The following is a 144,179-nucleotide window of genomic DNA, read 5'->3' on the forward strand; positions in this document are numbered from 1 at the left end:
TTTGGAATCACTTGATACTTGCGAACCATGCCTCATGGGCAAGATGACTAAGACTCCATTCTCCAGAACAATGGAGCGAGCAACTGACTTATTGGAAATAATACATACTGATGTGTGCGGCCCAATGAGTGTTGAGGCTTGCGGCGGGTATCGTTATTTTCTAACCTTCATAGATGATTTGAGCAGATATGGGTATATCTACTTAATGAAACATAAATCTGAAACCTTTGAAAAGTTCAAAAAATTTCACAGTGAAGTGAAAAATCATCGTAACAAGAAAATAAAGTTTCTACGATCTGATCGTGGAGGTGAATATTTGAGTTATGAGTTTGGTCTTCATTTGAAACAATGTGGAATAGTTTCGCAACTCACGCCACCTGGAACAACACATCGTAATGGTGTGTCCGAACGTCGTAACCATACTTTATTAGATATGGTGTGGTCTATGATGTCTCTTAGTGATTTACCGCTATCGTTTTGGGGTTATGCTTTAGAGACGGCTGCATTCACGTAAAATAGAGCACCATCTAAATCTGTTGAGACGACACCATATGATTTGTGGTTTGGCAAGCAACCTAAGCTGTCATTTCTTAAAGTTTGGGGCTGCAATGCTTATGTGAAAAAGTTTCAACCTAATAAGCTCGAACGTAAATCGGAGAAATGTGTCTTCATAGGATACCCAAAGGAGACTATTGGGTACACCTTCTATCACAGATCCGAAGGCAAGATATTCGTTGCTAAGAATGGATCCTTTCTAGAGAAGGAGTTTCTCTCGAAAGAAGTGAGTGGGAGGAAAGTAGAACTTGATGAGGTAATTGTACCTTCTCCCGAATTGGAAAGTAGTTCATCACAGAAATTAGTTCCAGTGATTCCTACACCAATTAGTGAGGAGGCTAATTATGATGATCATGAAACTTCTGATCAAGTTACTACCGAACCTCGTAGATCAACAAGAGTACGATTCGCATCAGAGTGGTATGGTAATCCTATTCTGGAGGTCATGTTACTTGACCATGATGAACCTATGAACTATGAGGAAGCGATGATGAGCCCAGATTCTGCGAAATGGCTTGAGGCCATGAAATCTGAGATGGGATCCATGTATGAGAACAAAGTGTGGACTTTGGTTGACTTGCCCGATGATCGGCAAGCAATAGAGAATAAATGGATCTTCAAGAAGAAGACTGACACTGACGGTAATGTTACTGTCTACAAAGCTCTACTTGTTGCGATAGGTTTTCGACAAGTTCAAGGAGTTGACTACGATGAGACCTTCTCACATGTAGCGATGCTTAAGTATGTCTGAATCATGTTAGCAATTGCCGCATTTTATGATTATGAAATTTGGCAAATTAATGTCAAAACTTCATTCCTTAATGGATATCTTAAAGAAGAGTTGTATATGATGCAACCAGAAGGTTTTGTCGATCCAAAACATGCTAACAAAGTGTGCAAGCTCCAGCGATCCATTTATGGACTGGTGCAAGCCTCTCGAAGTTGGAATATATGCTTTGATAGTGTGATCAAAGCATATGGTTTTATATAGACTTTTGGAGAAGCCTGTATTTACAAGAAAGTGAGTGGGAGCTCTGTAGCCTTTGTGATATTATATGTGGATGACATATTGTTGATTGGAAATAATACAAAATTTCTGGATATCATAAAAGGATACTTGAATAAGAATTTTTCAATGAAAGACCATGGTGAAGCTGCATATATATTGGGCATCAAGATCTATAGAGATAGATCAAGACGCTTAATTGGACTTTCACAAAGCACATACCTTGATAAAGTTTTGAAGAAGTTCAAAATGGATCAGTCAAAGAAATGGTTCTTGCCTGTGTTACAAGGTGTGAAGTTGAGTCAGACTCAATGCCCGACCACTGCAGAAGATAGAGAGAAAATGAAAGTCATTCCCTATGCCTCAGCCATAGGTTCTATCATGTATGCAATGCTATGTACCAGACCTGATGTGTGCCTTGCTATAAGTTTAGAAGGGAAGTACCAAAGTAATCTAGGAGTGGATCACTAGACGGTGGTCAAGAACATCCTGAAATACCTGAAAAGGACTAAGGATATGTTTCTCATTTATGGAGGTGACAAAGAGCTCGTCGCAAATGGTTACGTCGATGCAAGCTTTGACATTGACCCGTATGACTCTAAGTCACAAACCGGATACATATTTATATTAAATGGTGGAGCTGTCAGTTGGTGCAGTTCCAAGTAGAGCGTCATGGAGGGATCTACGTGTGAAGCGGAGTACATAGCTGCTTCGGAAGCATCAAATGAAGGAGTCTGGATGAAGGAGTTCATATCCGATCTAGGTGTAATACCTAGTGCATCGGGTCCAATGAAAATCTTTTGTGACAATACTGGAGCAATTGCCTTGGCGAAGGAATCCAGATTTCACGAGAGAACCAAACACATCATGATCTAAAAGATTCATATTGCAAAACAAAGATTTAATAGGAGACACATCAATTACTTTTAGATCTTCATCCTTATTATCATGAAAACTAGAAGAACATGCTTTTATAAAGCAATCTTTTTAGCACACATCCTAGCGGTTCTTTCTTTGCACTCATCAATGGAAATTCTCATGGCTTTGAGAGACTCATTGATATCATGCTTAGGTGGAATAGATCTAAGTTTCAAAGAATCATCATCAAGAGAAATTCTATCCACGTTCCTAGCCAACTCATCAATCTTAGACAATTTTTCGTCAATCAAAGAATTGAAACTCTTTTGCAAACTAATAAATTCTTTAATATTAGATTCAAAATTAGAGGGCGTCTTATTATTATTTCCATAAGAATTGTTGTAGGAATTACCATAATTGTTAGAGGAATTACTAGGATATGGCCTAGGATTAAAGTTTCCTCTATACGCGTTGTTACCAAAATTGTTCCTACCAACAAAATTCACATCCATAGATTCATTATTATTATCAATCAAGGTAGACAAAGGCATATCATTAGTACCAGAAGAAACACTCTTATTAGCAAACAATTTCATAAGTTCATACATCTTTCCACTCAAAACATTAATTTCTTCTATAGCATGAACTTTTTTACTAGTAGATCTTTCGGTGTGCCATTGAGAATAATTAACCATAATATTATCTAGGAGTTTGGTAGCTTCTCCTAAAGTGATTTCCATAAAAGTGCCTCCCGCGGACCGAATCTAAAAGATTTATAGAATAAAAATTCAATCCAGCATAAAAATTTTGTATGATCATCCATAATTCAAACCCATGAGTAGGGTAATTGCGAATCATTAATTTCATATCTCCCAAGATTATGCAGCATGCTCATGATCAAGTTGCTTAAATTCATAATATCGTTTCTAAGAGAGATGATCCTAGCGGGAGGGAAATACTTAGTGATAAAAGCATCTTTGCACTTGTTCCAAGAATCAATACTATTTTTAGGCAAAGACGAAAACCAAGTTTTAGCATGATCTCTAAGAGAAAACGGGAATAGCTTCAATTTAACAATATCATTATCCACATCTTTCTTCTTTTGCATATCACACAAATCAACAAAGCTGTTTAGATGGGTAGCGACATCTTCAATAGGAAGGCCAGAAAATGGATCTTTCAAGACAAGATTCAGCAAAGCAGTATTAATCTCACAAGATTCAGCATCGGTAGAGGAGCAATCGGAGTGCTAATAAAATCATTATTGTTGGTATTGGAAAAATCACACAATTTTGTATTATCTTGAGCCATCGTGACAAACAATTCAACACACAAGCACACAAGAAGCGAGCGAAAAAGAGGCGAACGGAAAAGAGGTGAGCGGAGAAAGAGGGCGAATAAATCTACAAGGGTGAAGTGGGGGAGTGGCAAACGAGAGGCAAATGGCAAATAATGTAATCCTAGGGATAAGAGTTTCTGATGGGTACTTGGTATGTCTTGACTTGTGCGTAGATCTCCCCGGCAACGGCGCCAGAAATGGCTTGTTGACGGGAGATCAAATCTTGACTTTTACTTGGGGCAACCTCACCGGCAACGGCGCCAAAAATCCTTCTTGCTACCTCTTGAGCACTGCGTTGGTTTTCCCTTGAAGAGGAAAGGGTGATGCAGCAAAGTAGCGTAAGTATTTCCCTCAGTTTTTGAGAACCAAGGTATCAATCCAGTAGGAAACTGCACGCAAGTCCCTCGTACCTACACAAACAAATAAGAACCTCACAACCAACGCGATAAAGGGGTTGTCAATCCCTTCACGGTCACTTACGAGAGTGAGATCTGATAAAGATAATAATAACAAGAAAAATATTTTTGGTATTTTTATGATATAGATAGGAAAATAAAGATTGAAAAATAAAATAGATTGGAAACTTATATGATAAAAGATAGATCCGGGGGCCATAGGTTTCACTCGTGGCTTCTCTCAAGATAGCATAAGTATTACGGTGGTTGAACAAATTACTATCGAGCAATTGATAGAAAAGTGCATAATTATGAGAATATCCAGGCATGATCATTTATATAGGCATCACGTCCGTGACAAGTAGACCGAAACGATTCTACATCTACTACTATTACTCCACACATCGACCGCTATCCAGCATGCATCTAGAGTATTAAGTTCATAAGAACAGAGTGATGCATTAGGCAAGATGACATGATGTAGAGGGATAAACTCAAGCAATATGATATAAACCCCATCTTTTTATCCTCAATGGCAACAATACAATACGTGCCTTGCTGCCCCTGCTGTCACTGGGAAAGGACACTGCAAGATTGAACCCAAAGCTAAGCACTTCTCCCATTGCAAGAAAGATCAATCTAGTAGGCCAAACCAAACTGATAATTTGAAGAGACTTGCAAAGATAACCAATCATACATAAAAGATTTCAGAGAAGAATCAAATATTGTTCGTAGATAAACTTGATCATAAACCCACAATTCATCGGATCTCGACAAACACACCGCAAAAAGAGTTAAATCAAATAGATCTCCAAGAAGATCGAGGAGAACATTGTATTGAGATCCAAAGAGATAGAAGAAGCCATCTATGGACCCGAAGGTCTGTGGTAAACTACTCACACATCAACGGATAGCCTATGGTGTTGATGTAGAAGCCCTCCTTGATCGGTTCCCCCTCTGGCGGAGCTCCGGAAAAGGCCCCAAGATGGGATCTCTTGGGTACAGAAGGTTGCGGTGGTGGAAATAGGGTTTCGTGGTGCTCCTGGATGTTTTCAGGGTATATGGTTATATATAGGAGGAAGAAGTAGGTCGGTGGAGCTGCGAGGGGCCCACAATGGTGGGAGCGCGCCTCCTACCTCGTGGCCACCTTGTTTCCTTCTTGATGTCTACTCTAAGTCCCCTGGATCACGTTTGTTCCATAAATAACTCTCCCAAAGGTTTCATTCCGTTTGGATTCCGTTTGATATTCCTTTTCTGTGAAACACTGAAATAGGCAAAAAAACAGCAATTTGCACTGGGCCTTGGGTTAGTAGGTTAGTCCCAAAAATAGTATAAAATTGTATAAATAAGCCCATTAACAGCCAAAACAGATAATATAATAGCATGGAACAATAAAAAATTATAGATACGTTGGAGAAGTATCAACCGCCGCCACGAGGCGTAACCTTGGTGGAAACAGTTTAGGGCTCCAGCGGAGCTGTTCTGCCGGGGAAACATCCCTCCGGGAGGGGGAAATCATCACCATCGTCATCACCATCGATCCTCTCATTGGGAGGGGGTCAATCACCATAAACATCTTCACCAGCACCATCTCATCTCAAACCCTAGTTCATCTCTTGTATCCAATCTTTGTCCCAAACCTCAGATTAGTACCTGTGGGTTGCTAGTGGTGTTGATTACTACTTGTAGTTGATGCTAGTTGGTTTATTTGGTGGAAGATCCTATGTTCAAATCCTTTATGCATATTAATACCCCTCTAATTATGAACATGAATATGATTTGTGAGTAGTTACGTTTGTTCCTGAGGACATGGGAGATGTCTTGCTATAAGTAGTCATGTGAATTTGGTGTTCGTTCGATATTTTGATGAGATGTATGTTGTCTTTCCTCTAGTGGTGTCATGTGAACATCGACTACATGACACCTCACCATTTTTTGGGCATAGGGGAAGGAATTGGGAAGTAATAAGTAGATGATGGGTTGCTAGAGTGACATAAGCTTAAACCCTAGTTTATGCGTTGCTTCATAAGGGGCTGATTTGGATCCATATGTTTCATTCTATGGTTAGGTTTACCTTAATACTTCTTTTGTAGTTGCGGATGCTTGCAAGAGGGGTTAATCATAAGTGGGATGCTTTTCCAAGGAAGGGCAGTAACCAAGCACCGGTCCACCCACATATCAAATTATCAAAGTACCGAACGCGGATCATATGAGCGTGATGAAAACTAGCTTGACGATAATTCCCATGTGTCCTCGGGAGCGTGTCCCTTTATATAAGAGTTTGTCCAGGCTTGTCCTTTGCTACAAAAAGGATTGGGCCATCTTGTTGCACCTTATTTACTTTTATTACTTGTTACCCGTTACAAATTACCTTATCATAAAACTATCTGTTACCGATAATTTCAGTGCTTGCAGAGAATACCTTACTTAAAACTGCTTATCATTTCCTTCTGCTCCTCGTTGGGTTCGACAGTCTTACTTATCGAAAGGACTAGATAGATCCCCTACACTTGTGGGTCATCAAGAAGGATTAGAAATGAGTAGAGAAGAGTATCTTGTGGCTTTTCCTAGTGGTCACGTCCTATAGTCAACGTGTGCCTTGATACCATCTTGTAGCGACCCGATCCTAATGGCTCGAAGTCTCTGTGCTTAAGTGTCATCCCTGGATCGGTATGCTGACACACACAATACTCGAGGATTTATAACAGAGTTCAATCACACACTTATTACATCGAGGGTCTCATAAAGAGTACTTATTACATAAATATGGCTGAAGGCCAACTAAATAAAATAACTGCGGAAGCTTCGAAGATAAATGAGTCCATCCAATTCCACGACAAAACTGAGTGCACGACAACGACCTATCGCACCTTAATCCTCGTCGGAAAATTCTACAACATGAGACGTTGCAGCCGTATAGGTTAGCACATGGAATATGTTGGCAAGATCACACTATAGAGCAATAACTATCACTACATGCATATTTGGCTGGAGGATGCTCTAAGTTTAATGTTTGCATAAAGCTAATTTTTCCCTATAACAAAGGAATAAATTTTATTTTACTACCAAGTTTATGCCATTATTTAGAAAGTTCCTCCAACTCAATCCCAAAATTACCAAGTAATAAATATTACCCCAACAATTTCATTAGACAGAATGATGAGATCAACAAATAATCCACTTCTAGATACTCAAGATGTCCATAACTGGGGACACGACTAATCATGATTAGTTTGTACACTCTATAGAGGTTGCACACTTTCACCACAAGACTCGACCACCTCCATGATCGGAAGATCAAGACACAGCCTTTCTGAAGCATTAACTCTTTACTCTAGGTAGACCGGCACACCTACTTTCCCCTACATCTGCTAGTCCACCACTGAAAGAGGTCACACAACTTACTCAACTATGACAAAGCCCATAATGGCTTGTGGCTGCACATGGAAGTTTCTAGGCATGAATAATTATATGATCCCTTTGAGCCTGGGTGGCATTCCATAGGATGATCACACGGGTACTCCGGGATCTCCTAGGACAACACTGGATTCTTCACATGCCCGCAACCAATCCACCCAGATGTGTATTAAAGTTGCCACCTTAAGTTATCCTTAATCATTAACTCTCACAACTTGCATGATTCTCACATACCAATCCCCGTCTATGAGAATGGCTAAGCAATATGAGCATAATGTATATTCCCGGGGTGATTAAAGGTAACAGGTTCCTACCTCATGAACTACATAATGCATAATAAAACTGGGTATGAAAGAGTATGATCAAAGTGTAACTTGCCTTGATGATGATCGGAACCCTAGAGATTTGTAGGAGCAAGCTTCGCACTCCGAAAAATCTATCATAGACAAACAATAGCATACATAAGCACTCAAGCATGAAGATGCAAAGAAAACCGAAGAAAAAGATTTGGAAAACTCAGAAATAAGCGAATAACACTTTCAAACAGAAAACAATTTCTAACAGTACCTAAATTATGTGGATTAGATCTTAACAAAAAATTTAGGTCAAGAGCTTCGATTTGCAAAAAGAATTAATCAAATTGGAGTTATGAAACTCAAGTTATGATCAAAAGAAGTTCAAATTCAAATCTGTTTGAATTTTTCTTTTAAACTTTCAAAATATTGTTTAAGTTGGTTATATGGATAGAGGGGATCATAACGAAGAATTTGGCTTTGGTTTCATCAAATTTGGACAAACGAGTAAAAAGTTGTGATCGTTTGAAGAACAGGGACTAATCTATAAAATAAACCTAACGGATAGGTCCCTGGCAGAAAACTAAAATAAAAAAGAAAAATCTATCGAACGAACGTTCGCTACCGAAACTAATCTAACGAATATGTTCACTATAGAACCTAAATGAACGAACATTCGCTAAACAACTAAAATAACAAATCGATCGGGTTTCAAAAGAAAAACCAAAAAAAACAAAAAGAACCGGGCGGTTGGGCGACGGTTACCGCGGCTTTTGTCGGTTCGGCGACGGCTCTCCGGCGGCGAGGCGGTGCGGTGACAGCTCGGGCGAGGCGAGGCGAGGCGGTGGCTGCTGTGGCGCGGGGCGGCGAGGGTACGCGGAGCGGGGCGGTGGCTTGCGGCGACGACTTTGGCTGCTATTGGGAAGAGAGGGGGCCGGGGCCGGTTATTTAAAGGAGGGGAGGGGGTGCGGCGGCTAGGGGGAGGGGCAAGAAGAGGCGGCGGCGGGAGGCGTGCCCGAGGCGGACATGGGCGGAGGTGGCGGGATCGCTCGAGACGAAGTCCCGAGCTCGGAGACGGAGGCGGTGCGCGGCTTGGGCCGGCCAGGCTGGGCACGGCCCAGTTCGATCGACCCAAAACTTTTTCTAGAACATTTTTTTCCAGAGGTACGAAAAATACGAAAAACATAATAACTATATTTTAAAAAATTCCAGAAAAATTCACACAGTCCCTCCTAATTAAATGGGCTTAGGTGAACATTTTTCTGGACCTAAATGCCTAAAATAAAATAAACTTTTTAGTACTAATAAAAATAAATAAACTTGCAAATAAAATCCAATAAAATATATTTTTATTCAAAATTTAATTTCCAATATTTCTTTGCTGATTTTGAAGAAGTCCTTTTATCTTGTCTCTTTATTTTATTTATTTGAAATAATTGGAAAAATATTTTGAATAAATCAATTTGATCCAATTTGCCAATTTTGAAAATTCAAAAATGAATTTTGGAGAAAGCCTCCAACTCTCTCAATTGGTCCTTGAGTTGCTTAAGGTTTCTAGGATAATTTTTTTTGAATAAATCAAATGGGCAAAATGCATAAATCATGGATGCATATGAATTATCTAAATGATAACATCCAAATTGAAAATTGGGATGTTACAAACCTACCCCCTCTTAAGATGAATCTCGCCCTTGAGATTCGAGTTGGCTAGCAGAAAGGTGTGGGTGGTCCTTTCGGAGGTCTTCTTCTCGTTCCCAGGTAGCTTCCTCCTCAGTATGGTGACTCCACTGAACTTTGCAAAACTTGATGACCTTGCTGCGAGTGACTCGGTTGGGGAACTCGAGAATCTTGACACGTTTCTCCTCATAAGTCAGGTCACTCTCCAACTGAATTGCTTCCAGGGGCACGATATCTCTCAGAGGAATATCGGCCATCTCTGCATGGCACTTCTTCAACTAGGAAACGTGAAACACATCCTGAACTCCTGACAAACCTTCGGGTAATTCCAACTTGTAGGCAACTTCACCCATACGCTCCAAGACTCTGTATGGTCCCACAAATCGTGGCGCTAACTTTCCTTTGACTCCAAATCGTTTAACTCCTCGAAGTGGAAACACACGAAGATATGCTCTGTCTCTGACTTCATAGGTTACTTCCTTGCATTTAGTATCGGCATAACTCTTTTGCCTGGACTGGGCTATCTTGAGTCTACCACAGATCAACTTGACTTTCCCCTCGGAATCTCTGATTAAGTCTGGTCCGAACAATTGTCAATCTCCAACTTCATCCCACATCAATGGTGTCCTGCACCTCCTTCCACACAGAGCTTCGAAAGGGGCCGTCTTCAAACTAGCTTGGTAGCTGTTGTTATATGAGAACTCTGTGTAAGGCAAATTATCATCCCAACTAGACCCATAATCTAGCACACAAGCTGTCAAAATGTCCTCCAGAATCTGATTGACTCTCTCGGCCTGCCCATCTGTTTGCGGATGAAAGGCTGTACTGAATTCTGGCGTGGTACCCATAGTTTGGTGTAACTGATTCCAAAACTTCGAAGTAAATTGTGTTCCTCTATTTGATACGATGGTCCTCGAAACTCCATGCAGACATATGATCCTGATCATATATATCTTGGCCAACTTAGCGCTCGTATAGGTGGTTTTCACGGGGATTAAGTGGGCCACCTTGGTCAAGCGATCAACTACAACCCAAATGGAGTCATATCCCGAATGAGTCCTGGGCAATCCGGTGATGAAATCCATGCCAAGCTTATCCCACTTCCATTCGGGTATCTTCAAAGGCTGAAGTAATCCTGTTGGTTTCTGATGCTCTGTCTTAACTCTCTGACATACGTCGCATACTACTAAATACTCGGCAATATCCTTCTTCATACATGTCCACCAGAAATGTTCCTTCAAGTCCAGATACATCTTGGTGTTGCCTGGGTGAATCGAGTAAGGCGAATCATGAGCCTCCTAAAGAATTAACTTCCTGATCTTTGGGTCATTGGGCACATAAATACAATCCTCAAACCATAGAGTTCCGTGTTCATCCTCACGAAAACCTTTAGCCTTTCCTTTACTCATCTTTTCTTTTATCTCTACAATTTCCTTGTCCGTCTTCTGGGCTTCTCGGATCTTTCCCAACAAAGTGGACTGAATTTCCAATGCTGGAACAAAACCTCTCAAACTATATCCAAGCGAAGTTCTTGGAGATCATCGACTAACTCCTGTGGTAATCCTTTGGTTATGAGAGTATTAGGATAACTCTTGACTCAAAGCATCTTCCACAAAATTGGCCTTTCCTGGGTGATAATGAAGTCTCATGTCATAATCCTTTATGAGCTCCAACCATCTCCTCTGCCTGAGGTTCAGCTCCTTCTGCGTGAAGATGTACTTCAAACTCTTATGATCTGTGTAAACATCACAACAATTTCCGATAACAAAATGTCTCCAGGTCTTGAGCGCATGCACTACGGCTGCTAACTCCAAATCATGTGTGGCATAATTCAACTCATGAGGTCGAAGTTGACATGAAGCATATGAAACAACTCTTCCTTCTTGCATAAGAACGCCTCCAAGTCCCTGACGAGAAGCGTCGCAATATACTTGGAAATCCTTGCGTATGTTCGGAAGAATTAGCACTAGGCCTGTAACCAAATGTTTCTTCAACTCCTAAAAATTGGCCTCACAATCCTCGGTCCAATTAAACTTGGTGTTCTTCTTCAATAACTCTTCATGGGTTTCACGATCTTGGAAAATTTCTCAATAAATCTCTAATAATATCCCGTGAGTCCAAGGAAACTGCGTATCTCTCCAACTGAGGTGGGCGCTATCCATTCGGTGACAGATTTAACCTTGGAAGGTTCTGCTGCTATTCCTTCTCCTGATATAACATGTCTGAGAAATCCGACTTCCTTCAACCAAAACTCACATTTGCTGAACTTGGCATATCGCTGATGTTCCCTGAGCTTCTCGAGAACCAAGTGCAAATGTTCCTTGTGTTCTTTTTCATTCTTCGAGTACACCAATATATCATCAATGAACACCACAACAAACTTATCCAAGAACTCCATGGACACCTTATTCATCATACTCATAAAATAGGAAGGGGTGTTAGTCAAACCAAAATACATGACCGTGTACTCATATAGCCCATACCTTGTGGTAAAAGCTGTCTTAGGTATATCCTGTTCTCCAATCTTCAGCTGGTGATACCCTGATCAAAGATCGATCTTGGAGAAAACTTCAGCTCCCTGCAGCTGGTCAAACAAATCATTGATCATCGATAGAGGATATTTGTTATTAATCGTCACCTCATTCAATGCATGATAATCAACGTCCATTCTCAAGGATCCATCATTCTTCTCAACTAGGAGCACTGGGCTCCCCAAGGTGATGAATTTGTCAGATATAACCTTTCTCCAATAACTCCTTAATCTGCTTCTTAATTTCCCCGAGATCATTTGCGGGCATCCGATATGGTCTTTTGGATATTGGTCTGGTGCCTGGCAACAACTCGATCATAAACTCTATGTCTCGGTCTAGTGGCATGCCTAGTAGTTCATCCGGGAATACATCGGGATAATATTTCACAACTGGCACTTCATCCTGGACAACTCTTGAAAGGGAATTCACTTGAGTCCTCCTTGGCACATGCCTAGACACATACTTGATCTGTTTTCCCTCTAGGGTGGTGAGAAGGATAGACTTACTAGCACAATCGATGTTTCCCACGTTCTTCGATAGCCAATCCATGCCTAGTATCACATCCAATCCTTGTGATTCCAGAATAATGAGGTTTGTGGAAAAAACATGCCTACCAATGGTCAACGGCAACTGAAAACATCCCTGGCTAGCCATATACTCCACTCCTGGTGAACTCACTAACATAGCTGACTTAAGGGCTACGGATGGAAACTTAAACTTGTCCACAAATGCCCTTGATATGTATGAATGTGATGCACCAGTGTCAAAAAGAACAAGGGTTGTAAATGACTTAATCAAAAACTTACCAGTAACTGCGTCAGGCTGCTCATCAACTTCCTCCATGTTGATGTGATTCACTTGACCTCTAGTGAAAGGATTTGTCTTCTTTCCTGAGCTTCCATTGCCATTCCCATTATTTGCTTCAGGACACTCGGTGGCATAGTGTCTGGTCTTCCCGCACTTGAAACAAGTAATGTGACTCAGATCCTTCTTGGCAGGGGTTTCTGGGTTGGAACGGCTCTAACTGTTGTTTCTTCCACTCCCATTACCATTCTTAGGGCCACTGTGGTTGTGTGAATTTCCTCCATTGTGAGAATGGCCTCCATGGTTATGTCCTCCATGGGTATGATGAGTGTGTCCTCCCGAGTACGGGGAATTGCGGGGCTTTTGCTAAGCTCCACGGTTGTACTTCCCCTATCCATACTTCCATTTGTAGTTCTCTATCTGTTGCTGCTTGCCTTCGATCATGAGGGCCCTGTCTACCAGCTCCTGGTAGTTGGTGAAAGTTGCCACCATCAACTACATACTCAGCTCATCATTGAGTCCCTCAAGAAATTTCTCCTGCTTTGCGGCATCTGTGGCCACATCATTTCGGGCGTAGCGTGCTAACTTGCTGAACTCCTCCATGTACTGCCCCACAGTACGATTTCCCTGGCGTAAGTTGTGAAACTCACGCTTCTTCAGACTCATGGCTCTAGCTGAGACATGTGCGGTGCGGAAAGCCTGCTGAAATTGACCCCATGTCACATTGGCCACGGGGAAGGTGGTGGTGTAGTTCTCCCACCATGAGGCTACGGGTCCACTAAGCTGATGTGCGGCAAAGCGCACCTTCTCCACATCCATGCATCCAGCGGTGGTCAGCTCTCTTCCGATCTTGCGGAGCCAGTCATCAGCGACAATCATCTCGGTGCTGCTAGAGAACACCGGCGGATTCAACCTTAGGAGATGGTCTAGGTTGTCAACTGGGGGTGGTGGTGGTTGTGGTGGGTTGTTGTTGTTGCCTTGGTTCTGGACGAGCATCTGCATCAAAGCATTCTACTGCTAGATCAACTGGGTGAGATCAGGCAGGAAAGTGAATCCGGGGTCACATCTCGGAGGCATCTGATAGGATAGAGGGGTGAGAGAACAGAATAGAATAAGGTCTAATGAGAGATTTCACTACCCATATGCATAGGAGACAAACATATTCAATTCACATCACTCAATTTCAAACAAGATTCATACAATCGATCTAAGCTACTATTACAAACTCTCAAGAACGATTTCTGACTACTTGGAAGAATTCTAATAGTAATATGGTGGTTGACTAGAAGTTTTGATCGGTGGAAGACTCAATAATATACGCTCCAGCTTCGTCTTCAAAATCACCGTTGTCCTCATCATCACTGTCTTCTTCATCATCACTGTCGGTGTCTGTGTCATCTAGTATGATGTAGTCTTCCGAACGAATGTCCACTTCAGGTTCTGGTTTCATCACGGGTACTCCTAGCTTCTTCCTCAGGTCTTTATTCTGCTCCAATAGCACAGTTATTTCCTCTTCATATCCATCGCGGGTTGCCTTGAGTTCCTCTTCTATCTCCATGTTCCGGGTCATCACCTATCCATCATGATAGTGCACATCTGATTCTCATATAAATGAATGTGCTAGTTCATCTCCTGTATGTAGGCTACAATAGTTCCATCCTTCCTGGTGCGAATCATCTCCCATTGTTCATCCCGGCGTCCGCATATCTCGTAGACGATGTACTTAAGATCCTTGTTGTACACCTCGCATATGCGTCCAATGGTGATGTGGGCGGCCATACTCTTTCCTGAGCTCCAGGTTGGTGCATCAAAGGAAAACTCGATGGGCTCGATAGTTGATGCGGAAGTCCTTCCAGGAACACAAACTTGTATCTTCCAGCGCTCCTCTTCTGGTAAAGTTGCATTGAAGGTTCCGGTGAAGTTTGGTATGCCAATGTTCAGGTACCTCGTGACTTCCTTCAAGTGTCGTCCGAAAGGGGTGTCGTCATCAGGCTGAGTGAACTTGTTCCTGGGGTCTGACATCTATAGTGTAGAAATAGAGAAGGATTAGAAATGAGTAGAGAAGAGTATCATGTGGCTTTTCATAGTGGTTGCATCCTACAGTCAGCGTGTGCTCTAATACCATCTTGTAGCGACACGATCCCAATGGATCAAAGTCTCTGTGCTTAAGTGTCATCCCTGGATCGTTATGCTGACACACACAGTACTCGAGGATTTATAACAGAGTTCAATCACATACTTATTACATCGAGGGTGTCATAAAGTGTACTTATTACATAAATATGGTTGAAGGCCAACTAAATAAAATAACTGCGGAAGCTTCGAAGATAAATGAGTCCATCCAACTCCATGACAAAATTGAGTGCACGACAACGACCTATCACACCTTAACCCTCGTCTGGAAATTCTACAAAGACGTTGCAGCCGTGTAGGTCAGCACATGGAATATGCTGACAAGATCATACTATAGAGCAATAATGAGCAATAACTATCACTACATGCATATTTGGCTGGTGGAGGCTCTAAGTTTGATGTTTGCATAAAGCTAATTTTTTCCTACAACTAAGGAATAAATTTTATTTTACTACCAAGTTTATGCCATTATTGAGAAGGTTCCTCCAACTCAATCCCAAGATTACCAAGTAATAAATGTTAACCCAACAATTTCATTTGACAGAATGATGAGATCAACAAATAATCCACTTCTAGATACTCAAGATGTCCATAACCGGGGACACGGCTAATCATGATTAATTTGTACACTTTGCAGAGGTTGTGCACTTTCCTCCACAAGACTCTACCACCTCCATGATCGGAAGATCAAGACACGGTATTTCTGAAGCATTAACTCTTTACTATGGGTAGACTGGTACACCTACTTTCCCCTACATCTGCTAGTCCACCACTAAAAGAGGTCACACAACTTACTCAACTATGTCAAAGCCCATAATGGCTTGTGGCTGCACACGGAAGTTTCTAGGCATGAATAATTATATGATCCCTTTGAGCCTGGGTGGCATTCCATAGGATGATCACACGAGTACTCCGGGATCTCCTAGGACAACACTGGATTCTCCAGGTGCCCGCAACCAATCAACCCATGTGTGTATTAAAGTTGCCACCTTAAGTTATCCTTAATTATTAACTCTCACAACTTGCATGATTCTCACATATCAATCCCCGTCTACGAGCATGGCTAAGCAATATGAGCATAACGTATATTCCCGGGGTGATTAAAGGTAATAGGTTCCTACCTCATGCAATAACCACATGTTCCCAATCCTACTCATGCAATATTTAAGGGTATAACCAATGCATAATAAAACTAGGTATGAAAGAGTATGATCAAAGTGTAGCTTGCCTTGCTAACGATCGGAAAACCCTAGAGATTCATAGTAGCAAGCTTAGAACTCCGGAAAATCTATTGTAGACAAACAATAGCATAGATAAGCACTCAAGCATGAAGCTGCAAAGAAAATCGAAGAAAAAGATCCGGAAAACTTAGAAATAAGCGAATAACACTTCCAAATATAAAACAATTTCAAATGGTACCTAAATTATGTGAATTAGATCTTAACAGAAAGGTTAGGTCAAGAGTTTTGATTTGCAAAAAGAATCAACCAAATCGGAGTTACGAAACTCAAGTTATGATCAAAAGAGTCAGCTTGAAAAAATTAAACTTTCAAAATATTGTTTAAGTGGTTACCTGGATAGAGGGGATCATAACAAAGAATTTGTCGTTAGTTTCATCGAATTTGGATAAATGAGTAAAAAGTTGTGATCATTTGAAGAACATGGACTAATCTGTAAAATAAACCTAACAGATAGGTTCCTGGTAGAAAACTAAAATAAAAAGAGAAATCTACCGAATGAACGTTTGCTGCCGAAACTAATCTATCGAATATGTTCAATATAGAACCTAAACGAACGAACATTTGCTAAACAACTAAAATAACTAACCGATCGGGTTTTAGAAGAAAAACAAAAAAAAGAACCGGGCAGTTTGGCGGCGGTTACAGCGGCTTTTCTCGGTTCGGCGTCGGCGGTGGCGGCTCTCCGGCGAGGCGGCGCGGCGACGGCTCGGGCGAGGCGAGGCGGCGGACGGCGGCGGTGGCTGCTGCGGCACGGGACGATGGCTTGCGGCGGCGGCTGCGCCTGCTATTGCGAAGAGAGGGGGCCGGGGTCGGGTATTTAAAGGAGGGGAAGGGTGCGGCGGCTTGGGGAAGGGGCAAACAAAGGCGGCAGCGGGAGGCGTGCCCGAGGCAGACATGGGCGGTGTTGGCGGGATCGCTCGGCACTTCATCCCGAGCTTGGAGACGGAGGCGGCGCGCGGCTTGGGCCGGCTAGGCTGGGCGCGGCCCAGTTCGGTCGGCCCAAAAAAATTTTTAACATTTTTTCAAAGATGCAAAAAATACGAAAAACATAATAAATATATTTATAAAATTTCCTGAAAAAATTCACATTGTCCTCCTAATTAAATGGGCTTAGGTGAACATTTTTCTGGACCTAAATGCCTAAAATAAAAATAAACTTTTTAGTACTAATAAGAATAAATAAACATGCAAATAAAATCCAATAAAATATATTTTTATTAAAAATTTAATTTCCAATATTTCTTGGTTTTTTTTGAAGAAGTCCTTTTATCTTATCTCTTTATTTTATTTATTTGAAATAATTGGAAAAATATTTTGAATAAATCACTTTGATCCAATTTGCCAATTTTGAAAATTCAAAAATGGATTTTTGAGAAAACCTCCAACTCTCTTAATTGGTCCTTGAGTTGCTTAAGGTTTCTAGGATCAAAAATTTGGAATAAATCAAATGAGAAAAAACGCATAAATCATGGATGCATATGAATGATCTAAATGATAACATCCAAATTGAAAATTGGGATGTTACAGGTTAACACCTACCAACCTCCCGCTAGGGGCATGCGTAGTAGTACTTTGCTTCGAGGGCTAATAAACTTCTGCAATAAGTATATGAGTTCTTTATGACTAAGATGGGTCCATGGATTATACGCACTCTTACTTATCCGCAATTTGCTAGCCTCTATGGTACTGTGCATTGCCCTTTCTCACCCCGAGACATGGTGCAAACTTCGCTGGTGCATCCAAACCCCGTGATATGATACGCTCTATCACACATAAGCCTTATTATATCTTCCTCAAAATAACCACCATACCTACCTATTATGGCCTTTCCATAGCCATTCCAAAATATATTGCCATGCAACTTCCACCGCTTCCGTTTTGATGACTTGAGCATTCATTGTCATATTGCTTTGCATGATCGTAAGATAGCTAGCATGATATTTTCATGGCTTGTCCGTTTTCTGATATCATTGTTACGCTAGATCATTGCACATCCTGGTACACTGCCAGAAGCATTCATGTAAAGTCATACTTTGTTCTAGGTATAGAGTTGTATTTTTTATTTCTTTTGAGTTGTAAGTAAATAGAAGTGTGATGATCATCATTATTCATTATTAGAGAATATCCCAGTAAGGAAAGGATGATGGAAACTATGATTCCCCCACAAGTCGGGATGAGGTTCTGGACAAATATAAAAAATAAAAAGTGAGGCCAAAAAGTGCCCAAGAAAAAGTAAAGAAAAAGAAGAGAAGGAAAAAAAGAGAAAAGAGAGAAGGGGCATGCTATTTCCACACTTGTGCTTCAGAGTAGCACCTTGTTTTTATATAGAGAGTCTCTTATGTTGTCACTTTCATATACTAGTGATAACTTGTAATTATAGAGTTAGACGCACACCCACTTAGTTTTCATGTTGAGCTTCCATACACTTATAGCTCTTAGTGCATTCGTTGCATGGCAATCCCTACTCCTCGCATTGATATCAATTGATGGGCATCTCCATAGCCCGTTGGTTAGCCGCGTCGATGTGAGACTTTCTTACTTTTTTGATATTTACCCCTGTCATCATACTCTATTCCACCGATAGTGCTATGTCCATGCTTGCACTCATGTATTGCGTGGGGGTCGAAAAAGCTGAAGCGCATTAAAAATTATGAACCAATTGCTTGGCTGACACCGATGGAGCATGACAAGACTATATGATTTTGTAGGAATAGCTTCTTTAAGCGTTGATATTTTGAAAGACACGATTGTTTGTTGGGATGCCTGAGTATGATGTCTTTATGTCAAATTATAGACTATTTCTTTGAATCACTCATGTCTTAATATTAATGCCATGATTAGACATGTGATCAAGATTATGCTAGGTAGCATTCTACATAAAAAATTATCTTTTTATCATTTACCTACTCGAGGATGAGCAGGAATTAAGCTTGGGGATGCTGATACGTCTCCGTTGTATCTATAATTTTTGATTGTTCCATGCCAATATTATACAACTTTTACATACTTTTGGCAACATTTTATATGATTTATTAGACTAACATATCGATCCAGTGCCCAGTGCCAGTTCCACTTTTTTGCATGTTTTTTGTTTCCCAGAATATCCATATCAAACAAAGTCCAAACGCGATAAAAAATTATGGAGAATTATTTTGGAATATTTGGGATTTTAGGGAGGTGGAATCAACGCAAGCGGGGGCTCATAGCTCCCAAGATACACCAGGGCACGCCCCATGCCCCAGGCACGCCCAGGTGTCTTGTGCCCTCCTTGAACGTCGCTTGGAGCTCTACTTTGGGTGCAAGGAAACTTATATCCGGAAAAAATCATGTTCAAATCTTAGCGCATTCGGAGTTACGGATCTCTGGATATTTAAGAAACGGTTTTCGGCCAGATCTGGGGACGCGAAACAGAAGAGAACAAAGAAGAATGCTATGGTTGGGTTGTACCTTAATGAACGTTAGTAGTTGCGGATGCTTGCTAATAGTTTCAATCATAAGTGCATGGAGTTCCAAGTAAGGGATGACATGCTAGCAATGGCCTCTCCCACATAAAAACTTGCTATCGGTCTAGTAACATAATCAATTGCTAAGGCACAATTCCGCAAATCCTACCACCACTAAACCACACTCGTTTTACTATGTTAATTGCTTCTTAATTTAAACAACACCTAACTTTTATTTTCACATTCTTTATTATCTTGCAAACCTATCCACACCTACAAAGTACTTCTAGTTTTATTCTTGTTTTAGGTAAAGCAAACATTGAGCGTGCATAGAGTTGTATCGGTGGTCAATAGAACTTAACGGAATATTTGTTCTACATTTAGCTCCTTGTTGGGTTAGACACTCTTATTTAACGAAAAATGTTACGAACGATCCCCTATACTTGTGGATTATCAATGTGGTGGTTGTATATGGACTCAGATTGGTGGAGGATATGTGGTGGTTGTATATGGACTTAGATTGCCGGCGGATATGCGGTGGTTGTGTATGGACTCGGATTGGTGGCGGATATGCAGTGGTTGTATATGGACTCAGATTGGCAGTGGATATGCGGTGGTTGTATATGGACTCGGATTGGCAACAGATATGTGGTGATGGTGTGTGGCAGTGGCAACGAAGATGATGCGGCGGCGTGAAAACCTATGACCAGAACTCGAACTCTAAGGTAACTAGACGCTAAGACCCACAACTCGGATTGGCAACCGCAAATTCAACAAAGCAAAAAACAAAAAATATTATGCAAAGGCTCAGATTGGTTCAGGTATGATGAACTAACCCTATTTTTTGTGTGGCTTTTTCGTGGACTTTAGGTATGAAAACAAATGTGGTCTAGACTACGAAAAATTAGTAAAATTTAAACGAGCAACCTAGAAATCTGATACCACTTGATAGAGGCAAAGGTGTCCCTTCTTTCAATAAGATGGTAACTATCATTTTTAGTGGAGTAGATTTTGACAATCGATTATGTGACATCCCAAAATTCCAAATTTTGGAATGTTATATTAAATAATTAGTTTCGATTGTTTGTTTGATTGTTGTGTGAATGATTTAGTGAAATTGAGTGCAATTTGAAACTTTTTTGAAAATTGAATGAGAGGGAATGAAATGACCTTCCCAAACATTTCTCTTTGCATTTATGATCTCCATGAATTCAAATTCATTTCATCACAAAACCCTACAGTGAAGATGATATGACTTCTTCCATTTAAATAAATGAAAAGGATTTTGAAAAGATTTGAATTGCATTTGGAAATATTTCAAATTCAGAAACCTTATCCAACTCAATGATTTTCACGAGAGAAGATAAAATGACTTCTTCAAATCATATGAAATATGAGTTGGAAGTTTAAAAGAATCAAATTGAAAGTCCAGTTAAAGTTATTTTGAAACTCACTTTCAAATTGGAGTTATTTGGCTTTTAATCATATTATTTTTCTCCTAAAAATAAATGAATGGAAATAAAGGTAAAATGATTCCCTTCAATAGGAAATTAGGAGAAAATAATTTTGAAATCATTATGGTATTTTGAATATGATTTTTATTGGGTTTTATTGCAACTGTAGCACTATCTGTTTTATTTGAATTTTTGTGTGGTTTATTTGACCTTTTAGAAATATTCATCTTTTAGTATTTCGTTTTCTAAACATTTTGATATATAATATGCCTATATATAATTTTTTGTATATTTACTTTGTTTTAGTTTTCCTTGCCGTGTTTTAAAAAACGCCCGAGGCCCACTGCCCTACCGCACCAGGCCGACCCTTTTCCCTCTCGCGCGCGGCAGCCGCTTTCCCATCGGCTGCCTGATCCCCTCCCTCGCTCACCTCTGTCGCTGACAGTGGGCCCCGCCTCCTTCTTCTTCCCCTTGCCCAAGCTAGAGTGCGTGCACCCGCCGCCGTATCCCGATTTCCTCGGGACCGTGATCTCGAGCCTTCCCCTCGCGCACGCGTACACCCTATAAAACCCCTTGACCCTCCTCTCGCGACCCCCTTTAACCCCGACGCCAAACTTCACCATAGCTCTCGCCCACGTCTTTTGGATCTCGCTGGAGCCGACTACCTCCGTCGTTGCGTATGTCGCCAGTAAGCCACCCCGAGGCCCCTTCCTCCCCCCGTTGGTTACCCTCCTTGTCGCGCTCCGTTTTGACATGTCCTTGTGCCTCCTCTTCCTCCACAGAAACTTCACCGAGCTCACGTGCCCTCACCGGAGTTTACAGAGCATCCAAGCTCTATCGTCGTCACCCTGCCGCCGTCCGTCAACCCCGAGCTCCACCAACACCACCTACGAGAGTGGCGTGAAGTGCCGCACCCAACTGACCTCCCTGCCACCGCCGACGAGGGCCGGAGCACCTCCGCCTCTAACGCCCGAGCCACCTCATTGTCGACCTCGACCAGCCATCCTTGTAAGCCGCTAGCTCTTATCCTCCGTACGATCGCGCACGAACGCCCTAGACTAGATCTAATCTAAACGGTTAGGTTTTATTACTAGACCAGTTTTAGTTACGGTTTTTTAATGCGATTTAGTCGAACCGAGCCAACGGTTTTTCTCTGTTAGTCGCATTGCACCGAAACTCTTATTTAAGGGTTGTCCGCCCGTTAGCTTCTGCAGCGCACAGCCGCCAGCCAACCATGCTACCTCTTGAGCATTGCGTTGGTTTTCCCTTGAAGAGGAAAGGGTGATGCAGGAATGTAGCGTAAGTATTTCCCTCAGTTTTTGAGAACCAAGGTATCAATCCAGTAGGAGGCCACACGCAAGTCCCTCGTACCTACACAAACAAATAAGAACCTCACAACCAATGCGATAAAGGGGTTGTCAAGCCCTTCACGGTCACTTACGGGAGTGTGATCTAATAGTGATAATAATAATAAGATAAATATTTTTGGTATTTTTATGATATAGATTAAAAGTAAAGATTGCAAAATAAAATAGATTGGAAACTTATATGATGGAAAATAGACCCGGGGGCCATAGGTTTCACTAGTGGCTTCTCTCAAGATAGCATAAGTATTACGGTGGGTGAACAAATTACTGTCGAGCAATTGATAGAAAAGTGAATAATTATGAGAATATCTAGGCATGGTCATGTATATAGGCATCACGTCTGTGACAAGTAGACCGACTCCTGCCTGCATCTACTACTATTACTCCACACATCAACCACTATCCAGCATGCATCCAGAGTATTAAGTTCATAAGAACAGAGTAACGCATTAGGTAAGATGACATGATGTAGAGGGATAAACTCAAGCAATATGATATAAACCCCATATTTTTATCCTTGATGGCAACAATACAATATGTGTCGTTTCCCTTTCTGTCACTAGGATCAAGCACCGCAAGATTGAACCCAAAGCTAAGCACTTCTCCCATTGCAAGAAAGATCAATCTAGTAGGCCAAACCAAACTGATAATTCGAAGAGACTTGCAAAGATAACCAATCATACATAAAAGATTTCAGAGAAGAATCAACTATTGTTCATAGATAGACTTGATCATAAACCCACAATTCATCGGATCTCGACAAACACACCGCAAAAAGAATTACATCGAATAGATCTCCAAGAAGATCGAGGAGAACTTTGTATTGAGATTCAAAGAGAGAGAAGAAGCCATATAGCTAATAACTATGGACCTGAAGGTCTGAAGTAAACTACTCACACATCATCGGAGGGACCATGGAGTTGATGTAAAGGCCCTCCGTGATCGTTGCCCCCTCCGGCGGAGCTCCGGAAAAGGCCCCAAGATGGGATCTCTTGGGTACAGAAGGTTGCGGCGGTGGAAATAGGGTTTCATGGTGCTCCTCGATGTTTTCAGGGTATATGAGTATATACAGGAGGAAGAAGTAGGTCGGTTGAGCCACGAGGGGGGAGGGCGCGCCCAGGGGGTTGGCGCGCCCCCTGCCTCGTGTACTCCTCGTCCGTTTCTTGACGTTCACTCCAAGTCCTCTGGATCACGATTGTTCCAAAAATCACGTTTCCGAAGGTTTCATTCCGTTTGGATTCCGGTTGATATTCCTTTTCTGCGAAACACTGAAATAGGCAAAAAAACAACAATTTGCATAGGGCCTTGGGTTAATAGGTTAGTCCCAAAAATAATATAAAAGTGAAAATAAATCCCATTAACATCCAAAACAGATAATATAATAGCATGGAACAATCAAAAATTATAGATGCGTTGTAGGCGTGTCAAGCATCCCCAAGCTTAATTCCTGCTCGTCCTCGAGTAGGTAAATGATAAAAACAAAATTTTTGATGTGGAATGCTACCTAACATAATTCTCAATGTAATTCTCTTTATTGTGGCATGAATATTCAGATCCAAAAGATTCAAGACAAAAGTTTGACATAAAAATAATAATACTTCAAGCATACTAACTAAGAAATTATGTCTTCTCAAAATAACATGGCAAAAGAATGTTCATCCCTACAAATTCGTATAGCTTGGTCATGCTCCATTTTCGTCACACAAGAATGCTCTCATCATGCACAACCCTGATGATAAGCGAAGAAATTGTTTCACACTTTAGTAATCTCAAACTTTTTTCAACTTTCACGCAATACATGAGCATGAGGCATGGATATAGCACTACGGGTGGAATAGAATATGATGATGGGGGTTATGTGGAGAAGACAAAAAAGGAGAAAGCCTCACATCGACGCGGATAATCAATGGGCTAGAGTGATGCCCATCAATTGATGTCAATTAAAGGAGTAGGGATTACCATGCAACGGATGCACTAGAGCTATAAATGTATGAAAGCTCAACAAAAGAAACTAAGTGGGTGTGCATCCAACTTGCTTGCTCACGAATACCTGGGGCATTTGAGGAAGCCCATTGTTGGAATATACAAGCCAAGTTCTATAATGAAAAAATCCCACTAGTATAAGAAAGTGACAAAACAAGAGACTCTCTACCATAAAGATCATGGTGCTACTTTGAAGCGCAAGTGTGGAAAAAAGGATAGTAGCATTGCCCACTTTTATATATTTTTGGGGGCCTTCCTTTTTTATTAGGCCTTTCTCTTTTTTGGGACAATCCTTTATTAATGATGATCATCACACTTCCATTTATTTACAACTCAATGATTACAACTCGATACTAGAACAAAGTATGGCTCTATATGAATGCCTCCGGTGGTGTACCGGGAAGGGCAATGAATCAAGAGTGACATGTATGAAAAATTATGAACAGTGGCTTTGCCACAAATACGATGTCAACTACATGATCATGCAAGGCAATATGACAATGATGATGTGTGTCATGATAAATTGAACGGTGGTTTCATGGCAATGTATCTCGGAATGGCTATGGAAATGCCATAATAGGTAGGTATGGTGGCCGTTTTGAGGAAGATATAAGGAGGTTTATGTGTGACAGAGCGTATCATCTCATGGGGTTTGGATGCACCGCCGAAGTTTGCACCAACTCTCAAGGTGAGAAAGGGCAATGCACGGTACCGAAGAGGCTAGCAATGATGGAAAGGGTGAGAGTGCGTATAATCCATGGACTCAACATTAGTTATAAAGAACTCACATACTTATTGCAAAAATCTACAAGTCATGAAAAACCAAGCATTACGCACATGCTCCTAGGGGATAGATTGGTAGGAAAAGACCATCGCTCATCCCCGACCGCCACTCATAAGGAAGACAATCAAATAACACCTCATGTTTCAAATTTGTTACACAACAGTCACCATACGTGCATGCTACGGGACTTGCAAACTTCAACGCAAGTATTTCTCAAATTCACAACTACTCAACTAGCACACTCTAATATTACCACCTTTATATATCAAAACAATTGTCAAGTATCAAACTTCTCCTAGTACTCAATGCATTTTCTATGAAAGTTTTTATTATACCGATCTTGGATGCCTCTCATATTAGGACTAAATTCACAACCAAAGCAAATTACCATGCTGTTCTAAGGGACTCTCAAAATAATATAAGTGAAGCATGAGATATCAATAATTTCTATAAAATAAAACCACCACCATGCTCTAAAAGATATAAGCGAAGCACTAGAGCAAAATTATCTAGCTCAAAAGGTATAAGTGAAGCACATAGAGTATTCTAATAAATTCTGATTCATGTGTGTCTCTCCCAAAAGGTGTGCACAGCAAGGATGATTGTGATGAACTAAAAATCAAAGACTCAAATCATACAAGACGCTCCAAGCAAAACACATATCATGTGGTGAATAAAAATATAGCTCCAAGTAAAGTTACCGATGGACGAAGACGAAAGAGGGGATGCCTTCCGGGGCATCCCCAAGCTTAGTCTTTTGGTTGTCCTTGGATTTTACCTTGGGTGCCTTGGGCATCCCCGAGCTTAGGCTCTTGCCTCTCTTTGTTCCATAATCCATCAAATCTTTACCCAAAACTTGAAAACTTCACAACACAAAACTTAAAAGAAAATCTTGTGAGCTCCGTTAGTAAAAGAAAACAAAGCACCACTTCAAGGTACTGTAATGAACTCATTATTTATTTATATTGGTGTTAAACCTACTATATTCCAACTTTTCTATGGTTCATAAACTTTATTACTAGCCATAGATTCATCAAAATAAGCAAACAACACACGAAAAACAGAATCTACGAAAAACAGAACAGTCTGTAGTAATCTGTAGGTTTCGAATAAATATGGAACCCCAAAAATTCGAAAATAAATTTCTGGACGTGTGGAATTTATTTATTAATCATCTGCAAAAAGAATTAACTAAATAGCACTCTCCAGTAAAAAATTGCAGCAAATCTTGTGAGCGCTAAAGTTTCTGTTTTTACAGCAAGATCGCAAAGACTTTCCCCAAGTCTTCCCAAAGGTTCTACTTGGCACAAACACTGATTAAAAGCATAAAACCAAATCTAAACAGAGGCTAGATGAATTATTTATTACTAACAGAACCAAAAAGCAAGGAACAAAAATAAAATTGTGTTGCCTCCCAACAAGCGCTATCGTTTAACGCCCCTAGCTAGGCATAAAAGCAAGTATAGATCTAGGTATTGTCATCTTTGGTATGCAATTCTTCAATAGAACACTTATAAACCTTGGGGATTTCCTTCGTTTTATTAATTAACAAACTCTTAGGCAAGAAATCAAGAAAATCTTTTGTAGCAAAAGGTTCCTTAATGATAGCGAGAAAGTTGGGGTGAACACTTATGGATTTGAGATCCGCATTTTCCTTACTAGAAGTTTCACCCTTATTTTTAGGAACGTACATTAGTTTGGCAACTTTGGTAGGAGGATTTGAAGTATTACTTACAGCAGAAAAAGCGGACCCTAAGTTGGTAATAATACCCTCAAGCTTATCAATTCTTTCGGAATCTTGATCTATTCTTTCATTCACTACGGGTTCTTTTTCTTTAAAACTTTTCAGAATGACTCCTACCTTAGATCCATATTGGGTAATTTGGTTGTGGATCTTTTTATCCAAATTCTCAATCAATTCAATAGTGGCAATTTTATTTTCAATAATATCGAGCCATTGCATAACATGTTCCAAAGTTAACATAGTTCCATTAACCAAGAGAGGTGATGTACCAAATAAATCTATCATAGCATTATAAGAATCAAAAGTGTGGCTACCCAAGAAATTTCCTCCGGTAATGGTATCAAGAATATATCTATTCCAAGGAATGATGCCTACATAAAAATTGCGAAGAAGAACGGAAGTAGATTGCTTCCTAGTAGATATATTTTGCGCATTGCAAATTCTGTACCAAGCATCTTTTAGATTTTCTCCCTCCCTTTGTTTAAAATTAAGGACCTTGTTCTCGGGAGACAAAGGAGTAGATAAAGGACTAGCCATAATGACGAAGCAAGCAAAACAAAAAGCAAACGGAAAAAGAGGGCAAATAAAACGACAAGTGTGAAGTGGGGGAGAGGAAAACAAGAGGGAAATGACAAATAATGTAATGCGATGGATAAGAGTTTGTGATGGGTACTTGGTATGTCTTGACATATGCGTAGACTCCCCGGCAACGGCGCCAAAAATCCTTCTTGCTACCTCTTGAGCATTGCGTTCGTTTTCCCTTAAAGAGGAAAGGGTGATGCAGCAAAGTAGCATAAGTATTTCCCTCAGTTTTTGAGAACCAAGGTATCAATCCAGTAGGAGGCCACATGCAAGTCCCTCGTACCTACACAAACAAATAAGAACCTCGCAACCAACACGATAAAGGGGTTGTCAAGCCCTTCACGGTCACGTACAAGAGTGAGATCTGATAGAGATAATAATAATAAGATAAATATTTTTGGTATTTTTATGATATAGATTAAAAGTAAAGATTTCAAAATAAAATAGATTGGAAACTTATATGATGGAAAATAGACCCGGGGGCCATAGGTTTCACTAGTGGCTTCTCTCAAGAGAGAATAAGTATTACGGTGGGTGAGCAAATTACTGTCGAGCAATTGATAGAAAAGTGAATAATTATGAGAATATCTAGGCATGGTCATGTATATAGGCATCACGTTCATGACAAGTAGACCGACTCTTGTCTGCATCTACTACTATTACTCCACACATCGACCGCTATCCAGCATGCATCTAGAGTATTAAGTTCATAAGAGCGGAGTAACGCATTAGGTAAGATGACATGATGTAGAGGGATAACTCAAGCAATATGATATAAACCCCATCCTGTTATCCTCGATGGCAACAATACAATACATGTCGTTTCCCTTTCTGTCACTGGGATCGAGCACCGCAAGATTGAACCGAAAGCTAAGCACTTCTCCCATTGCAAGAAAGATCAATCTAGTTGGCCAAACCAAACTGATAATTCAAAGAGACTTGCAAAGATAACCAATCATACATAAAAGATTTCAGAGAAGAATCAAATATTGTTCATAGATAGACTTGATCATAAACCCACAATTCATCGGATCTCAACAAACACACCGCAAAAAGAGTTGCATTGAATAGATCTCCAAGAAGATCGAGGAGAACTTTGTATTGAGATTCAAAGAGAGAGAAGAAGCCATCTAGCTAATAACTATGGACCCGAAGGTCTGAAGTAAACTACTCACACGTCATCGGAGGGGCCATGGAGTTGATGTAAAGGCCCTCCCTGATCGTTTCCCCCTCCGGCAGAGCTCCGAAAAAGGCCCCAAGATGGGATCTCTTGGGTACAGAAGGTTGCGGTGATGGAAATAGGGTTTCGTAGTGATCCTCGATGTTTTCAGGGTATATGAGTATATATAGGAGGAAGAAGTAGGTCGGTTGAGCCACAAGGGGGGAGGGCGCGCCCAGGGGGTAGGCGCGCCCCCTGCCTCGTGGACTCCTCATCCATTTCTTGACGTCCACTCCAAGTCCTTTGGATCACGTTTGTACCAAAAATCACGTTCCCGAAGGTTTCATTCCGTTTGGATTCCGCTTGATATTCCTTTTCTGCGAAACACTGAAATAGGCAAAAACAGCAATTTGCACTGGGCCTTGGGTTAATAGGTTAGTCCAAAAAATAATATAAAAGTGTAAAATAAAGCCCATTAACATCCAAAACAGATAATATAATAGCATGGAACAATAAAAATTATAGATACGTTGGAGACGTATCAAACCACAGCCTGCCACGTGGCCACTAGTCCACCCGCGGAGTTTTAGTGTTTTTCTGTTCTGTTTTATTTTCATATTAGTTTCTGTTTTAGATTTGCTATATCTTTTGTGTTTAAGATCCAAATTGAGTGATTATTTTTGCATTAGGTTCAAAATTTATGAAAGTTTCTGTTTGTACAATTGGATTTCAAATTTGAGTAGCTTAAATTTGAATTTGATAAAATTTGTTCAAAATACTATTTTGCTCATATTTTGAGTTTTACAAAGTATTTTCAATTGATTCTTTTTTCTCCCGGTCACTAGGACCTTTGCCTATCCATTAGTATTTAGTATTTTATTTTTATGTTAATTTGAATTAGGGTTTTGCAAAACAGGGCATGTTTTGACTTTGTTTTTGTTTTAGCTTCACTTCTTTTGTTTTTATTTGTTTTCAATTATTTATTTTTGTAACCTTTGACGAGTTTTACTTTGTTTCTATTAGTCAATAGTGGTCATAAATAGAGTTTTATAAAAGCTTTTTAATTGTTTCTTTTGGCTAAGAAAAGTTTTTGAAAAAATCTTTCTGTTATTTTAGAGAAAAACTCTATTTTACTTTTCTGTTAATTTATTAGTTTAGAGTTTTATTTGCTGTTAAGTTTTTACTTAGGGCAAAACTATATTAGATGTTTGTAGTAGAGTCTTAGACTTTTCTGTAATAGTTTCTTTGTTGTTTTACTTGAAGTTTTTGTTGGAATTTATTTGAGTTTTATTATTGAGTTTATCTTTGTTTTTATTGAGTGTTAATGTTATTGATAGAATTGTTGTTTGCTAGAATGTATGCTTATGTGAATGTCATGTTTGTTATTATAGATTTCATCGGAGTGACGAATAGTTCTACCAAGTAATTATTCTGAGAGCGTTATAATCTTCATCAAGTTATACCAGGCAAGTTCACTTTGACCATGTTTTTCATACCTATGTTTTATTTGCATGTAGTAGCACCCCTTTCAACCATCCCTCTAGTAGTGTTATTGACTTCTTGTAGTTGAGTAGAATACATGAGGTAGGAACCATCTCCCTATTATCAAGCTCGGGACGTTATGTAGTTTAAATGCTATGCTATAGTAGATGGGGTTGGTATGAGTGCTCGGGAGTGGTGTGAGTATGAAGGACCCCCTATGTCAATGGCGACAACTTCATGATGGCATCGGCAAGGACTGCATCTTCAGGACTTCAAGACCTCAAGATTTCGAGACTCGAGACAAGAATTTAGTACACACTACTGGGTGAAGGACGGATTTGATGGGCACCCTGGAGTAACCAGTGGATGGTCGGGATGCATGGAGAAGCACCATGACATCTTGTGGAAGGCTTCACCCAGACTCAAAGAGACGAAAGAATACTTCATGCCCGGAAGCTTACCTGTGCAACCGCAACTCACTATGGGCTCTAGCTTGGTTGACCTTAGTTGTGATTCTGGCTGGGACGGTGCTAGCAGATGTAGAACTACGGTAGGATTGGATAAGCACCAGACGATGGTCAGAGGAACTCTTCGGAAGACCATGTTTCAACCGTCCTGTTCTCAAACATCATGAAGTGTGAGGACGAAAAGGGAGGGATCGAATCTTGCGGGTAAAGTGTGCAAACCTCTGTAGAGGGTTAAAACCTAATCGATTAGCCGTGTCCCCGGTTACAGACAATTTGAGCATATGGACTTGGATCGATCTCGGAACTCTCAACACCAGACTGATAACTTAATTGTGTGCAACTTATGATGATATGGGTTATGAGACATCAGTTGGCGGAACCACATCAGTTATAGGTATTTACTTTGTAGTAGAGATTTCCTGGACTATCCTTTGTTGTAGGGAAAATAAAATTAGCTTTCATGCAAAACAAAACTCAGACACAAAGCCACAAAGCCATATTGCATATAGAATAGTTTCATCATCCGTTTCTCTTATCTGTGATCTTGCAGGTACATTCAATGTACTGACCTACACGGCTGCAACGTCTCATGTTGCAGCTATTTCTTCGACGGGTAAGAGTTACGATACATCGTTATGGTCTACACTCAACTTGCCGATAGCATTGATGGGACTCCACACCCGATTGTTTGTTTTCGCTGAGACTTATAAGGTACATATCAGTTTTACGTTATTTATACATGTGATTGCACTTTGATATATACATTGATGTACAGTGTGTGCCATCATACTGATCCAAGGATGGCATGGATACACAGAGGCTTGACCATTTGAGGTCGGGTCGCTACAGATTACAACGTACGAAGACGTTGTGCCTTAGCAATTGCTAAATCAACACTGAGAGGTTATTGACCACACCGAAGCATGATCAACCTGACCACGAGGGCCTATTTCATGCAGGCAAATGAAGAACAAGCAAGAAGCAGAGATTGCAATCTAGATATTACAAAGAGGAAACCTTTATTGATCAAACTGGGTTCTTAAACGTCTTGGCCTAGTCGTTGGATACAAACGAAGTACACACATTGCACTACAGCAAACTTTAATCTAAACAAAATCCATGTCTACAACGACGTCCTAAGGGCTGTATTTATAGGGAAACAGGGTAAATTCGTCCACCCTTGGCAAGGTAGGACTAAATTATGTCCTAAGTCGTCTTCCCTATTAATACGGACTCTAACAAAAGTGTATTAAATGTATTTCAAAAAATTCATTGGCCTTACCCAAAATAAGGTAGCATAACACCTATATTAAGCTATGGACGGAATTTATGAAATGTCATCTTGTATATTTTCATCTATGTCCTTGTATGTCATCATGGTGGTTCCAAAGTGCTCAAAACAACTATGGGAACTTTGTTCTTGTTCCCCTTGCGCGTGCCATCACCTTCATGCTTGATCATGCTCCAATGTTCATCCTTCTTGACCATGCTTGGCCCTTCATTTTTAAGCAAAGCAAATGGATCCAATTTAGGCAGCATCATATTCTCATAAACATTAGAATCGTTACTAAGAAATGAAAGTAACTAGTAATTTAATTGATGTGTGTGAGCTTTTGTAATCGTTCCAATATATGTAGCAGCATGGGTTGTGGTTTAACTATAGTAGTGATGTCCTCATCAATTTAGCACCGACTATTTTCAAGATGGTGGCACCATGGACAAGATTGTCGTGCATGGTATCACAGGCAATCCAGGAGAACACATGGGAGGAGGACATTAGGCGTTTGTGGCCAAGAATTGCCGAAGTTGAGCTTGATGTGGACGCCATCGACAACTTTAGATGGGCTTGGGAGCCGACATGATCATTCTCTGTTCGACCACCCTATGTTGCCAAGTTCGTCGGGATAGAAGTTGCACCTTGATACGTCTCCAACGTATCTATAATTTATGAAGTATTCATGCCATGTTTACAACAATTTTACATGATTTGGTATGATTTGATTAGAACTAACCCGGACTGGCGATGTTTTCAGCAGAACTACCATGGTGTCGTTTTTTGTGCAGAAGTAAAAGTTCTAGGAATGGGCTGAAAATTTACGGTGATTTTTTATGGACCAAAAGAGACCCCCGAAGCACAAGAGTTGGGCTAGAAGAGTCCCAAGGCAACGACAAGGGTGGAGGGCGCGCCCATCTCCATGTCTTGCCGCTGCCTCGTGGACCCCCTTGACGTGAAACCGACGCCAAAAATTCCTATTAATATAGAAACCCCCGGAAAGAAACCTAGATCGGGAGTGCCACCGCCTCAAGCCTCTGTAGCCACGAAAAACCAATCGGGAGCCCATTCCGGCACCCTGCCGGAGGGGGAAACCATCAACGGAGGCCATCTTCATCATCCCGACGCTCTCCATGACGAGGAGGGAATAGTTCACCCTCGGGGATGAGGGTATGTAGCAGTAGCTATGTGTTTGATATATATCTCTCTCTCTCGTCTTCTTGATTTGGCACGATCTTGATGTACCGCAAGCTTTGTTACTATAGTTGAATCATATCGTGTTTCTCCCCCTCTATATTCTTGTGATGAATTGAGTTTTACCTTTGAGGTTTCACTATTATCGGATTGAATACTATTATTGATTTAGAACACTTGATGTATGTCTTGCATGGGATACCCGTGGTGACAATGGGGTGTTCTATTGATTCACTTGATGTATGTTTTGGCACTCAACTCACGGATTCCTGATGTGACATTGGGGTAATCTATGCATAGGGTTGATGCACATTTTCGTCCTTGTTTCTCCGGTAGGAATCTTGGGGCACTCTTTGAGGTTCTTTGTGTTGGATTGAATATTATGAATCTGAAGTTGTTTGATGCATATCGCATAATTGACCCACGAATACTTGTGGTGACATTGGAGTATCTATGGGACATTAGGGTTGATTAATGTGTATCATATGGTGTTATTTTACTATGAACTCTAGGGCGGTTTGTGACACTTATAGGAATAGCTCAATGGATTGATCGGAAAGAATAACTTTGAGGTGGTTTCGTACCCTACAAGCAATTTCATCCTATGTTCTCTACGATAGGAACTTTAGAGTGACTTTTGCCGCACATTGAGGGATTGCCATATGATCTAATTATGTTATCATTGTTGAGAGAACTTGCACTGGTGAAAGTATGAACCTAGGCCTTGTTTCCAAGCATTGCAATACCATTTTTGCTCACTTTTACCACTTACTACCTTGCTATTTTTATATTTTCAGATTACAAAAAACTATATCTACTATCCATATTACACTTGTATCACCATCTCTTCGCCGAACTAGTACACCTATAAAATTTACATTGTATTGGGTGTGTTGGCGACACAAGAGACTCTTTGTTATTTGGTTGCAGGGTTGTTTGAGAGAGACCATCTTCATCCTACGCCTCCCACGGATTGATAAACCTTAGGTCATCCACTTGAGGGAAATCTACTATTGTCCTACTAAACTGTGCGCTTGGAGGCCCAACACGAGTCTACAATAAGAAGGTTGCATAGTAGACATCACACCTTACGCAGACTTTGTGTGGAAGAAAAAGGTGTCGCTGCAATGCCGACTCTTCTGATGGCTTGCGAAGGGGAATCAGTGCTGGACATCTGATAGACTTGCACGCCTAGGCCTTCCACACCAAGCGGCATGCCCACTATGGTATCAACACGTGTAAACCATCAGCCACATTCTTCTCACATGTGTTTCTACGTGAACCTTGTGGTTATGGATCTAGAGTGCTCTGGGAAAGCCAGATCAGATGCCTATGATGGCCGACGGGCTTGCGGATTGGTGTACCACCAGGAGATGTGATGGATGCTCAAAGAAAGACCTCAAGGTAATCATCACACTTGGACTTTGGGAGATGTGAAAACAACAAAACAATGTAGTTTTCAATGGAGCCACACCATCACTTCAGCGGATTACTAGAAACATCGATCGTGAGAGCAGGACATGGAAAGTGATGGCCTTCTAACAAGGGATCTTGACTTCTTCAGTAGTTTGATGAGGTGGATGAGTACTCAGTAGTCCGTGGATTTGCAACATTGTAACATTATGTGGGGTTTTTTGCCGAGGGCATTATCTGGTTGTCAAACTTTGGTGAAGGGTTATGCTCATTTCTCCCGTCAATATATGATATGCATACTCGTGCATATTCTAGAAAAAAATAATAGTCATCGAATATAGCGCTTGCAATAGAGGAGAGATCTCGTCCTGTATGGTAGTGATCATGTCCACATTGTAGAATTGACTTCAACTTTATTGCATCTGACTGTCCTTGCAAGATTGAGCCCAAACCTTAGTGCTAATGCTTCAATCGCGAAATGCATCAAAGCAGAACTCACTCCTCCCATTCTTTGCTGCTATGAATTTACCGTTATGATCTCTCAAAACATCCCTTGCGGCACCCTGAAGAGAGCCGGGATCATATGTTGCATCCACATTGAGCTTCACATAGTCTCTCGTAGGTTTAGTCCGTGCACCAGACCTCAGTTTTGTTCTAGGGGCTCCATATCAAGCAAGTATGTAATAAAAAACCGAAACTTATTTGAGGAAAAAACCCCTAAAAATAGTTGCCATATTAATTTGCTACTCCATCCGATCCCATAATATATAACATTTTTTTTATGGACGTGTCTACTGAGCGACCATTTGCTCAATAGCACTCTGTGCCAGCCTTCCATTTTGGTATGTTTCTGTCCTCAAATAGATTAGGAAATATTTTGTCCTTACCAGGGAAAGTCAAAGGACATGCAACATGTTTGGAGAAAATTGCAAACGAACCCATGCAAACATGTGTGAACACATTTAATTACCGAAAAAGGCTTTCGCCCCGCTTTATAAATAAAGCAACCACCTAGCACAAAGTCAACAAAGTACCAACCGAATAACACACACACATCGCCACAGTAGGCAAGGTCCAACAGACAAGCACATAAACACCACACGGGCTCAGCTGTGGGCACATCACAACAAGCCCAACATAACAAACAACAGGCACGCACAACACACACGCAGGCGATGAGGTAGAGGAGGTCTAATTCGGCTCTAGTGGTGGAGGGGGAAGCGACAGAGCCATCTGGAGAGTCATCGCTCGAAGCTGGGTGATGATGGAGGTGATGTCGTCTCTCTCCCTGGCACTACAAAAAAATACACTTCCGTGATGATACGTATTTGTCACAGTAGGTCACGTTTTCTGTCATGCATGTACATCCATGACAAATTTATGACCGAATGAAGATAGTCATATATGTGCTGTTGTAGAAGTGTTCCATGACATTACCAAAATTATCATCACGGAAGTGTCCACTTCCATGACGATAAATCGTGCGTCATAGAAGTGCTTTCATCAAGGGTGACCTACACGTGGCATCCATCGTAACGGGACGCCGTTAAGCTATCGGGTCCGGTTTTGGATCCGATAACTGATACGTCTCCGTCGTATCTACTTTTCCAAACATTGTTGCCCTTGTTTTGGACTCTAACTTGCATGATTTGAATGGAACTAACCCAGACTAACGATGTTTTCAGCAGAATTGCCATGGTGTTATTTTTGTGCAGAAATAGAAGTTCTCGGAATGACCTGAAAATCAACGGAGATTATTTTTGGAATATATAAAAAATACTGGAAGAAGAATCCGCGTCAGGGGGGCCACACCCTTTCCATGAGGGTGGGGGCGCGCCTACCCCCTGGGCGCGCCCCCTGCCTCGTGGGCCCCCTGACGCTCCACTGACCTCAACTCCAACTCCATATATTTGTGTTCGGGGAGAAAAAAAATCAGAGAGAAGGATTCATCGCGTTTTACGATACGGAGCCACCGCCAAGCCCTAAACTCTCTCGGGAGGGCTGATCTGGAGTCCGTTCGGGGCTCCGGAGAGGGGAATCTGTCGCCATCGTCATCATAAACCTTCCTCCATCACCAATTTCATGATGCTCACCGCCGTGCGTGAGTAATTCCATCGTAAGCTTGCTGGATGGTGATGGGTTGGATGAGATTTATCATGTAATCGAGTTAGTTTTGTTAGGGTTTGATCCCTAGTATCCACTATGTTGTGAGATTGATGTTGCTATGACTTTGCTATGCTTAATGCTTGTCACTAGGGCCCAAGTGCCATGATTTCAGATCTGAACCTATTATGTTTTCATGAATATATGCGAGTTCTTGATCCTATCTTGCATGTCTATAGTCACCTATTATGTGTTATGATCCGTTAACCCTGAAGTGACAATAATCGGGATACTTACCGGTGATGACCGTAGTTTGAGGAGTTCATGTATTCACTATGTGTTAATGCTTTGGTCCGGTACTCTATTAAAAGGAGGCCTTAATATCCCTTAGTTTCCAATAGGACCCCGCTGCCACGGGAGGGTAGAACAAAAGATGTCATGCAAGTTCTTTTCCATAAGCACGCATGACTATATGCGGAATACATGCCTACATTACATTGATGAACTAGAGCTAGTTCTGTGTCACCCTATGTTATAACTGTTGCATGATTGATCGCATCCGACATAATTCTCCATCACCGATCCAATGCCTACGAGCTTTTCATATATTGTTCTTCGCTTATTTACTTTTCCGTTGCTACTGTTACAATCACTATAAAACCAAAGATATTACTTTTGCTACCGTTACCACTACTATCATATTACTTTGCTACTAAATACTTTGCTGCAGATATTAAGTTTCCAGGTGTGGTTGAATTGACAACTCAGCTGCTAATACTTGAGAATATTCTTTGGCTCCCCTTGTGTCGAATCAATAAATTTGGGTTGAATACTCTACCCTCGAAAACTATTGCGATCCCCTATACTTGTGGGTTATCAAGTCTATTTTCTGGCGCCATTGCCGGGGAGCATAGCTCTATTCTTTGAGTCACTTGGGATTTATATCTGCTTATCACTATGAAGAACTTGAAAGATCAAAGAACCAAGATTTTTCCCTCAACAACGAGGGGAGGTAAGGAACTGCCATCTAGCTCTACACTTGATTCACCTTCCGTTTTGAGTAAACTTGCGACACCTACACCTGCTATTCATTCTGATATGTGGCATGTTATTGATGATGCCACTTCTGCTATGCATGATACTTATGAAGAAACTACTTCTATGCTTGATACTACTGTGCGACTAGGTGAATTTCTTGATGAACAACTTGCTAGGGTTAGAGAGAATGAAATTATTGAAACTGATAATACTAATGAAAGTGATGATGAAGGTTCTCCCCCTAGATATGAATTGCCTGTTGTGCCTGAGGGTTATGTTATGGATGAAGAAACTGCTAGAGACTTCTTAGCTTGCAATGATAGATCTGATCTTAAGAAATCTATCTATCTATCTATACCTATACTAATTACAGACTCCCAAGTAATTACCACGTTAATCAGAAATTAGGAGCCGTTCATCTGGTGGGACCAAGTTATTACGGTATAGATCTGATTAGAGAATCCATAAAATTCACCCAAAAAAAAGAGACTCCATAAAATTGCACTTTATTCATAATCAGATAATGGGCCCAACTTAGGCTCCATGTTTAACCCTAAAGATAAGAGAACATTGTCCATCCGATCTAATTTCTCCCCATCCGATTAATAAAGTTTGCATTGCATAAGTTCTGTCAAAAAAAGAAGTTTGCATTGCATACGTAGCTCTCCACCAAACGTACGTTTCCAAAGCCTCTCCCTCTATTGGCAGCGGCCAGATCTTCTCGGTTATGTAGGAAAAGAGAAGGGGGAAAAAGGTACACATCTGCCTCTTTCTAACGGTCATCAATTTGATGATCGAAGCCGCCGCCTGCATCTCTCCACGGATGAGTTGTCAGATATCGCCTAGCTTGGCGGCTCTCCAACTGCCAGGCGTTGCCCCTACTGATCACGTTCTTCTTGCCCAGTTTCCTACAAGGAGCGGTCTGGTTGAACCCCATGAGAGACGAAGTTTTGAAGTGGTACAATGGGGACTCACTAGAGCTGCAGCTAGGAGGAAGATGGCTTAATTCTAGCAAGGAATTAACGCATTGATTTGCTTGCTTGGGAATTTATTGGGTTTGAATCTTTTCTGTTGATCCCCATGAGCCATGAGAGAAGTCTTGAAGCAGTACGATGGAGACTTCGTGCACGTGCAGCTTGGAGCAAGATCAATGGCTTAATGGTAGCAAGGAATTAACGCCTTGATTGGCTTGCTGGGAATTTATCGAGTTTGAATTTGTTCTGGTCTGTAGCAAAATTGCATCGAGTCACACAAAGTAAACTTTCTAGCTTGAATAGAATACAAGTTTTATAATATCTCGATGATATTATTTTACTGTCTGCAGGGTCTGAAACAAAGAATTCCATAGTTGATTCTCACTTGAGAAGAAGGATTTATTGTCAAGGTTTCCATATCGTGGTTTTGGTTGGCTGGGAGCATGTTTCTCTTTCACATTCTTCATGTTCTTTCGCATACCTTATTTCCCTTTGGAAGTTGGCTTACAGAAGGTGAAGCATCATGAGGGCAACTATTGGCCAGAGGTAGATTCATATTCTGCTCCTACTTGGTTTGGTCTCAACATCCTTGACGTATGCTCATATGTATGTATCTCCAGATGAAGCAGGCAATTTTTTCTTCTTGAAAAAAACAGATACACTCAATGCTATTAATCATGCAGGTTTGAACTAGGTGATTATGATACGTCCTCAAACCTGATGTTTGATATATTGCCTTCTATGTTCACAACAACTTTCAGTCCATGTCATTCTCTTTGGAGTCTTGAAAACTACGGTTTTGAATAGATACTTCACGGATTCATCGCACCAAAAGTGTTTATCTTTGCAGTCCCAGATTATGTAAGTGTAGATGCATGCAAAAACTGTTATAAATAAAACGAGTTTGTAATACATCTAAAATCAGTTTCATTTGTAACCACAACCCCTATATCTTGCCCAGCCATCCCAATACAAATATGTCCCCTATTATGAATTAATACAAGGGGTTACCTTACAGACATGGTAGGAGAAGGCAAGAAGTAACCAAAGCCTGTAAGAAAGCAAGAAGGCAATTGTGTGGCTTTGCATATGCAATGTGAGACAATGTTGTTCATGATTGGAAAAGTGGCAGAACTAAAATACGCTGAAATTTTTGGCGGAAACTTATATTGTCTTACCTTTCCACTGATACGTTATCTGTGTTGTCAATGTTTCCTTTTCGCAAAGGTTCTATCAGTGTTTTAGATCACTTTATCCAATTTTACCATGAACTGAAAATGCAGAAATAGACAGGGAGAGATACTGTTGGGAAGCATCACCACAGATTCGAGATGAGAAAACAATGGAGTATAGCCATGATTACAGCACCAGCTCAAGGAGAAAACTGCAGCTAGCTAGAAAGGGAGCCGCCAGCAGAGACAAGTTTGGTCGACGAGGAGGAAGCCATTCGTACTTGCTATGGCGGCAACAATGGCTGCATGGAGACCAATGAGAATAAGGTAAAACAAACAATGATGGCAATGGAAGGCTGAGGGCGAGATAATGACTAGGCAACTAATTAAATCGATCTTTCTCTATCTGTTTGCTGACCCATCCCCCATAACATATGAATTGGTGCCTCGGACATAGGCAAGGTGTCTCTCATGAGGAAAAACAAATCAGTGGTGTGTTGCACTACGACTTAACAGATTTGATCCATTTGTTTTTCCGGTAGATCTCCATATAATCCGATGCTTCTCATGGAACCTTCAGTTTTTTTTGCTTTTTCCATATTGATGCAAGCAACCCTGGTGGTAATTAAAAGAGCTAGATTGTGGCGTTCAAAGCAAGAATGTTGTCTTGCGTTTCACATTCAGAAATGTAAGTATCTCGATTCTGCTTTTACTCTCCAGTCAGTATGCAACTATGCATAGTGGTGTTTGCATCATCCCTAAAGTCCCAACAAAAAAAGCTTTCGTGGCTTATTTGTGTTTTAGAATAGTTACTTTTCAGGCTATCTAAATAATCCTGTCATGTTGCTTCATATATTATCATTTGCAGATACCAATTTAGTTAGTAATGTGTTTTGACGTGAGATTATGGTTCTCAGCAAGTGTAATAAAATTTACGTGTTCGTATCATGCCGCTAACTCAGATTTGTGATCTCAAGGATGATAATAGATATACAATGTGAACCATGTTGTTTGATTTGCTTTAAGAATTATTTTAGGTAGTTCCTCCTTTCAGTTGACTACTATTCAGATGTGGTATGCTAAATAATACATGTGTTTTATACATACCCATATATTATATACACGTGGGTATAGTGATTTTAGTCACATTTGTAGCGTCATAGACCATCGATCATGTGGCACCGAGTTATAATGGCTTGGATCAAAGAAAGAGTATTATATACTCAACCGAAAAAAACTAATGATACATGTGAAAGAAAACAATCCTTGGCTAACAAAATATATTATCGTCACAGATTTGCCTCAGTTAGTATTGAAGGAAACAGTGTTGGCCAACAAAACATAGTAACATTAGAAATTTCCGTCAATTAGTATTGATCTACATATCCGCAAAAAAAATTACTAAACGTGAAAAAAATGAATCCTTGGCCAACAAAACGTAACAGGTTTAGAGATTTCTCTAGGTTAGTTTTATTTACACAGCCACAAAAAAATACTACACATGAGAAAAGGAGACCTTGGTTAACAAAACATATACCAACTTTAGAGATCTCCCTCGATCAGATATGTCCATCTCATCCCATGTATCCCTCATAGAGAAGTCCAATCTCTCGATCGCAGCCATACAATATCGTGAGTGACCAAGCACAAATAGACTGTGTACCTTAAATTGAAAGGAAATGTTACTTTTTTCTTGGATCAGTGACCACAGGTCATTCAGATAGAACTAGTACGTGTTGTCTCTTGCGCATTCGAGTTCAAACCATTTATTTTGTTTTTGTGGCTTTTGTAGCACTGGAGCTTGCAACCAAAGGATGACAAGGTGTGGCATGTTGAGATGATGGCTTCATCCCTTAGAATTTAGTACTTCCGTTCCGGACTACATTTGAACTTAAAACTAAGTGGTGTGCACGATTTCCCATGCAGGTGTAATTACCCACATACGAATTTAATGCATTTTTGTGAGGGTTCGTCATTCAGCCAGTTACTGGAACCAATCTGATGTTTCATTATGTCAGATCATTTCAATTAGTATAGCTAATGATGTTGCTGGATTAGCAAATCAATCTGGTTGTCTTCATCTCTTCGACAACACATGAAGCCTATATCATGTGAAGCATATATCATGTTATCACGCATTTTGTCATATTAATTGTTATCCAGCACTTTAAATCGGTTGTTTATTTTTCTCGTGTCTTTGTCTTCTCCATTAGTAAATCTCATGCCCTTTAGATATAAATTATTAAATTTGTTCACATTCTCTCTTTTTAGTTTATATTCATGTGGGTTGTGTACAAGAAGTCAACCAGTGATATAAGTTTGGACAATCGCCAGAGTCACATGTGGTGGCTGTCATGCCTAGACGAGTCAAGACTCAAAGCCCATGTGTGCAACTGTAGGTACTTAATGACAACCGACACGTAATTGGCAGTTTTGCATTGGACCATGCTAACCAAATTGAGATGCGGCCATATGTGCTACAAATCCGCCTATTTCCAATATCTCAGTAATTTATCTAATCCACTTTCAGCATGCATGGTGATGGCGGACACAAAGTTGTTGCTTGCACTGCGTCATGACCAAGGATGAATACACACGGTGAGGATCGATGGTCGATGAGGTATGAGTTCGTTTTTTATTTTAAATGAGGAAATAAATATTCTGTGTTTTAGTAATTCTTCCTTCACACAGTACCAGATGAAAACTAGACTGAATAATTTCTCCTATTTGAGCTGGTCTTTGAAAAAATGCATGCCTATGACTATTAGTAGACATACAAGTCCAATGCTCGCCCGTTATTCAAATTTTCTTAATTTGTATTTGTATTATGGACTGCTGCAAAAATCATGATGACAATGACCAAACGATTTAAAGTTCCTCTTATATCTAAGAAAAATATGGCGACTTATACAAGAGGAAAATCTGGAGCGACCATCCCGGCCTATTTGTTCAGTAAAACGCACAATAGCATGATGTGGCCTGTAATTAAACTTTGAAGTACATTTTTCGCGTAAGTCCATCATCGATGTTGTACATGTATACTATCTAAGTCCCAAATTTAAATTCTACATATACGCAAATATGTGGTTCAGGTGCATGTAATAAAAATCACTATATGTCAGGATCTTTGGTATGATATTCACAAAAGCTCTCTAGAGGTTGTGGCATGCATTCTTCAAATTCCAGATGTGATAAAGTGTGTTCTTTCTTTAATTTCAACTTATTTGTTCTACCATTTCTTAGCTACATATCTCACTTGGATATGGTGTGTTCTTTGTTTACCAACTATTTTCTTGACCCAATTTATAAGAAGCATATATGAAGAGGCAATGCAAACATACGAAGTAAGTAACAATATTCTTTTATTGCTTTTCCTAGATTGAATTAACAAAGGAAGCAATTGTTTCTCATTGAGGAAAACATAAGATTTGCTAAGCACGGCGTATGACTAGGTCTATGCAAGTAGGCAGTTGTTAGTCGACTTTACATGCTACTGAGATGATATAAAAAAATCTTCCTTCCTCATACTTATAATGTGCTTATATTATGTTATCTCAGCGATTTTTAGGTGCCACTTTATTAATTAAGGTGGGTACACCCAACTACCTCAATATACATTCAAATGCAATATTAATTAACTAGTCTGTGCGAATGCACGGGTTGGCGACTAGTTATTAGCTAAGCTTAAAGAAAAGTCTTTAAATGCTAGAATGAAATATGACCCTGCTTTTGCTACTTCACCTATCTTTATTACTAATAAGGATTATGATTTCTCTGTCGATCCTGAGTTAATTACTTTGGTTGAATCTGATCCTTTTTATGGCTATGAATCTGGAACTGTTGTGGCACATCTTACTAAATTAAATGATATAGCCACCTTGTTTACACATGATGAGAAAACTCGCAATTACTTTATCCTTAAGTTGTTTCCATTCTCATTAAGGGGTGATGCTTAAACATGGTTTAATTCTCTTGATCCTGGTTGTGTGTGTAGTCCCCAGGATATGATTTATTACTTCTCTGCTAAATATTTCCCTGCTCATAAGAAACAAGATGCCTTAAGGGAAATATATAATTTTGTGCAAATTGAAGAAGAGAGTCTCCCACAAGCTTGGGGGAGGCTTCTCCGATTACTTAATGCTTTGCCTAATCATCCTCTCAAGAAAAATGAAATACTTGATATCTTTTATAATGGACTAACCGATGCTTCCAGAGACTACCTGGATAGTTGTGCTGGTTGTACTTTCAGGAAAAGAACTGTTGATCAAGCTGAATTGCTATTGAATAATATGTTGACAAATGAAAATAACTGGACACTTCCTGAACCAACTCCTAAGCCAACTCCGAAGAAAAAGGGTATTCTATTTCTCAGTCCTGAAGATATGCAAGAGGCAAAGAAATCTATGAAAGAAAAAGGTATTAAAGCTGAAGATGTTAAGAATTTACCACCTATTGAAGAAATACATGGTCTTGATAACCCGACACAGGTAGTAAAGGTAAATTCTCTCTATAGATTTGATAAATGTGAAATTCCATTTACTAAGTTTGCCAGCCAATGCTTGGATGAGTTTGATGACTTTATGGTTAAACAAGAAAACTTCAATGCTTATATTGGTAGACAATTGAAACACAATGCTGATATGCTTGAACACTTGAGTGATTATATGTCTAGAGTTAAAGGTGAACTTAAACTTATTAGTAAACATGCTTCTATGGTTACCACTCAAGTAGAACAAGTACTTAAAGCTCCGAATGATTTGCTCAATGAATTAAATAATAAGAAGAATGATAATACTGTTATAGTTATGACTAGAGGAGGTAGAATGACTCAGGAACCTTTGTATCCTGAGGGCCATCCTAAGAGAATTGAGCAAGATTCTTAGAGAACTAATGTTGATGCACCTAGTCCTTTTAAAAGGAAGAAAAAGAAAAATGATAGGACTTTGCATGCTTCTAGTGAACCTGTTGTAGACACACCTGAGAATCCCAATGATATTTCTATTTCTGATGCTGAAACACAATCTGTTAATGAACATGAACCTAGTGATAATGTTAATGATGATGTTCATGTGGATGCTCAACCTAGCCATGATAATGATGTAGAGATTGAACCTGCTGTTGATCTTGATAACCCACAATCAAAGAATCAACGTTATGATAAGAGAGACTTCATTGCTAGGAAACACGGTAAAGAAAGAGAACTATGGGTTCAGAAACCCATGCCTTTTCCTCCTAAACCATCCAAGAAAAAAGATGATGAGGATTTTGAGCGCTTTGCTGAAATGATTAGACCTATCTTTTTGCGTATGCGTTTGACTGATATGCTTAAAATGAACCCTTATGCTAAATACATGAAGGAAATTGTTACTAATAAGAGAAAGATACCGGAAGCTGAAATTTCCATCATGCTTGCTAATTATAATTTTAAGGGTGGAATACCAAAGAAACTTGGAGATCCAGGAGTACCAACTATACCATGCTCCATTAAAAGAAACTATGTTAAGACTGCTTTATGTGATCTTGGAGCCGGCGTTAGTGTTATGCCTCTCTCTTTATATCGTAGACTTGATTTGAATAAGTTGACACATACTGAAATATCTTTTTAAATGGCTGATAAATCAACTGCTATACCTGTCGGTATTTGTGAGGATGTGCCTGTTGTGGTTGCAAATGCTACTATTTTAACGGACTTTGTTATTCTTGATATTCCCGAGGACGATAGTATGTCGATTATCCTTGGTAGACCCTTTTTGAATACTGCAGAGGCTGTTATTGATTGCAACAAAGGCAATGTCACTTTTCATCTTAATGGTAATGAGCATACAATACACTTTTCGAGGAAACAACCTCAAGTCCACAATATCAATTCTATTGGAAAAATTTCAACAATCACTATTGGAGGTTTTGAATTTCCTCTTCCTACTGTCAAGAAGAAATATGATATTCTTATTGTTGGGGATGTGCATATCCCCGTTGAGGTAACCTAGTGTTATTCAAAATTTCTCCGGTTTCATGTTATTCGAAATGAGTTTGTTAACAAGACATGATCAACCTTGTTAGTGGATTCCTTTTGATGAGCATGAGATGGATGAAGTTAGAAAGCACAACTCTATGTACCCTCCTTTTACTTTCTGTTATTTATTTTAAATAAAGAAAAAATAGTATTTATGTCTGTTTTCTGAATTATTCATGCAATAAAAAAATACCCAAAAAATAAAAGTTCTCCAAATGCCCGGAAAATTAAATATGATTTTTCTAGAATATTTGAGAATATTTGGCACTGAGAACACAACAGGGGGAGTAGCCACGTGCCCACGAGGGTGGAGGGCGCGCCCAACCCCCGTGGGTGCGCCCCTTGCCTCGTGGACCCCACGTGGGTCCCCTCCACTTATCCTTGCACCCACACACTTCGTCTTGCTCCAGAAAAAATCACTAGCCAGCTCAAACCCGAGTTCTTGCTCATCTTACTACCATTTTCGATCTCCTTGCTCAAAGCTCCTCTCATAAAACTGCTTTGGGGGATTGTTCTTTGGTATGTGACTCCTCCAATGGTCCAATTAGTTTTTGTTCTAGTGCTTTATTCATTGCAAATTTTTGCTTCTTAGGTGACCTTGTTCTTGAGCTTGCATGTCAAATTTATGTGGTCAAAAGTAGTTTAATGCATTATATAGCCTCTAGGCACTTGTAGGAGTAGTTGTTATCAATCTTGTTGAGTTTGGTTCACTTTTACTTTAAGTTACTAAAAATTTCAGAAAAAGATGAAGAGATTTTTGAGGGGCTCATCGAGTCGAAGCTCGAAGGATAAGCAAAGTGAAGAGAACAAGAAGCCCAAGTATAACCTCCCTCGTACTGCAGAGGTTTGGCCATGTGAATGGCCTTGTGATGAGTTCTTGAGAGAAGCTGGGATTCATGAAGATGTTTATCATTTGGCTGAGAATGCAGGCCTCACCGCCTTCCTCCACGACCAGCGTGAATAGTACCTCTTACTCACCAATATCTTTGTGCAAAATTTTCATTTCCATGCTAGGAGATCACCACCTTCGGTGGAATTTTATTTATATGATGAGCATAAGGAGATGTCACTTTATGATTTTTGCCGGGTCTGTTTGATACCCTTTGAGAGCAGCATAGAGGAACCACATCGTAATGATGTGGAGGGATTTATTGATATGATTGTTGTAGGGGAAATGAGGAAAGTTTCTGATGCGAGAATTACTAGCATACATTTTCCTGTTCTACGTTACTTCGCAATATTTGCTAGTAGATGCTTAATTGGTCGCGGGAACTATGGAAACCTTAGTGCCCCTCATATTGTTATTTTGCGCCATGCCTTGTTTCAGGATACTACTTTCAGTTTAGGCGCTACTGTTGCTAAACGGTTAAATCTGAACCGTACTAAGGGCCCCATCCTCGGAGGCATCTTTGCCTCGCGCCTTGTTGCACACTTTAACATACCTATCAGGCATTATGAGAAAGAGAAAAGTTGATGCCTCCTATTGCTCTAGGTTATAAGAGTATGGTAGCAGATGAGTTTATTGTTAAGGATAAGAATAAGACACTCAAATATAAATTGATATTTAACAAAATATTGTGAGTTTATTACCTTTCCTGCGCCCTCTTTGTTCAACATGTTTTCAGGCATATACCTTGTTCTGCCGGAGGCCATTCATGCCTACCGGAGCCAGATGTCAGCTGCAGAGCCGGAGCCACCATCTGACCCTCACCGTCAGTCTGTTTATCAGTGGAATCCGGAGGAGATCGCCAGCCAGTGGCCATCTAAGGACCTTTCTCAGTATGACCCCAACTACAGTTTTGATCCATGGGCATAGACCAACTTAGGCCAAAAGCCTATGCTTGGGGGAGTATGTATTCCTCACCGACATTACATTCATGTTCACACACTCATGCAAGTTGTCGGTGCTCATACTTTTTCATTGTATCATCCAAGGTAGTTTATTTTCTTTTTAAGCTTTCTTCTTGTGTGTTTGAAAAACCTTAAGAAAACCCAAAAAGATTAGTTGTAGCTTTTATTTAGTTTACTTCCCATGCATGTAGTAGTAGTAATTAAAAAGGAAAACCCAAAAAGATTACTCATTCTTCTTTTGCTTGTTGGGAGCTTTCCCGTGTAAATAGTTTGTTTTATTTCTTTCCTTTGGGGGTCGAGAGGAGAAGACCATAATGAAAATGTTGAGTGGCTCTCATATGCATTATTGTTGATCTAACAAAGAGCCCACATTACCTTGTCTTCTCCCATGAATTGAATGCTTGCAGATTCCAGCTTAGTCCACTGCACGTGCACTATTATTATCCACACTATTCAGTCGTGCAAGTGAAAGGCAATAATGACGATATATGATGAACTAATTGAGATGAGAAAAGCTAGTATGAACTCGACCTCTCTTGTTTTTGTAAATATGATTAGTTTATCATTCCTGATTCAGCCTATTATGAAAGAAACATGTTTGCAATGACAATTAGAGATTATAGTTGCTTATGCCATGCTTAATTTGCTAGGAGTTTATAATGGTTTACCTTGTGTGCCAACATGCTATTAAAATGGTTGTGATGTGGTATGATGGGGTGGTATCCTCCTTTGAATGATTCGAGTGGCTTGACTTGGCACATGTTCATGCATGTAGTTGAAACAAAATCAACATAGCCTCCACGATATTTATGTTCATGGTGCATTATATCCTACTCATGCTTGCATTCGGCGTTGATTAATTTTAATGCATGTTCATGACTGTTGTCGCTATATCTGGTCGCTTCGTAGTCTTTTTCTAGCCTTCACTTGTACTAAGAGGGAATACTGCTTGTGCATCCAACTCCATAAACCCCAAAAGTTATTCCATATGAGTCCACCAAATCTTCCTATATATGGTATCTACCTGCCGTTCCAAGTAAATTTGTATGTGCCAAACTCTAAACCTTCAAATAAACATTTTGTTTTATATGCTCGAATACCTCATGTATCAACTAGGGCTGTCTGTATCTTCCATGCTAGGCGGGTTATTCTCAAGAGGAGTGGACTCCGCTCCTCATTCACTAGCAAATGGCTGGTCACCGGGATGCCCAGTCCCATGCTCAAATCAAATCAAAATAATTGCAAACAAAACTCCCCCAGGATTGTTGTTAGTTGGAGGCACCCGTTGTTTCGGGCAAGCCGTGATTGATGCTTATTGGAGGTGGGGGAGTATAAACTTTACCATTCTGCTTGGGAACCGCCTATAATGTGTGTAGCATGGAAGATATCGAGATCTCTCAGTTGTTATGTTGACAATGAAAGTATATCGCTCAAAATATTATTCATATCTATTTCAAAATCGAGCTCTAGCACCTCTACAAATCCCTTCTTCCCTCTACGAAGGGACTATCTATTTACTTTTGTGTTGAGTCATCATCCTCTTATTAAAAAGCACTAGTTAGAGAGCACCGCTGTCATTTGCATCCATTACTATTAGTTTACATTGAGTATGACTTGACTGGATCTCTTTTACCATGAATTACAATGTCTAGTCAGTCCTTGATCTTTAAAGGTGCTCTGCATTTATGTTTTGCGGTCTCAGAAAGAGCTAGCGAGATACCAACTTGTTATATCATACTCCCTCCATTCCTAAATATAGGGTGTACAGTTTTTGCTCGCTAGTTGATTATCTCGCTAGCCCTTTCTGAGACCGCAAAACATAAATAGGACCAAAAACATGATACCATCTTGATTATCTGCATTTATGTTTTTCGGTCTCAAAAAGGTCTCAGAACGATTCTTCTTCCGAGATTTATTATTATTGCTCGCTAGTTGATTATGCCATTGATATAAGTAAACATGAGACCTAAATGTTATTGTGAATAGGGTTAGTTCATAATCTTTGCTGAAAACCTGAATGATGGCTTTACATATTTACAACAACAAGAGCAAACAGAGTTTGTAAAAGTTTTTCTTTATCACTTTTAGTTTATCAACTGAATTGCTTGAGGACAACCAAAGTTTTAAGCTTGGGGGAGTTGATACCTCTCTGTTGTAATTACTTTTCCGAACACTTTTGCCCTTGTTTTGGACTCTAACTTGCATGATTTGAATGGAACTAACCCGGACTAACGTTGTTTTCAGCAGAATTGCCATGGTGTTATTTTTGTGCACAAATAAAAGTTCTCGGAATGACCTGAAAATCAATGGAGATTATTTTTGGAATGTATAAAAAATACTGGAAGAAGAATCCACGTCAGGGGGTCCACACCCTGTCCACGAGGGTGGGGGCTCGCCTACCCCCTGGGCGTGCCCCCCTGCCTCGTGGGCCCCCTGACGCTCCACCGACCTCAACTCCAACTCAATATATTCGTGTTCGGGGAGAAAAAAATCAGAGAGACGGATTCATCGTGTTTTACGATACGGAGCCGCCGCCAAGCCCTAAACTCTCTCGAGAGGGCTGATCTGGAGTCTGTTCGGGGCTCCGAAGAGGGGAATCCGTCGCCATCGTCATCATCAACCTTCCTCCATCACCAATTTCATGATGATGTAATCGAGTTAGTTTTGGTAGGGTTTGATCCCTAGTATCCACTATGTTCTGAGACTGATGTTGCTATGACTTTGCTATGCTTAATGCTTGTCAGTAGGGCCCGAGTGCCATGATTTCAGATCTGAACCTATTATGTGTTCATAAATATATGTGAGTCCTTGATCCTATCTTGCAAGTCTATAGTCACCTATTATGTGTTATGATCCGTTAACCCCGAAGTGACAATAATCGGTATACTTACGGGTGATGACCGTAGTTTGAGGAGTTCATGTATTCACTATGTGTTAATGCTTTGGTCCGGTACTCTATTAGAAGGGGGCCTTAATATCCCTTAGTTTCCAATAGGGCCCTGCTGCCATGGGAGAGTAGGACAAAAGATGTCATTCAAGTTCTTTTCCATAAGCATGTATGACTATATTTGGAATACATGCCTACATTACATTGATGATCTGGAGCTAGTTCTGTGTCACCCTATGTTATAACTGTTGTATGATTGATCGCATCCGACATAATTCTCCATCGCCGATCCAATGCCTATGAGCTTTTCATATATTGTTCTTCACTTATTTACTTTTCCGTTGCTACTGTTATAATCACTACAAAACCAAAAAATATTACTTTTTCTAATGTTACCACTACTATCATATTACTTTGCTACTAAATACTTTGCTGCAGATATTAAGTTTCCATGTGTGGTTGAATTGACAACTCAGCTGCTAATACTTGAGAATATTCTTTGGCTCCCCTTGTGTTGAATCAATAAATTTGGGTTGAATACTCTACCCTCGAAAACTGTTGTGATCCCCTATACTTGTGGGTTATCAATAACCCGCTAACAGCCACGACCAATGTCGATTTTCCACGTGTAAAATTCTCATTGGCCGACGGAACCACGCGTCAGCTCCGCGTTGGCACATGTGTCACTCATCCAACGGTCCAGATGGGCCTATGATATGTTGACACATGGATGGGCCCAAAAGTGGACCATAAAGTTTAAATGGGCCGGCCCACCTAAAGGCCCACAAGATTTAGTGGACTATAATGGGACGGCCCCACTAAAGGCCCACAAGATTTTTAGACCATAATGCCAGCTAAAGGCCCACAAGATTTAGCGGACCACAATGGGCCAGCCCAGCTAAAGGCCCACAAGATTTTGCAAACCATAATGGGCCGGCCCAGCTAAAGGCCCAACATTCTCAGTTAAGGCCCGTACAACTAGTGTCAAATCAGCCCGTCAACGGCCTGTCCTAAACTTGTCATCATCGCGACCCATGGTCACTTTTGGCCCGTTAACAGTCCGCTAAGTATATGAGCCGAATTATGGACCGATATATTTCCGGCCTGTTAAAGGTCCTTCTTCATTTGGGCCCATTTATAGGCCATTGAAGGATTTGGGTCATATTCGGCCATGTCTGACATTCGGCCTGTTAGAGGCCCACTATAGATTTGGGCCACTTTCAGCCTATTGTGATTTTCGGCCTGTTAACATCGGATGAAATCCATGGGCCATATGTGGCCCAACGTCACATCGGGCCAATTAACGGCCCATATAAAAATGACGATAATCTAGCCTGACCGAACTTCCGGCCTGTTAAAGGCCCGTGTATTAGGTTGGCGCATTTATGGCCGTCCGAATTTCGGCCTGTGAAAGATCCACATCGTAAATGGGCCACCATTTCGGCCTGCTAAGACCAGTGGGTTATTTGGCACAATCAGGGCCCAATCTCACTTTCGGTCTATTAAAGGCCCATGTTTTTATGGGCTCGAGAGATTTGCACCTGTAAACGGCCTATTGTTACTGAGGGCCCAAATTATGTTTAGGCCTGTTAAAGGCCCACTATGGGCATAGGCCTACCAGAAAAATATGAAAGCTTATGCTGATTTAGGCCCAGATATTTTTAGTGGGACACATGCAAATTTCGGCCCATAATCGTTTTTAGCCTAATTGGAATGGGCCCGGCGAATGTTGGCATGTTGGGCTCCTACGAAGCTTTTGGTCGAATACATTACTAAGATAAACCTACACTATACAAAAATAGCGTCGTAATTACTGCAGCCTTTGGCAGCATCATAAATGTTGTATCACAACAAAATAAATTCCAACCATACAACAAAAGGCTTGTTGGCATAAAGTTTATAGTCCTTACATATAAAAGCACCATCAGATGTATAGAAGCACATATCATTTGACCTGAGTGCTAATGTTTCAGGCTATAGAATCTGATGGAGCAGCACGATCTTCACCTTTTTCCGCCATTGCTCTTGAACAACGAAGTGAATGTCTGATAGTACGGTTTCAAAACCATTCATATCTTGACGACATTTGTCAACCACTATTCTTGTTTCCAAAACGTCGTTCATTAGGGATTGGACTTGTGTTTGGAGCACAAATATATCACTCTGTCTAGCAGGAAGATTTTGTTCAGTAGGCGATTTGGACGAGGTTACCTTGACAACCAACCCAGAATTACACAGGAAGATGCTTTTTGCACTGTTAGTGGAGAGGTTCAATCATTTGTTCCATAGCTTCCTGAAAGTTTGAACTTGTAGATTAGTGTACCAGATAAGTTACTAATGAGACAAAAACAAACAAAGTAGGTTACATGTTTATACATAACTTTTTTGGTGAACTACTGTAATACATTAGCATGTATTGTAGTGCCAACTACATAATAAAATCACTTTCGGAACATATGTCCATGTAGCATGCCTATTGTATTGTCTATTTCCTCACATTCGTTGACATCTAAGGATAAAGAGACATGGTTTAAAGTAGGATGAACATAGTATGACATCATTCATATCGTGGGCAAATAGATATAAAACAAACAGGCTATTTTATCATTGTGTGTGCACGTGAACATAACAACTAGATTATAGATTAAGACCAAAAAAATATCCTTCATCTCTTTTAAACCATGTAAGGTGAAATGGTACGTTAAGACAACTGTGTATAAAAGTGAACAGAGTAACTGACATTGGCTCCAAACCAAGTAGTTAAATGAACACATCACAGTACCAATCAGTTCAAAGGCAGGAAGAGTAAGGACTTACAACAGCGGATTGAACTGGTGTGCTCATGCCCTTCATCTTGCTGGTGTGGCAATCCTTGAAGATTGGCACTGCATTCGGTTCAGGTTCTTTTTGGTCCGCACAGGCTTTCCTCCGTATTTGGAACAAGTCAATATAGATACGATAATATGGCACAGAAAAAAGAAGGAAGTAGCAGCTATTCACAAGAGCCTCGCAATGTGCAATATAGCTACGAGATCCTGTTGTCTGTTGGAATTTCACTTTAGAATGATTGGTCTTGTTCTTCAAACAGTTAGCCTAGAAGAAGATATGCTTGTAAGGCACATACATAAATACAAGTTCAATATGTGGTCTGATCAAATACATATAGCCTACCTGATACTTTGGATCAGACCAGTGTTTAACGGGGGCTGTCCAGTCTTCATCTGTAATATATTCCACTTGAGATGTTTGGGCGATTTCATTGTTAGCCTTGCCTTCAAAGTGAGATTTTCTAAGGTGGTACCGATACTGTCGCAAAGCAGACTGAAAAACATGAGTGCATGCTTGTTTAGTTGCATCATCTTTCGGATCCAACTTGAACCTCATCTGTTGAAAAAAGAATGTGAGTCTTATTGGGAGGAAGCTAGAAAGTATGGGACAGAGCAAGACAATATTACTAATTGCAATGAATAACATTACTTACAGATAAATGGTAAAGGAAGGTGTTAAACTGGGTATTGTCTTTCTCATTCCTGTACTGGATCCACGTTGGGAGGATATGTGCATGACACCTAACGGCAATGGCTACCTCTGATACTAACTTGGCTGACTCTATAGCATCACGTGGCCTTTTTAAACCTGCCTCAAAATGCATCTCCATTCTTCCTCCTTTAGATTTTGTTAATCTATCAAGCATTATCCCCGATGTCTGTTTTCGCCTGCGCCGTGGTGCTAGTTCAACATCGAATATGGAAAGTGTTAGTGTACATCAAACCGTGAGAGTACATGTAAAGGAGCATGCAACTGCAACTTGACTCGGTCAGGTACCGTCTTGGTGTTGATGCTCATGAGGTTCATCTGATCTTGCCAAGTCCTATTGTGTCAGCAGTACTTCGGAAGTAGTGTTAGGTGTGAAGGCATCTTGGGAACTGGCCAGTTTCGGAGCAAACGAATGAGTAACTCATTGAGATGCTGGTATAGTTGAAGCGGATGCTGCAACTAGTGGAGCAGGTAATACTGTGTTTGTGGATTTAGCCGGTGGACTTGGACCTTCTACTGCACTATAAGTACCAGCAGAATCTGGACGGTAGATCCTTTTCCGTTTCACCCGACGAGTAACACCACTCCCTACTATATTATTTTCCTTGCTCTTTTTTGACTTTGCCATGTCAAGCCGTACCCACAACACAAAAGAATAAAATCGCTCTTCAGAACTCATTGATGCATGATACAGACAAGCAATACTTTGATGTAAGACAACTGTATGAGGATGGAATATGTAAGAAAAACAGGATGGCATGACATATTCACAGCTACGATGTGTAAACTAAGCAGAAGGATTTTCAAGAAAATAGAAGTAATGCAAGCTAGACACCATATGAAAGATGCAACCAATATTACTCTACCAATTAAAAGTGTCGTGTCATAAGTGGCAATTCGAAAAATTAGAAGCAGTACAACGTAGAAATCAATTCAAGATGCAACCACTATCAAACTGCCATGTTAAAAGTGTCCAATCATGAGTGACTGATGCGGGATACACAACAGCAGTACTTTGATGTAAGAACATGGTATGATAGATAGATGCAGTGTATTCTAGACACAGAACACCATTTCATATGCACATGTATAACATATAAACTCAGTAGGTGCAATTTAATCAAAATAGAAGAAATACAGGCTAGACAACATATGCAACATGAAACCAATTATCACACTATCAACTTAGAGAAAGCACCTGCGATGGTGGAGTACGGGAGATGAACTCATCATGTAGACTTGGGACTTCAACTTCATTAGCAGTAGCAGTGGCAAATCTAGAGAGTCTCTGTTTGTGTCGGTGTGGAGGACCACCATCATCCCCTAACTTACTCTTTTCCTTCCTATTTTCTGATATTGCCTTATGAAGTCAAAACCACAAGAAGATGAATAAAATTAGCTCTGCATAACTGGTTGATGCATGATACAGACGAACACTACTTTGATGTAAGGCAAGTGCAGGATAGGAGGATGGAATATATACAAAAAAGACAGTGTTTCATGTTCACATGTATGATAGGAGGATGGAATATGTATGAAAAAACAGTAAGCGGAAGGCATTTCAACAAAATTAGAAGAAATGAAAGCTAGGCACCATATGAACATGCAACCAATATCACTCTATCAGGTAAAAAGTGTCTCGTCCTAAGTGCCATTTCAATAAATTAGAAGCAGTACAAGCTAGAACACAATGCAAGATGCAACCTACATCACAGTCCCAAGTTAAATGTGTCTTATGGGTAAGTGATCATTGTAGGTATAAGTTGTAAGCTAGGCAGATGCAATTCAAGATAATCGGAAGCAATACAAACTAGACGTCATACAGAAAACGCAATCACATATAACAGTTCCAAGTTAGAGCAAGCACCTGTGATGGTGAAGTAGGGGAGATGTGCTTGTCATGTACACGTATGTTCTAGAAACAGGAACACGTGTCATATTCACAGGCATTATGTGTAAAGTAAGCAGATGCAATTCAACAAAGTTAGAAGCAATACAAGCTAGACATCATACGCAACATGCAACCATATATAATAGTGCTAAGTTAGAGCAAGCACCTGTGATGGTGGAGTAGGGGAGATGTGATCATCATCTACACAGCTACCTTGACTATCCAGCCTTGTGTTGTCTTGCAAATCTTGTTGGGAGGATGGCGGAGTAGAATCTGTAGAGACCCCCTGTTTAAGTTGCTCCGAAGGACCACCATCATCCACTGTCGAACTAATTTCCTTCAGCTGTAATGATTTTGCATTGTGAAGTCAAACCGATAAGAAAAAGGAATAAAATCCGCTCTTTAGAACTCATTCATGCATGATACTGGCGAACACTACTCAGATGAAAGGCAAACACATGATGCGAGGATGGAATATGTATGAAAAACAAGATGGCGTGACATATTCACACCTATGATGTGGTAACTAAGCCGAAGGCATTTCAACAAATTAGAAGCACTGCAAGCTAGACACCATATGAAAGATGCAACCAATATCACTCTGCCAAGTTCAAACTGTATGGCGTTTCAACAAATTAGAAGCAGTACATGATAGAAATCATATGCAAGACACAACCAATATCACAGTGGAAACTTAAAGGTGCCTTATCATAAGTGACTGATGCGGGATATGCAAGAACAGTAGTCTGATATAAGAACATCGTGTGATCAGATATAGTATGTCCTAGAAATACGAACATATGTCATATTCACAGGCATTATGTGTAAAGTAAGCAGATGCAATTCAACAAAGTTAGAAGCAATACAAGCTAGACATCATACGCAACATGCAACCACATATAATAGTGCCAAGTTAGAGCAAGCACCTATGATGGTGGAGTAGGGGAGATGTGCTCATCTTCTACGCAGCTACGTTGACTGTCTAGCCTTGCGTTGTCTTGTGAATCTTGTTGGGAGGATGGCGGAGTAGAATCTATAGAGAACCTCCATTTCAGTTGCTTGGAGTACATATTTTGTACTAATATTATGTTCTATGCTCAATGAAGAGTTTCTCCATGGATGGCCTATCAATGGTGCTAGATTCTGTCAAGATCTTATATATCCAAATGAATAGTTTTGATCTAAACAAGATTATTGGCTTGCTGCAATGCTTTCCATGTCTGGAAAAGTTGTATATAAAGGTGATAATTTCACGCACATTGGAAGGCCGCATATAGTGTACTAGAATTAACCGTTCAGCTGTTGCTCTTTCGACACTCTTTTTTAAGACCTTAACTGTTTTCAATCTTTATGTCCATTTAGGAAACAGGACGGGGTAAGAAAGTTATAACCAATTGGTGGATTCATAAGCACCGGGATTTTCTCACTTCTCATGAGATTCGATTGAAGACAATAATGCTAGAACAATATGTAGCCAACCATGCAAACACTCGATTTGTCACATTCTTCCTGCTGAATGCGAGGTTACTATTGTCCATCGGGCTTAAGTTTATCAGAAGCATGGTTTTGATGGATGGGTATGTGGAAGAGCAAAAAAAGGAGTGTCAGGTGGACAAAAGAGCTTCTGAACGTGACAGGCTTCTATTTACAACATACTGTGGTCATAATCCAGTAAATTTTACGACCCGGGATGTTCATTCTATGGACCTGACCGATCCATTTGACTGTGACTGCCGAAAACAGTGCTGGAGTTAGATGTTGTTGCCCTTTTCAACCTGGGTTTTTTTGTAAACCTGATGACCAATTAACCCTTGTGCTTTTGTATAGTTTGCAAGCTGGAGTTAGATGTTCTTGCCGTTTTCAACTCGGATGTGACTGTCATATTTTCTTTGAAGCAAGGCAAATGGCTTGCCAGTCGTTTAGTTTAGAGTGAAATATTGTAACAACTAACAAATCCCAACCAAGGGAAATAACATCACTCTCGCCGGCTGCTTGAGCTCACTGTGCATTACAGAAGCCAAGTGATTAGCCCCCACCAGCACCCACAAACTTATTTCAAACTAGCACATCAAATGGGCTATAAATTTTCATAGGAAAGACTGCATGACCGTGACATATTTGGATTCTGACATTTGGGACCCGCGAGGAAATAGCCTATCCAAGGTGGTGTCGACTTATGTAACACCCCGGATGTAACTTTCCCAATTTGTACTCCAACTCTTGCCGTTTCCGGCGTTAAGTTATATTTATTTCCTCGGGTTCAGGTTTTGTCTCCGTGTGTTGTTGTCGTTGTCATGCATCTCATATCATGTCATCATGTGCATTGCATTTGCATACGTGTTCGTCTCATGCATTCGAGCATTTTCCCCGTTGTCCGTTTTGCATTCCGGCGCTCCGTTCTCCTCCGGTGGTCATTTCCAGCTTTATTTCATGTGTGGGGATTAAACATTTCCGTATTGCACCGAGACTTGCCAAGCGGCCTTGGTTTACTACCGGTAGACCGCCTGTCAAGTTTCGTATCATTTGGACTTCGTTTGATACTCCAACGGTTAACTGAGGGACCGAAAAGGCCTCGTGTGTGTTGCAGCCCAACACCCCTCCATTTTGGCCCAAAACCCACCTAACTCTGCTCCATCATCTAGAGCGTTCGATCACGATCACGTGGCCGAAAACCGCACCTCATTTGGACTCTCCTAGCTCCCCCTATGCCTATATATACACCCCCCATTCCAAATTCGCGGATCCTCTCCCCCTAACCCTAAAAAAATCCACCGCGTGCGCCGGACGTGTCCGTTCCGGCCGGACACGCCGCAGCCGCCGCCCGCAGCCAGTGGCAGCGCGCCACGTGGCACCCGACCGCCGCCGCCGCGGCCCGCCTAGGCCCATCGTGGGCCCTCTCTGCCGCCACCCGGGCCGCGCGCCCCGCGCCTCTCCCTCCGCCGCCACCCGCGCTGCCGCCGTCGCCACCTCGTCGCCCGGGCCACCGCCGCCGGCCCCGGCCACCGCGCGCCGCCTCGCCCCGCGAGCCGCTCGCCGTCCCGGCCGCCGCCTCCGGCCTCGCCCCCGGCCATCTTCTCCCTCTCCGACGAACTCCGGTGAAGACTCCGGCCGGCGATCCTCGGGCTCCGTGCGATCCCGATCTAGATCTGGCGTGAACAGTAAACCCTAACTCTAGGTCGTTTTTTTCACTAAGTCCCAGAAATTGCAGATCCAAGTACTCATGTTCGTAGCTCCATAACTTTGCATCCGTAGCTCCGATTCATGCATATAGCATATCAAAATGTTCATCTCAGAGAGTACATCATTTCATTCCATTGCATCATTTTCATTTAAGCTCATCTTGATGCCCGAAATGCTGTTAGAAGAGGGCTACTTGAGTTAATTGTCAGATTTGCTACTCCGTTTAGCACTTTTGTCATTTTTGCCATGATTAATGTGTGCATGCTATGCCCGTGAGTTCTACATATGTTTTGTTAAGGGTTTTGTCATCTCTCCAGAGGTGCAACCCATGTATTTTTACGATGTGTGTGGTGTCTTGTGCAAGCTTGCAAAGTGGTGCACTTGCTAATTCTGTTTTCAGGGACTTAGTATTTTCACTAAGTCCTGGGGCTGTTTATCTCATGATGCCATATGTTCATGTTGTTTCCTAGGGATCCGTGCCTCTTTTGAGGATGATCAGTAAGGGAGTTTTGTTAATCTTGTAGTGCTCTATCCATCCATGTATTTGTTTGCAATTATGGAGTACCCTAGCTTGAGTCAATCGAGCTCTACTTTTGCTACTTTGTGAATCTAGGCAGATTGTCAACTTGTTTGCAATTTTGCCGATGATGTTGTAGTTGACCCGTGCATGCTATGCTATTGTTCTTGCCATGTCTAGCTTGTATTTTGTGCCTTCTTGATGGGTGTATGCTTGTCTTGCCATGACTTGCACCGTAGTGAGTGCATCGAGCTCGTAAACATGCCTACTTGAGTTATATTTCAGCATGTGCCAGTTTTCAGTAAGTATGAAAACTGATTATGTTTTTGCTATGTTCACGTGCTTGCAATTGTATTTTCTGATCCCTTTTGGCTCAAGGTCACTAAGGGACTTTTGTTAAGATCTTTGAGTAGCTCCATGCCATGCTTTAATTTGCCATTTTCAGGTCCTGTAGCTTGTATTTTTGTGGCTCCGAAGAGGGCTATCTGATCTGAAATTCCAGACAAGTGTTGATTTCACTAAGTCTGAGATCTGTTTGCATTTTGCATTTTTGCCATGCTTGTTTGAACCTGTTAATGGATGAATTGGCCGTAGCTCAGTGCTAGACTTTTGTTAAGCATCTTGTGTGCATCCCTGCCATGTATGTTTTTGTCATGTTTGGTTGTTGTAGCATGTTCATTTCATTGCATTTAGGTGCCTACTTGCTGTAAATCGCAGACCGGTGTCATTTTGAATCGCTTGCCATTTCCAAACCGTAACTCCGATTCCGGCGTTCTTTATATCGTTTTCAAGCGATTTCATCTCATATTTCCAGTGGCACACTTGGTTTTCCAAGTTGAGGCCAGGTTCACGCATTTCCTGTCATATCTTGCATTTTGCATCCCGCATCGCATCCCGCATAACATATCATCATTGCATCATATCGCTTGATCCTTGCACGTGGTTGATTGTGTCCTTGTTGCTTGTTTGTCTTGTTTGGGTAGAGCTAGGAGACGAGTTCGCTAACGAGGATCCCGTTGAGTTTGCTTTCGAGGATCCAGTCAACTCTGACAACTGTGCAGGCAAGATGATCGTACCCTCGAAATCACTACTATCTTTGCTATGCTAGTTTGCTTGCTCTTTTGCTATGCCAATGCTACGATGCCTACCACTTGCTTGCAAGCCTTCCAAATTGCCATGTCAAACCTCTAACCCACCATTGACCTAGCAAACCGTTGATTGGCTATGTTACTGCTTTGCTCAGCCCCTCTTATAGTGTTACTAGTTGCAGGTGAATGTCGGAGGCCGTTCCTCGTTGGAACATTTATTTACTTGTTGGGATATCATTATATTATCTTGTTATCTTAATGCATCTATACACTTGGTAAAGGGTGGAAGGCTCAGCCTCTCGCCTAGTGTTTTGTTCCACTCTTGCCGCCCTAGTTTCCGTCATATCGGTGTTATGTTCCCGGATTTTGCGTTCCTTACGCGGTTGGGTTATAATGGGAACCCCTTGATAGTTCGCCTTGATTAAAGCTTTTCCAGCAATGCCCAACCTTGGTCTTACCATTTGCCACCTAGCCTCTTTTTCCCTCGGGTTTCTGGAGCCCGCGGGTCATCTTATTTTAACCCCCCCCCCCGGGCCAGTGCTCCTCTGGGTGTTGGTCCAAACTAGAGTCCTGTGCAGCGCCCCCTTGGGGAAACTCGAGGTTTGGTTTTAGTTGTATGGAGCGCTCATCTGAGTGTGCCCTGAGAAAGAGATATGTGCAGCTCCTATCGGGATTTTTCGGCACATTCGGGCGGTGTTGTTGGTCTTGTTTTAATCTGTCGAAGTGTCTTGAGTTACCGAGATACCGAGTCTGATCGGAACGTCTTGGGAGGAGGTCTATTCCTTCGTTGACCGTGAGAGCTTGTCATGGGCTAAGTTGGGACTCCCCTGCAGGGATTTGAACTTTCGAAAGCCGTTCCCGCGGTTATGGGCAGATGGGAATTTGTTAATGTCCGGTTGTAGATAACTTGAACCTTAACTTAATTAAAATGAATCAACTGAGTGTGTTACCATGATGGCCTCTTCTCGGCGGAGTCCGGGAAGTGGACACGGTGTTGGAGTAATGTTTGCGCAGGTTGCTCTCTAGTTTCCCGCTCGTGCTTTGCCTTCTCTTCTTGCTCTCTTTTGGGAATAAGTTAGCCACCATATTTGCTAGTCGCTTGCTGCAGCTCCACATATTTACCTTGCCTAACCTATAAGCTTAAATAGTCTTGATCACGAGGGTGCGAGATTGCTGAGTCCCTATGGCTCACAGATTACTATTACACCAGATGCAGGGCCCGATGATTCTGGTCCAGGAGACGCATATGAGCTCAAGTGGGAGTTCGACGAAGACTCTCAACGATACTATGTTTCCTTTCCCGATGATCAGTAGTGGTGCCCAGTTGGGGGTGATTGGGACCGTGTCGCATGTTGGGTTATCTTTCATTTTGGCGCCGTAGTCGGGCCATGAGTGTTTGGATGATGTAATGTTATTTATGTACTTGATTGACGTGGCGAGTGTAAGCCAACTATTGTTATCTCCCCTTTATTATTTATATTACATGGGATGTTGTGAAGATTGCCTAACTTGCGACATATGCCTTCAATGTGATTATGCCTCTAAGTCGTGCCTCGACACGTGGGAGATATAGTCGCATCGAGGGTGTTACAACTTACTATCCAGTCAACAAACGATTCTGCCTACCAGCCGTTGGATTGACATCCAACATCTGTCGTGTATCTTCTATCTCTTGTCTTCTTCTTCCTCCAGTCACCCAAACCAAACCACCCCGTCGGCTTCGCCTGCTCCCGCCTCCCATGGCTGGTGGCGCCTCCGCCGCCCTACCGTACGTACCCTCCAGCGTTGGCTAGTCCCTCCCTCTATTCCCCCACACGTCCTGTTATTCTCCGGCGACGTCAGCCCCAACACGCACCCTCACCCAAACCAGTCAACCTTCATACTCCCCTCTGCCTGCAACTGGACCGATGCATCTTCCACGGCTCCTGTTCGTTCTGTCCGAGGTCTCGCCATCGTCCTCCGCCTTGCGGCCTTGGTCCGCTCGCCGTGCGCGGTGTGCCTCCCTCTTGCATTGTCAATGTCGTCAACAACCGAGAGGAACAAGGAGATGATTGTACATGGAGAGGATGATAGTAGGGACCCACCAGCGTCATGGTAGTACGCAAGCAAGTGCCTCCATATTACAAGCCCAAAAATATGGTTCCTCCTAATGGTTGGACATCTGGGGCTCACTCCATTGTCAACGTAGTCAAAAAACGAGAGAATTACACTATGAGCGGCTGACACCAGGGACACAGCAGGTCGCGCAATTTTTTTTAAGGAACAAGCAGTTGTTATTTATACTAGTTTTAGCGACGGATCAGGGTAACAACGGGGGTGTGCGGGGGTTGTGGCCCGTCTAGCCAGGGTTTTATTTATGTTTACCACATCATGAGCCCAGTTGTGTTTTTTTCTTGCTGAAAATGGCTAGCCCAATTCTATTTTTTTAAGAAATACCCAAACGAGGCATACTTGCTTTATCAGCCCTGCTGGGCTGCAAATCTTTCAAGACGAGGAGAGTTTCATTCGGTTTACCCAGAAATGGGTTGTACATTTTTAAAACACATCAAATCGGTAATTAGTTTCAATTTTTTTTCATTACAAGAATTTAAATTCCATTGACTTTTATGCATGGACAATTATTTGGATTTTATATTTATATAAATTATTTTTCAAAATAGTTTGAATGTGAATCGATATTTTGGGATTAAAAACAGTTGACCGCACTGAAATATGCAAAATTTCGTATACTTTTTAACCGTGGCCAGAATATGCGGTGTAATGCTAACAAAAAGAAGATGGGCTCCAAATAAATTCTTAAGAATTAGCAAATGGGCTATACATTATTAGAAATAATACACACGAGAGCAGTGACTGTTGGATGTCCATCCAACGGCTCTCGTGCTTCTTCAATCTCTGCTCTTCCTGCTCCAGCTGCTCAAACAAGCACTGGCGGAACTGCCTGCTCCCTCCTCCCGCGGCCGGCTATGCTGCCGCGCAGGCCTCACCGCCCCACCGTACTCCCATTGCTGGCCTAGCCATCCCTCTACTCACCCGCACCTGCTGTTATTCTCCGGGGATGGCAGACGAACCAGTAAAGCCTCATACTCCTCCGCGTGGGAAACAACTGCTGAGTCTTCCTTGGCTCTGTGTCGTTCCCTTCCTAGGCCTCGCCGTCGTCCACCGCCCTGGTGCTCTCGGCGTGGCCTGGTCAACATGGTCAATGAACGACATCCATCGGAAGTGGACTGTACGTGGACAGGCTGACAGCTGGGTCCACGGCTGCATGCAAGGAAATGCCTCCTTATTACGCGCAAAATAATGATTCCTCCACCTGACAGCTAGGACCCACGGGAAGGGCTTCTGTATTTCACAAAAAAAGTTCCCCCCACTGACAAGTCGGACCCACCAGCTATATGTTCGCACGCAAGGAAGTGCCTCCTTATTACGCACAAAAAATGAATACCCCCTGCTAGCTGGGACCCACCATAGTGGGTGGCTGACTTGTGGGCCTACTAAGTTGACAGGGATGGAGGGCTTTGTCAACTTAGTCAATATGAATGATTCTAGCTCTAGTGACCGTACGATGTCCATACAACGGCCATAGTGCTTCTTCAACCTCTGGTCTTCTTGCTCCAGCCGCCCAAAGTAGCGCCGGTCGTGCCACCTGCTCATGCCTCCCGTGGCCGACTGTGCTGTCGCGGAGGCCTCACCGCCCCCATACTACTCCCACCGCTGGCCAGGCCATCCCTCCACTCACCCACACCCCTTTTATTCTGCAGCGACGACAGCCTCACACCGCAGCCGAACCAGTGAACCCTCGTACTCCTCTCCGTGTGGGCATCCACTGCCGCGTCTTCCCCGGCTCCGCGGCATCCCCTTCCTAGGCCTCACCGTCGTCCACCGCCTTGGTGCTCTCGGCGCGGAGTGGTCAATGTGGTGAATGACCGACTTCTGTTGGAAGAGTACTGTACGAGGAGAGGCTGATAGCTGGGTCCACGGCCGCAGCCGGGTCCACGGCCACAGCCCAGTTTTTTGTGATTTGCCAAGTAAGTCGCTTTGTCATGCCCGTTGGGCTGACCTAGCCATCCCTCTACTCACCCACACCTGCTGTTATTCTCGGGCGACGACAGACGAACCAGTAAACCCTCGTATAGTCATACTCCCCTTTGCATGGGAAACAATTGCCGAGTCTTCCCTGGCTTCGTGTCGTTCCCTTCCTAGGCCTCCCTGTCGTCCATCACCCTGGAGCTCTCGGCGCGGCCTGGTCAATGTGGTCAACGACCGACATGCATCTGAAGTGGACTGTACATGGAGAGGCTGACAGCTGGGTCCATGGCCGCACGCAAGGAAATGCCTCCTTATTTCGCGCAAAATAATGATTCCTCCACCTGACATTTGGGACCCACCGAACGGGCCTCTGTATTTCGCAAAAAAAACGTTATCGCCGCTGATAGCTCGGACCCACCAGCTATATCTTCGCATGCAAGGAAGTGCCTCCTTATTACACACACAAAAATGAATACTCCCCCTGATAGTTGGGACCCAGTATAGTGGCAGGCTGACTTGTGGGCCTACTAAGTTGACGGGAACGGAGGGCTTTGTTAACTTAGTCAATATGCACGATTCTAGCTCCAGTGACCGTACGATGTCCATCCAACGACCGAAGTGCTTCTTCAACCTCTGTTCTTCTTGCTCCAGCCGCCCAAACCAGCGTCGGTCGTGCCTCGTGCTCCTGCCTCCTGTGGCCAGCTGCGATGCGGCGGAGGCCTCATCGCCCCCTACTACTCCCACAGATGGCCAGGCCATCCCTCTACTAACCCACACCCCCTGTTATTCTGCGGTGACGGCAGCCTCACACCGCAGTGAACCAGTGAACCCTCATACTCCTCTACGTGTGGGCATCCATTGCCGCGTCTTCCCCGGCTCCGCGTCGTCCTTTCCTAGGCCTCGCCATCGTCCACCGCCCTGGTGCTCTCGGCGCGGCGTGGTCAACATGGTCAAGGAACGGCTTCCATCGGACATGGACTGTACATGGAGAGGCTGACAGCCGGGTCCATGGCCGCAGCAAGGAAGTGCCTCCTTATTACGCGCAAAATAATTATTCCTCCCCCTGACAGCGGGGACCCACCGGACGGGCCACCGTATTTCGTGAAAAAAATGTTTCCCCTGACTGCTGCGACCCACCAGCTACATCTTCGCACGCAAGGAAGTGCGTCCAGGCAAAAAAACAATTTGACCCCCTGACTGCTGGGACCCACCAGCTACATCTTCGCATGCAAGGAAGTGCCTGACCGTCGGGACCCACCTGATCGAAGCCTACGTAGCGTTGTCATTCTGGCCGTGAATGTGTACGTACATACTGGTCGATGTAGAGGCGTGCACGTGTCATAGCAGAGGAGCGCATGTAGCATGTACACGTACGTATAGCGGCCAGTGTGCAAGAAAGAAAATATGACCATGTACGTACATACGGGCAGGGTCTCGAATGCCAACTCGCGCATAAGTACGGCTAAGGCTTGTGTACATGGCTGGGTCAAAACGGAGAAACTGCGTCGTCATTGTGTTCATGGGGAGCCAACCGGCTGGGTCGGAACGGAATGCGTCGTCGTGTTCATCGGGAGGGCTTGGACAGAATAGCCGATGGAAGCGAGGCCTGGCGTACCACAGAACGGAGGAAATGGCCTTGTGTTCGACCGGCCACGTTCGAAATGGGATCCTGTTCATCGGGAGGGGTCTGGCGTACCGCAAAATGGAGGAAACGGACCTCCTACTGTCGAAACGGGGTCATGTTGATCGGGAGGGGTGTGGCGTACCGCAAAACGGAGGAAACGAACTTGTGTTGGAGCGCTATGGTTGAAACAGGGTCCTGTTCATCGGGACGGGTGTGGCGTACCGCAAAACGGGACTCCACGGGATACTTTTCATCTCCACCGTTGACCCCCTCTAGCCTCCATGGGCTACTGTTCATCCACCGTCGACCTCCTCCAGCCTCCACCTGTGACTGTTCATCCACGGGCTCCTGTTCATCTAGCCTCCACCGTGCGCTACTCCACCGGCTATTGTTCAACCAGCCCTCTCCACGGGCTCTTGTTCAACCACCCCTCCACGGGGTGGTCCTGTTCATCCAACCCCAACCAGCTCGATCGATCAGGGTCCTGTTCATCCAAAGGCAACACCACAGGGTCCTGTTCATCCACCCCACCGGGAACTGTTCATCCAAACCCCCCCAGCAACGTCACTGTTCATCCGGAGGCAGCATCGATCGGCTTTAGTTAGTAGCAGTAGAGAAGGAATCGCTCGATCAGGTTCAGTTAACAGCCATCGATCGATCGCTCGGGTTCAGTAACGCGTAACCTGCAGTGCAATCGCTTGGGTTCAGTAGGCGAACGCCTCGCTCGGGTTCAGATAGAGCCCAACGCCTCGCACCCATGCACGTGCGTGTACGAGAGAAACATGCAAACCTCCGTGCATCGCTTGGCCCCGACCACCCACCGTAACCGGGAACACCCCGATATTTTCCTCTCCCTCGCTTCAACCATGGTTTTTTCCGTCATGGACGGCCCAAAGAATGTCATGCAGCTGCGTCTCCGGCCCGCCCAGGACGAAAAGCCCATTTTCTGTCATATTTTTTGTCATAGAAGTAGGAGCCCACCACATCTATGATGATACCGGGTTTTGTCACAATTATTGTCATAGAAGTGTCATAAGTATGACAGAAAAAAAAATTGTTCGGCCCAAAATGTCATGGATGTGTCTTTTTTGTAGTGTGGGGTGGCTAAGCGGCCGCCAAAGCTGCAAGTAACCAGACCCTTTGAACAAAGTGTCAGTAGTGCGACGAAGGGGGATACGCTGAATCACAAGCCTATTCCTAACAGACCACAACGTCCAGGCTAGCACACCGATGGTCAACCACCTAATGTGGTGAGACGAGGGCGGTAATGACTAGAGTTCGGCGAAGAGAGCAGGGAAGTTGTTGTGATCCCAGCTTCCACCCACTATTTCGTGGAAACAGCTCCAGAGGAACTACGCGGACACGCAGGTGAAGAAGATATGGTTCAAATCCTCTCCAGGCCTGTAGAGCGGGGAACGCCCATCACCAGGGCAATTGCGTTTCAGGACCTCTACACCGGACAGAAGACGGCCACAGATCCATTGCCACAAGAAAATCCTAATCTTCATGGGAGCCGGATCTCCCAGATGGTGGCGAGAGCCTTGGGTCCTGGAGAGGGGGCGATAGCCTAGTAGACCGATTTAGTGGAGAATTTCCCAGATGGCTCTAGTCGCCACCTGGTGCGGTCATCTCCCATATCCAGATCAGGCTTGTGCAGCATGATGCAATCAAGCAAGTCATGCCGATCAGTGTTCTTCGACGGTCCGAACGGTCTCTGAAAGCGAGTTGCCCTAAGTCAATAAGTGCCACCACGACAGAAATTCGAGGATCAACGGCAATGGCGAACAAGTCAGGAAAACAAGCCGCGAAGGGGGCGTCCCCAGCCCATCGATCGAACCAAAATAGTGTGGCGGTGCCAGATCCAACCGCAATTGAAGTCCCAATGCGGAGGACTGGGAGGAGCTGTATGATGGATTGCCAGAACTGGGAGCCACCAGACCGCTGATAGAAGGTGAGTGGCTTGCCACAAAGGTATTTCTGTTGGAGGATGCGGAGCCACAAGCCACCCTCTCCGTTGGCAATCCGCCAAAGCCACCTAGTCAGGGGCAATGTTCATGAATTTGGAGGACATGATCTCGAGTCTGCCCTGATCGCGAGGCTTACAAATCTCAGTCCACCGAACCATGTGGTACTTCTGCTTATCTCCCTCGCCAGCCCAGAAGAAGCACCCCTGAGCTCTAGAAATCTCATGGTGCAGACTCTCAGGCAGGCTGTAGAAGCTCATAATGAATAGGAGCAGGCTGGATAGGGACGAGTTAATGAGCACAGTCCGGGCTGCCTTAGATAGCCACTACCCTGCCAAGGCTCAGAGCCGTGCTGGAGCTCGCCCACCGTGGGGCGCAGCTCGGCCACCGTGAGCCTCGCATCTCTAATGGGAAACCCCAAATAAGTCGTGGGGAAGAACCCGAGCTGACAGTTAAGACGGTCTGCTATGCTCTGTCATTCGTCTTTGGAGTAGCCCAAGACTATCACCGCACTCTTATCGAAGTTAATCCTTAGACAACACATCTGCTAATAGCGGAGCAGGAGGAACTTCAAGTTTGTGATGTCGCTAGCAGAGCCTTCCACCATGATAATGGTGTCATCCGCATATTGGAGGAGGGAAATCCCATTCTCGCCTACTAGATGCGGGACTATACCCTTGATATGTCCAGCAGCCTTGGCTTTATCTAAGATGGCTTCCCGGGCGTCAACAACCATGGTCCGGCCCAAAGAGACCATTTGCATCACAGAAGGTGAGGAAGTATGGGCCAATCTCACTGTTTATGTTAACCGTGGTCCGGCCCGAGGAGACCATTTGCATCACACGGGTCACCCATCAATCGTCAAAGCCCTTCTGGAGTAGGCATTCCCGAAGGAAGGCCCAGCTGACCGTGTCATATGCCTTGTGGAAGTAAAGTTTCAAGAAGACTGCCTTGAGGTGTTTGGTGTGCACCTCATGGAGTGCTTCATGAAACACTAGGACTACGTCAAGGATATAGCAGCCCTGGATAAATCCCGACTGATCAAGGTGAGTGATCCGGTCAACTATTGGGGCCACCCTATTGGCGTACCCCTTCACAAGGATGCGGAAGATGACATTGATCACCGTGATCGGGCGGAATTGGCGGATATCCGACGCGCCAGTTACTTTGGGGATGAGGGTGATTATCCCAAAGTTAAGCCTAGTGAGGTCGATGCATCCTACATAGAACTCCTCAAAAAGGGCCATCACCTCTGGCTTGATGACCTCCCAGAAGGTCTGGAAGAACTTCACGGAAGGCCGTCCGGGCCAGGGGCCGATGATGGATTCATGCCCTTAATGGCCGCCCACACTTATGCCTCGGGGAACGGGGCCGTCAGTGCCACATTATCCACACCCAAGACGCAACTGTGAGCTGGCCAAATATCCTGCACGAGGGCAAGCCCTCCCCGAGGGGAGGCAGAGAATAGGTCTCTATAAAAGCCATCTACATGGGCCTGGATGGCCTATGGATGCTGCATAAGGGACTCTCCGTCCCAAAGGAGCGGGGTGGAGTTACGGCGGCGCGGCCGTTAGCGATGGTCTGGAAGTAAGTGGTATTGGCATCCCCCTTGAGGACCCAATTCTATGTACCCCGCAGGCGCCAATATGCCTCCTCGTCCGTGTAGATGATTGTGAGTTGGTCCTCCAAATCATACCTTAGCACGCATTCCTCGGCCGAGAGGCCCGAAGCATATGCTCAGAGATCAAGGGACTAGATGTCCTCTAGGAGAGCTTTCTTTCGCTCCCGGATGTCTCGGCCCATGTTGGCACCCCATCCTTTCATGGATTGCCGCGACCGCTTATCATAAAAATGGCAGGAGTCGACGGCCGAGAGGGAGCGATGGGGGGATTCACGTGCCTCGCACCAACGTGCAACCACCGCAGTGGCAAATCCAGGCTGGTTTAGCCAGAAGGTTTCCAAGCGGAAGTGGGGCAGCTAGGGGGCGATCATTCTCAGATAAAAGGAGGAGGGGGCGTGATCGGAACCAATCCGAGTAATCGCCCGGAGCGAAGCTAGGGGGAAACACATGTCCCACTCAGGTGAAGTGAAGACTCGGTCGAGGACCGAACGGGTCGGATCCGCTTGGTGATTGGTCCAAGTATACCTGGCACCAACTTGATCTAGCTCGCGAAGCCCCATGTTCGTGATGCAGTCATTGAACATCTACATCTGGGGGAAGTTGACCAAATTATTGCTCCTATCTTCCTCCAACCGGATGAGGTTAAAGCCGTCGCCCACCACCACCGGCAGCTGGGCAGCCGTGACCTTCCTATGGAGCTCAGCGAGGAAGGCCTCAGAGCGATGGTGATCCACCGGGCCATAGACCGCTATGACCTTCCATTTGAAGTTTAGGGCCCGCTCGAAGATCTGCATGCTAACAAAAAACTCACCCCGGTCTAGGCTTCCTACCTCAAAGGTGGCATCCTTAACACCTAGAAGGATGCCACCCGAGTCGCCCATGCTCCCACTAGAAGGGAGCCAATGCCAAGCAAATAGGCCGGAGCTCAAATGTTCGAGCTCCGAGAGGGAGAATTCCATACACATCATTTCTTGGATGGCCACAATGTCGATTCGCTCATTACGCATGTACTCAATCAATTGGCAGCTCTGGCCATCTTGACCGAAGCCACGGATGTTCCAAAAGAGGGTTCGCATTACAAAACCATCGGGGGGCTTCTTGACCCCAAGACTCGGGATGTGCTCTTGGCGCGGAGGGCTGCGGTGTGATACGTCTCCAACGTATCTATAATTTATGAAGTATTCATGCCAAGTTTACAATAGTTTTATATGATTTTGGTATGATTTGATTAGAACTAACCCGGGCTGACGCTGTTTTTAGCAGAACTACCGTGGTGTTGTTTTTATGCAGAAATAAAAGTTCTCAGAATCCGATGAAAATCAACGGAGAATTTTTCTGGAAAATATAAAAATACTGGAACAAAAATCAATCGGAGGGGAGTCCCGTGGGCCCCATGAGGGTGGGGAGCGCGCCCCTATGCCTCGTGGACTTCCCATGGGGCCCCCTAACTTGTTCTTGACGCCAACCAGTCCTATAAATGCCCAAACCTCCAGAAAATAACCTAGATCGGAAGTTCCACCACCGCAAGCCTATGTAGCCACGAGAAATCAATCTAGGACCTCTCTGGCACCCTGCCGGAGGGGGCATCATCACCGGAGGCTATGGAGGAGGATCCCGGAGGGGCCATCATCACCATGAAGGCCAAGGACCAGAGGGAGAACCTCTCCCCATCTAGGGGGAGGCCATGGAGGAGGAAGCACAAGGGGGAGAACCTCTCCTCCTCTCTCTCGGTGGCACGGGAGTGCCATCGGGAGGGGAATCATCACCGTGGTAATCGTCTTCATCAACATCACCATCACCATCACCACCCTCATCTCTTTTACGCGGTCCACTCTCCCGCACCTTGCTGTAATCCCTACTTGAACATGGTGATTTATGAAGGAAATATGCCCTAGAGGCAATAATAAAGTTATTACTTATATTTCCTTATATCATGATAAATGTTTATTATTCATGCTAGAATTGTATTAACTAGAAACTTAGTACATGTGTGAATACATAGACAAACAGAGTGTCACTAGTATGCCTCTACTTGACTAGGTCGTAAATCAAAGATGGTTAAGTTTTCTATCCATGGACAAAGAGTTTTCATTTGATAAGCGGGATCGCATCATTAGAGAATGATGTGATTGACTTGACCCATCCATTAGCTTAGCACGATGATCGTTGCAGTTTCATTGCTATTGCTTTCTTCATGACTTATGGATGTTCCTCAGACTATGATATTATGCAACTCCCGACTACCAGAGGAACACCTTGTGTGCTATCAAACATCACAACATAACTGGGTGATTATAAAGATGCTCTACAGGTGTCTCGGATGGTGTTTGTTGAGTTGGCAAAGATCAAGATTAGGATTTTTCACTCCATGTATCGGAGAGGTATCTCTGGGCCTCTCGGTAATGCACATCACTATAAGCCTTGCAAGCAATGTGACTAATGACTTAGTCGCGGGATGATGCATTACAGAACGAGTAAGGAGACTTGCCGGTAATGAGATTGAACAAGGTATGATGATATCGACGATCGAATCTCGGGCAAGTAACATACCGATGACAAAGGGAACAACCTATGTTGTTATGCAGTTTGACCGATAAAGATCTTCATAGAATACGTAGGAGCCAATATGAGCATCCAGGTTCCGCTATTGGTTATTGACCGGAGATGAGTCACGGTCATGTCTACATAGTTCTTGAACCCTTAGGGTCCGCATGCTTAACGTTCTGTGACGATTTGTATTATGAGTTATGTGATTTGATGACCGATGTTTGTTCGGAGTCCTGGATGTGATCGGGGACATGACGAGGAGTCTCGAAATGGTTGAGACATAAAGATCGATATATTGGAAGGCTATATTCGGACATCGGAAAGGTTCCGAGTGATTCGGGTATTTTTCGGAGTACTTGAGAGTTATGGGAATTCGTATTGGGCCCTAATGGGCCATACGGGAAATGAGAGAAAGGCCTCAAGGGTGGTTGCGCCCATTCCCCATGGACTGGTCCAAATTGGACTAGGGAAAGGGGGCGCCCCCTTCCTTCCTTCTCCTTCTCCCTTCCCTTTTTCCTATTCCATGTGGGAGGTGGAATCCTACTAGGACTAGGGAGTCCTAGTAGGACTCCACACTTTGGGCGCGCCCTATGAGGGCCGGCCTCCTCCTCCCTCCATCCTTTATATACGTGGTCAGGGGGCACCCCATAGACACACAAGTTGATCATGGATCTCTTAGTAGTGTGCGGTGCCCCCCCCCCCCTCCACCATAATCCACCTCGGTCATATTGTCGTAGTGCTTAGGCGAAGCCCTGCGTCGGCAGCTTCATCATCACCGTCATCATGCCGTCGTGCTGACGAAGCTCTCCCTCAACACTCTACTGGATCATGAGTTCGTGGGACGTCACCAAGCCGAATGTGTGCAGATCACAGAGGTGGCGTACCTTCGGTGCTAAGATCGGTCGATCGTGAAGACGTACGACTACATCAACTGTGTTGTCATAATGCTTCCGCTTACGGTCTACGAGGGTATGTAGACAACACTTTCCTCTCTCGTTGCTATGCATCATGATGATCTTGCATGTGCGTAGGAATTTTTTTGAAATTACTATGTTCCCCAACAGTGGCATCCGAGCCAGGTTTATGCGTAGATATTATACGCATGAGTAGAACACAAAGTAGTTGTGGGCATGGGTATATACATATTGCTTGCCGTCACTAGTTGATTCTTGATTCAGCGGTATTGTTGGATGTAGCGGCCAAGACCGACATTACGCATACGCTTATGCGAGACTGGTTCTACCGCCATGCTTTGCACGCAGGTGGCTAGTGGGTGTTTGTTTCTCCAACTTTAGTTGAATCGGATTCAATGAACAGGGTTCTTTTAGAAGATCAAAAGCAATCACTATACCGTGTTGTGGTTTTTGATGCGTAGGTAAGAATGGTTCTTGCTCAGCCCGTAGCAGCCACGTAAAACTTGCAACAACAAAGTAGAGGGCGTCTAACTTGTTTTTGCAGGGCATGTTGTGATGTGATATGGTCAAGACATGATGGGATATAAATTGTTTTATGAGATGATCATGTTTTATTAAAGTTATCGGCAACTGCCAGGAGCCTTATGGTTGTCTCTTTATTGCATAAGATGCAAACGCCATATAATTGCTTTACTTCATCGCTATGCGATAGCAATAGTTGCAAAAGCAATAGTTGGCGAGACGACCATGTGATGACATGTTGATAAAGATCAAGATGATGGAGATCATGGTGTCATGCCGGTGACGATAGAGATCATGATGGTATTTTGGAGATGGAGATCAAAGGCATAAGATGATGATGGCCATATCATGTCACATATTTTGATTGCATATGATGTTTATCTTTTATGCATCTTATTTTGCTTAGTACGACGGTAGCATTATGATATGATCCCTTACTAAAATTTCAAGGTATAAGTGTTCTCCTTGAGTATGCACCGTTGCGACAGTTCTTCGTGCTGAGACACCACGTGATGATCGGGTGTGATAAGCTCTACGTTCACATACAACGGGTGCAAGCCAGTTTTGCACATGCAGAATACTCGGGTTAAACTTGACAAGCCTAGCATATGCAGATATGGCCTCGGAACACTAGAGACCTAAAGGTTGAGCGTGAATCATATAGTAGATATGATGAACATAGTGATGTTCACCATTGAAAACTACTCCATATCATGTGATGATCGGACATGGTTTAGTTGATTTGGATCACGTGATCATTTAGATGACTAGGGGGATGTCTATCTAAGTGGGAGTTCTTAAGTAATATGATTAATTGAACTTTAATTTATCATGAACTTAGTCCTGATAGTATTTGCATATCTATGTTGTAGATCAATTGCTCGCGTATAGCTTACCTGTTTTAATTTTTGATATGTTCCTAGAGAAAAAGATGTTGAAAGATGTTAGTAGCAATGATGCGGACTAGCTCTGTGATCTGAGGATTATCCTCATTGCTACATAGAAAAATTATGTCCTTGATGCACCGCTAGGTGACAGACCTATTGCAGGAGCAGATGCAGACGTTATGAACGTTTGGCAAAGCTCAGTATGATGACTACTTGATAGTTTAGTGCACCATGCTTTACGGCTTAGAACCGGGACTTCAAAAATGTTTTTGAGCGCCACAAAGCATATAAGATGTTCTAAGAGTTGAAATTGGCATTTCATACTCATAGCCGTGTCGAGAGGTAGGAGACCTCTGAAAGTACTTTGCCTACAAGATGGAGGAGAATAGCTCAACCAGTGAGCATGTGCTCAGATTAACTGGGTACTACAATTGCTTGAATCAAGTGGGATTTAATCTTCCAGATAAGATAGTAATTGACAAAGTTCTCTAGTCACTATCACCAAGTTACTAGAACTTAGTGATGAACTATAATATGCAAGGGATGACGAAAGTAATTCCCCGAGCTCTTCGCGATGCTGAAATCAGCAAAGGTAGAAATCAAGAAATAGCATAAAGTGTTGATGGTTAACAAGACCACTAGTTTCAAGAAAAGGGCAAAGGGAAAGAAAGAGGAATTTCAAAGAAGGAAGGCAAGCAAGTTGCTACTCCCATGAAGAAGCTCAAAGTTAGACCCAAGCCTGGAACTGAGTGCTTCTACTGCAAAGGAAATGGTTACTGGAAGTGGAACTGCCCTAGATACTTGGCGGATAAGAAGGATGGCAAAGTGAACAAAACTATATATTTGATATACATGTTATTGATGTGTACTTTACTAGTGTTTATAACAACACCTCAGTATTTGATACTGGTTCAGTTACTAAGTGTAGTAACTCGAAATGGGAGTTGCAAAATAAACAAAGACTAGTTAAGGGCGAGGTGATGATGTGAGTTAGTGATTCCAAGGTTGCTAAGATCACCATCACACACTCCCTTTACCTTCGGGATTAGTGTTGAACCTAAAATAAATGTTATTTGGTGTTTGCGTAAAGCATAATATGATTGGATCATGTTTATTGCAATATAGTTATTCATTTAAGTCAAGGATAATTGTTATTCTGTTTACATGAATAAAACCTTCTGAGGTCATACACCCAAGGTGAATGGTTTATTGAATCTTGATCGTAGTAATACACATATTCATAATATTGAAGCCAAAAGATGCAAAGTTAATAATGATAGTGCAACTTATATGTGGCACTGCCGTTTAGGTCATATTGGTGTAAAGCGCATGAAGAAACTCCATGCTGATGGGCTTTTGGAATCACTTGATTATGAATCATTTGATGCGTGCGAACCATGCCTCGTGGGCAAGATGACTAAAACTCCATTCTCTAGAACAATGGAGCAAGCAACTGACTTATTGGAAATAATACTTACTGATGTATACAATCCGATGAGTGTTAAGGCTCACGGCGGGTATCATTATTTTCTGATCTTCACAGACGATTTGAGCAGATATGGGTATATCTACTTGATGAAACATAAGTCTAAAACATTTGAAAAGTTCAAAGAATTTCATAGTGAAGTGGAAAATCATCGTAACAAGAAATAAAGTTTCTACAATCTGATCGTGGAGGAGAATATTTGAGTTACGAGTTTGGTCTTCATTTGAAACAATGTGGAATAGTTTCGCAACTCACGCCACCTGGAACACCACAGCATAATGGTGTGTCCAAACGTTGTAATCGTACTTTATTAGATATGGTGCGATCTGTGATGTCTGTTACCAATTTACCACTATTGTTTTGGGGTTATGCATTAGAGACAGCTGCATTCACATTAAATAGGGCACCATCTAAATCCGTTGAGATGACATCGTATGAACTATGGTTTTGCAAGAAACCAAAGCTGTCATTTCTTAAAGTTGGAGGTTACGATGCTTATGTGAAAAAGTTTCAAACTGATAAGCTTGAACCCAAATTAGAGTAGTGCGTCTTCATAGGATACCCAAAAGAAACTGTTGGGTACACCTTCTATCACAGATCCAAAGGCAAGATATTTTGTTACTAAGAATGGATCCTTTCTAGAGAAGGAGTTTCTCTCGAAAGAAGTGATTGGGAGGAATGTAAAACTTGATGAGGTAATTGTACCTTCTCCCAAATTGGAAAGTAGTTCATCACAGAAATCAGTTCTAGTGATTCCTGCACCAATTAGTGAGGAAGTTAATGATGATGATCATGAAACTTTAGATCAAGTTACTATCGAACCTTGTAGGTCAACCAGAATACGTTTCGCACTAGAGTGGTACGGTAATCCTGTTCTGGAGGTCATGTTACTTGACCATGACGAACCTATGAACTATGAGGATGCGATGATGAGCCCAGATTCCGTGAAATGGCTTGAAGCCACGAAATCTGAGATGAGATCCATGTATTAGAACAAAGTATGGACTTTGATTGACATGCTCGTTGATCGGGGAGCCATTTAGAATAAATGGATTTTCAAGAGGAAGATGGACACTGATAGTAGTGTTACTATCTACAAAGCTCGAATTGTTGCAACAGATTTTCGACAAGATCAAGGTGTTGACTACGATGAGATTTTCTCACTCGTATTGATGCTTAAAAGTCTATACAGATCATGTTAGCAGTTGCCGCATTTCATGAAATCTGGCAAATGGATGTCAAAACTGCATTCCTTAATGGATTTCTTAAAGAAGAGTTGTATATGATGCAACCAGAAGGTTTTTTCAATCCTAAAGGTGCTAACAAAGTGAGCAAGCTCCAGTGATCCATCTATGGACTGGTGCAAGCATCTCGGAGTTGGAATCTATGCTTTGATAAAGTGATCAAAGCATATGGTTTTATACAGACTTGCGGTGAAACCTGTATTTACAAAAAAGTGAGTGGGAGAACTACAGCATTTCTGATAGGTATATGTGAATGACATATTGTTGATCAGAAATAATGTAGAATTTTCTGGAAAGCATAAAGGAATGTTTGAAAGGAGTTTTTCAAAGAAAGACCTCGGTGAAGCAACTTACATATTGAGCATCAAGATCTATAGAGATAGATCAAGACGCTTGATATATTTTTAATGAGTACATACCTTGACAAGACTTTGAAGTAGTTCAAAATGGAACAGTCAAAGAAGGAGTTCTTGCTTGTGTTGCAAGGTGTGAAGTTGAGTAAAGACTCAAAACCCGACCACGGCAGAAAATAAAAAGAGAATGAAAAATCATTCCCTATGCCCTAGTCATACTACTACAAAGTATGCTATGATGTGTACCAGACCTATTGTGTACCTCACCATAAGTTTGGCAAGAGGGTACAATAGTGATCCAGGAGTGGATCACTGGACAGCGGTCAAAAATATCCTTAGTGGAATAAGGAAATGTTTCTCGGTTATGGATGTGACAAAGAGTTCGTCGTAAAGAGTTACGTCGATGCAAGCTTTGACACCGATCTGGATGACTCTAAGTCTCGATCTAGATACATATCGAAAGTGGGAGCAATTAGCTAGAGTTGCTCCATGCAAAGCATTGTAGACATAGAAAATTTGCAAAATACATACAGCTCTAAATGTGGCAGACCTGTTGACTAAATTTCTCTCACAAGCACAAAATGATCACTATTTGGGTGTTAAGCACATAGCGATGTGAACTAGATTATTCACTCTAGTAAACCTTTTGGGTGTTAGTCACATGAAGATGTGAACTAATCACATAAAGATGTGAACTATTAGTGTTAAATCACATGATGATGTGAACTAGATTATTGACTCTAGTGCAAGTGGGAGATCGAAGGAAATATGCCCTAGAGGCAATAATAAAGTTGTTATTTATATTTCCTTATATCATGATAAATGTTTATTATTCATGCTAGAATTGTATTAACTCGAAACTTAGTGCATGTGTGAATACATAGACAAACAGAGTGTCACTAGTATGCCTCTACTTGACTAGCTCGTAAATCAAAGATGGTTAAGTTTCCTAGCCATGGACAAAGAGTTGTCGTTTGATAAGCGGGATCACATCATTAGAGAATGATGTGATTCACTTGACCCATCCGTTAGCTTAGCATGATGATCATTACAGTTTCATTGCTACTGCTTTCTTCATGACTTATACATGTTCCTCAAACTATGATATTATGCAACTCCCGAATACCGGAGGAACACATTGTGTGCTATCAAACTTCACAACGTAACTGGATGATTATAAAGATGCTCTACAGGTGTCTCCGATGGTGTTTTTTGAGTTGGCATAGATCAAGATTGGGATTTGTCACTCCGTGTATCAGAGAGGTATCTCTGGGCCCTCTCGCTAATGCACATCACTATAAGCCTTGCAAGCAATGTGACTAATGAGTTAGTTGTGGGATGATGCATTACGGAACGAGTAAAGAGACTTGCCGGTAACGAGATTGAACTAGGTATGATGATACCGATGATCGAATCTCGGGAAAGTAACATACCGATGATAAAGGGAACAACGTATGTTGTTATGCAGTTTGACCGATAAAGATCTTCGTAGAATATGTAGGCGCCAATATGAGCATCCAGGTTCCGCTATTGGTTATTGACCGGAGATGAGTCTCGGTCATGTCTACATAGTTCTCAAACCCATAGGGTCCGCACGCTTAATGTTTTGTGATGATTTGTATTATGAGTTATGTGATTTGATGACCGAAGTTTGTTCGGAGTCCCGGATGAGATCGGGGACATGACGAGGAGTCTCGAAATGTTTGAGACGTAAAGATCAATATATTGGAAGGCTATATTCGGACATCAGAAAGGTTTCGAGTGATTCGGGTATTTTTCGGAGTACCGGAGAGTTATGGGAATTCGTATTGGGCCTTAATGGGCCATACGGGAAAGGAGAGAAAGGCCTCAAGGGTGGCCGCACCCCTTCCCCATGGACTGGTCCAAATTGGACTAGGGAAAGGGGGTGCCCCCTTCCTTCCTTCTCCTTCTCCCTTCCCATTTTCCTATTCCATGTGGGAGGTGGAACGCGCCCTATGAGGGCCGGCCTCCTCCTCCCTCCATCCTTTATATACGTGGTCAGGGCGCACCCCATAGACACACAAGTTGATCATTGATCTCTTAGCCGTGTGCGGTGCCCCCCTCCACCATAATCCACCTCGGTCATATCGTCGTAGTGCTTAGGCGAAGCCCTGCGCCGGTAGCTTCATCATCACCGTCATCACGTCGTCGTGCTGACGAAGCTCTCCCTCGACACTGCTGGATCATGAGTTCGTGGGACGTCACCAAGCCGGACGTGTGCAGATCGCGGAGGTGTCGTACCTTCGGTGCTAGGATCGGTCGATCGTGAAGACGTACGACTAGATCAACCGCGTTGTCATAACGCTTCCGCTTACAGTCTACGAGGGTACGTAGACAACACTGTCCCCTCTCGTTGCTATGCATCACCATGATGTTGCGTGTGCGTAGGATTGTTTTTGAAATTACTACGTTCCCCAACACTTTATGACACATATTATGATCCAATGATGTGTTGCCATCCTATGATGTTTTGAGTAAATATCCTTTGTCTTTGGGTTGATTGATGGTCTATATTGGTATGAGCTGTTTGTTTTATTTTGGTGTTGTCCTATTGTGCCCTCTGTGTTGCGCAAGCGTGAGGGATTCCCATTCTAGGGTGTTGCAATACGTTCATGATTCGCTTATAGTGGGTTGCATGAGTGACAGAAGCATAAACCCGAGTAAGGGGGTTGTTGCATATGGGATAAAGGGGACTTGATGCTTTAATGCTATGGTTGGTGAGGGAGTCCTCGATTAGGGGGTATCCGGACAGCCGGATTATATCCTTTGGCTGGACTGTTGGACTATGAAGATACAAGATTGAAGACTTTGTCATGTGTCCGGATGGGACTCTCCTTGGCGTGGAAGGCAAGCATGGCAATACGGATATGTAGATCTCCTTCCTTGTAATCGACTCTGTGTAACCCTAGCCCCCTCCGGTGTCTATATAAACCGGAGGGTTTAGTCCATAGGAAAAACAACAACAATCATACCATAGGCTAGCTTTTAGGGTTTAGCCTCTTCGATCTCGTGGTAGATCAACTCTTGTAGTACTCATATTATCAAGAACAATCAAGCAGGACGTAGGGTATTACCTCCATCAAGAGGGCCCGAACCTGGGTAAAACATCATGTCCCCTGCCTCCTGTTACCATCCGCCTAGACGCACAGTTTAGGACCCCCTACCCGAGATCCACCGGTTTTGACACTGACATTGGTGCTTTCATTGAGAGTCCCTCTGTGTCGTCATCGTTAGGCTTGATGGCTCCTTCGATCATCGATAGCGATGCAGTCCGGGGTGAGAGTTTTCTCCTCGGACAGATCTTTGTATCCGGCGGCTCCATACTATGGGCCAACTTGCTTGGCCATTTGGAGCAGATCGAGAGTTACGCCCCTGGCCACCAGGTCAGGTTTGGAAGCTTAAACTACACGGCCGACATCCGCGGAGACTTGATCTTCGACGGATTTGAGCCCCTGCCGAGTGCGCCGCACGGTCACGATGAGCATGATTTAGCTCTACCATCGGACAGTGTTCAGGAGACCGCACCGGCAACTGCTCCGACCCTTAATTCGGAGCCAATTGCGACATCCATGGACGGGTGGATAGACCCTGCCACGGAGGCCGCATTCTCAGCGGCGATCGAGTCGAGTATCAACCTTACCCTTCACGGGAGCCGTGACGCTGAACTGCCGGACTCTTCCCCGGCCACGGACTCCGAACCGCCTGCGCCCGTGCCTATCGAATCCGACTGGGCGCCGATCATGGAGTTCACCTCCACGGATATCTTTCAGCACCCGCCCTTCAGCGACATACCGAATTCATTAAAGTCTCTCTCCTTGTCAGGAGAATCCTGGCTGAACTATGTCCGGCAGGATTGGGATGCGGATGACGAAGAAATTCGCCGCCCACCCACCACCCACTTAGTAGCCACTATCGACGATTTGACCGACATGCTCGACTTCGACTCCGAAGACATCGACGGTATGGATGACGATACAGGAGACGAACAGGAGCCACTGCCCACAGGGCACTAGACGCCCACTTCATCATATGATGTATACATGGTGGACACACCGAAAGAAAATGACGACGAGGAACGAAAGGACGCAGCGGAGGATCGTTCCCTCGAGAAGCAGTCAAAGCGGCGGCATAAGCATCACTCCAAATCCCGCCTCGGCAGAAACAACGATCATATAGACCCAGCGATAGAGCAGGGTGAGACAGCGGACGACAAACACAGCATTGAACCACCGTCCGACCACGGCAACACGGAGAATCAAACCGAAGAACCCGACTCCGGCGAAGATAACAGTCTGGATGACATCACACCGGACAGACACCCAGAGCAACAGAATACCCATCAAAGGCTTGTTGCCACTGCAAGGAGTCTGAAAAAGCAGAAGCAAAGGCTCGGGGTCGCACAAGACACACTCAGAATTAGATGGAGTAAAGTACTCAACACTGCAGCAAAATACGGCGATAGTCGCCACACAAAGAGCTACCCGAAGCAAAAGCTGCTACCTGAATTCGATGAGGAGGCCTTAGATCCCCGCAATAAAAAAACAGCCATCCAGTCGGATAGATGACCTCGTGGCCAACTTAGAGCGACAAACGACACCGCACACAAGCCAGTACGCGATCCACGTGAGGGCTCGCATCAAAAGGACGGCGCAACCAGATCCATCTACGGGCCAAGCAAGCGCGCTCCAGCATGCAATGCAGCACAACAAAAATCCAAACACTACGGTACACCCAAATACAGGGGTGCCGCACACCCCCTATGTTTCACCGATGAGGTGTTGGACCATGAATTTCCAGAGGGATTCAAACCCGTAAACATAGAGGCGTACGAGGGAACGATAGACCCTGGGGTCTGGATTGAGGACTACATCCTCCATATCCACATGGCTCGAGGAGACCATCTCCAGCCATCAAGTACTTACCCCTCAAGCTCAAAGCGCCAGCTCGGCACTGGCTTAAAAGCCTCCCTGAAAACTCCATTGGAAGCTGGGAAGAGCTCGAAGACGCTTTTCGGGTAAATTTTCAAGGGACCTATGTCCGACCACCGGATGCAGACGATTTAAGTCATATAACTTAACAGTCTGGAGAGTCGACCCGAAAGCTTTGGAACAGGTTTCTCACTAAAAAGAACCAAATAGTCGATTGTCCAGGCGCCAAAGCCTTAGCAGCTTTCAAGCATAGCGTTCGAGACGAATGGCTTGCCAGACACCTCGGCCAAGAAAAGCCGAGAAGAATGGCAGCATTAACAAGCATCATGACCCGCTTTTGCGCGGGCGAGGACAATTGGTTAGCCCGATGCAGCACCAGCGACCCAAGTACATCCGAAGTCAGGAACGGAAACGGGAAACCACGACGCAGCAAAAACAAGCGCCGGAATAAAGAAGACAGCTCGAAGAGCACGGTGGTAAACACCGAATTCAGAAGCTCTTGGCCAGGTCAGCAAAAGCTTCCCTCCAAAGGCAACAGAGACGAACTGTCCAGCCTAAACAAGATTCTGGACAAAATATGTCAGATCCACAGCACCCCCGATAAACCTGCAAATCACACCCATAGAGAATGTTGGGTCTTCAAGCAGTCTGGCAATCTCAACGCCGAACACAAGGGGCAGGATACACCAAGCGAGGACGAGGTCGAGCCTCGCGAGCAAAGCACTGGGGAACAGAAGAAATTCCCACCAGAAATCAAAACAGTAAACGTATTACACGTGATGAAGGGGAGAAACAAAGTAGCATTCCTAGAGACACGTGCCCCAGGGCCTATCACCGCGGAGTTCTGCCACAGGTCGTCCCAACCGATCACCTTTGACCATCAGGATTACTCGGCAAGTATCCGGCATGCAGGATGGGCTACCTTGGCGTTAGACCCGATAATTGATGGATACCACTTCACACAAGTCCTGATGGACGACAGCAGTAGTTTAAACCTGATATATCAGGACACAGTCCGCAAAATGGGGATAGACCCAACAAAAATTAGCCACATCAATACTACCTTTAAAGGAGTAATGCCAGGCCTAGAAGCCCATTGCACAGGCTCCCTGCTACTAGAGGTTATATTCGGCTTTCCCGATAACTTCCGCAGCGAAATTTAACCTTCCACATCGCTCCGTTCCAAAGTGGCTATCAAGCACTACTCGGACGTGAAGCTTTCGCTCGCTTTAACGCAATACCGCATTACGCTTCCCTCATGCTTAAGATTCCCGGTCCACGTGGCATCATTACAGTAAATGGAAATATTGAGCGCTCCTTGCGCGCGGAAGACAACCGCACACTAAACGGTCTCACCAACTAGAGCATCTGACAGGTCATTAAGACCACGGACGCGGTTAGACGAGTCCGGTGCAGCTATATATAATTGATACAGGTTTGATGGCTATACCCCTATAACAATACGAGGGGCTGTAGACTAAGGCATAGCCTAGTGGTGTGAAGGGGCTGATGCCTTCCCACCCACCCAGGTTCAAGGCATGGTACTTGCAATTTGGGTTTGTTGCACCAATTATACTGTAGGGGGTTCCCTTACAGTCTTTCTGTCAAAAAAACAATACAAGGGGCTCAACGCGTGTAAACAAGTGACAATAAGGCTCAACTTTACTCATGTTGAATTGTACATGGTTTATTTAGTATAACCTACCTTTTGCACGACAACTTTTCAGCTAAGTTCCTCTCTTTTACAGATGACCATCATGCTACACCAGTCCAGAATACGGCACAACAGAGACACATGCGCACACGTGCAGCAGGGACCCGTTCCAAGGATTCTTTTTAGATTAAGACCCTGCGTAAAAAATGTTACTGTCTCTTGCTGATACACATCCCCCGATTTCCCAGTACAATTGAGAAGGATGCTGACGTATTGGCATGTGGCCACGTCAGAATATTACACGTACCTGGACACCAGGGGCTTATTACAAAGGGCATTGTTTAGCCCGGTTTACATCATAAAGACCGAATACTTTAGGGAGTGTTCGGCGTCAAGAGTTTGGCCTTATATGCATCAGCTCCGAATCATGTCTTTGGTCAAATGTTGGGTTTGCCCGGCTCCTGCGTTTTGCTGCCTTACGTTCCGCTCTATCGGCTAAGGCGGCACCAGGAGAACTACTGCGACTGTGCCCTGGTTCATCCGGACGAGCACCTCAGTAGAGAAAGCCGAAAACTGACTGTCATGATATAGCATGAGACTGGTCAACCACTCGATGACCTAGCGGAATCTTCGGGATTCCTCCGCCTTAACAAAGGGTCATTTCCCGGCCAGGAATGTACGCGCCCTGAATTCGGATGAGCGCGGAGCCACCAGGGGCTATATAGTAGCCCCACTGTCAAACTCCTCTGGCTAAGTGAAAGTGTTAAAGCATTATAGTCTGATTGCCTAGTTCGCTGCGCTATCACCTCCTTAATGGACCAAGACGTTGGATCAAGTGTGAACATGTGTCTTCTGCGAACACCCCCGCATTATATGCGTGGGGGCTGAAGCCGACGACTGCCATCTTTGAGGTTATATACATATATACATAAAGGGCCGCACAGGAGGCATCATAATACTTTTGGGCAAAAGTATAAATACAGCCATGATAAACTCAATAAAACATTGTTTTTACAATGGGAATACATGTCACTCAAACATAATATTCTTCGAGCACCGAGCCTCTATCAAACGAGCGCCTTCAAGAACTTCTTCAAAGTAGTGCTCGGCAGCCACTCGGCCTATGGTTGAACCCTGTGCCGCAACAGTGGTGGCATCCATCTCCACCCAGTATGTTTTGACACGGGCAAGGGCCATCCGCGAGCCCTCTATGCACGCCGACCTCTTTACAGCATCGATGTGTGGCACAGCACCAAGGAATTGTTACACTAAGCTAAAGTAGCTATTCGGCCTTGGCCCTTTCGGCCACAGATGACCCACAACGGACCTCATGGCAAGTCCGGATAATCTATGGAGCTCAGCCCACTCGGTCATTCGCTCATTCAACAGCTGCGGACGGGCTGGAGCATGAAACTGTGACCAAAACAGTATTTCCACTTCGTGATCTTTCCGATCCTTGAAGTACTCGGCCGCATCAGCAGCACTTGCAGCCAAATCCACGTAGGCGTCCGCAGAACTCCATAGCCGGTCCAGAGGTGCATACTTTAGATCCCCGAACTTAGTCCGCAACAAGAAGGGCTTCCCAGATACAATATCCGCAGCTTGATGCAGCTCCTCCTTCGTCGCTCTAATTTTGGAGCGGGCTTCCTTGGCAGCAACCCGGGCCTTTTCTAGGTCCGTCGCCTTCACCCGGTTTTCTTCTTCAAGAAGCTGGTAATGGTCAGCAGCATCTTTTAACTCTACAACCATCTTGGCTATTTTTCTTTGATCTCGCAATGTGCGGCCTGTTCGGCCCTTAACTCTTCAGTCGCCTTTAAAGCGGCCGCATTGCTACTCCTTGCTTCCTCCTTGGCTCGAGCAAGCTCTGCCCGAAGGGTCTCCACGGTGGCAGCTCCATCTGCAGTCACAACATATTAAAAATAATGGCATCATGCTGCTCTCATTATGTGACAATCACCAGAAAAATCACTTACCCTGTGCCTCGTCAAGCCACTTGTTAACAAGCACGATGTCGGCATCTGCCGCATCCAGCTGCCGCTTTAGTTCGGCAAACCCATCAGTCCGGCTAGCCACCAGAGCTTCAACCACCTGCACATAAAGGCGGTCTGGTTATTACCTGGGACTATGATCCTCTGTCTACCGCCATTTTCGACGACAACCAGAGTCTCAGGGGCTACTATCTACACAGGGCACATCTAAAAATGTGCGGTACTATCAAAAATGTACATCATTTCATGTACCTCAAAACTCGTCAGTAGACTCATAAAGGCTTCATGCAACCCGCTTTCAGTGGACAAAATCCTTTCAATCACCGTACCCATCAATGTGCGGTGCTCTTCTGAGATAGCCACTTGCTCTAGCAGATCCCTCAGTACGTCCGGCCGCACACCAGATGGTGCCAGACTCTTTTGATTGCTCCCTTCAAGAGCCGGATACTGAGGACTTCGGGTGGCCATAGGATTACCTTCTGGCCTTGCCAGATCAGGAGAAACCCTCCGCGATGACACCTCGGGGTCGCCCGCCTCGTAAGGCAGTGGCAGGGGGAGGCGTTTCGCTCTCCATCATCTCCGGAAGAAGATCCCCTAAAGACGAGCTCTACTGAGAAGGGCTAAGATCCGAACTGAAAAATAAATGCCTCGGTTATTTTCCTCAGAGGTAAAGCGAGATATTTTCATTTACCCTTTTACTTACAGCTCGGTGGAGGGCTGATCCCCTTGAGGGCATAGCGCGTCCAGGGTATCCCCCATGGCAGGACCCTCCGGCGGAGATTTCTTCCCCCGTTTGGAGACCGTTGTCTCCGGGTCCTCAGAGGCGGTTCTCTTTCGTCCCTGGGGAGAGGAAGTTTCAGTTCCTCCCCCCCCCGGCTAACCTCCTTCGCGGAGGTGCTAGCCTCCTTGTTCCCCCCTTTATTTTCTCCTGAGGGCGCTTGATAAGGCGCGATCTCCAGCATCCTAGTTAGCACGGGATTTGGTGAGGTCTTAGGGAGGGGGGCCGAACACCTGATCAACTTTGCCTTCGCTATCCAATCCTAGGTCAAAGAGCGGCTTTTTTAGGGCAATGTTGCGATAAATAAATGGACAGTGTGTTCGGATGCGGGGCTACTTACTTGGGTATCCGGGCGATTGCTGCTCAGACCTGCATCCTCAGTGATGTCCGGACACATTATTTGTGGTCCAAAGAACAATTGGTACATCTCTTCGTGCGTCATGCTGAGGAAATGTTGAATAGCTCGCGGTCCGTCCGGGTTGAATTCCCACATACGAAGGGGCCAGCGTTTGCAAGGCTGGGCTTGACAAACTAGCATGACTTGCACTACCATAACCAGACTGAAATCTCTCTCAAAGAGATCTCGGATACGGCTTTGCAGTATTGGCACGTCCTTGGCTGGACCCTAGCTCAGCCCCTTGCTGATCCATGACATCAGTTGTGGTGGGGCCCTGAGTGAATGGTGGGGGCAGCTACCCACTTGGCACTTCGGGGAGCTGTGATGTAGAACCACTCCCGCTGCCACAATCCGGACGCCTCTGGGAATTAACCCTCAGGCCATGGAGCGTCAGCAATTTTGCTTATTGAAGCACCTCCGCATGTTGCGTGCTGCCCCTCGATCATCTTCGGCTTCACATCGAAGGTCTTGAGCCACAGGCTGAAGTGAGGGGTAATGCGGAGGAAGGCCTCACATACGATAATAAATGTCGAGATGTGAAGAAGGGAATCCGGGGCCAGATCGTGAAAATCTAGCCCGTAATAGAACATAAGACCCCTAAAAAAGGGATCTAGAGCGAGGCCTAGTCCTCGGAGGAAGTGGGAGACGAACACGACGCTCTCGTTGGGTTCGGGAGTAGGGACGACTTGCCCTCGGGCAGGCAGTCGATGCGAAATTTTGGCGGTCAGATATCTGGCCTCTCTCAACTTCTTGATGTCCTCCTCCATGACGGAGGAAGGCATCCACCGACCTTGAAGGTTGGATCCGGACATAGTTGAAGGTCCGAAGTGCCTAAACCTGAGCTTTGGGTGTTGGAACTCGAGGCGGGAGGCGGATTCAATTAAGATCAAGAGGAAAAGGCCTTGTCCCCTTTATAAAGAGGGTGAATATCAAGCATCCTCCGCGTGGCCGTTTGGGGCTTGCCTAAGATCTGGGAGTCCTACCAATACGCACGGTTGGGTTACCCACGTCCGTATTGATGAGAATCCCGTAATAAAGGGGACACGATCTCTGCTTCGACAAGACGTGCCAAGGAAACCGCCTCGCAAAACATTCTGAGATTGGTTATGAAAAATGATTCGAATAAAGACCTGGTTGTGGTGTGATGTCACACTATGGGGTGCGTTAGCAGATTAGATCTATGGAAATATTATTCTCTCTACGGTGGTATGTGGAACTTGTTTTGCAGAACCGGATACAATCCTCATGTTCAAAATCTTCTATGAAGTATTCGGAGGAGGAACCCGCCTTGCAATGCCGAAGAGAATCTGCGTGCCGGACTCATCGTCATTGAAGCCTGGTTCAGGGGCTACTGAGGGAGTCCTGGATTAGGGGGTATCTGGACAGCCAGATTATATCCTTTGGCCAGACTGTTGGACTATGAAGATACAAGATTGAAGACTTCGTCCCGTGTCCGGATGGGACTCTCCTTGGCGTGGAAGGCAAGCTTGGCAATATAGATATGTAGATCTCCTTCCTTGTAACCGACTCTATGTAACCCTAGCCCCCTCCGGTGTTTATATAAACCGGAGGGTTTAGTCCGTAGGAAAAACAACAACAATCATACCATAGGCTAGCTTTTAGGGTTTAGCCTCTTCGATCTCGTGGTAGCTCAACTCTTGTACTACTCATATTATCAAGAACAATCAAGCAGGACGTAGGGTATTACCTCCATCAAGAGGGCCCGAACCTGGGTAAAATATCGTGTCCCCTGCCTCCTGTTACCATCCGCCTAGACGCACAGTTTGGGACCCCTTACCCGAGATCCGCCGGTTTTGACACCGACAGTTGGGTTTTACCTTAATGATCTTTAGTAGTTGCGGATGCTTGCTAGAGTTCCAATCATAAGTGCATATGATCCAAGAAGAGAAAGTATGCTAGCTTATGCCTCTCCCTCATATGAAATTGCAATGACGACCACCGGTCTTGTTAATGATTGCCTAGGATAATTCCGCACACTGACCCATCATTATTCCACACTCGCTATTTATAATATTTGGTAATATTCTAACTTTATGATAACAACACCTACTTTTATATTTTAGCTCTCTGATATCATGCAAAGGTATCCTCTTCATACCCACAACGTAGTTTTATTTCTCGTTTCGTTGGAAGCAAACATTCGGTGTACGTAGAGTCGTATCAGTGGCAGATAAGACTTGAGAGAATTTTGATCTTACCTTTAGCTCCTTGTGGGTTCGACACTCCATACTTATCACTTCCACCTTTGGGAATTGCTATGATGATTCCCTGCACTTGGGGATTATCATAGTGCGGGAGCGGGTGCGGCCCCGGATCTTAGCAGGATCGGGAACCGCACGCGGCTGAGCGCTTGCGGTGGCCTCGATAGAGGAACCCGTGGAGGTATGTAGGAGCGCGCGAGCCTCGGCAAGGCACCCATCGAGGATCTCCTGAGCGCGAATAGCCTCAATCTGAACTAATGGGGGCTCAATCTCTCCCCTGAACATGATGGCCGAGTCCGCAACCCCCTTTGCAAGGTGGCCAAGTGGTGTCGACTCAAGAGCAAAAAACGAGCAAGTAGCAGGAGTAGCTAGGATGGACGGAGTACCTGGCTCAAGGTTCCGAGCAGTGGCCCGGAGCTCTGCCCACTCGGGGATAGGCAGAGCTGGGCTGCCCTCCGGCCTGGTACCTCGATCCGTGCACTGGGGCGAGAGGACGTCACCGGAGTCGAGGATGATCTGCCCCGTCTGGAGTAGGCCGCAGTCTGAGGCGGAAGTGGAGGGCTGCCACAGGAGTGTTCACCACGGCCAACGACCCACCAGAGGCGGTTCACGAGGAGGCAAGGGGAAGGGCCGCTGGAGATGTGATCCAGACATCGACAGAAGCGGGGTCAAGGCGGCACCAGGGGGATCGATCAACCCCAGGTCCGGCCTGACCGGCTCATCGAGAGGAGTCGAGAGGAGCAGGTCCAAGTCAATCCCCACCACCCCGGAGGGCGCGACTGCTGTGGGCGGTAGAGGTAGAGTCGGCCTCGGCTGAGAGAGTAGCAAGGATGGTGGAGGGGGTACCGTCGGGGGAGCGAGGGGACGATGCTAAGAAGACCTGAAGGCTCACGTCAGACGCGTCGCTGCCGTCAGCGAGAGGCGGAGGGGCCGAGGAGTGGGATTGGTCGGCCCCTCCGCCACCCTTGGCAGCCCAGGCGGTAGGCTGGTCATGGGGGGGGCTGTCCTCAGATTCATCATCGTCCTCCTCCGAGCTGGAGTTGCGATCGTGGCGGGGGTCTCGGTCGCTGCAATGGGCCCCCATGCCCCCACCATCGGGGCCACCCCCAAGAAGTTGTCGTCAGGGATGCGGGGGCGGCCAATGTGGTTCGGCGGCTCGGGGAAGATCCGGAGGTCGAAACCCTGTTCGTTGAAGAACACTTGGACCATGGCTCGGAGCATGGACGAGTCAAGGGATTTGACCTTGACTCGCACCTCCTCCTCCTTGCGGAGAGAGAGCTCGTCCACCACGACCACCTTGCCGAGGATGCGGGACATGTTTCGAATGACCCTCTCCGAGCGAGCTATGACAGGTAGGCCATCGATGAGGATCCATGCCATGTCCAGTACAGCCACTGCCAAGGGCTCCCGGACAGGCACAGAGATGTCCACCACTAGCTTGTTGAGAGCTAGGACGATGTCGCCGTTGCGGGTGCCGTAACCATGGCTAACCGCGTCAGGGAACACCACCGAGAACTGGTTGCCAGCCAGCAGGGTGACCTGCCAATCCCAGGTGTAGTGGTAGAGCTGGTTGAGCTTTGCCTAGATCATCTCCGGAGAAGCCACCCCATCACGCATGGTGACAATCCCAGGTGTAGTGAATTATACGCACTCTCACCTTCCCATCATTGCTAGCCTCTTCGATACCGTGCATTGCTCTTTCTCACCTTGAGAAAGGTGCAAACTTCCTTATATCTTCCTCAAAACAGCCACCATACCTACCTATTATGGCATTTCCATAGCCATTCTGAGATATATTGCCATGCAACTTTCCACCATTACATTTATTATGACACACTTCATCATTGTCATATTACCTTGCATGATCATGTAGTTGACATCGTATTTGTGGCAAAGCCACCATGCATAATTTCATACATGTTACTCTTGATTCATTGCCCATCCCGGTACACCGCCGGAGGCATTCATATAGAGTCATACTTTGTTCTAGTATCGAGTTGTAATCTTTGAGTTGTAAATAAATAGAAGTGTGATGATCATCATTAATATAGCATTGTCCCAAAAATAAAAGAAAAAGGGGGGAAGGCCAAATGAAAAAAAGAAAGGCCAAATAAAAAAAGGGACAATGCTACTATCCTTTTTCCACACTTGTGCTTCAAAGCAGCACCATGATCTTCATGATAGAGAGCCTCTTATATTGTCACTTTCATATACTAGTGGGAATTTTTCATTATAGAACTTGGCTTGTATATTCCAACAATGGGCTTCCTCAAATGCCCTAGGTCTTCTTGAGCAAACAAGTTGGATGCACACCCACTTAGTTTCTTTTGTTGAGCTTTCATACATTTATAGCTCTTGTGCATCTGTTGCATGGAAGTCCCTACTCCTTGCATTGACATCAGTTGATGGGCATCTCCATAGCCCATTGATTAGCTGCGTGAATGGGAGACTTTCTTTTTTTGTCTTCTCCACACAACTCCCATCATTATATTCTATTCCACCCATAGTGTTATGTCCATGGCTCACGCTCATGTATTGCGTGAAAGTTGAAAAAAGTTTGAGATTACTAAAGTATGAAACAATTGCTTGGCTTGTCATCGGGGTTGTGCATGATGAGAGCATCTTTGTGTGACGAAAATGAAGCATAGCCAAACTATATGATTTTGTAGGGATAAGCTTTCTTTGGCCATGTTATTTTGAGACGACATAATTGCTTAGTTAGTATTCTTGAAGTATTATTATTTTTATGTCAATATTAAACGTTTGTCTTTAATCTTTTGGATCTGAACATTCATGCCACAATAAAGAAAAATTACATTGAAAATTATGTTAGGTAGCATTCCACATCAAAAATTCTGTTTTTATCATTTACCTACTCGAGGACGAGCAGGAATTAAGCTTGGGGATGCTTGATACGTCTCCAACGTATCTATAATTTTTGATTGTTCCATACTATTGTATTATATGTTTTGGATGTTTAATGGACTTTACTACGCACTTAAATATTATTTTTGGGACTAACCTATTAACCGAAGGCCAGTGCAAATTGCTATTTTTTTGCCTATTTCAGCGTTTCACAGAAAAGGAATATCAAACGGAATCCAAATGGAACGAAACCTTCGCGAGGATCTTTTTTGGAACAGATGCAATCCAGGAGACTTGGAGTGGACGTCAAGAAAGCAGCAAGGAAGCCACGAGGCAGGAGGGCGCGCCCAGGGGGGCCAGGCACGACCCCCACCCTCGTGGGCCCCTCGCAGCTACACCGACCTACTTCTTTCGCCTATATATACTCTTATACCCTAAAACCATCGGGGAGAGCCACGAAACACCTTTCCACCGCCGCAACCTTCTATACCCGTGAGATCCCATCTTGGGGCCTTTTCCGTTGCTCCGCCGGAGGGGGATTCGATCATGGAGGGCTTCTACATCAACACCATGGCCTCTCCGATGATTTGTGAGTAGTTTACCACAGACCTTCGGGTCCATAGTTATTAGCTAGATCGCTTCTTCTCTCTCTTTGGATCTCAATACAAAGTTCTCCTCGGTCTTCTTGGACATCTATTCGATGTAATTCTTTTTGTGGTGTGTTTGTCGAGATCCGATGAATAGTGGATTTATGATCAAGATTATCTATGGAAAATATTTGATTCTTCTCTGAATTCTTATATGCATGGTTTGATATCTTTGCAAGTCTCTTCGAATTATCGGTTTAGTTTGGCCTACTAGATTGATCTTTCTTGCAATGGGAGAAGTGCTTAGCTTTGAGTTCAATCTTGTGGTGCTCGATCCCAGTGATAGAAAGGGAAACAACATGTATTGTATTGTTGCCATCGAGGACAAAAAGATGGGGTTTATATCATACTGCTTGAGTTTATCCCTCTACATCATGTCATCTTGCATAATGCGTTACTCTGTTCTTATGAACTTAATACTCTAGATGCATGTTGGATAGCGGTCGATGTGTAGAGTAATAGTAGTAGATGCAGAATCGTTTCGGTCTACTTGTCACGGACGTGATGCCTATGTTTATCATCATTCCTAGATATTCTCATAACTTTCCGCTTTTCTATCAATTGCTCGACAGTAATTTGTTCATCAATATTTGCTATCTTGAGAGAAGCCACTAGTGAAACCTATGGGCCCCGGGTCTACTTTACATCATATAAGTTTCCAATCTACAATTCTAGTTTAGTATTTATTTTGCAATCTTTACTTTCCAATCTATACAACAAAAATACCAAAAATATTTATCTTATTATCTTTATCAGATCTCACTTTTGCAAGTGGTCGTGAAGGGATTAACAACCCCTTTACCGCGTTGGTTGCAAGGTTCTTGATTGTTTGTGCAGGTACTAGGCGACTTCAGTGTAGTCTCCTACTGGATTGATACCTAGGTTCTCAAAAACCGAGGGAAATACTTACGCTACTTTGTTGCATCACCCTTTCCTCTTCAAGGGAAAACCAACGCATGCTCAAGAGGTAGCAAGAAGGATTTCTGGCGCCGTTGTCGGGGATATCTACGCTAAGTCAAGACACACCAAGTACCCATCACAAACTCTTATCCCTCGCATTACATTATTTGCCATTTGCCTCTCGTTTTCCTCTCCCCCACTTCACCTTTGCCGTTTTATTCACCCTTTTCCCGTTCGCCTCTTTTCACTTGCTTCTTGTTTGCTTGTGTGTTGGATTGATTGTTTGTCACGATGGCTCAAGATAATACTAAATTGTATGACTTTTCCAATACCAACAATAATGATTTTATTAGCACTCCGATTGCTCCTACTACTGATGCTGAATCTTGTGAAATCAATACCGCTTTGTTGAATCTTGTTATGAAAGATTAGTTTTCTGGCCTTCCTAGTGAAGATGTCGCTACCCATCTGAACAACTTCGTTGATTTGTGTGATATGCAAAAGAAGAAAGATGTGGATAATGATATTGTTAAATTGAAGCTATTTTCGTTTTCGCTTAGAGATCATGCTAAAACTTGGTTCTCTTCTTTGCCTAAAAATAGTATTGATTCATGGAATAAGTTCAAAGATGATTTTATCTCTAAGTATTTTCCTCCCGCTAAGATCATCTCTCTTAGAAATGATATTATGAATTTTAACAACTTGAGCATGAGCATGTTGCACAAGCTTGGGAGAGGACGAAATTAATGATATGTAATTTCCCTACACATGGTTTGAATTTATGGATGATTATACAAAAAAATTATGCTGGAATGAATTTTGCTTCTAGAAATCTTTTAGATTCGGCTGCGGGAGGCACTTTTATGGAAATCACTTTAGGAGAAGCTACTAAACTCCTAGATAATATTATGGTTAATTATTCTCAATGGCACACCGAAAGATCTACAAGTAAAAAGGTTCATGCGATAGAAGAGATTAATGTTTTGAGTGGAAAGATGGATGAACTTATGAAGTTGTTTGCTAATAAGGGTGCTTCTTCTGATCCTAATGATATGCCTTTGTCTACTTTGATTGAAAATAATAATGAATCTATGGATGTGAATTTTGTTGGTAGGAGCAATTTTGGTAATAATGTGTATAGAGGAAATTCTAATTCAAGGCCATTCCCTAGTAATTCCTATAATAATTATGGTAATTCCTACAACAACTCTTATGGAATTTTTAATAATATGCCCTCTGATTTTGAGACTAGTGTTCAAGAATTTATGATTTCTCAAAAGAATTTCAATGCTTTGCTTGAAGAAAAATTGCCTAAGATTAATGAGTTGGCTAGGAACATGGATAGAATTTCTCTATGTTGATTCTTTGAAACTTAGATCTATTCCACCTAAGCATGATATCAATGAGTCTCTCAAAGCTATGAGAATTTCCATTGATGAGTGCAAAGAAAGAACCGCTAGGACGCGTGCTAAAAAAGATTGCTTTGTGAAAGTGTGTTCTTCTAGTTTTCATGATAATAGTGATGAAGATCTAAAAGTGATTGATGTGTCTCCTATTAAATCTTTGTTTTCTAATATGAATCTTGATAAAGATGGGACTGGAGATGAGTCAACTTTAGTTAAAAGGCGTCCCAATGATTCGTAGTTTTTAGATCTTGATGCAAAAATTAGTAAGAGTGGGATTGAAGTGGTCAAAACTTCACATAGCAATGAACCCACTATTTTGAATTTCAAGGAATTTAATTATGATAATTGTTCTTTGATAGATTGTATTTCCTTGTTGCAATCCGTGTTAAATTCTCCTCATGCTTATAGTCAAAATAAAGCTTTTACCAAACATCATTGATGCTTTAATGCAATCCTATGAAGAAAATCTTGAATTGGAAGTTTCTATCCCTAGAAAACTTTATGATGAGTGGGAACCTACTATTAAAATAAAGATAAAAAATCATGAATGTTATGCTTTATGTGATTTGGGTGCTAGTGTTTCCATGATTCCCAAAACTTTGTGTGATGTGCTAGGTTTCCGTGAATTTGATGATTGTTCTTTAAATTTGCATCTTGCGGATTCCACCATTAAGAAACCTATGGGAAGGATTAATGATGTTCTTATTGTTGCAAATAGCAATTATGTGCCCATAGATTTTATTGTTCTTGATATAGATTGCAATCCTACATGTCCTATTATTCTTGGTAGACCTTTCCTTAGAACGATTGGTGCAATTATTGATATGAAAGAAGGAAATATTAGATTCCAATTTCCATTAAGGAAAGGCATGGAACACTTTCCTAGGAAGAAAATTAAATTACCTTATGAATCTATTATGAGAGCCACTTACGGATTGCACACCAAAGATGACAATACCTAGACCTATTCTTTTTTTATGCCTAGCTAGGGGCGTTAAACGATAGCGCTTGTTGGGAGGCAACCCAATTTTATTTTTGTTTCTTATTTTTTGTTCCTGTTTAGAAATAAATAATTCATCATGCTACTGCTATGAATGTGTTTTTTGTTTTAATTAGTGTTTGTGCTAAGTAAGCCTTTAGGATCTTCTTGGATGATTGTTGTTTGATCTTGCTAAAAAAATAGAAAGTATGCGCTCACGAGAATAAGTTTCATTTTTTTACCAGAGAGCGATAAAATACCAATTCCAACTGCACTAGATCAATATACCAATTATTTAGGATGTCCTAATTTCTCGGGATTTATGGAGTTACAGAAGTATTCAAAACTTACAGATTACTACAGACTGTTCTGTTTTTGACAGATTCTGTTTTTCGTGTGTTGTTTGCTTATTTTGATGAATCTATGGCTAGTATCGGGGGTATAAACCATAGATAAGTTGGAATACAGTAGGTTTAACACCAATATAAATAAAGAATGAGTTCATTACAGTACCTTAAGGTGGTGATTTGTTTTCTTATACTAACGGAGCTCATGAGATTTTCTGTTGAGTTTTGTGTTGTGAAGTTTTCAAGTTTTTGGGTAAAGATTTGATGGATTTTGGAATAAGGAGTGGCAAGAGCCTAAGATAGGGATGCCCAATGCACCCCAAGGTAAAATTCAAGGACAACCAAAAGCCTAAGCTTGGGGATGCCCCGGAAGGCATCCCCTCTTTCGTCTTCGTCCATCGGTAACTTTACTTGAGGCTATATTTTTATTCACCACATGATATGTGTTTCCCTTGGAGCGTCTTGTATGATTTGAGTCTTTGCTTTTTAGTTTACCACAATCATCCTTGCTGTACACACCTTTTGTAGAGACACACATGAATCGAAATTTATTAGAATACTCTTTGCGCTTCACTTATATCTTTTGAGCTAGATAATTTTGCTCTAGTGCTTCACTTATATCTTTTAGAGCACGGTGGTGGTTTTATTTTATAGAAATTATTGATCTCTCATGCTTCACTTATATTATTTTGAGAGTCCTTTATAACAGCATGGTAATTTGCTTTGGCTATAAAATTAGTCTTAATATGATAGGCATCCAAGATGGGTATAATAAAAACATTCATATAGAGTGCATTGAATACTATGAGAAGTTTGATACTTGATGATTGTGATTGTTTTGAGATATGAAGATGGTAATATTAGAGTCATGCTAGTTATGTAGTTGTGAATTTGAGAAGTACTTGTTTTAGAGTTTGCAAGTCTCGTAGCATGCACGTATGGTAAACGTTGTGTGACAAATTTGAAGCATGAGGTGTTTCTTTGATTGTCCTCCTTATGAGTGGCGGTCGGGGACGAGCGATGATATTTTCCTACCAATCTATCCCCCTAGGAGGATGTGCATAATGCTTGGTTTTTGACGACTTCTAGATTTTTGCAATAAGTATGTGAGTTCTTTATGACTAATGTTGAGTCCATGGATTATACGCACTCTCACCTTCCCATCATTGCTAGCCTCTTCGGTACCGTGCATTGGTCTTTCTCACCTTGAGAGTTGGTGCAAACTTCGCCGGATGCATCCAACCCCCGTGATATGGTACGCTCTATCACACATAAAACTCCGTATATCTTCCTCAAAAGAGCCACCATAACTACCTATTATGGCATTTCCATAGCCATTCCGAGATATATTGCCATGCAACTTTCCATCGTTACGTTTATTATGACACGCTTCATCATTGTCATATTGCCTTGCATGATCATGTAGTTGACATCGTATTTGTGGCAAAGCCACTGATATGTCTCCAATGTATCTATATTTTTTATTGCTCCATGCTATTATATTATCTATTTTGGATGTTAATGGGCTTTATTTTACACTTTTAGATCATTTTTGGGACTAACCTACTAACCGGAGGCCCAGCCCAAATTGCTATTTTTTTTGCCTCCTTTAGGGTTTCGAAGAAAAGGAATATCAAACGGAGTCCAAACGGAATGAAACCTTCGGGAACGTGATTTTCTCAAGAAACGTGATCCAGGAGACTTGGAGTGGCTGTAAAGAAACAAGGGAGGAAGGCACGAGGCAAGGGGGCGCGCCTACCCCCACTGGGCGCGCCCTCCACCCTCGTGGGCCCTCTGTTGCTCCACCGACGTACTTCTTCCTCCTATATATATCCATGTACCCCCCAAACATCCAGGAGCACCACGAAAACCTAATTCCACCGCCGCAACCTTCTGTACTCGAGAGATCCCATCTCGGGGCCTTTTCCGGAGCTACGCCAGAGGGGGCATTGATCACGGAGGGCCTCTTCACCAACTCCATGGCCTCTCCGGTGATGTGTGAGTAGTTTACTTCAGACCTACGGGTCCATAGTTATTTGCTAGATGGCTTCTTCTCTCTCTCTTTGGATCTCAATACAAAGTTCTCCTCGATTCTCTTGGAGATCTATTCGATGTAATCTTCTTTTGCGGTGCGTTTGTCGAGATCCGATGAATTGTGGGTTTATGATCTAGATTATCTATGAACAATATTTGATTCTCCCCTAAATTCATTTATGTATGATTGGTTTATCTTTGCAAGTCTCTTCGAATTATCAGTTTGGTTTGGCCTACTAGATTGATCTTTCTTACAATGGGAGAAGTGCTTAGCTTTGGGTTCAATCTTGCGGTGCTCGAACCCAGTGACAGAAAGGGAACCGACATGTATTGTATTGTTGCCATCTAGGATAAAAAGATGGGGTTTATATCATATTGCATGAGTTTATCCCTCTACATCATGTCATCTTCCTGAAAGCATTACTCTGTTCTTATGAACTTAATACTCTAGATGCATGCTGGATAGCGGTCGATGTGTGGAGTAATAGTAGTAGATGCAGAATCGTTTTGGTCTACATGTCTCGGACGTGAAGCCTATATACATGATCATACCTAGATATTCTCATAACTATGCTCAATTCTATCAATTGCTCCACAGTAATTCGTTTACCCACCGTAATACTTATGCTCTTGAGAGAAGCCACTAGTGAAACCTATGGCCCCCGGGTCTATCTTCTATCATATTAATCTTCCAATACTTAGTTATTCCCTTTGCCGTTTATTTTACTTTGCATCTTTATTTCTCTTTATCATAAAAATACCAAAAATATTATCTTATCATATCTCACTCTCGTAAGTGACCGAGAAGGACTTGACAACCCCTTTATCACATTGGTTGCGAGGTTCTTATTTGTTTGTGTAGGTGCGTGGGACTTGAGCGTGATCTCCTACTGGATTGATACCTTGGTTCTCAAAAACTGAGGGAAATACTTACGCTACTTTTCTGCATCACCCTTTCCTCTTCCAGGGAAAACCAACGCAGTGCTCAAGAGGTAGCAAGAAGGATTTCTGGCGCCGTTGCCGGGGACATTCGCGCCAAGTCAAGTCAAGATTTGACTCCCACAACGAGTCATTTCTGGTTCCATTACCATGTCAAAATATACCAAGTACCAATCACAAACTCTTATCCCTCGCATTACATTATTTTCCATTTGCCTCTCGTTTTGCTCTCCCCCACTTCACCCTTGCCGTTTTATTCGCCCTCTCTCTCCGTTCCCCTTCTCTTTCCCTATTTGCCTCTTTTTGCTCGTTTCTTGTTTGCTTGTGTGTTGGATTGCTTGCTTGTCACGATGGCTCAAGATAATTCTAAATTGTGTGACTTTGCCAATACCAACAACAATGATATTCTTAGCACTCCGATTGCTTCTCTTACCAATGCTTAATCTTGTGAAATTAATGCTGCTTTGTTGAATCTTGTCATGAAAGATCAATTCGCCAGCCTTCCTAGTGAAGATGCAGCTACCCATCTAAACAACTTTGTTGATTTGTGTGATATGCAAAAGAATAAAGATTTTGATAATGATATTGTTAAATTGAAGTTATCCCTGTTTTCGCTTAGAGATCGTGCTAAAGCTTTGTTTTCGTCTTTGCCTAAAAATAGTATTGATTCATGGAATAAGTGCAAAGATGCTTTTATCTCTAAGTATTTTCCTCCTCCTAAGATCATCTCTCTTAAAACGATATTATTATTTTAAGCAACTTGATCATGAACATGTTGCACAATCTTGGGAGAGGATAAAATTAATGAAGCGTAATTGCCCTACACATGGTTTGAATCTTTGGATGATTACACAAAACTTTTATGCCAGATTGAATTTTGCTTCTAGAAATCTTTTAGATTCGGCCGCGAGAGGCACTTTTATGGAAATCACTTTAGGAGAAGCTACTAAACTCCTAGATAATATTATGGTTAATTATTCTCAATGGCACACCAAAAGATCTACTAATAAAAAAGTGCATGCAATTGAAGAGATTAATGTTTTGAGTGGAAAGATGGATGAACTTATGAAAGTGTTTGCTAATAAGAGTGCTCCTACTGATCCTAATGATATGCCTTTGTCTACCTTGATTGATAATAATAATGAATCTATGGATGTGAATTTTGTTGGTAGGAACAATTTTGGTAATATCGCGTATAGAAGTAATTTTAATTCTAGGCCATTTCCTAGTAATTCTTGTAACAATTATGGTAATTCCTACAACAATTCCTATGGAAAATATAATAAGATTCCCTTTGATTTTGAATCTAATATTAAAGAATTTATTACTTCGCAAAAGAGCTTCAATACTTTGATTGAAGAAAAATTGCTACAGATTAATGAGTTGGCTAGGAATGTTGATAGAATTTCTCTTGATGTTTATTCTTTGAAACTTAGATCTATTCCACCTAAGCATGATATCAATGAGTCTCTCAAAGCCATGAGAATTTCCACTGATGAGTGCAAAGAAAGAACCGCTAGGATGCGTGCTAAGAAAGATTGCTTTATAAAAGCGTGTTCTTCTAGTTTTCATGAAAATAAGGATGAAGATCTAAAAGTTATTGATGTGTCTCCTATATATTAAATCTTTGTTTTGCAATATGAATCTTGATAATGATGGGGCTGAAGATGAGCCACCTTTACCTAGAAGGCATTCCAAAAATTCGGAGTTTTTAGATCTTGATGCTAAAATTGTTAAAAGTGGGATTGAAGAGGTCAAAACTTTAAATATCAATGAACCCACTATTTTGGATATCAAGGAATTTAATTATGATAATTGCTCTTTGATAGATTGTATTTCCTTGTTGCAATCAGTGCTAAATTATCCTCATGCTTATAGTCAAAATAAAGCTTTTACTAAACATATCGTTGATGCTTTGTTGCAATCTTATGAAGAAAAACTTGAGTTGGAAGTTTCTATCCCTAGAAAACTTTATGATGAGTGGTAACCTACAATAAAAATTAAAATTAAAGATCATGAGTTCTATGCTTTGTGTGATTTGGGTGCTAGTGTTTCCACGATTCCAAAAACTTTGTGTGATTTGATAGGTTTCCGTGATTTTGATGATTGTTCTTTAAAGTTGCACCTTGCGAATTCCACTATTAAGAAACCTATGGGAAGAATTAATGATGTTCTTATTGTTGCAAATAGGAACTATGTGCCCGTAGATTTCATTGTTCTTGATATAGATTGCAATTCTTCATGTCTGATTATTCTTGGTATACCTTTCCTTAGAACGATCGGTGCAATTATTGATATGAAGGGAGGGAATATTATATTCCAATTTCCATCAAGGAAAGGCATGGAACACTTCCCTAGAAAGAAAATTAAATTACCATATGAATCTATTATGAGAGCCACTTATGGATTGCCTACCAAAGATGGCAATACCTAGATCTATCTTCACTTTTATGCCTAGCTAGGGGCATTAAACGATAGCGTTTGTTGGGAGGCAACCCAATTTTATTTTTATTCCTCGCTTTTGTTTATGTTTATTAATAAATAATTTATCTATCCTCTGTTTTGGTTGTGTTTTTTGTGTTTAATTAGTGTTTGTGCCAAGTAGAACCATTGGGAAGACTTGGGGAAAGTCTTTTTGATCTTGCTGTAAAAAACAGAAACTTTAGCACTCACGAGAATTGCTTCCATGTTTATTTGGAAAGTGCTATTTAGTTAATTCTTTTTGAAAATTATTAATAGATAAATTCATCACGTCCATAAATTTAATTTAGAATTTTTGGGGTTCCAGAACTTGCGTTAGCTACAGATTACAACAGACTGTTCTGTTTTTGACAGATTCTGTTTTTCTTGTGTTGTTTGCTTATTTGGATGAATCTATGGCTAGTAAAAGAGTTTATAAACTATAGAGAAGTTGTAATACAGTAGTTTCAACACCAATATAAATAAAGAATGAGTTCATTACAGTACCTTGAAGTGGTGTTTTGTTTTCTTTCGCTAACGGAGCTCATGAGATTTTCTATTTTGAGTTTTGTGTTGTGAAGTTTTCAAGTTTTGGGTAAAGATTTGATGGATTATGGAACAAAGAGTGGCAAGAGCCTAAGATTGGGGATTCCCATGTCACCCCAAGGTAAAATTCAAGGATACCAAAAAGCCTAAGCTTGGGGATGCCCCAGAAGGCAGCCCCTCTTTCGTCTTCGTCTATCGGTAACTTTACTTGGAGCTATATTTTTATTCACCACATGGTATGTGTTTTGCTTGGAGCGTCTTGTATGATTTGAGTCTTTTCTTTTTTTAGTTTACCACAATCATCCTTGCTGTACACACCTTTTGAGAGAGACTCACATGAATTGAAATTTATTAGAATACTCTATATGCTTCACTTGTATCTTTTGAGCAATATAGCTTTTGCTCTAGTGCTTCGCTTATATCTTTTAGAGCACGGTGGTGGATTTGTTTTATAGAAATTATTGTTCTCTCATGCTTCACTTATATTATTTTGAAAGTCCTTTAGAATAACATGGCAATAATAAAAACTTTCATATAAGTGCATTGAATACTATGAGAAGTTTGATACTTGATAATTGTTTTGAGATATGGAGATGGTGATATTAGAGTCATGCTAGTTGAGTAGTTGTGAATTTGAGAAATACTTGTGTTGAAGTTTCTGATTCCCGTAGCATGCACGTATGTTGAACTGTTATGTGATGAAGTCGGAGCATGATTTATTTATTGATTGTCTTCCTTATGAGTGGCGGTCAGGGACGAGTGATGGTCTTTTCCTACCAATCTATCCCCCTAGGATCATGCGCGTAATACTTTATTTCGATAACTAATAGATTTTTGCAATAAGTATGTGAGTTCTTTATGACTAATGTTGAGTCCATGGATTATACGCACTCTCACCCTTCCACCATTGCTATCCTCTCTAGTATCGCGCAACTTTCACCGGTACCATAAACCCACCATATACCTTCCTCAAAAGAGCCACCATACCTACCTATTATGGCATTTCCATAGCCATTCCGAGATATATTGCCATGCAACTTTCCAACGTTCTGTTATTATGACACGCTTCATCATTGTCATATTGCTTGCATGATCATGTAGTTGACATCGTATTTGTGGCAAAGCCACCGTTCATAATTCTTTCATACATGTCACTCATGCATCATTGCACATCCCGGTACACCGCCGGAGGCATTCACATAGAGTCATATTTTGTTCTAAGTATTGAGTTGTAATTCTTGAGTTGTAAGTAAATAAAGTGTGATGATCATCATTATTAGAGCATTGTCCCAAGTGAGGAAAGGATGATGGAGACTATAATTCCCCCACAAGCCGGGATGAGACTCCGGGCGAAAAAAAGGAAAAAAAGGGGGGGAAATAGAAAGGCCATAAAAAAGGAAGGCCCAAAAAATGAGAGAAAAAGAGAGAAGGGACAATGTTACTATCCTTTTTCCACACTTGTGCTTCAAAGTAGCATCATGTTCTTCATATAGAGAGTCTCCTATGATATCACTTTCATATACTAGTGGGAATTTTTCATTATAGAACTTGGCTTGTATATTCCAATGATGGGCTTCCTCAAAATGCCCTAGGTCTTCATGAGCAAGCAAGTTGGATGCACACCCACTTAGTTTCTTTTGTTGAGCTTTCATATACTTATAGCTCTAGTGCATCCGTTGGATGGCAATCCCTACTCACTCACATTGATATCTATTAATGGGCATCTACATAGCCCCTTGATACGCCTAGTCGATGTGAGACTATCTTCTCCTTTTTGTCTTTTCCACAACCACCATTCTATTCCACCGTAGTGCTATATCCATGGCTCACGCTCATATATTGCGTGAAGATTGAAAAAGTTTGAGAACATCAAAAGTATGAAACAATTGCTTGGCTTGTCATCAGGGTTGTGCATGATTTAAATATTTTGTGTGGTGAAGATAGAGCATAGCCAGACTATATGATTTTGTAGGGATAACTTTCTTTGGCCATGTTATTTTGAGAAGACATGATTGCTTAGTTAGCATACTTGAAGTATCATTATCTTTATGTCAATATTAAACTTTTATCTTGAATCTTTCGGATCTCAACATTCATGCCACAATAAAGAAAAATTACATTGAGAAATATGTTACAAAGCATTCCACATCAAAAATTCTTCTTTTATCATCTACCTACTCGAGGACGAGCAGGAATTAAGCTTGGGGATGCTTGATACGTCTCCAACGTATCTATAATTTTTGATTGCTCCATGCTATTATATTATCTATTTTGGATGTTAATGGGCTTTATTTTACACTTTTATATCATTTTTGGGACTAACCTACTAACCTGAGGCCCAGCCCAAATTGATGTTTTTTTGCCTATTTTATGGTTTCGAAGAAAAGGAATATCAAACGGAATCCAAACGGAATGAAACCTTCGGGAACGTGATTTTCTCAACAAACGTGATCCAGGAGACTTGGAGAGGCCATCAAGAAACAAGGGAGGAAGGCACGAGGCAGGGGGCACGCCTACCCCCCTGGGCGCGCTCTCCACCCCGTGGGCCCTCCGTTGCTCCACCGACGTACTTCTTCCTCCTATATATATATCCATGTACCCCCCAAACATCCAGGAGCACCACGAAAACCTAATTCCACCGCCGGAACCTTCTATACTCGAGAGATCCCATCTCGGGGCCTTTTCCGGAGCTCCGACGGAGGGGGCATTGATCACGAAGGGCCTCTTCACCAACTCCATGGCCTCTCTGGTGATGTGTGAGTAGTTTACTTCAGACCTACGGGTCCATAGTTATTAGCTAGATGGCTTATTCTCTCTCTTTGGATCTCAATACAAAGTTCTCCTTGATTCTCTTGGAGATCTATTCGATGTAATCTTCTTTTGCAGTGTGTTTGTCGAGATCCGATGAATTGTGGGTTTATGATCTATATTATCTATGAACAATATCTGATTCTCCTCTGAATTCTTTTATGTATGATTGGTTTATGTTTGCAAGTCTCTTCGAATTATCAGTTTGGTTTGGCCTACTAGATTGATCTTTCTTGCAATGGGAGAAGTGCTTAGCTTTGGGTTCAATCTTGCGGTGCTCGAACCCAGTGACAGAAAGGGAACTGACTCGTATTGTATTGTTGCCATCGAGGATAAATAGATGGGGTTTATATCATATTGCATGAGTTTATCCCTCTACATCATGTTATCTTCCTTAAAGCATTACTCTGTTCTTATGAACTTAATACTCTAGATGCATGCTGGATAGCGGTCGATGTGTGGAGCAATAGTAGTAGATGCAGAATCGTTTTGGTCTACTAGTCTCGGACGTTATGCCTATATACATGATCATACCTAGATATTCTCATAACTATGCTCAATTCTATCAATTGCTCGACAGTAATTCGTTTACCCACCGTATTACTTATGCTCTTGAGAGAAGCCACTAGTGAAACCTATGGCCCCCGGGTCTATCTTCTATCATATTAAGCTTCAAATACTTAGTTATTCCCTTTGCCGTTTATTTTACTTTGCATCTTTATTTCTCTTTATCATAAAAATACCAAAATATTATCTTACCATATCTATCAGATCTCACTCTCGTAAGTGACCGAGAAGGGCGTGACAACCCCTTTATCGCGTTGGTTGCAAGGTTCTTATTTGTTTGTGTAGGTGCTTGAGACTTGAGCGTGATCTCCTACTGGATTGATACCTTGGTTCTCAAAAACAGAGGGAAATACTTACGCTACTTTGTTGCATCACCCTTTCCTCTTCAAGGGAAAACCAACGCAGTGGTCAAGAGGTAGCAGCCGCTATGCATAATTTCATACATGTTACTCCTGATTCATTGCCCATCCCGGTACACCGCCGGAGGCTTTCATATAAAGTCATACTTTGTTCTAGTATCGAGTTGTAATCTTTGAGTTGTAAATAAAATGAAGTGTGATGATCATCATTAGTATAGCATTGTCCCAAAAAGAAAAGAAAAAAAGGGGCAAAGTCCAAATGAAAAAAGGCCAAAAAAGGGACAATGCTACTATCCTTTTCCACACTTGTGCTTCAAAGCAGCACCATGATCTTCATGATAGAGAGTCTCTTATATTGTCATTTTCATATACTAGTGGGAATTTTTCATTATAGAACTTGGCTTGTATATTCCAACAATGGGCTTCCTTAAATGCCCTAGGTCTTCTTGAGCAAACAAGTTGGATGCACACCCACTTAGTTTCTTTTGTTGAGCTTTCATACATTTATAGCTCTTGTGCATCTGTTGCATGGAAGTCCCTACTCCTTGCATTGACATCAGTTGATGGGCATCTCCATAGCCCATTGATTAGCTGCGTGAATGTGAGACTTTCTTTTTTTGTCTTCTCCACACAACTCCCGTCATTATTTTCTATTCCACCCATAGTGCTATGTCCATGACTCACGCTCATGTATTGCATGAAAGTTGAAAAAAGTTTGAGATTACTAAAGTATGAAACAATTGCTTGGCTTGTCATCGGGGTTGTGCATGATGAGAGCATTTTTGTGTGACGAAAATGAAGCATAGCCAAACTATATGATTTTGTAGGGATAAGCTTTCTTTGGCCATGTTATGTTGAGAACACATAATTGCTTAATTAGTATGCTTGAAGTATTATTATTTTTATGTCAATATTAAACTTTTGTCTTGAATCTTTTGGATCTGAACATTCATTCCACAATTAAGAAAATTACATTGAAAATTATGTTAGGTAGCATTCCACATCAAAAATTCTGTTTTTATCATTTACGTACTTGAGGACGAGTAGGAATTAAGCTTGGGGATGCTTGATACGTCTCCAATGTATCTATAATTTTTGATTGTGCCATGCTATTATATTATCTGTTTTGGATGTTTAATGGGCTTTACTATGCACTTTTAAACTATTTTTGGGACTAACCTATTAACCGAAGGCCCAGTGCAAATTGCTATTTTTTTTGCCTATTTCAGTGTTCGCAGAAAAGGAATATCCAATGGAATCCAAACAGAATGAAACCTTGGCGAGGATCTTGTTTGGAACAAATGCAATCTAGGAGACTTGGAGTGGACGTCAAGGAAGTAGCGAGGAAGCCACGAGGCAGGAGGGCGCGCCCAGGGGGGCCAGGCGCGCCCCCACCCTCGTGGGCCCCTCACAGCTCCACCGACCTACTTCTTTCACCTATATATACTCTTATACCCTGAAACCATCGGGGAGAGCCATGAAACACCTTTTCCGCCGCCGCAACCTTCTCTACCCGTGAGACCCATCTTGGGGCCTTTTCTGGCGCTCCGCCGGAGGGGGATTCGATCACGGAGGGCTTCTACATCAACACCATAGCCTCTCCGATGATGTGTGAGTAGTTTACCACAGACCTTCGGGTCCATAGTTATTAGCGAGATGGCTTCTTCTCTCTCTTTGCATCTCAATACAAAGTACTCCTCGATCTTCTTGGAGATCTATTCGATGTACATCTTTTTGCGGTGTGTTTGTCAAGATTTGATGAATTGTAGATTTATGATCAAGATTATCTATGAACAATATTTGATTCTCCTCTGAATTCTTATATGCATGATTTGATATCTCTGCAAGTCTCTTCGAATTATCGGTTTAGTTTGGCCTACTAGATTGATCTTTCTTGCAATGGGAGAAGTGCTTAGCTTTGGGTTCAATCTTGCGGTGCTCGGTCCCAGTGATAGAAAGGGAAACGACACATATTGTATTGTTGCCATCAAGGACAAAAAGATGGGGTTTATATCATATTGCTTGAATTTATCCCTCTACATCATGTCATCTTGCCTAACGTGTTACTCTGTTCTTATGAACTTAATACTCTAGATGCATGTTGGATAGCGGTCGATGTGTGGAGTAATAGTAGTAGATGCAGAATCGTTTCGGTCTACTTGTCACGGACGTGATGCCTATGTTTATGATCATGCCTAGATATTCTCCTAACTTTGCGCTTTTCTATCAATTGCTCGACAGTAATTTGTTCACCCACCGTAATATTTGCTATCTTGAGAGAAGCCACTAGTGAAACCTATGGCCACCGGGTCTACTTTACATCATATAAGTTTCCAATCTACAATTCTAGTTTACTAATTATTTTGCAATCTTTACTTTCCAATCTATACAACAAAAATACCAAAAATATTTATCTTATTATCTTTACCAGATCTCACTTTTGCAAGTGGCCATGAAGGGATTGACAACCCCTTTATCGTGTTGATTGCAAGGTTCTTGATTGTTTGTGCAGGTACTATGCGACTTGCGTGTAGTCTCCTACTGGATTGATACCTTGGTTCTCAAAAACTAAGGGAAATACTTACGCAACTTTGCTGCATCACCGTTTCCTCTTCAAGGGAAAACCAATGCATGCTCAAGAGGTAGCAGCCGGCGCGTGCTACGCGCGGCCCGCATGCACGCTTCAGGCCCAGGCAATGGCCGGTCCAACTGGGTTCGGCCCAGCCAGCAGGGCAGGGAGGTGGCTGCGAGCATTTCCCCGCTCGCCACCACCGCCGCGTCCGGCGCCAAAGACGAGGAGGAATCGAGCTAGGGGCTTCGGCGTGCGAGGCGGGACAAGAAGTGGAGGGTAGAGGAGCTGAAAGTCGCGATGAACGGCCTGAAGGGAGAACGGCATAGGAGAACCAGGGAGTGTCGTGGTTCTAAGCCTGACAGTAGAATAGGGGGGTAGGAATGTAGAAGCAAGATCCTAGCTATGGAGGAGTTGTACACGCGAGTTTTACGAGTTCAAGCCCTTCTCGGAGGAAGTAACAGCCCTACATCTCGGAGCCCGGAGGTGGTCGACTGGATATATGCGTGTGAATTAGAAAAGGTGTGAACCCTTGTCCCAGAGGAGGGGGTGGCTTATATAGAGTGCGCCAGGACCCCAGCTCCCCTCCATTACACAGGGTTCAATGTTCATAAAGGAGAAGCGTTACTGGTAATGTCCGGAGTAAAGTTCTATAAATGATTATTAAAGCTATGACTTAAATCCCAACCGTTGTGGAGTGAGTGGCCTCACATCTTCTGGTGGTCGAGTGGTTGTTCGCATGGTCGAGTGTCTTCAAAGTTGTCGAGTGGAACATAACTTCATGGTCGAGTGGATGATGATCTCTCTTCGACTGCTTCTGGTTCTTTTAGAGATGTCCTTGGGGAGGGTATCTTTGACAGATCCATGACCCTACCCTAGGTGCATAGCTTCATCATTAGCCCCCGAATGGATCAGGGTTTGAGTAGGGAAGGAGTTGAGAACGCTTCCAACTCATTCTTCGTGCTGTGAGTATAACTTGTTCTGGAGCCATGAACTGAGGAGACAACGTCAACTTCTTCTTCATTGCCTTGGTCCATTCTTGGCTTTCGTTGAGTGAATTTTCACGGTAGAATTCTGAATGATAATGTAGAGGACGTTTTCAGCCTGCCAAGTTTCTCTACTCTCCGCGGGTTTCGCGGGATTCGAATTTCGGGAAGCGCGCCAGATGGGCGGGGCCGTGGTAATCGGGACGGATTAGGCAAGTCTCCTCGATCTCTGTGCCACCATTTTCGCCACGTACTGCGCGCGCGACTGTTGCGGGATTTGTTTAGATCGTCTGGGCCTACCAGTCAGTCACTCGGGGAACGACCTTATAAAAGGCACCAGACCGAGCCTCTGCCTCATGCGCTCCCATTCTCTTTTCTTATTCCTTTGACCTCTCCCCCACGCTCGCTCCTGCTCTCGTCGCCGAACCCTCACTCGAACTCGATTTGCCGCCATGGGAAAAGAGAAGACGGTGGCGCTGGAGCGCGCGAAGAAGGTGACCGCGAAGGCGAAGGGCAAGCGGACCAGCCGGGGTGGATCCTCGTCGAGATCCGGCCTGCCGCCGGGCTGGATCCAGGGCGACTGGATCTGCTGGACGATCATCCAGGACGACCTCGACAACCTAGTGGAGGGGGGACTGATCCCCCACAAATCGGCGCGGCTCCCGGGGAACGAGACCGAGCCGCAACCAAGGGAGGGTGAGTGCGTTCTCCTCGCCACCCACGTCGATCGCGGGTTTTCTCTGCCTCCCCATCCTTTCTTTCGGGGTTTTTTGAACTTCTTTGGGGCTCAACTCCACCACTTCACTCCAAACACCATAGTCTATCTGGCTGCTTTCATGTCAATGTGTGAAAATTTCTTGGGTTGTCGACCGCACTGGGGTCTTTTCAAACACATCTTCACCTGCCGCTCCTAGTAGGTCAAAAAGGCCAATCCGAGTGATGAGAGGACGCACGTGATCCAGATGTGCGGGGGCCTGGGGATTCAGATGAGGAACAAGAGCACCTTACCAGCAATGATCCTTCCTGACTCGGTCCGGGGCTGGCAGTCGACTTGGATTTACTGTAAGGACCAGCCGACCCCGGGTCAGACGACTGGACTTCCTCCCTTTTCTCTGGATCGAGTGGAGAAGCCCTCCTCCCTGAAGGTGGTCCCAGAAGAGAAGGCGCAGGTCAAGGTGCTGGTCGAGCGGGTCGTCCAACTCGCCCGCGACGGGGACGGGGATGGACCTGCTGGAGGTCTTTCTTGGTCGACGCATCCAACCGCTTCAGGCTCGTGATCATCCGATGTGGATGTACTCTGTACTTGAGGACTCCACTCGGATCCACCCGGAGGACGTCAGCGAGGACATCTTGGAGAAGTGGCTGATGGGAATCACCAGCAACAAAGACAACCCCCGGGGGTCTAGGAGGGTGATTCCATTCGACCACTCGCGCCAGCCGGAGCAGGTATGATTCTGTTTTACCAAGCATCTTTCCGATTCACTATGTGACACCTTGTCGATGGTCGACTAAATTTGTTTTGATTGTCGTCTTTTCAGGCCCTCATTGACATGTACTCGATGCCCAATGGAGTGCAGGAGCAAGAGGTCAAGGAAGGAGCGAGCGGGGGCGAGAGCGGTGTCGTGGATCTAAGACTGACAATAGAATGGGGGTAGGTATGAGGATGCAAGATCCTAGCTATGGAGTAGTTGTACACACGAGTTTTACGAGTTCAGGCCCTTCTCGGAGGAAGTAACAGCCCTACATCTAGGTGCCCTGAGGCGGTCGACTGGATTATATGTGTGTGTGAGTTTACAAAAGATGTGAACCCCTGTCCCAGAGGAGGGGGTGGCTTATATAGAGTGCGCCAGGACCCCAGCTCTCCTCCATTACACAGGGTTCAATGTTCATAAAGGAGGAGCGTTACCGGTAACGTCCGAAGTAAAGTGCTATAAATGTCCATAAAGCTATGGTTTAAACCCCGACCGTTGCAGAGTGAAGGTCTTCTCATCTTCTGGTGGTCGAGTGTCTTCAAGGTTGTCGAGTGAACACATCTTCATGATCGAGTGGATGATGGTTTCTCTTCGACTGCTTCTGATTCTTTGTAGAGATGTCCTTGGGGAGGGTATGTTGGATAGATCCATGACCCTACCCTAGGTACATAGCTTCATCATTAGCCCCCCAATGGATCAGGGTTTGAGTGAGGAAGGAGTTGGGAACACTTTCGACTCATTCTTTGTGCTATGAGCATATCTTGTTCTGGAACAATGAACTGAGGAGACGACGTCGACTCCTTTTTCAGTCGCCTTGGTCCATTCTTGGTTTTTGTCGAGTGAAGTTTCACGGCAAAACTCCGAATGATAATGTAGAGGATGTTTTCAGTCTAGCAAGTTGCTCTGCTCTCCGCGGATTTCGCGGGATTTGAATTTTGGGGAAGCACGCCGGACGGGCGAAACCGTGGTAACCGGGATGGATTAGGCAAGTATCCTCGATCTCCGTGCAACCTTTTTTGCCACGTACTGCGTGCGCGGCTGTTGCGGGATTTGTTTAGATCGTCTGGGTCCACCAGTCAGTCACTCGGGGAATGACCTTATAAAAGGCATCGGACCAGGCCTCTGCCCCGTGCGCTCCCATTCTCTTCTCTTCTTCCGACCTCTCCGCCACGCTCACATCTGCTCTCATCGCCGGACCCTCGCTCGAACTCGATCCGTCGCCATGGGAAAAGAGAAGATGGTGGCGCTGGAGCGCGCGAAGAAGGCGACCGCGAAGGCGAAGGGCAAGTGGACCAGCCGGGGCAGATCCTCGTCGAGATCCGGCCTGCCGCCGGGCTGGATCCAGGGCGACTGGATCCGCTCGACGATCACCCAGGACAACCTCGACGACCTGGTGGAGGGGGGACTGATCCCCCACAAGTCGGCACAGCTCCCGGGGGACGAGACCGCGCCACAGCCAAGGGAGGGTGAGTGCGTTCTCCTCGCCACGCACGTAGATCGTGGATTCTCATTGCCTCCCCATCCTTTCTTCCGGGGCTTTTTGAACTTCTTTGGGGCTCAGCTCCACCATTTCACTCCAAACACCATAGTCTATCTGGCCGCTTTCGTTTCAATGTGTGAAAATTTCTTGGGTTGTCGACCGCACTGGGGTCTTTTCAAACACATCTTTAGCTGCCGCTCCCAGTCGGTCAAAAAGGCCAATCCGAGTGATGAGAGGACGCAAGTGATCCAGATGTGTGGGGGCCTGGGGATCCAGATGAGGAGCAAGAGCACCTTCCCAGCAATGATCGTTCCTGACTCGGTCTGGGGCTGGCAGTCGACTTGGTTTTACTGCAAGGACCAGCCGACCCCGGGTCAGTCGACTGGACTTCCTCCCTTTTCTTTGGCTCGAGTGGAGAAGCCCGCCCCCCTGAAGGTGGTTCCAGAAGAGAAGGCACAGGTCAAGGTGCTGGTCGAGCGGGTCGTCCAACTCATCCGCGACGGGGTTGTCGGCGTTCTGGGAACGGGGGTCCCCAGACTTGCCTGCCTGCGGCCTGCGGCGTGGCTCGAGGAGGGGCCCAGCACGGCCCATCTTCATCAACACAGACCCAAGACCCTCGCGAGGGGCCAAGCCTCGCGGGGCGGATGGCACGGAGCTTCCTCATGCACGGCCTCATCAGGCTGGCTCGTGAGGAGGCGGAGAGATCAAGGCGGGGTACCTCACGAGGTGCCCGTGACGCAAGCCATGACGACCAAAGGTGCCAGGCGGGCGCCAGCCGCGCAGTGTCCTCCTTTCCTCTTTGGTGCAAAGGGAGCAAGCGCAGGCGAGAGCATCAAGCAAAGGCACCCGTTTCGGTGCAACGAGACCAAGACCAGTCCAACGGGAGGGAGGATGTCATTGTGGAGCCCAAGCCAGCGTCACCACCAGAGCCTTTGGCAGGCGAGGACCAACTTTAGTTAGGATAAGTTTACCAGATGTTCCCCTTAAAAATGGCCAATTGTTAGCGCCCTTCCCACTCAATATTTGGGAAGAGGCCCAGGGCCTTTGCCTATAAATAGGACTAGCCACCCACAGGGGAGATCGGATCGAAATCAGAGAGAGAATCAAGAAGAGAGAGAGAGAGAGAGAGAGAGAGAGAGAGAGAGAGAGAGAGAGAAGGGCAACTGAACTCCTCCTAGCAGTTCATCCCCCCAGCCCAGAACAGACCTTCGCGAGGCTGTTCTTCCTTGTATTGCTCATCATCATCAGCCCAAGAGGCAATCCACCACACCACACACTAGAGTAGGGTATTACACCACAACGGTGGCCCAAACCAGTATAAACCCTGTGTCTCTTGTGCTGTTCTTTCCATAGCTTAGGTCTTAGCGAGGCGGAGAGGTGCAGGTAGGTAGAAGGCAAAATCTCCGCGCGCACCCCAGTGTTCGAACCTCAAGGGTCTGCCGGAACCCGAAATCCGACATTTGGCGCGCCAGGTAGGGGTGCGCCGGAATTCGTCTTCCACCACCCCATTCTCCTCCCACCATCGCGTCCATGTCTGACGCTCGTCGGGCCCGCGCCGAGCGCCGGGCCGCTCTCGCTTCCCACATCGCACAGACGGTTCCTGTCGACGGGCGTCCTCGCCGTTCCCCGTCACCTGCCGTCAATGCCGCCACCGGCCCGGCGGGGGACGAGCAGCAAGCGTCGTCTCAGCATCCGTCCGTGTGGGAAGACGGCCGCACCGCTACTCCCTCGCTCATCCCAGCTGGTTCTTCGTCCCGCGCACTCCGCGCACCCATGGAGGCTCGAGCTGCGCTCATCGCGGCAAACGAGCTCATGCGCTACCGTCCCGTCGACGACGTCTATGAAGAATGGCTCGACCGCGTCGCCGAGCTCGTCCACGCCGCAGGGGGCTCTCCTGCGCCGTCCGTTCCGCTACACCGCACCCCGCCCCGCGCGGGCGATGAAGCTCCGGGGGCGCCCCAGCCACCTCCTCCTCAAGAAGGTCCCATGTCTCTAAGGCGCGTGGCACCTGGGCGGAACCCGCTCCGTCAGGTGCTAGCGCGGCAAGAGCAGAGCTGCCAAGAAGTCCCTCGCCCGCAAGAAGCTGCCCGGGCGATCCCTGCTCCAGCACGTCGCGACCATGTTCCTGCTCCCGCACGTCAAGACCCCGCGCTGCTCCCAGCTGCAGCGCGTGGGGACATGCAAGACCAAGCTCTCCGTCACCCAAGGCCTCCCGTGGCCAAAGTAGGATGCCGTGCCTTCACCATCGAGATACGCAGTGTCGCGTGGCCCGACAAGTTCAAGCCAGACCTGCCTCCTTGTTACGACGGCACGGCCGACCCTGAGGAGTTCCTCCAGCTCTATGAGCTGGGCATCGAAGCTGCCAACGGAGACGAGAAGGTCATGGCGAACTAGTTTCCCATGGCGCTCAAGGACGGGGCCCGCACCTGGCTCCTGAACCTGGCTCCAGGCACGATCTCCTCCTGGGACGAGATGCGCACCCGCTTCATCGCCAACTTCCAAGGTACTCGCGACCGGCCACCCGCCGTGAGCGACATGCGCCGCATCAAGCAACAACCCGGAGAGACCCTGCACAAGTACATCCAGCGCTTCAACAACGCATGCCTCAAGATTCCCTAGGTGACCGAGGAGGCCATCATCTCAGCCTTCTCCGACGGCGTGCGCGACTGTCACACCCTAGCTAGTTCAAGCATTATAGTGTGCATCATATTTAAATTTCTCTTAAATTTGAAATGGGGAAGGCAGAAACCCCCAACACCCCCCTGGAAACAACTAGGGTTTACTAAAATTATTTTCAATGAACCTGAAATGCCCTTCTAAAAAGTTCACCCTCTTTGTCTTGGGTTAGAACCTCTGGCAAAATTGGTGCACAATTTTCTAGGTCAACAGAAGGTCATTGAATTAAATCATAAGTATTTGAATTTGGGCATTTAAATGCTATAAGATAATTTAAATGCTCAAATAATTCTGGAAATAAATGTTTGCTGTTGGAAATATTCTAAACAGAGCCCACAATTATTTTCAGGATTTTTGGAAATGTTTTAGTATTTTTAATAAAGCCCAACAGTTGCATTTAAATAGAAAAACAGAAACAAATAAAAAAAGAGAGAGAGGGAAGCCCACCTGGGCCTTACCTGTGCTGGCCCAGCCCACCTGGCTCGGCCCAGCCGACTAGCCCTGCTAGTCCTCGTCCTCCTCCCGCCAGAAGGACGAGGAGCGCGTGGCCGGCGCCCGCGGCCACACGCCAGCCACCTCCTGCTTCTGTCGACGCCCTGGAGACGTCCAGGGATGCCACGCGACCCCCACGTCCCCCTCTCATCCTCCCTCACTCTCCCCCTCGTCTCCCTCACCCTCTCCCGCGATGGCTGAGTGCGATCTTCGCCGCCGTTCACCGTAGACGCCACCAGAGCCACCCCCTCGCCCCTCCGACGAGCCCAATAGCTCCGCCTCGTCGCCCTGGACCTCTCCGCTGACCCACGCGACTCCAAACGCCGCCGAACGCCGTCTTCGCCCTCGTCTTCAACCTCGGGCACCTGAGCCGTCTCCGGTCGATTCGCCGCCGCCAGGACCTCCCCGAGCTCGCTGACCCCCTCTCCGACCCCGCTGTGAGCTCCTCTTCCTCTTCCCCTAGCTCCCGTGCTCGTTTGGCCTCTATAGACGCTGCCCCCTTCCTCACCGTAGCACGCCGCCGCGCGAGCTCGACGCCAGCATCACTCCGGTGAACTTTTGGTCACGGGCTTGTGTCCATCACACTCCTCGCGTCGTGTAGAGGCTGTAGGTGCTAGCGCCACACCGCCTAGGCCACTGCAGCCAGGCGCACGAGCTGGCCCGAGCTTCGGCCTCCGCCTGACCTCGTCGCCGGCAATGCTCCGGCCACTCCCCGGCCAAGCCATCACCACGGCTGGATGCGGGCGAGCACCAGCTGCCCGTAGCTGCTCTCCACGTAGCAAATGGAGCCCTGTGGGCAAATCCCGCAGCACGCCGCCGCGTCTGGCCTCGCCGGCGGCTAAACGCCGGCAGTCTTTGACCCGTTGACCGGTGGGTTTGACCGCTGACGTGGACTAGGTGGGCCCAGGTTGACTCCCCTGAGTCAATGACAAGTGGGCCCCCCTCTGCTAACTAAATCAAATTAGTTTTAACTAAAAATAATTAGTTTAATTAACTACTGACATGCGGGACCCACCAGTCAGGTTTGACCTGGACGTCCCCGTTGACCACTGACGTCACCCTGACGTAATGCTGACGCAGTAATTCAATTACTGGATTTATTCTTTAATAGGAAATTCCAGAAAATAGTCAAAACTTCTAAAAATCATAGAAAATCAACCATAGCTCCAAATGCAAAGATTTATATATGAAAAATGATCAGAAAAATTCAGTCTATCCATATGTAATGGTTTCATGCATGACAAAACAAGTTTACCTTGCTGTTTAAGCAGAATAAGGTAATGCACTATTAAGGCCATGTTTAATGAGCTAATATTTGAATCTTTGATTCAAATAAGCACATTCCTTTCTGTTATAGCTTGCATTAGGCCAAGACACATTCATATTGCCATGTCATAGCATGCATCATATTGTTGCATATCGTCATGTGTTAATTGTATTCCAATGTGTTCTTCGTGGTAGGTTCTGCCTCCGAGGATATTCATGAGTATCCAACTGAACGACAGTATCCCACTACCACTCCATCAGGCAAGCAACCCATTGATCATTCCGACACAAACCCATGTTCTCGCTTCTGCTCTTGTTTACTGCATTAAGACAACGCGATTGAAACTGCTGTGTGCTACGGTAGCTGAACCCTTATCCTCTGCATGACCTGTCATTGCCATAGTAACTAGATGAAACCCACTAGCATGTGTAGGAGTTGATTGAGCCATGTATGTGATTCCTACCTTGCTATGCCTGCTATGCTTAGAGCTGTGTCAGGTCTGGTTCATCTGGGTGATGGGCTAGAGTGAAATGCTTATGTCGGTAATATGAGGGATGTGTTGAACATGTTTTGGTAAAGGTATCGATGAGAGGCCATGTAGGAGTACATGGTGGGTTGTTTCATTGAGGCCGTCCCTAAGAACTGAGATCTGTATGCGTGATTTAAGATTCAGCTACTACCACACATTGGGCCCTGAAATATGACCCCGCTCGACTTACTGACCCCTCTCGCCCTCTTTCCAGGAGTTGCAACTAGTTTCTGGTGTTTGTAGGACATGTGTTGGCGGCCGTGCATAGCGCTGACCCAAGGGGTGGGCTATGATGCGGTAGATACACTGTGGCCAGGTATGCCGGGCGCCCGTTTGGCGTCTCGGGACCCTGTACACATCGTTTGGGGTCGTTGAGGACACCCCAGCCGGATTTCCTTGCGGATGGAACCTGAATAGGCGATAAACCTGGACTAGAGACTTGTGAGGTTAGTCAGGTCGTGGTCTACACCCACGTCGGTTTTCGCTTGAAGTCTGCCGAGCACATGTCATGTGAAGACACTAAATGGTGGAAACATGTGTGACGAAGTACACCCCTGCAGGGTATAAAACTATTCGAATAGCCGCGTCCGCGGTAAAGGACTACTTGGTTGCCTATACAGTTCATAGACAATTTAATGGATAGTACTAAAAGACTCAAGATAAGTGTGAGTACCGAGGATGGCCCTTTCGTAGGATGACGAGGGAGGATCCCTGGTGGAGTATTGTGTTGGTGAGTAGTGGACTCGTGTGCGAAAACTATTTTACTAGTGGAGTTCCGTAGGATAGCTTAGCCAAGAGTCAAAGCTGGCCTGCTGCAATAACCCCACCACCTTCTTGAGAATGAGCATGTATATTAGGTTCTGATGTAAGACTTGCTGAGTACCTTTGTACTCATGTTTGCTTAATTACTGTTTTCAGATGACAACACCGCCCCCTCCGATGGGTTCTACGTAGACCTTGACGTCGACGAGTGACTAGCCACCCAGGTGGTGATCCTGGCCATGGAGGGCCTTATGTAGATAGACAGCTTCGAGAAGCCTTCTTTCTTTCTAGAGTCTGTACTCAGACTAGTTGCTTCCGCATGTGCTTGTATGATTGTATGACTTGAGTGTCGGGTCATGTGACCCCTATCTGTATGAACATGTTATGTATGGCTCTCTGGAGCCTTTAAATAAAGTACTTGAGTTGTAGAGTTTTGTTGTGATGCCATGTTGTATGTACTCATATCAGGCATATTGTGTGTATGATTGAAATGCTTGGTATGAGTGGGATTCGACAATCTAGTTGTTTATCCTTGGCAACCTTTCTTATGGGGAAATGTAGTCTAGTGTTCCTCGAGCCATAGTAGTCCACTACAGCCCGGTTCACCGGAGTCTTGCTAGCCAGCACTACTGTTCAGGACACTTGACTGGCCGGCATGTGTTTCACTTCGTTCCTATGTCTGTCCCTTCGGGGAAATGTCACGCGGTGATATCCGAAGTCCTGCCTAGCCTGCTACAGCCCGGGTTCCCCGGAGTCCTGTTAGCCCAGTGCTACAGCCCGGAATCACTCGCTGATGACCGACATGCTCGATGTGATTCATGTATGCCTGTCTCCATAGGTCTGTGCCGCTTTGGGTTCACGGCTAGCCATGTCGGCCCGGGTTATCTGTCATATGGATGCTAGCGACACTATCATATACGTGAGCCAAAAGGCGCAAACGGTCCCGGGCCATGGTAAGGCGACACCCGTGGGATACCGTGCGTGAGGCCGCAAAGTGATATGATGTGTTACCGGCTAGATCGATGTGACTTGGAATCGGGGTCCTGACAGCGTTGGTATCAGAGCCGGACTGCCTGTAGGTTCGTTGAGCCAAACTGGTCGATGTCGAGTCTAGAAATGCTTTAGTTATATGTAGGGGAATTGATTGTGGGAGGGAACGTAAGGCTCTTTTACTCCTTTACCCTATGCCTCTGATCTGAGTCATTCTCTTCTCATTCAACGTGGGTTAAGGACTAGGCTCTCTTCTTCTATCAGGTTCACGTGTTACTAATCCGTAGTAGCTTATAGGATTGTTGTTACAAGTCCCAGTTCAGTTTCTACTATTCTTAGTATGTTGCTAATTGGATCAGAACCTTGATATGATGTTGTTGAGTGGTATTGCGAACTGTTGTGGATGTCTCAAATCTTTTTCTGAGCATTTACAGCTGTTATGCTGTCCAATTTTCCCTAGAAATTCTGATGTCTTTGCATTGTGGTTGTGCTTTCAGATGGCCAACCGTGTTCAAAACCAAGTGGTTCGCCTGACCCGGTGCCTCGACGTGCCCGGTCATACTGCTATGTTAGTCCGGGTAATGATCGAGACGGGTTACCGTTGGTATCCCGAATACACCGTCGAAGAGCAATTCCGAGACTTTAATCAAAGCCAATATTTCTGCACCGTCAGGATATTTCCTTCTTATCCTGGATCTACCGAGCCCCTTCACTGTTCCTATGGACTCGGGGTTACTGTTGAGATGGCTGTGCAGGATGCTGCCTATTCCATGATGACCATCATGCGAGTCCGGACTGGCCTGCTTCGGAACACCGACTTCCGTTACATGCCAGCTTCACTTCCGGGAGCGCAAGGGTATCTTCAGGCTATCTATGCTGACTCCACTCAGGAGGACTCATTAACTCGTACCACTGCCGAGATGCTCGAAGATAAGGACCGAGAGAATCGGGCCTTGAGGCTGGAGCTTTTCAATACCCGTGCTGATCATTGGGCCACATTGACTCGGTTTGCACCTGCGGTGCAAGCTGGATGTATGGATACAAGGGATCTGTATCCTGTGAGATCTGCTTTGCCAGACATGGTGGATTGGCGTGATGTGGGAGGCATCACCCCACCCCGTGGTCCCCGCAGGCCACCGTTTGTTGGTCCAAGACCTCATCCTAGCCCCTATGGTCCACAGGCTCCTCAGGACCGTCTGTTCTCGGATGGTCACGTTGAACTTCCAGGCTATGGAGGTGACCTCTATGAGGACTACTACGGAGCTGTCTGAGTTAGTAGTAGTATCACTAGTATTGTAGTAGTTGTATCTCCACTGTCCTGTGTGACTTGTGGAATATGACTTTGTGTGTAATCAATTCCGAAGGTGTAGACAAATAATGTATAGGAGCTTGGAATGCCTCCGATCAGATGTAACGTCTTTCATCATAGTTGTACTGTAGCCTGGGCTTGTACTAAACTATGTATGGTGTGTATGACCGTTGGTATATATATGGCAGTTTTATATTACCATGACATACGGATGAACATCTCTGCATTCCGTGTTATCCATTACATACTGCACTTCCTTGCTAAGTTTGAGCCATCCTTATCTAAACCATTGTCTTGTTACTCCTAGGATGGTCAACACCCGCAGCAACCCTGCTACCCCGGAGCAGGGGGAGCCAGTGCAGCTAGGGATGAAAATCTGCCTCACCCGCCTTCTCTGGCCGAAGTGATGGTGGAGGCGGAAAGAAACAAGCGTGAGACTAACCGCCTGCTGGAGCGGATTGAGCAGAACACTGCACGCCACCCGCGAAATGACTTGGTGTCAATCAATGACTTTATCAAGCTGTACCCACCAAAGTTTAACCATTCCGTCGAGCCCCTCGACGCGGATGACTGGCTTCGCAGCATCACCCACAAGCTACGTTCTGCCAACGTAGCCGAAGCCGACAAGGTTACTTACGCTGCCTACCACCTCGAAGGCCCTGCTAGCCTCTGGTGGGAAATTTTGAAGCTATGCGCCCGGTCGGCCAAATCACTACTTGGGCTGAATTCAGTGAGGCTTTCCGTGAGCATCACATTCCGGAAGGTCTCATGGATCGCAAGAGGGAGGAGTTCTGCAACTTCACCCAAGGAAGACTGACTGTGGATGCTTATAGTCGTGAATTTGGGAATCTGGCACGTTATGCCCCTGAAGAGGTATCTACTGACGCTAAGAAGCAGGCAAGGTTCCGCAAGGGACTTAGCCCTGAGCTTCGCCGCGATCTTCGTCTGCACGAGTGCACCTCCTTTCAGAAGTTGGTCAATAAAGCCATCAGTGCTGAGACAGGCCAGACTGATTATGACGCTTCACGCAAGCACTCCCGTGATTTTGGCTCTTCATCCGGCTCTGGAGCTCAGAAGCGCCGGGTTTGGATTCCAAGCACGGCACTGCCACCCAGGTTCATCCCGAGGCCATCCTTTGAGGCGCCTCGTCCCAACCAGCAATTTGCACCGCCCAAGCCCTATGGTGGCCCCGCTGCTAATGCTGCTCCACGCCCCAATGTGGTGACATGCTTTAAGTGTGGAGAGCCGGGTCACTATAGCCGAGAGTGTCCCCAGAACAACAACCCCATTCAAACTGGAAAGTCTGTTGGCCGTGGTAAGCCCGCGGGAAAGACATTCTACGCCAAGCCGGTCACCACTGCCCGTGGCCATGTCAACTATGTTTCAGCCGAGGAGGCTCATGAGGATCCTAACGTCGTCCTTGGTACGCTCCTTGTTAACTGCCATCCGGCATCTGTTCTTTTCGATACTGGAGCATCTCATTCATTCATATCCGAGAACTATGCTCGATTGCATAACACGACATTCTGTGACATGCCCTCTACCATGGTAATTCAAACTCCTGGCTCTAGATGGCAAACTTCTAGAGTAAGCCATGGGAACGAAATTCTTGTCGATAGACTTGTCTTCCTTGCATCCTTAATAGCTCTCAAGTCCTCGGACATAAACATCATCTTGGGTATGGACTGGATGTCAGCTCATTATGCTAAGATTGATTGTGCCACTAGAACCGTTCAACTTACTCACCCATCGGGCAAGACAGTCAATGTCTTAACTCGAGTGGCCAAGCGCCAGCTTTACTCCTTAAATGCCAACCCCCTTCCAGACCTTGAGGATGTTCCGGTAGTCCGAGACTTTCCGGATGTCTTTCCAGAAGAACTGCCAGGTGTTCCACCTGACAGGGATGTTGAGTTTGTGATAGACCTTGTTCCAGGAACCGTTCCAATTTCTAGAAGACCCTACAAGATGGCACCCTTAGAACTAGCCGAGCTTAAGAACCAACTCGATGAGTCCTTGAAAAAGGGTTTCATCCGTCCTAGTTCCTCTCCTTGGGCTTGCCCCGTCCTCTTCGTCAAGAAGAAGGATGGAACGGATCGAATGGTTGTGGATTACCGACCTGTCAACTTGGTCACCATCAAGAACAAATACCCGCTTCCCAGGATCAACGATCTGTATGATCAGCTTGCTGGATCCTCAGTCTTTTCCAAGATGGATTTGAGGTTGGGCTACCATCAAATCAAAATCAGAAACGGGGACATTCCCAAAACGGCCTTTGTTACTCGTTATGGCCAATACGAGTACACCGTTATGTCCTTCGGTTTAACCAATGCCCCAGCCACCTTCTCCCGGTTAATGAACTCGGTCTTCATGGAGTACTTGGATAAATTCGTCGTAGTATACCTCGATGACATACTCATCTACTCCAAGAATGAAGAGGAACATGCCGAACATCTAAGGCTGGTATTGATGAAACTTCGAGAGCATCGCCTTTATGCCAAATTCTCCAAGTGTGAATTTTGGTTGCCAGAAGTGACCTATCTAGGCCATGTAATCTCTGGTAAGGGTATTGCTGTCAATCCCGAGCGAGTTCAAGCCGTCCTTGATTGGACTCCACCTGAGACGGTCAAGCAAGTTCGGAGCTTCCTTGGCTTAGCGAGCTATTGCCGCCGCTTCATCGAGAATTTCTCCAAGGTTGCTAAACCTCTAACTGAACTCCTCAAGAAAGATAAAAAGTTCGAGTGGACTCCACAGTGCGAGTTCAGCTTTCAGGAACTGAAAAGACGCCTGACATCTGCTCCCGTACTGGTACCACCAGATTTCTCCAAGGACTTTATTATCTATTGCGACGCCTCGCGACAAGGACTAGGTTGCATACTCATGCAAGATCGTCAGGTAATTGCCTATGCTTCACGGCAATTACACCCACATGAGGAAAATTATCCCACACATGATCTAGAGCTTGCAGCTGTAGTCCATGCACTTAAAACCTGGCGACATTACCTTCTCGGTAATCGTTGCGAGATCTTCACCGATCACCAAAGTTTGAAATATATCTTCACCCAACCAGATTTGAATCTCAGGCAAAGACGTTGGGTTGAGTTGATCTCGGATTACGACTTAGGAATAACTTACACCCCGGGCAAAGCCAATGTCATGGCTGATGCGCTAAGCCGTAAGTCCTATTGTAACAACCTGATGTTACAACAAAGTCAACCACTTCTCCATGAGGAATTTCGTAAGCTTAATCTTCACATTGTTCCTCGAGGATTCCTATCCACCCTGGTGGCGAAACCTACCCTTATGGATCAAATCATAGCTGCCCAGAAGCATGATAAGGGCATATCCCGGATTAAGGAAAACATTGCTAGCGGAGTTGCTAAATGTTTTCCATGGATAAGCGGGGTGCTGTCTTCTTCGAGAACCGTTTGGTGGTTCCCAAGAAACAACATCTACGCCAGTTGATCCTTAAGGAAGCTCATGAATCCCCTCTCACCATTCATCCTGGTAGTGCTAAAATGTATCAAGACCTACGCCAGAGGTTTTGGTGGACTAGGATGAAGAGAGAAATCGCTCAATACATTGCTAATTGCGACGTTTGTCGTCGTGTTAAAGCAGAGCATCAACGGCCTGCTGGCACCCTTCAACCTTTGGCTATTCCTGAGTGGAAATGGGATAAAATCAGTATGGCTTTCATCACTGGGTTTCCCAGGACCAAGAGAGGGAATAATGCCATCTTCGTCGTGATCGACCGACTTTCCAAAGTAGCCCATTTCCTACCTGTTCGTGAGAGTATCACCGCTAGCCAGCTAGCCGATTTATACATCTCCCGAATAGTGTCTCTTCATGGTGTTCCATTGGAAATTAACTCAGACCGTGGGAGTCTCTTCACCTCTCGATTTTGGGAAAGTTTCCAAAATGCTATGGGAACTCGTCTCTCTTTTGGTACCGCCTTCCATCCTCAATCAAGTGGTCAAGTAGAGCGAGTCAATCAAATTCTGGAAGATATGCTCCGAGCTTCTGTTATCTCGTTCGAAATGAGTTGGGAGAAATGCCTTCCATTCGCGGAGTTTGCTTATAACAATAGTTATCAAGCCAGCTTGGGCAAGGCTCCTTTCGAAGTTCTCTATGGACGAAAATGTCGAACGCCTCTTAACTGGTCAGAAACCGGGGAAAGACAACTCTTTGGCCCGGATATGATTCAGGAAGCAGAAGAGCAGGTTCGCGTTATTCGTGAGAAATTGAAAACAGCCCAATCTCGTCAAAAGAGTCAATATGATCGTAAACATAAGCTTATGACTTATGAAGTCGACGAGAAGGCTTACCTTTGGGTTACTCCGTTAAAGGGAACCCATTGTTTTGGTATCAAAGGCAAATTGGCTCCTCGTTACATTGGACCCTTTCGCATTCTTGCCAAACAAGGAGAAGTTGCCTACCAACTGGAACTACCTCCGCATATTTCCAGAGTTCACGATGTCTTCCACGTTTCTCAACTCAGGCGTTGCTTCGCGGATCCTATCCGTGGAGTGGACCACGAAACGCTTGATCTACAAGATAACCTCTCCTATCGAGAATATCCTGTTCGTATCCTTGATCAAGCCGAGCGTACCACTCGACATCGTAATATCAAGTTTCTCAAGGTTCAATGGTCACACCATTCCGAGAAAGAAGCCACTTGGGAAAGGGAGGATCGTCTTCGACTCGAGTACCCCACCTTCTTCCTGGAGGATCCTAAATCTCGGGACGAGATTCTTTTGAGTGGGGGTGAGTTGTCACTCCCTAGCTAGTTCAAGCATTAGAGTGTGCATCATGTTTAAATTTCTCTTAAATTTGAAATGGGGAAGGCAGAAACCCCCAACACCCCCCCTGGAAACAACTAGGGTTTACTAAAAGTATTTTCAATGAACCTGAAATGCCCTTCTAAAAAGTTCACCCTCTTTGTCTTGGGTTAGAACCTCTGGCAAAATTGGTGCACAATTTTCTAGGTCAACAGAAGGTCATTGAATTAAATCATAAGTATTTGAATTTGGGCATTTAAATGCTATAAGATAATTTAAATGCTCAAATAATTCTGGAAATAAATGTTTGCTATTGGAAATATTCTAAACAGAGCCCACAATTATTTTCAGGATTTTTGGAAACATTTTAGCATTTTTAATAAAGCCCAACAGTTGCAGTTAAATAGAAAAACAGAAACAAATAAAAAGAGAGAGAGAGAGAGACGGAAGCCCATCTGGGCCTTACCTGTGCTGGCCCAGCCCACCTGGCTCGGCCCAGCCGACTGGCCCTGCCATTCGTCGTCCTCCTCCCGCTAGAAGGACGAGGAGCGCGTGGCCGGCGCCCGCGGCCACACGCCGACCACCTCTTGCTTCTGCCGACGCCCTGGAGACGTCCAGGGATGACACGCGACCCCCACGTCCCCCTCTCATCCTCCCTCACTCTCCCGCTCGTCTCCCTCACCCTCTCCCGCGATGGCCGAGCGCGATCTTCGCCGCCGTTCGCCGTAGACGCCACCAGAGCCAGCCCCTCGCCCCTCCGACGAGCCCAATAGCTCCGCCTCGTCGCCCTGAACCTCTCCGCTTACCCACGCGACTCCAAACGCCGCCGAACGCCATCTTCGCCCTCATCTTCAACCTCAGGCACCCGAGCCGTCTCCGGTCGATTCGCCGCCGCCAAGACCTCCCCGAGCTCGCTGACCCCCTCTCCGACCCCATTGTGAGCTCCTTTTCCTCTTCCCCTAGCTCCCGTGCTCATTTGGCCTCTATAGACGCCACCCCCTTCCTCACCGTAGCACGCCGCCGCACGAGCTCGACGCCGGCGTCACTCCGGTGACCTTTTGGTCATGGGCTTGTGTCCGTCACACTCCTCGCGCCGCGTAGAGGCTGTATGTGCTAGCGCCACACCGCCTAGGCCACTGCAGCCACGCGCACGAGCTGGCCCGAGCTTCGGCCTCCGCCTGACCTCGTCGCCGGCAATGCTCCGGCCACTCCCCGGCCAAGCCATCACCACGGCTGGATGCGGGCGAGCACCAGCTGCCCGTAGCTGCTCTCCGTGTAGCAAATGGAGCCCTGTGGGCAAATCTCGCAGCACGCCGCCGCGTCTGGCCTCGCCGGCGGCTAAACGCCGGCAGTCTTTGACCCGTTGACCGGTGGGTTTGACCGCTGACGTGGACTGGATGGGCCCAGGTTGACTCCCCTGAGTCAATGACAAGTGGGCCCCCCTCTGCTAACTAAATCAAATTAGTTTGAACTAAAAATAATTAGTTTAATTAACTACTGACACGCGGGACCCACCAGTCAGGTTTGACCTGGACGTCCCCGTTGACCACTAACGTCACCCTGACGTAATGCTGACGCAGTAATTCAATTACTGGATTTATTCTTTAATAGGAAATTCCAGGAAATAGTCAAAACTTCTAAAAATCATAGAAAATCAACCATAGCTCCAAATGCAAAGATTTATATATGAAAAATGATCAGAAAAATTCAATCTATCCATATGTAATGGTTTCATGCATGACAAAACAAGTTTACCTTGCTTTTTAAGCATAATAAGGTAATGCACTATTAAGGCCATGTTTAATGAGCTAATATTTGAATCTTTGATTCAAATAAGCACATTCCTTTCTGTTATAGCTTGCATTAGGGCAAGACACATTCATATTGCCATGTCATAGCATGCATCATATTGTTGCATATCGTCATGTGTTGATTGTATTCCGATGTGTTCTTCGTGGTAGGTTCTGCCTCCGAGGATATTCACGAGTATCCAACTGAAGGGAAGTATCCCACTACCACTCCATCAAGCAAGCAACCCATTGATCATTCCGATACAAACCCATGTTCTCGCTTCTGCTCTTGTTTACTGCATTAAGACAACGCGATTCAAACTGCTGTGTGCTATGGTAGCTGAACCCTTATCCTCTGCATGACCTGTCATTGCCACAGTAACTAGATGAAACCCACTAGCATGTGTAGGAGTTGATTGAGCCATGTATGTGATTCCTACCTTGCTATGCCTGCTATGCTTAGAGTTGTGTCAGGTCTGGTTCATCTGGGTGATGGGCTAGAGTGAAATGCTTATGTCGGTAATATGAGGGATGTGTTGAACATGTTTTGGTAAAGGTATCGATGAGAGGCCATGTAGGAGTACATGGTGGGTTGTTTCATTGAGGTCGTCCCTAAGAACTGAGATATGTATGCGTGATTTAAGATTCAGCTACTACCACACATTGGGCCCTGAAATATGACCCCGCTCGACTTACTGACCCCTCTCGCCCTCTGTCCAGGAGTTGCAACTAGTTTCTGGTGTTTGTAGGACATGTGTTGGTGGCTGTGCGTAGCGCTGACCCTAGGGGTGGGCTATGATGCAGTAGATACACTGTGGCCAGGTATGCCGGGCGCCCGTTTGGCGTCTCGGGGCCCTGTACACATCGTTTGGGGCCGTTGAGGACACCCCGGCCGGATTTCCTTGCGGATGGAACCTGAATAGGCGATAAACCTGGACTAGAGACTTGTGAGGTTAGTCAGGTCGTGGTCTACATCCACGTCGGTTTTCGCTTGAAGTCTGCCGAGCACATGTCGTGTGCAGACGCTAAGTGGTGGAAACATGTGTGACGAAGTACACCCCTGCAGGGTATAAAACTATTCGAATAGCCGTGTCCGCGGTAAAGGACTACTTGGTTGCCTATACAGTTCATAGACAATTTAATGGATACTACTAAAAGACTCAAGATAAGTGTGAGTACCGAGGATGGCCCTTTCGTAGGATGACGAGGGAGGATCCCCGGTGGAGTATTGTGTTGGTGAGTAGTGGACTCGTGTGCGAAAACTATTTTACTAGTGGAGTTTCGTAGGATAGCTTAGCCAAGAGTCAAAGGTGGTCTGCTGCAATAACCCCACCACCTTCTTGAGAATGAGCATGTATATTAGGTTCTGATGTAAGACTTGCTGAGTACCTTTGTACTCATGTTTGCTTAATTACAGTTTTCATACGACAACACCGCCCCCTCCGATGGGTTCTACGTAGACCTTGACGTCGACGAGTGACTAGCCACCCAGGTGGTGATCCTGGCCATGGAGGGCCTTATGTAGATAGACAGGCTTCGAGAAGCCTTCTTTCTTTCTAGAGTCTGTACTCAGACTAGTTGCTTCCGCATGTGCTTGTATGATTGTATGACTTGAGTGTCGGGTCATGTGACCCCTATCTGTATGAACATGCTATGTATGGCTCTCTGGAGCCTTTAAATAAAGTACTTGAGTTGTAGAGTTTTGTTGTGATGCCATGTTGTATGTACTCATATCGGGCATATTGTGTGTATGATTGAAATGCTTGGTATGAGTGGGATCCGACAATGTAGTTGTTTATCCTTGGCAGCCTTTCTTATGGGGAAATGTAGTCTAGTGTTCCTCGAGCCATAGTAGTCCGCTACAGCCCGGTTCACCGGAGTCTTGCTAGCCCAGCACTACTGTTCGGGACACTTGACTAGCCGGCATGTGTTTCACTTTGTTCCTATGTCTGTCCCTTCGGGGAAATGTCACGCGGTGATATCTGGAGTCCCGCCTAGCCTACTACAGCCCGGGTTTCCCGGAGTCCTGTTAGCCCAGTGCTACAGCCCGGAATCACTCGCTGATGACCGACATGCTCGATGTGATTCATGTATGCCTGTCTCCATAGGTCTGTGCCGCTTTGGGTTCACGACTAGCCATGTCGGCCCAGGTTCTCTATCATATGGATGCTAGCAACACTATCATATACGTGAGCCAAAAGGCGCAAACGGTCCCGGGCCATGGTAAGGCGACACCCGTGGGATACCGTGCATGAGGCTGCAAAGTGATATGAGGTGTTACCGGCTAGATCGATGTGACTTGGAATCGAGGTCCTGACAGCGACGTCAAGATGAAGGAGGAGCTGGCGATGCATGAAGACCTGTGCACTTCCTTGGAGTTGTTCAACTTGGCAACCAAGTGCGCCAGGGCTGAAGAAGGGCGTCTCTCCCTCCTCGAGCTGCCTGCCGCGGACCCAGAAGAGAAGAAGCCCAAGGCCAAGGATGTGAAGCGCAAGGGGTTCTGCCGTGCTCACGGCAGAACCAGACACCAAGCGGGGCAGAGATCAGCCCGAATCTTCCAAGGGTAGTCGGTACTGTGTGTACCACGACCTCCACACCCACAACACCAACGAATGTCAAGAGCTCCGAGCCGTGCGAGAAGGAAGGATCGGCCGTCGCCCCGACCGCGGTGACCGGGGCTACGGTCAAGGAGGAGGAAGGAACGCCGGACACTGGGAAGACCGCTGCCCGCACCAAGGGTGGCGCGATCGACCTCGCGAGGATCCTTGGCAAGACCCGCCTCGCGAGGGAGACTGGAGGGATCAACCTCGTGAGGATCGCCCGCCGGGCAACGCAGGCCTCCCTCCGCTGCCGTCGCAGCCAAGGAGAAACGAGGACCGCCATCAGGACGAGGGGCTAGGGGCTTCCAGGAGCCACGCGCGATCGCCTACATCCTGGGCGGGGCTCAAGCCCCAGCCTCTCAACGCATCTTCAAGCAGTTCGCCCGCGAAGTGAATGCAGTCCTCCCCAAGCTCGAAGCCACGCGCCCTCTTAGGTGGTTGGCGTGCGCCATCATGTTCAGCTCAGCAGATCAGCTCAAGTGTGCGGCCACAGCCGGAGTCCTCCCGATGCTTTGTTCCCCAATCATCAGCAACATGGTGGTCACCAGGACCCTCATCGATGGCGGGGCAGGGCTCAACGTCCTATCCATGGAAACATTCAACAATCTCCAAGTGCCCTACAACCAGCTTCAGCCAACTAAGCCTTTCTCCGGAGTCACCGACGGCTCCACGGTCCCGATTGGGCAGGTCCGCCTCCTCGTCACCTTCGGGGCACGTGACAACTACCGCACCGAGCTCATCGACTTTGATGTCGCTCACATTCGCCTGCCGTACAACGCCATCCTTGGGTACCCAGTGCTGGCCAAGTTCATGGCCGTAACTCACCATGGCTACAACGTCCTCAAGATACCAGGAAGTGGCGGAGTCATCACGGTGCCCTGTGAAGAGAAGGACGCGGTGTGTTCCCTGGAACGAGCCTTTAAGGCCGCATCGCTGGAAGACCCGGATCGCGGAAGCAGGAGGCTTCCCGAGACCGCCCCCAAGAAGAAGAAGACATCGTCCGGCCCAGCCCCTCAGGAGGCAGGCCCCTCAGGGCCCGCGCCTGCCTAGGGGGAACCTCCTTCCATCGCATAGGAAAGCGCGCCCAGCGCCCTCCTCAGGCAGGGCTTGGGGGCTCTCCCCTAGAGGGCCACCGACCTGGCTAAGGTCACGAGGGAGGCGGTTGGGCACCATATGGAGGCGTGTTTCGAAGCATGTTTCCCTCAAGAAGGAGTAAGGCAAGGAGGGCCAGACCCTCAGGAGTTCGTCAGCAAGGCCATTCAGGAGCTACAGGAGTCAAGAGTCATGAGAGGCGGCCGCCGCCTACCAGCTGTGGCTCCCCATCCAGGCGAGGATGGTGGGCTGCGCGTCTACATCGACATACCAGGGCTCAATCGAGTCGCCTCTCTGGAGCGCCTCTGGCCCTCGCGAGTGGGGCGCTGCGAAGGTCCACCCCACAGCTACGTTCGCATGCCTTACGGCTTGCCGAACGCGGCTGCCACGTACCAGCGCCTCATGAGGGGCCTCATGGAGGCTCAAGAGGCCAGGCGTTCCGCGGCCCTGGCGGAGATGGAGATGGTCTGCGAGGAGCCACCAGCGCCTCCGGAGCCTCCCGAGGCCCCTGGGCCTGGGGGCTCGTGAGGATCGGCTTCCGCAGCCCACCGAGTCTGCTACACCAACACTCCTTCGTCCTCAACATCATCAGGTGACATATTTCAAGTTTCATTTCCTGCTGGGAGCGCCCCCCAGGGCTGCATTATTCCCAGGCCGCGTGGGTCCGTCCCTGCGGCATGTATCCCTTTTATTTCATGTTGTTAGCTTACTTTGTTGGGGGCGCCCCACGGGCTGCATCATCCCCAAGTCGCTCGGGCCTGACCCAGTGATGTCCGCCTTCCCAGCATCTATTTGAATGAATCCACTCCTTCGCGGCTAATGTGTTTGACCTAGTTGCCCGCTCAACTGACGCCAACTGACAGAGCTGCTCCCAAATGGCACGACGCTTGCGCATGGGTCCGTCCCTGCAACGCCGACAAATCTGAATGGCTGAGCTCTGGCCGCGGCAGCCCCGCATGGTGCCACCTCGTCAAGCCTTCAGTGCCTCATCGCCCCTCGGAAGCAACCAACGGCTGACTGTCAATTGTCATGGCAACCCCTCGTTCTTTCTATGATGGGTCTACAGGATCTCCTAAAGGAGCTGTTTCAGGCGAGGCCCTTGCGGTGTCTCCTTCACTCTCATCCACGCGAACCGCTTGCACGTTAAAGGGGGGGTGCCTGAGCATCGCAACTCAGGGCTCCTACTGGCTCTCCAACCCTCACCCTCTGGCCTTGTCCACGGCATCGCGACCTGGCATACCAGCGACGGCTGAGACTCGCTCGAGGGCCGGGACCCGAGGACGTAGAGCAGAAAGGGGAGAAAAGGCGAGAGGGGAGGGACACGCGAGGACCTCGCCGAGCAACCTCACACCTGCCGATGCACGGACCCGGTGACACACCAGAGAGCGGCCCCTGATTCTCGAGATAAGTCACCACCCGGAAGCACCAGCTATCGTGGCACCATCCCCGCACCTAATGCAATCCCATGTTAGCGACGCCGCTCTCCTTTCTCACTGAACGACGGCTACTTGAGCGCCAAAGGGGACCTCCTGAGCATCGCGACTTAGGGGCTCTTACCGGACCCTGGGTCGCTCACCTCCTGGCCTTGACCACGGCATCGCGACCTGGCATACCAGCGACGGCTGAAGCCGCCTTGGGACTGGGACCTGTCAGCGCAGAGCACCAAGCCCTCATGAGGTTCGAAAGGGAGAACTGAGCTAAGACGGAATGAGCAACTCGCACAATTCTACGACAAGGGTCATATTAACAAACAGGATCACAGTCACCTTACAAGCCCTCACGGGACGCGTCTTTGATTCCTTGCAGGGAACAGATCCTAAAAGGACGCTAACTACACGCGCCCCTGCGAAAGACGCCATCGTCAACAGCGGGCCGTCAAGCACCGGCACCAACCCCATCCAGATCAGAGTCGGTGACGGCCTGACGAGCCTGCCCTGCTCCAGGAGCGGTGCTGGCTCGGGGGCTCGTAGCTGTCGTCGCTCGTCTCCGGAGTCGCGAAGAGCTCGCCGGAGTCGCTGGAACCTCCGACGCCTCCGCCGCTTGAGGAGCTGTCAAGGGAGCGGTCGGCGGGCCCAGTCCTCGTCGTAGCAGGGTCCCGACCACCTCTCCTGGGGCAGCACTCCAGCCGGCGCCCGTAAGCATCGAAGACCTTGAAGAACATCACCGAAGCACCGTCGTACTCCAAGTGGATCGCGAGGGCGCCTCTTGTCCTGCAAACCCGGGCGATTTCGCTCCAGTCTCGAGTCATGAAGAACTCGCCCGGGGCAACGACCGCGACCTTTGCCTCGGTCGCGAGGGTGCTGCAGCCGGCGTGCTGCAGCCAAAGCTTCAGGAGTTCTCCCTGCGGGATGATGGAGGCGAAGAAGGGAGGAAGGCGAATCCAAGACTGAGGAGGCATGGCGGCGTGGAGCACGAACTCTCGGGAGGAGCCCTCGGTGTGGACCCCAGGGGGGACAACCCACACCTTCGTGACCCGTCGGCGCCGACGGTGGCGCCGCCCGTGGCGATCGGCATCGACTCCTTCAGAGCCCTCGATGTGGGCGTACAAGGGAAGCGGGAACCCCGGCGGTGGCCGCTCGCACCAGGGCCTCGACACCACCTGATGGGCCCCCTCGTCCCGGCCGCGGAGGGCGAGCCGTTTCTTCGGCGGGAGCAGGTCTGGTTCCTCTCGGGGAGCCTTTCCCTTCTCTGCCGCCGAGAACCGGCGGATCGGAGCCATCGCAGCAAGAGGGAGCAAGGACCGGGAAGAAGGAGAAGCAAGAAGGGATGGACTGGAAGGGCGCGCGCCGTTCCGTACTTATGGCCGGCGAAGGCCAACCGCCGACCTCCACGATCGCAGGTAATCATGACCCGCTTTGCATGCAGGGACTTGTCCAGTCCGTGCAGTTACCGAGGCGCCATGGGAAGTGGAGACGCCCACGTCCAATCAACCGCCACGCGACGCCCAAGGCCGCAGGTTGTTAGGGCCCGCGGCGCTTCGCTCTTGCCCTTTCGCCTCCCTGCACGGCCAAGTCCGGACGCGCCTTGGGCCCGGGGGCTACTGTCGGTGTTCTGGGAACGGGGGTCCCCAGACTTGCCTACCTGCGGCCTGCGGCGTGGCTCGAGGAGGGGCCCAGCACGGCCCATCTTCATCAACACAGACCCAAGACCCTCGCGAGGGGCCAAGCCTCGCGGGGCGGACGACACGGAGCTTCCTCAGGCACGGCCTCATCAGGCTGGCTCGCAAGGAGGCGGAGAGATCAAGGCGGGGTACCTCACGAGGTGCCCGTGACGCAAGCCATGATGACCAAAGGCGCCAGGCGGGCGCCAGCCGCGCGGTGTCCTCCTTTCCTCTTTGGTGCAAAGGGAGCAAGCGCAGGCGAGAGCATCAAGCAAAGGCACCCGTTTCGGTGCAACGAGGCCAAGACCAGTCCAACGGCAGGGAGGAAGTCATTGTGGAGCCCAAGCCAGCGTCACCACCAGAACCTTTGGCAGGCGAGGACCAACTTTAGTCAGGATAAGTGTACCAGATGTTCCCCTTCAAAATGGACAATTGTTGGCGCCCTTCCCGCTCAATATTTGGGAAGAGGCCCAGGGCCTTTGCCTATAAATAGGACTAGCCACCTGTCGGTGTCAAAACTGGTGGATCTCGGGTAGGGGTCCCGAACTGTGCGTCTAGGCCGGATGGTAACAGGAGACAGGGGACACTTTGTTTTACCCAGGTTCGGGCCCTCTCGATGGAGGTAATACCCTACTCCTGCTTGATTAATATTGATGATATGGGTAGTACAAGAGTAGATCTACCACGAGATCAAGGAGGCTAAACCCTAGAAGCTAGCCTATGGTATGATTGTTGTGTATATTGTGTGTCTATCGACTAGCCTGGCCTCGGTTTATATAATGCACCGGAGGCCTAGGATAACAAGAGTCCTAGCCGAATACGCCGGTGGGGAGAAGTCCTTGTCTTGATCGCCAAGTCTTGTGGAATCTTCCTTGTATGCGGTAGCCGTCCGAACTGGCCCATGAGTATACGGCCACGGGGGTCCTCGGCCCAATCTAATAGATCGGGAGACGATGTGGTGAGTACCCCCTAATCCAGGACACCGTCAGTAGCCCCCTGAACCGATCTTCAAGTTAGGGACGCTCCTTGATTCTTCCGAACTGTTCTTCATCTTCGGTTGCCGGTCTTGAAAACTGGCTCAACAAATCTTCTTTATCTTCGATCTTGAGGATCGCCGAAATGCATTCGATGAGTTTACACGTCAGGTATCCGAGGAGCCCCTTTAAGTTTCCGGCCTTTATCAATGCCTTGTTTATTTTTATGCCACACCTCGGGTTTGAAGTTGTTCCCGGGAGGCAGGGTCCTCTTGCGTCCGAGCTCCAACGCCGGACTGCATTCGAGGTATCTTTTGCAGCCGAGCACCAACGCCGGACCGCTTCCCAGCTCTAGCACCGGAATGTATCCGAGCTCCAACGCCGGACTATGTATCCAAGCTCCAACGCCGGACTGTATATCCGAGGTGTCATATCACCTTGGTTCAAAAAAGTAGAAGGAGTTTAGCCGAGCTTAATGCCGGAAATGCCCTCTATGGAGCCAGCCACTAGTGCCCGAGCTTTATGCCGGACTGCTTCCGAAGTGGTGCACCACCCCGACTATGGGCCGAGTATTGGTGCAATTTATTCTCTACCGAGATATATAGCCAGTAGCCCTCAAGGTGTGTATCGGTCTAAAACCCGAGATGCACATGAAGGATGACATAAGACCACTGATCCCAGTAGCCGCTGAGACTGAGGTTGACTTGCAAAATCGGCCTGAGGATCAAGTCCTAGCTCGGCAGAATACTTCGGGACACAAAAGCGGTGTGCTCAGTCCTCAAGACTCGCGGTTGGGTGCGGCCGACCAACCTGAGGATCAAAATCTCCTCGGAAACTATATTGCACATAAAATTTTCTGCATTGGACAAGCAATGCAGTAGCCCCCGAGACACTGGTCGGGTGGCAACACCAGATCAGGGGATTGATTTGCCCCTTTAATATTTGTAAATAATAAGCCCGAAGCCCAGCAGCCCCCGAGCCTTAATGCGGGCACGGGTGGCTGAATTAAGGATCAATATCCATAGTAAAATCAAAAATTATGTGTAATGACTCTATGTATCCAAGTACTTTACGTCATCAATGCTCGGATCCGCACTGTACAAAACTTTGTTGACCGACCATCGGCTTCCACCTCCTTCGCCAGTAGCCGAGGAGTGTTTGTCCTACTTTATAAAGCCTTTATGAGGGCAAAGATTTACGACAAACAAGGCAATCTGGCCGCACGGTTTTATAAACAAAGGTACGCAGAGAGATATGTTATATTACTGTTTAACAGAAAAAATGTCTTCCAAAGAAAATAGTCCCGCTAACGGTTCCTTTCTTTGGGTTGTCATGCTAAGCATGACCAAGAAACCTCAGCTCGAATGTAAGAGAAAAATATCGAGAATTTAGTTTGGGAGGCCAGTTAATAGCCCCCGGTAGTGTTCGGCGACAGTCGAGGTCAAGCCGTAAACACTTCGGCCAATGTTATGAATGGCCCGTCATAGTCATCGGATCGCTGACCAGTTTACGCTTATTGTGACAGTAAGTTTTCGGCTTTCTCCACTAAGGTGCTTAACCATGTGAGCTGGAAGCACAATCGCAGTGGTTCTCCCTTTGCACGCCTAGCCGAACAAAACGGAACATAGGAAGCAAGTGCAGGAGCCGGGCAACCCAACTATTGACCGAAGACACAATTGGAAACCGATGCATATATAGCAATATCTGAGAATGTTTTTGCCGAATCCCTAAAGGTATCCGGCGTTGCACTGTGAGACTAATGCTGGAAAAGCACAAATAGTTTAAAAGTGCCAAAAAGCTTGGAAAACCAAGAAACGTCAGTAAAAACATGACGTCCAAACAAGATCAAGTGTTCGGTGCCAATCCGAAAATTGGTCTTAGAAAAAAGAAGTGCTTCTGTCGTCCTTTAACATGACACATCCTATCTCAAGACTTCGAGCGGGTCAGCCTACGGCTTCAACCTCCTATCCCGAGGGCGGAGTACTTCTCATCAGGCCAGTTTAGCAAACTAAACTCTAGCGGCTTTGAGAGAGAAATTAGGCTCCCAGGCTAGTGACCGCACACTCGTGTTGAAAAAAGGAGTGATAAATAATAATAAAACTTTGCAACGACTAAGAAGAAGAACACTTATTATAAAACGGCTCAAATAAACTTAAGAGCCCCCAAGTGACTTGGGTAGAAGAATGATTGCATGTACCAAAGTACTTATATCATATGTATGTTCAACCGAACTTTAAACGCGTCTTAACTGACCCTCAGCTTCTCCCTCTTCGGTCAAGGACCGAAAAGTGTTATGTACTCCATCGGTCGAGAATATCGACGGTGTTTCCAATAACCAGGCAATCAGGCCATAAGGCTGTAACAGACAAACCGTGCTCAGGGAACTTATGCTATATTACCGTGAAGTGTAAGAAGCATCTTCGAAGAAAATAGTACCCCCACCGATACCTTTCTTCGGTGCTCATTGTTATTATGAGACTTGTGCAATAGATTTTTTGTACTCATGAGTTCCGTTGTGTGCCGACCATCATTGAATAACTATAAGAGCGCTAGCTTTCGGCTTCACCCAGTCTGAGGTCCGGCTCGGGTGACCCGATTGTGACAATCGCAGAGGTGCTCCCTTTAATCCCTAGCCGAACAATCGGGAACGTAGGGGTAAACACAGGAGCGAGGCAACCCAGCTTGCAAATCGCTTAAGTCAATGTGGTGCATATTGTGGCGTAATACACGAACAAGGAACGAAGTCGTACAAGTATAATCATATGCAACAGGAAAAGCTTCATAAAGGAAGCCCCCAAGTAAATGGGGTATTTGAATTTATGCATCACAAACAAAGTTTGGACAAGGAAATTTTTACAAGCAACTTTTTTCCAAAAAGTATAATGCTTGGTCGAACCGAACACAAGTTAGAAATTAAAGCTTTGAGCATGAAAGCGACTTAGCTGGTTAATGTGTTCGGTATTGATGACGCGGTCCGAGCTTGATGCGGGGCAAGGTTCCATCCCCCAAGCCGGTCCCAAGGTGGCAGCGCGGAGAGCTCGACACGCGAAGTGGTGACATAGCACGGTCAATGCAGACCGACAGAGTGACACCGAAGTCCCCGGATCATTTTCATGTGCACAAAAAATAGTGCAAACCGGAGATGGTAGTAATAATGATAATTTAAAAAAATCGTTGCATAATAAATAATTTATGCAAAGTGAGTAATAAAAGAAATATGGCCTGGTGCCGAAGTCAATGTCGATGCAGGGCGTTGGCGTGATGCGGTAAAGGCGTGGCAAAGCCTGAATTCGCAGGTCGGTCCGAGCTCCGGATGCGGTGTTCGCCGGACTATGTACGGAAATTGACCGAACCACCATGCGACTATCGTGAATGCGGCTACCATTTGATAGACCTATGTACATATGATGGACAAATCAGAGTAATAATTCCTTGGGAAAAATGAACCCAAACAAGCAAAAAATATTAGGGATTGATAGCACCTGGTTTATTTGTTGTAGCAATCCGAAGAAAGGTGATTCCCAAAATTGGGACTCAATCCGCACACCCATTGCCTGATGGGCGATAAAACGACGGCATGGCAATGCTGATAAAGGTTGGCTTGCCGAGGCAAAGCCCTCGACCCAGCTAACGTGACGGAGCTGGTCGGCTAGTGACGCCGAAGTGTCCGGAGTAGGTTGGTGAAGAAATGGCGAAGCCCCCGGTCCAGCCGAGATGTCGAAGCCCCGATGTCAGCCGATGAGTCGAAGTAGGTCGGCGTGATGGACACCAGCTTGAAGAAGTGATAGTGCGGCCCTGTCGATGCAGGTCGTGACGTGGTCGATGCCGGCTTGATGAAGCAACCGTGCGGCGATGCCGGTATGCCCGCTCCGTGTAATCCGTGGGGCGGCGATGTTGGTGATGATTTATCCTTCGCGATGCCGGACTCTTGTTCGGCTTGTCGAGATGATGATCCGAAGAAGTTGAGCTCGGCTCAACAAAGTGACGCCGTGTCTTAGCGCAGGTCGGCAGCCGTGGAGTAATATTGCCGGACTGGTTTGACACCAGCATGACGTTGAAGATCATGTTCAAAAGATCTTAAAGTTAGTGGGATGTGTTCGGAAACAAAACACAATACCCCATACAAAACTTCCTTCAAAAGGGATGTCCGAAATCCCGTTCATAGAAAAGATGAAATCGGGTCGGATTCGTTTTCACGCAGAAAACAGATTCGAAAAGTGATGCACTAATCGGAAGGTTCCCGGAGTTTGGACGGTCAGATCGAGATGAAATTTTGAGAGGTGATAGATACAGGAATTCCGCAGCTGATCAACGGTTGGATCTTCCAAAGGACGTCCGAGCTAGAAGATGGACACCACATCCTAAACACATCCAAATTCCCGTCCAGATTTGACAGGGCTCCGGTATATCGTGGATTGCCGGAGATTCCTTCATCGGAACTTGACGAAATTTTTCAGGGTTGTTGTAGACTCAATTCTGCACAATTCCACCAAAGCGATCGTCAAAGCGATACTCGAGGAGGTGGTGGTGGCAGATACGAGTTCGCTGTCCAGAAAAACAGCACGGTCGCACGAGGGCAATGTTGACGTTGAGCCCCTGGGATCCCTGGATGATTCCTCCATGATCTTGATAGAGATCGGAGTTGACGTTGATGAAGGCCCTCATCCGAACATGACGATCGGAGATAGGGCGCGGCCCTTGGTCGAACCAAGGTGACCAGTCGAGCTGGTGACGAAGATGTTGAAGTCGCAGTTGATCTGCAGGCGAGTCATCGACCTTTTGCCGAACACACAGTGGAGCTCTCAATGAAAGCACCAATGTCGGTGTCAAAACCGGCGGATCTCGGATAGGGGGTCCCGAACTGTGCGTCTAGGACGGATGGTAACAGGAGACAGGGGACACTTTGTTTTACCCAGGTTTGGGCCCTCTCGATGGAGGTAATACCCTACTCCTGCTTGATTAATATTGATGATATGGGTAGTACAAGAGTAGATCTACCACGAGATCAAGGAGGCTAAACCCTAGAAGCTAGCCTATGGTATGATTGTTGTGTATATTGTGTGTCTATCGACTAGCCTGGCCTCGGTTTATATAATGCACCGGAGGCCTGGGATAACAAGAGTCCTAGCCGAATACGCCGGTGGGGAGAAGTCCTTGTCTTGATCGCCAAGTCTTGTGGAATGTTCCTTGTATGCGGTAGCCGTCCGAACTGGTCCATGAGTATACGGCCACGGGGGTCCTTGGCCCAATCTAATAGATCGGGAGACGACGTGGTGAGTACCCCCTAGTCCAGGACACCGTCACCACCCACAGGGGAGATCGGATCGAAATCAGAGAGAGAATCAAGAAGAGAGAGAGAGAGAGAGAAGGGCGACTAAACTCCTCCTAGCAGTTCATCCCCCAGCCCAAAACAGACCCTCACGAGGCTGTTCTTCCTTGTATTGCTCACCATCATCAGCCCAAGAGGCAATCCACCACACCACACACTGGAGTAGGGTATTACACCACAACGGTGGCCTGAACCAGTATAAACCCTGTGTCTCTTGTGCTGTTCTTTCCATAGCTTAGATCTTAGCGAGGCGGAGGGGTGCAGGTAGGTAGAAGGCGAAATCTCCGCGCGCACCCCAGTGTTCGAACCTCAAGGGTCTGCCGGAACCCGAAATCCGACAGGGGTGACCGGGATGGACCTGCTGGAGGTCTTTCTCGGTCGACGCATCCAACCGCTTCAGGCACGTGATCATTCGATGTGGATGTACTCTAGGCTCGAGGATTCCACTCGGATCCACCCGGAGGACGTCAGCAAGGACATCTTGGAGAAGTGGCTGATGGGGATCACCAGCAACAAAGACAACCCTCGGGGGTCTAGGAGGGTGATTCCATTCGACCACTCGCGTTAGCCGGAGCAGGTATGATTCTGTTTTATCAAGTATCTTTCTGATTCGCTGTGTGACATCTTATTGATGGTCGACTGAATTTCTTTTGGTCGTTGTCTTTTCAGGCCCTCATCGACATGTACTCAATGCCCAACGGAGTGCAGGAGCAAGACATCGAGGAAGGAGCGAGCGGGGGCGAGAGCGGCGAAGGGTACTCGGATGCCAAGGAGGATGAGGAGAGCGACGAATCGACTGATGACGAAGAGGTCGACTTGCCTCCTCGCAGGGAGAGGAGATCCAAACATGCTCACGACCCGGCGAGCGCTCCGGGCCTGGTGGCCACACCGATTGGGCAGTCTTCGAAGCATCCCAGGACGTCTTCCCCAACACCGACTGAGAAGGCCCTGAAGCAGCCCAATGTTGTGCCGCCTCCAGCGCCGAAAGCACCGAAAGCCACCTCCTCCAAGCTACCAAAGGATTTGCCCAGGATCAAAGTGACCGTCCCTACTATCTCCGGGTAATCATCTGACTTGTTCTTTTCGTCGACTCGAATAACAGAACGTAACCGACTGGATGCGGGTCTTTGCAGTGTTGCTACGTCAGGAACCTCTTCTCTCGAGTACCGAGACGAGGAGATGGAAGACGTGGTTACCTCTAACCCAGGTAGAAACTCTTATGATCTTGTTCTTGATTCCTTGGTCGATTGCATTCTAGTGGTTCACTTGGGGTCGAATGATCTGTCTTGCAGCTCCACCCAACGTCATCGAACTTCCAGATGACGATGAAGATGTGGCTCTAAAGCCCAGGAAGAGCAAGAAGGTAACAGCCGGTAAGATGTCTCGGAAAGGGCCAACAACAACACCGCCCGTCCGTCAACCTGAAGACGCGGGCAGGGCATCTGTAACCTTCGCTGCACCCTTGTCGAGTGAGCACCCCACACCGTCGACTGCACCGGTGATTCCTTCAGTTGTCCAACTCCACGCCACGAAGCTCCAAGCTGCCACACCTGGGTCGTCTGCTCTCTTTTTCACCAGCTACCCCGTCCTGGACAACCAGTCAGAAGCGGCTGCAGAAGCCATCCGACAGGCTGACGTGATGATGGAGCGGGTGAAGACGGTGCATGAGAATAGCCAGGCTGCCTAAGATGCCAGTGTTGCTCTTCGGGCCAACGTCCAGGTAAGTAGACTTTCTGACTGCTCTTGTTCTATGAGGATATGCTACCCGAATATTTTTCTTCTACACAATCTCCTGTTGTTTGCGTCAAATCAGAGCACCCACTGGGTGTTTTATTGTCTTTGGTAGTTGCGCTCTTCCGCTCGGTCTGGGCGAGTGGGACCTGAACCGGTGGGGGCACGCTAAGTGCACCCACTGGGTGTAGTCCCCGAGACCGCGGTCGACTGCTGGCATTCGACTGGGGTCTGAGTTCTACCTTCCTTTCTTTTCCTTTTCTTCCACTCGACTCAGGCGGACCGGTCAAGTAGGATCTGAACCGGTGGGGGCACGCCAAGTGCACCCACTGGGTGTAGTCCCCGAGACCGCAGTCAACTGTTGGCAGTCGACTGTGGTCTGAATAGCTTTTTTTAACTTGGACCGGGTGGACCGGTCGAGTTGGGTCTTAATTAGCGGGGGCATGCCAAGTGCACCCGCTAGGTGTAGCCCCCGAGACCGCAGTTGATTGTGTGCAATCGGCTGGGGTCTAAGCGAACTTCTTTAGGTTTTATTCACTCGGAAGTAAACAACCTTTGATCTTATCAACTGACCCATCTTTTGCCTTCCGCAGAAGTCTTGTACTCTTATCACCAAGTTTGCTGAACTTGAGGAGAAGCACAGGCAACTCAACCTCGACTTGGAATTGGCCCAGCAGAATCTGAAGAAAGCTCAAGACGAAGCTGTTGGTATGGAAGGTAACTGGATGTCGACTGACTTTCAATATATCTCTTTGATCTCTTGTTTGATTCGATTGCTTCTTTTGCAGAGAAAATGAAGTTGGCTCTGGAGAAGAAGGACTCGGACCTCGCCGCCGCGCAAAAAGCAGCCGAAGATAAAACTGCCCTCGTAGACCAGAAGCTTGCTTCAGTCGGAACGCTGGAAGGGGAGGTGAACAAACTGAAATCTTGCCTCAATGAAGCTAACCATGAAGTGACTAGTCTGAAGAAGGACAAGGTTGCCCTGAATGAAAAGCTGGAGTTCGCGATCCGCAAGAGGAATGACACAGAAGCTTATCTGAGGACTCTCGCCAAGAAGCTCTATCTCACGCTGGAAGGTATTTCTTTTAAACTAACTGTGTTGATGCTTGCGATCAGATCCTACTCGGTCGATTCACTATTTTTTGGCTGCAGAATTCTGCCAAGACTTCGACAAGGAAACTGGAAAGGTCGAGACGGGTCTGGACCCTATCGCTTCTCCAGTTTGCGACGAAACCGCAATGAATGTGCTCCGCCTGGAGTCCTGTATCGCCAGCACCACAAGCTACCTCGTGCGTCTGAAGGAGGTAGTCTCCCGAATCGACTCATCGCTTTGGCCGAGGGCGACGCTTCAAAATGACCTGGAATCCCTGATGGC

This window comes from Triticum aestivum, chromosome 6A (assembly GCF_018294505.1).
Source record: "Triticum aestivum cultivar Chinese Spring chromosome 6A, IWGSC CS RefSeq v2.1, whole genome shotgun sequence".
Taxonomy (NCBI): Eukaryota; Viridiplantae; Streptophyta; class Magnoliopsida; order Poales; family Poaceae; genus Triticum; species Triticum aestivum.